At 47.8% G+C, this 115,521-nt stretch overlaps 4 protein-coding genes and 3 long non-coding RNA genes across 13 annotated transcripts; 4 read left to right on the top strand and 3 right to left on the bottom strand.

Annotated features, from left to right (window-relative positions):
• Positions 1–287: 287 nt before the first annotated feature.
• On the bottom strand, positions 288–11,198 carry plekhg7 (pleckstrin homology domain containing, family G (with RhoGef domain) member 7). Of its 2 annotated transcripts, none has more exons than XM_023808956.2 (17): positions 11,008–11,198; positions 10,065–10,810; positions 9,480–9,502; positions 6,979–7,070; positions 6,259–6,299; positions 5,938–6,033; positions 5,698–5,847; positions 5,498–5,593; positions 5,231–5,332; positions 4,934–5,069; positions 4,593–4,817; positions 3,494–3,609; positions 2,191–2,278; positions 2,030–2,109; positions 1,498–1,645; positions 1,069–1,166; positions 288–538 (listed from the first exon to the last, which is right to left on the bottom strand). In XM_023808956.2, exons 2-17 carry the CDS (start codon positions 10,731–10,733, stop codon positions 428–430), a joined length of 2,271 nt encoding a protein of 756 aa, XP_023664724.2. In that variant the 5' UTR covers positions 10,734–10,810; positions 11,008–11,198; the 3' UTR covers positions 288–427. The 2 variants fall into 2 exon arrangements, with proteins under 2 accessions (XP_023664724.2, XP_023664725.1); XM_023808957.2 differs by having other exon boundaries at positions 4,593–4,767; positions 4,956–5,069; positions 6,955–7,070.
• Positions 11,199–11,471: 273 nt separating this feature from the next.
• LOC140581840 (uncharacterized) lies at positions 11,472–29,914 on the top strand. The gene is made up of 4 exons (XR_011984858.1): positions 11,472–11,569; positions 13,279–13,348; positions 29,182–29,306; positions 29,725–29,914. It is a non-coding gene; the product is annotated as an uncharacterized lncRNA (long non-coding RNA).
• Positions 29,915–41,107: 11,193 nt separating this feature from the next.
• LOC111842403 (class E basic helix-loop-helix protein 41-like) lies at positions 41,108–45,055 on the top strand. Its single transcript, XM_023808974.2, has 5 exons — positions 41,108–41,708; positions 41,798–41,861; positions 41,996–42,103; positions 42,219–42,330; positions 42,493–45,055. The coding sequence occupies exons 1-5, from the start codon at positions 41,647–41,649 to the stop codon at positions 43,428–43,430; spliced, it is 1,284 nt and encodes a 427-aa protein (XP_023664742.1). The 5' UTR covers positions 41,108–41,646; the 3' UTR covers positions 43,431–45,055.
• LOC111842406 (uncharacterized) lies at positions 45,054–46,708 on the bottom strand. The gene is made up of 2 exons (XR_011984934.1): positions 46,468–46,708; positions 45,054–45,388 (listed from the first exon to the last, which is right to left on the bottom strand). It is a non-coding gene; the product is annotated as an uncharacterized lncRNA (long non-coding RNA).
• Positions 46,234–66,745, top strand: LOC140581889 (uncharacterized). Its single transcript, XR_011984938.1, has 2 exons — positions 46,234–46,426; positions 60,635–66,745. It is a non-coding gene; the product is annotated as an uncharacterized lncRNA (long non-coding RNA).
• LOC111842402 (ras association domain-containing protein 8-like) lies at positions 47,958–68,464 on the bottom strand. 6 transcript variants are annotated; one of them, XM_023808971.2, is made up of 6 exons: positions 68,266–68,464; positions 54,628–54,764; positions 53,061–53,224; positions 51,784–52,730; positions 50,476–50,617; positions 47,958–49,355 (listed from the first exon to the last, which is right to left on the bottom strand). In XM_023808971.2, exons 3-6 carry the CDS (start codon positions 53,176–53,178, stop codon positions 49,228–49,230), a joined length of 1,335 nt encoding a protein of 444 aa, XP_023664739.2. In that variant the 5' UTR covers positions 53,179–53,224; positions 54,628–54,764; positions 68,266–68,464; the 3' UTR covers positions 47,958–49,227. The 6 variants fall into 6 exon arrangements, with proteins under 6 accessions (XP_023664739.2, XP_023664736.2, XP_023664740.2 ...); XM_023808968.2 differs by having other exon boundaries at positions 68,262–68,464; XM_023808972.2 differs by lacking the exon at positions 68,266–68,464 and adding an exon at positions 57,832–60,350 and having other exon boundaries at positions 50,476–50,614.
• Positions 68,465–77,698: 9,234 nt separating this feature from the next.
• LOC111842404 (GTPase KRas-like) lies at positions 77,699–85,217 on the top strand. The gene is made up of 6 exons (XM_023808975.2): positions 77,699–78,281; positions 78,415–78,563; positions 80,601–80,718; positions 81,297–81,475; positions 81,579–81,738; positions 83,100–85,217. Exons 3-6 carry the CDS (start codon positions 80,608–80,610, stop codon positions 83,214–83,216), a joined length of 567 nt encoding a protein of 188 aa, XP_023664743.1. The 5' UTR covers positions 77,699–78,281; positions 78,415–78,563; positions 80,601–80,607; the 3' UTR covers positions 83,217–85,217.
• Positions 85,218–115,521: the final 30,304 nt, after the last annotated feature.

Raw genomic sequence — 115,521 nt, forward strand, 5'->3', positions numbered from 1 at the left:
TGTTACAGGGTTGCAGTGATGTTACCAGGAGATATAATGGAAGTCCAGAGGTACTAGTCATTTTCCTAGTTTGCCATTGTGGTTTAATACCGAATAAAATGTATGTTTCAGTTTTCCTTTGGACGTGTGATTTTTATTTTTTAAGTGACGTAGGATAATTATATAACTCCTGTTCTCTGTATTTCAGTTTTAAAGATGCATGCAGGTTGGGAATAAAGGGGGTGTCTTTGGAGGGGGTGACATATGTGAAACCCCCTCCAGGTACAGAAGCAAGAGCAGCACAGGTAGACTGCAGAAAGCCAGGTCTGCATTTTATTTAACTGTAAACAAATGACAACTAGACAGAAGTTTTTTTTTACAATAAAGCAGAAATTCTAATACAAGAATTTATTTACAAGGTTGTTTGGTTTCTGGGACGGTTCCATGACTAGATCTGCGAGGACTCGAGCCACTGTGCCGAATACCTCACGCGGGGCTGCTGAGAGTCCTGTCTCTGCAGTGCTGCAACAGCGCCCTCTATCTCCGACATCCAGCATTTCTGAAAGGGACATTAGAAGCCAGGGCTAATAATTGCTGCAGTGCAGAAGCTGCTGCGCTCGGCTTCCTGCTCACTGCAGGCTTGTTTTTTTTTTTTGAGCAATGAGATGAAAAAAAAAAAAACAGGCCGCTAGAGTTTTGACAACCTGTACGTCAGAATCCCCTTGGGTAATGGCACCCAGTTAAAGATTTTAAAGGGATATTTGTATTTATATTATTATATTATAGTGCCTGTTCCCCTAGGTGATATAAAACAGCCTACAGATCCCAGGAAAGGCTGTTGTTCTCTTCATGACTGGTTTGGCTTTTAATGTGTGTACCTCCCACATGGGGCCCACCAGTGGCCTGCGCTGTGTGTGTCTCTGTGTGTGTGTGTGTCTGTGTGTGTGTGTGTCTGTGTGTGTGTGTCTCTGTGTGTGTGTGTGTCTCTGTGTGTGTGTGTGTCTCTGTGTGTGTGTGTGTCTCTGTGTGTGTGTCTGCCTGCGCGCCTCCCTGTGCGTTAAGGCCAAGCAGCACGGGCACCCGCAGTACCTTGAGGGTCTCAGATCCTGCCTGCAGGATATAGACACCAACGCACTGCTGGTAACGGTTCAGGTGCAGGATCACGAAGGTGTTGGGCAGGCCAGACGCTGCAGAGATAACATAGTGGTGTTACTGACAGCGGATGGGGGGGGGTGTTTGGTCTTTATTTATACACGGAGATCATGGGTGGTTGGAGGTCAAATAATAAAGAGCGAAATGTCCATTTATTCCAGTCATTAGTTCATAAATGTCATCTGCTTGAACAGTTTTTTTGCAGCAGGCCAGCTACATTTTCTTAGAATGGTGGGTTTTCCGGAACACGTATGGCAGCTATTTCACATGCCAGGGAAAGAGAAGCCCTGGTCGACACCTAGACCCTCCACGTGCCATGTGCCCACACTGCTGACTCCTGCCACGGCCTGAACCCACACAGCTCACCTGTAGCGTTTAACTGGTCGACGTTCCTCAGCTGCAGCCGGTCCAGTGAGATGGGCTGGTCCAGGACCATGAAGGTGCAGCCATCCTGCAGTTCCTGGCTCAGTGCCGGTCGCAGTGGGTTTGAATCCAGCCCAATGGGCCGCTGGTGCTGCCGGGAGACGAAGCCTGTTCCTCCACCTGCACTTTCTTAATTGTCATTTTTGGAGAGTTCCTGAGGCTTTAAGTGTGTTTGTAGCAGTGTTTCCCAATCCGGTCCTCGGGGACCAACAGACACTCCCTGTTTTTGCTCCCTCCCAGCCCCCTGCCAGACAGTCCACATTTTTGCTCCATCCCCACTCCCTTGTCCCTTGAGAGCTGGGAGGGAGCAAAAACGTGAATCATCTGCCGGTCCCCGAGTACTGGATTGAGAAACACTGGGTTATGGTGTGTGGCAGAGAGGTATAGTGCCACCCTGTGGCGGTACTCAGTTAGCGACCTGTGCTAACTTGCTAGCACTCTTCTGCTCTCAGTAGAGTGTGGACACTGCATTTACCTTCTTATTCCTCTTGACCTTGGTGATAAGAAGGAATTCCTCAAACAAGAAGAGGTGGACCTCGCGCACCTTCGATTGCTCTGTGAATGGCAGAGACAGGTTGCAGTTTTCACACAGTTCTGGGGGTGCCTCCCTGTGGTCAGTTGGCATCTGGCCCTTACCAATGACGGACACTTTCCCTTCAAACAGCATATTCCGGTGAGTAATGAGGTTGTCAAGCGTTGCAACCTTGAGGAGGTGTTTCAAATTCTGTAGACAATGAATGCAGACAATTATCACAAATGTGTGCATTTTTTTCTATTATCAGAAGTATTTGAAATTTCAGAAGAATTAAATTACTGCTATGCATTATTAGGGGTCTACACATCTGTGCTGAATGTAGACTAAGGGCAGGGGTCTCACTGTCTGTTCTAAATTGCAGTCTACGATCGTTTTTCGAGAAAGTACCAAAAGTATGGTACTTCAAGATGTTGGTTTTCCACTGGCATAAAAACTGGTTCTGGCACCGAATAACATCACAGCATGAGGTGGAGTATTTTGTACTGAATTTGAAAAATGGCTGTAGTATAATATAGAGCTAGACAATGTGCGATATTAATACCTACAGCACATGTTATGCAAATAAAATAATTACATTATAGTCAGCTATAACTTTCAATTCTGTACTGACATTATAGTGCAGGGGGTTAAAGTTTCTATAAAATCTATAAAAGGAATAATAATTAAAACTGCAAAGGTTGCTAAGTTTTTTTCCGATGATAGAGTAATATAGATTCATATATGACTTATATGTTTAAAAATCAGTTTAAAGTTTTACCTCCGCTGCTTTTGCATGAGCGCTGCATGTGATCTCCGAGACAATCATAATCATTTTCATCCTTGCTGTTTAAATCAGCGAGTTTGTGAGAAATTTGTGAACTCCTTTTTTGTTTTATAAATACCCCAATATTTATTATAACAAAATCACATCGCTAGGACAGCATGCTATATTCAACAAGATACTTTTTAATTTCTTGTCATGCCACCCGGATCTTTTTTGTTGTATGTGTTATTACAACCAAATTGCATTTTTTTTTTTTTTTAACTTTGTTTATCATTATTTTCGGAGTTTGCAACTGTTTTCAAGGCGGAGTTTGTATTGTGTTTCAGCAGCAGGCTATTTGCTTAACCAATCAACAGAGAAAGCGTGTGAAGTCCCACCCCAAAGTAGCGAAGTACTAAAGAAGTACCCTAGCTGGTTTGGAACTTTCGGTACTGGTACTTGACCGGAAGTCAATGGAAAAACAAAAGTACCACAAGTACTGTACCAAAGGTATGGTACTTGGTCCGACTGAAAAACGCCCAAAGGGCAGGGGTCCCTGTGTCTGTGCTGAATTGCAGACTAAGGGCAGGGGTCCCTGTGTCTGTGCTGAATTGCAGACTAAGGGCAGGGGTCCCTGTGTCTGTGCTGAATGGACACTGTACCTCGGGAACGAAGCCCCTCTTATTCCGCTCCCACACCTGTGGCCAAATCAGGCACTCCTTTAGCCGCTGAATGTTATGGTAGTTATCCAGCCATTTCACCTTCCCTTCCAGCTCCTCTACACAAATAGGGGTAAAATCAAGGTTTACAATCATCAGTAACATCACCACCATCATTACCTTAAACATGTCCATCTCCAACACCATCAGTACCCCTATTTGAATCAGACCCACCATCATCATCCCCGTCATTAACAGCAGTTGCAACAGTGGTATTCACACTATAAATGTTACCATTTCAAATATTGCAGTTCATTTTCCTAATCATACTGTATGCATATTATTGCTTTAAGAACAGAAAACACCTGCATCTGACTTGCCTCACAACTCGATTTAAAGTACATTGAGTATTTTTGTCATGCAGAAATATTGTAGTTGTGTTGTCAGTTGTTCATCTGACATCTGTTTCATTGGCTGGTGTTGGTCCAATAGACTGCCTAGTGAATAATGAGATGATAGAGCCAGCACAGATGTATTGTGGGATATGGTGGGTGTGTCTTTCAGCCTGACAACTGCAAAGCTACTGATTTGTTATTGTTTTTTTCCCACCAGCTACAGCATTTCTTCCTGGCCGTCCCCACTGACAGCAGAACAACAGCGGCTTCTCCCAGGAATGATTACCCAGGTGGCGCACATAATGGGGCCGCACCTTGTTACAGGCCAGCATGCAAAACCAGTTTGACCGGCATAGGCACACTGGGATCATTTAACTACCGTGCTTCACTAACCTATAACTGACCAAAGGGCACGATATGTGCTGTTTGTCATCACTTGAATAAGGTCCTGGCTGGTTTTATGGTTTGAATTTCATAATTGATAACTAACAAAAGGATCTACCTTGAACCCGTGATGTCACACAGAGATTGTCTATTGATATAGCTAGGTTTTGGGCCAGAGCTGCTCCTATTGGCTAATCAGTTGGCAATGCAAAGAAGTTTTGATTAAAAAGTGCTTGACCAAGTGAGAGTTATGACGTTACAATGCATGCAACCCAAGCTGATCCTGAAAGCTGAACCAGAAAGCTGGCTATGGACAGACTCACGTATGCTTCTGTCCACAATCTCCACCACGGCCTCCACGGCCCGGCTCTGTTCTTCGCTGCTGCTACGCTTGCAGATGTTCCTCAGCAACAGCGGGTAGCGGGTCAGTCGCTGCAATGGTGCCACCTGCAAGTCCTTCAGCTGTAGTCGTCGGCAATCTGGGTGGCTCTCACACCACTGTGGAAGGGGGAGGGATGGGCAGAATGGAGATAGGAGGCGACCTCTATCTACTGGAAAGGAGAGTAGCACCTCAACTAGTGGGTGACCCTTAGCCTCGGGGGGAGCAGGTAAGTTGATGGTTAAAGGCAAAGACTTGCATCCTACAGGTTGCTGGTTCAAGTACCATTAGGGGTCTGCCAAAGTACCTTGACGTAGGCCTTGAAGTCTTCCCTGTGTTTCAGGCTATCCACGTAAAAGGTTGTAGTAGAGTAGTTGAGGCAGTACTTCTGCTGGCAGTGGCAGATGCTGTCTTTGAAACCCTTCAAAATAGCCATGAGTCACCGTGTTTGTGAGAACAGCAGTCATGCATGATGTGGCTCCAAAGGTAGACTAAATGAGACCCAGTTTTCTTATGGAAGCTGCCTAAATTAACTTTCCGGTCTTTGTCTACTCACAAAAACCCCTGCGTCACCATACACACCTTGACGAGCAGATCTGCCAGTTCAGGTGAGGCGGCCGTCACTGGGATATCCCATGACTGTTTGATGACTCGCAGAAAACTGGTGAGGAAGCCAAAGCTTACCTGTAGGAGACAGACACTCTAAGCCACAAAAACCATTCTTTGTGAACATGATCTGCAAGTCAATGGCATGAAAACAACTTCTCTAGAATGGTTCTTTCTCTGGGATGTGCTACACATGTCACGCATTGGGGTTGTGCACCTTCTTGGTGGCTTGCATGGTCATACCAAGCATAACTCGTTCAAATTGGCAAAAAGCTTCCAGGGGTCGACATCCTGCAGACAGTCATTCTCCTGTAAGTTGGCCAGTGAGACCAGGAACACCTGTCAGACACAGAACATCTGGGTAATGCTGTACCTCCTTCTCAGTTTGTCCACTAAACTCAAGCAAATTAAAATCTGCATCCACAGCTGTCGAGGAGCGTCACCTGTTTCAGAACCATGAGCTGGTCGAGGAAGTACACACACTCGCTGGTGAAGAGCTCCCACACGGCCTCTTCCCTCCTGTGGTCCTGATCTCCACCCTCAAGCTTGCCTTTGCAGCCATGGATCTTCAAGAAGCCCTCCAGTGAACAGTCCTGGGGTGGAGAGGCATTGCACTAGTAGTTGTATGGCTAATATCTACCACCTTGGTCATGCTGGATCGCCAGTGGTCATTAACATCTCACCTTGTACGTCTGTAGCTCTGTATCCCTCCAGTCCTCCACCTGCATGGTGGACAGGTGCTTCATCACATCTGACACAGAGCCTTCCTTTCCTTTGGCCTGAGGGAGGGGCAGGCAGAGGGTTGGGAGGTGGGGGGGCTGGTTTTAGTGGAGCTTTTTCATAATTCTTTGTTAGTGTCCAACCTGGCCTGTGCGACTGGGTACTTATGAACTCTGAGTCAGTTTTACTTTGAGTTTTAGCGGGTGTTAGCCACACGTGTTGGATTCCAGTGACCCCCCCCCCAATCTTGAAAAAAAAAAAACCTGGGGGTCCCTGGCACCTACCACAACACGTCTTGTGAACGGCCACTTTGACTTCTTGGTATCTGTGGTAAGAAAAACGACAGCATGCATTGGTGACACGTGTGGTAAGAGCATATTACTGGGGAAGCCAGATAGCTGGTTAAACAGCTCTGTCAGTGAAAGGTTAACCTGGGTCACGACCTAGGTAAAGAGTAGGTTGCGAGGTGAAGCTCTGCACCTGTGAAAGGACTGTACCACAAACATTCCACGTCACCAGGAAACACTTTCTGTCACTTGGGAAACATCCCTATTCCCGTCTGCCACTTTGTTCTTGTTATATGTCATACATGATTTGTGTAAGAGGTCATGAATGGTCAGATTATGAGTGCTGTTGTAAATATGCAGCCACTGACAAATTATATCCCGATTAGATGAACTGGGTTCAAGTCGGGCTAGAATGACCCAGGCATTCAGCTGCCCTAGCATTTGAAGGGACGCTACCAAAAGGCACTTTCCATGGTACAGTGGGAGTGCAAGTCAGCGTGAATCCTAGATGGTTCACTGGCTAATTCACAGTCATTGAACCCAGGTCCCTGAGTAAAAATGCTCGTGCTGCAGCCTGTTAATCAGGTCTCTGCTGATGTAGAGGCTCGTGGTTGCGATCACATGTCATGCGAGGGACAATGAAAACAAAACGCACGCGATCGTGCAGCAGAGAAATGACAGATGGGAGATGACCTGAAATGGTGGAGGACAGGATACCTGCTGCCCCGTTGGACACGAACAGGTCTCCCGGAGACACGTCCAGTCCTGGCAAGCTGATCACTACCGAACTCCGTCTCCGCTCCTCCAGCCTGCGGGCGCAGAAACAGAGGGAGAGAGGTGGAGAAAAGGAGGAAAGTAGGATGGAGAGTGCAGATGTCACTTGCAATGAATGTGCTCTAACTGACCTTCAACATTTATGACTATCCAGAGAAAGATCTAATCAGCCTTCAGTCATGTGATACTTTTTACAGTGATGAAAATCTAACCTTGAGGTTATGACATTTTATTAAAATAATGACTTAATTTACCTTGAACAGGACAAGCTTACAAAGGTGTGTCTTACCTACACTGATCAGTCTTCCTAGAGTGTCAGCACTATATCCAAAGAGCAGACACAAGGTGTCCACCATTGGAAACATCTCCTCTGGATGCATGTAAAGGGGTTTGCTCGTGAACCTCAGAAACTGAGAAGTCACTTCACACATAAGCGAAACAGCTCAAGACAATGAGCTAGAGGTCTACACCAGCAGTTGGTGTTTCTCTGTCACAGGTACAGAATGTGTAGCTGTCACATCTCTTTATCTAATTTATGACTTTGCGACACCCCATCATCCTGCTTTCCGCAGGGGAGCATCTCTGAAATTGAACACCACCAATAATTATGAAACGACGCGGCACAACTTGCCAGAAGAATTCAGTTGCGGTAGGGAACAGAACGCGTCCTGACATCTGTGTGTGTTTGAAATTTCCTGTGTAAAAGGAGGATCCAGGAGCAGTGCATGGATCCAGTCACTGCTGTGCCAGTGACTGGAAGGCTGACAGCTGGATTCCTGGGAATGGCATAGTGATGTCACCATCTGGCCCCTGAGCAAGGCCTTTCATCCCCACTGTGCGCTCCAGGGATTGTCCGACCCTGCTTCCTCAAATGTAAATCATTTTCATAGTAAACGTCTCAGCACAAAGCTTCCTGAGACATTTCCAGTTCTCCTTGCAGTGCTGAAGTTACTGCACAGAAACGGACTCCACCTGCGGAGCCAGGATGACGAACACTGGCCAGACCTCCAGATCTGAAACACGCTTAGTCTTGGACCGGTTTCAGTGCCATGTGGTGCAACCAAGCCGACTGAGCACTGCACAGAACCCGCCCCGCTCTGCTTCCTCCTGATGTTCACACATGCAGGAAGTCGTCTTTGTGCTCCGGTCAAGGTCTATGTTTCAGGCTTTTTACCCACTGGTATGCAGTGATCACATAAGCCTGCCTCTAGTATGTTCTGTGGCTCAGGACGCACTGATGACTGTATTTGGGGGAGGGCAGTCATGTCTCTAACATCCTACCAGGGCAAACTGACCCCTCCCCCCAAACAAAACATAAAAAAAACATGGCAGGAGCTGCTGGAAGGTACCATCAAGCCTAAGGGCAGATGGCTGGGTGTATTTCAGTATTATGATTTCAGAAATATTAAGACAGTGAACAGCTGGACAAAAGCAAAGTCATATGTAAATACCACAAGTCTCCGAAACCATTTAACGAGACATCGTCCAGATGCGCAATCTTGGCACTTATTGGTCATGTTAATTAGAAAGTTCTTTAATGCAGCTGCTTTGCGGTAAATTCGTAATGCACATGTTAATGTTTTTCATTGCACCAGGTTTGAGGGCTCCTACAATTTACAGCAATTAGAATTAGAATCTGTTTCCTATCTAAGCATAACTGGTTTTGTAACTGAAATATCCCTAATCAAATCCGTATCGAATCGAATCGGAAATGAAATAGAATTGGGACCTTGTGAGTCAGAACTGAATCGATTCCGCAAATCAGTGGCGATACCCAACGCTACTGCACTGGATAATACGTGCAATATGTCAATACTCCATGCTGATGAAGCACAAGAACTCTAATGCTAATTGCTGCTTCCTGATTTTAGCAGAATCCCTGGATTCCAGTGAATCACATGCCCAGCGAAGGTGGCGGAGGACCCGCAGAACTCCAAGGCCATAACTTGGGCTCCTTGGGTCCTACTTGCTGGTCTGGAGCCCAGCAGAATAAACAATGAAGCCTCCCAACGCCAGTGGCCTGTACTACGAAGCGGGGTTACTGGCTTATCGGGGTAACTTGTCAGATTTAAGGTACCACAGTTTAAATGGACTTCATATTCGCTCACTTACATTTTGCCCAGACTACCTTAAATCCAACAAGTTACCCCTATAAGCCAGTAACCCCGCTTCGTAGTACAGGCCACAGGTGTCCTTTTTAACCCAGCAGAACATATGAGTACGAGACTAACCAGGTTAGGGTGCACTGGCACTGGAAGACACCCCAGTTTGTATCCATCCCACTAATTAATGTTTGAATAATTGGTCCAACCACAGCTTTGACATTCAAATGAGGTTGTTGGGGCAGCCAGTGAGAAGCTCAATCCAAATCAAACCATAGCTTTCACTTCTGGAAATATGCAAAACATTGAAGCAACACTAAAACAGACTCACTGTATACCTACCGTTCCTGAGATGGATCCTTCGCCTGTTAAAGTAAATAGACAGGAGCTGGTTAGTCATGGCCAGTTTGATGTCATTTCAGGCGGTAATTTAGGCTGCAAAAATGCTTAAATAATGCGAACTTGTCGCAATCGCCGCAATTCGCGACCAGAAAGACAGTTCGGGCACCCGACAACATGGAAAACACTCACTGCATTTTTAAACCCCCACATATAAATAAACAATTCAGTTTAACGTCAGATAATACCTCAGTCGGTCGATGCGGCTAATGAAAATATCAAGATCAAATTCAAACTTGCTAAATCTCCGCTAACAGTAGTAATTCCCTCGTTTGCTCGTGTTTGTGACTGCCTCAGGGTTACACTAAATTGAAGGGGCAGGCTCTCTTCGTATCCTGGTATCGTCCGATGGGACGCTGCAGGGGGCACCTGCTGATTCAGTGGATGTCTAAAGCAGGTCAGAATCTGACGTTAAACTAAAGGAACTCCAATTTCCAGTTCTCAAGCAAGCATACTAATGGACATCAGCAACAGTATTTTATCGTGATAACATGATTTTCATTATATAGGCTACTAAACACACACTACCTGATTCAAGTGCTCTTCCACTTCTGGCGTTCCGCAAATGGGTTTAGTAACACTACATGACGTTTTTCTCTGTTGAATCAGACTGTTGTCCAGAGTATGGCATCTACCCGATCTGTTCGTGGATTCCATCGGGGACACGGCGGGCTGGTTGTCCTGCTCCCCGTTCGGCCGGACTCCAGGTTCCGGGCAGCTCGAGGGTTCCGGTAACAGAAACCCGTGCTTGTACTGGGGTGAAAATGCGTTCCCCGGAACGGGGGATTCGCAGGTGACCGACTCCTCCTGGGTGCCGTTCCCCCTCGTGTGGTCCTGGATGGCCTTCACGGGCCGTCGGACGCTGCTCCTCATCCTCCTCAAGGTGGGGGACGTGGAAATCCGAGCTGCCGCCTGTCTGTTAAACTGGAGAAACGGCGTGACCTTTTCGTCTTGGTCCTGGAGCGCAGCGTGCTTCCCTTTTACATGCGACCTCGGATCGTCCATCCACATTACGATCGGGGCGCTGGTCTGCGTCTCTTTGTCCTCCAAGAGCAGCAGGTCCGTTTGGGTCTGTGCCACGGAGTGCCCCGCCACGCCATCCACCCCCGAGAAGCCCTCCGTGTAGCTCCCGTCCAAAGTTTCTTCGAGTATCGCTCCGTTTTCGCAAACTGTAGTGGTGTGTTCCTCCGACGACATTTTTCATATTTTCGCGTTGTATTAAAGTTATGCTATTAAATGACAAGTAATGCAAGCGGACACTTTCCGATGTTTACCTGTAAAAAATATAGGGGAACATTACAGATTGTTGGGTGTGTTTACATGCTTTTGTCTTACTGACGTTACAATAATTTTTAAATTAGGGAACACATTGCTCGACCCGGAGTAACCAGCCGTGCGTCCGGAGGGCAGTAAAACGTCCCCCAGCGCATATATAACATCTTCGGGGCACAATGAGGGGGGTTTCACTTACCCCCGGCAAATTCACGAAACCTTCGGCGCTTTCCAAAGAGGTTGTCCCAAAAACACGCCCGGTTGCATATTTCAATATGAACGATTCAATGCTAGAAAGTATCGCTCATCTGACACGCTGCTGTTGACAGCTGCGCATAATACGGAAGAGAAGCTCGGAGTTGCGTAAATGTCGCTTCAGGTGACAGCAAACGTCCATGTAAAACGCAAGCGCCCTGGAAAGAGTTCAGTTAAAACTGGCCAAATGTCCGCAGGGCTGCTTTTTATTATCTATATGAATTGTATTTGTATATATCAGGGTATCTACCTGTGCCTGAAACAAAGCGGTCAGAAACAACGGATTGAAGAAAGCCGATTCCCCCGTGACTCACGGTTGTCCGCCGACAGTCGGCTGTCAGCGATGCGCACTCCGCAAGCCGGCTGGAGGGGAGGAGACGCTCCTGGCCGTGTCGACATACCCCGTGGCGTGTCACATCCCGTACGACACAAAGGTCGGGAGATACCAGTCGTCAGGTCATTTTTTTCTGCACTCCCCGTTGTTAGCTGGGGGTGGCGGAGGGCAGGTAATGACTGGAACAAAATGCTGCTTTACTGTTTGGTCACACGGCAACGGGACACAGAACTCCACTATCGCCGTAACAGACGTTTTTTAAAATATACAAGTGATTCTGAGCTGGTAATGTGAAACAGGCCACCAAGGGAGAGTTTCTAAACAAATTTAAGTAGGCCTATATGTCGGTCTGCTGTTTTTTTTTTTTTTTTGTAAATATATATATTTGGCTGGTTAGCAGAATTTATGTTAAGTTGTGGACTGTACGTGCTCTTATAGCAAACGTTTAATATAAAATTGTACTCAGTATTCAGTGTTTCACGCCTCCATTGAGCCACTTTCTCAATGGGGTTTGTGTCCAAAGGGCAGCAAACAATCCCACGGTGACCAAGAAAACATTTGCTCGGCATGAAAAATTGATTGATTCCCATTAAATAGTGTTATGGTATAACCGCCATCCGGCTGTACTCCTGCGTCGTGGCGCCGGGGATCGGCTCACCGGTTAAGTGGGTGAGATGTGGATGAATGGTGTGGTCTATTGTAAAAGAACAATGTACGGCTCGTGCTCGCAGTTCGTGCTGCTTTGTTTGTTTGTTTTGTCAGGATTTGCTTCTCCAGTTCGGCAAGCAAATCCCTCGTCGGAAGATACTGGATGTGGCTACTGAGCGCGCAGTAGCCTACTGCAAAATTATACCTCCTGTAAAAATTTTCTCTGCTGCATAATTCACCGCTGTCGTAACGTGATAACATCCCGGTACAGCTGGTCCTTAGCGGCGTCCCTGATTGCACTCAAGGCCGTATGCAGCCTTTGCCCGTCGACCCAGGTGATGCTCCTGATGGCACCATGCCGGGCCGGTGCCGCTCCTCCGATGGGTCGTCTTACAGCCACCCATTACGGTGGCGTTTAATAGGCTTCCATTGCGCAGTCCCGCACTCTGGGTGTATCTCGGTTACCCCGCGTCACCCCGAGAACGAGTCAAACCTGACTTTCACATCGGCAGATTGTGGACCACGCTGATGTCATCGTTACTCTTGTAAAATATTACTTACGCCTCCGGCGCGGTCCGTTCATATGTTAAGTTGCTCAGAAACCGGCCAACACCTTTTTAGGGTGACTCAGAATTCCAGTTGTAGGCCTATATATTACTTAATTTGAATATGTATACACAGATATTTTTGTACAGTGGGCGTAGAACGCCAATGCCTCCTTTAATTATTTTAACTAACCTACAGCAAAAAAAAAAAAAACGCCCAGCAAAATTATATTCCTACTATCTTTATTTAAAAATAACATCTTCCGATGTCCATGTGAAAAAAAGACAACACCAACATCCATTAATAATAATAAGCACTTTTTGCTTGAATTACAAATAGCCGTCTCCACCAACTTTGCACGTATTGTGGAAAAAATATCTGCCCACTGGTTATGATGATGCTAACATGCCATGTTAATGAAGAACCATGTGTCCCTGAACCTCTTTGTGAAGCTTCTTCACAAAGACGAGTGACGGCAGAGTCTGTTATTCTGTGCTTTCTACTCGCTTTTAATTTCCTGGCAGCGCGGCCCCACCTGGGGTTATCAAGCGGAGCTCCCTTCTCTGCCCGCTTTTCTTGATAGAGTTACATGCACCGTGCTGCTGATAGATACCGTAACGAACCTGTTACCTCTTCACTGGTGATTTGGTCATGTGATTAAGTCACGTGATGTGTTTTTTTTTTTAGGCCTGCCTAAGAGTTGCGTGTCGACTGCTTTTGCCTGGATGCAAAGGCCACCCTCAGGCAGGAGGACCAGGTAAGGTACTGGCTAATCCTTCAACGGGTTTGGTGGTCACTGCTGCGTGAATAATAGACTTTCAGAGCCCCCTAGTGGCTAATAAGGGTCATTGCGGTGAACTCATCAGTACTGCTGACAGCAGGTTAAGGAGTTCAGCATCTGCTAGAGATTGGCAGCCAGTGAGGAAGCTGGTCAAGGCAGGATGGTGCCACACATGAATAATTTCCTCTTTCCTGCGCGTGCCTGGGAGCCTGAGTGCATGCAGATACTGCTGGTTTGTATGAACCTCAGCTCCATGCTGTGATGTAGGTCTGTCCTCTACACAAGTTTGACAGACTCAAGGTTAGAGGAAACTAGGACTAGGGTTGCAAAATTCTGGGAATTTTGCATGAATTGCCAACTTGGCATATTTCCAAAATTTCCCAGCTTAACTTCCCATGGAATGGGAAATTTCTGGAAAGTTTATGGAAATTTCCTGCCCCTTTACAACCGTACTGTGGTCCTGGCCTGAGCAATACAGCCCCAAACTGCTCCACTGGCCATGGAGAATGCTCTAGATCAGCGGAGACCAATCTTATCCGCAAAGGGCCGGTGTATATGCAGGTCTTTGGGATAACCTGTAGGTCAGCTGTTCAAACCCAGGTGTGAGGACTCTTCAGCCAATCAGTCCTCTAATTAGTAATACAATTAGGGAGCTGCAGCGAAAACCCACACACACAGTGGCCCCTGCTCTAGATCATCTGTGGGGGAAGTGTGGCATGGTTGTGGAGATCTGCAGAGTGGGGAAGCCCATTCATAAAGGGCTTAAATATTCATGCAGCGATAAAAGGAACAAGATATTAATGTTCCCAAAAGTCAGCACACATAGCACAGCAGCTGCTCGGTTCAGCAGTCTGGTTTTCATTGTCCCTCCCCTGCCTCTTGTCATGTTTATCATACACTCACCATAAACTCCCTCCCTCTGCTTAACAGCCTGCTACTTTATTTGAAGGTGAGCATGTTGTGACTGGACCCACATATCTTAGGTTAATCATTACTCAGTCAGGCCCAGGGCTTGATTTAAGGGGTTTATTAGAAATATTTCCTGTTTCCGATAACATCGGGTAATGGTTCCCTTGCCATATAAGTGAATTACACAAGCAATATCAATTTAGTACTATAAGACAATGGAATAAAATACTGGGACCATGAGTCTATTGGTCTGATAGCTCTAGCAGGCTGTCACGGAGGCCCAGACCCCCTTCCTACAAAAGGGGCTGGATTGTGGCATGGATTACCCAGTGCTGCCCTACCTAAAGGCAGGGGAGGGGAGAGGACGCCCCCCCCCATAGTACGTAAGTTTTTTTGCGATTTCTGTCGGGGTAAATTTAGCTGTGCAAAGTAAGCAACGGATAGTTGTGAGAGACCGGATTTCTAAAAGCTACACCTCAACCCATAAGGAACGAAGCACGACACTTTTGGTGTGACGACGCCTTTAAAGCTCCTTAGTATTCTGTGTTATTCTGCCATGCTTGTTCACGCATTTTGGAGCATGCTGTCCCGCTGACCTTTCACACCGTGACCTCTGACCTCTTCAGCATCACGTGCTGGGAGGACTGGTTTCCCTTTAAGAGCTCCCTTTGCTCCTGGGCGGTCATTGACGAGCCAGTCGAACCAGCACACAGTGAGCAGTAGAGGGCAGTGTTTTCCCTCAAATCCATCAGCCCTTTGAAAGAAGAGCTACAAACTCCCTATTCCACTGCAGGCTGTTCAGTTTAGATTTGGCTAAAGAGTTCATTGTCTCTGGTTTTTGATGCCTTTGGTTACTCCCGTTTCCTCTCAGCTGCTAATGGTGAGCAGATCTGCTTCGCTGTGTGAATGTTTGTCTGAGTATGAGCCCCATGATAGCCTCACACCCTCCAGTGTGCACCTTCCACACTGCGTATCCTGTCAGATTCCCATGACCCTGAGTAAAACAGTTACCGATTATGGCTGGGTGTTTCTGACTGTAGTATGGGCCTGTAGGGGTGCCCCAGCGATGGGGTGGGTGTGTTTGGGAGTGATTTCTGGGTGTGTTCTTGCCTGTATAAAAGGTGACACACGCCCTGCGCGTGCTGTTAGTATTCTGAGCAGCTGCAGCTGGGACAGACAGAGCTTACATAATGTCTGCGCTGGGTCCACAGCAGGAGCAGAGGAGAGACGTGCTGTCTGGTGTGCCGGGGGGATGAGTCACCAGCCGATGGGGTGGGGGGGGGGGAGCGGATCATCATTCACTGCAGGAGTTAACCCTTACTATCCTGGAGCACCTCACTTCCATAGCAGCAGTGCGAGCTCTGTGACAGAGACTGGGCAAGCTCTGTGGCAGTGTGAGCTCTGTGGCAGTGACAGTGTGGGCTTAGTGACAGTTTGACCTCAGTGATAGTGACAGTATGAGCTCAGTAACAGTGACAGTATGAGCTCCATGACCATTTGACCTCAGTGACAGTATGAACTCAGTGACAATTTGACCTCAGTGACAGTTTGACCTCAGTGACAGTGTGAGCTCAGCGTCAGTGCAGCGTGTGCTTAGTAACAGTTTGACCTCAGTCACAGTATGAGCTCAGTGACAGTATGAGCTCAGTGACAGTTTGACCTCAGTCACAGTATGAGCTCAGTGACAGTATGAGCTCAGTGACAGTTTGACCTCAGTCACAGTATGAGCTCAGTGACAGTATGAGCTCAGTGACAGTTTGACCTCAGTCACAGTATGAGCTCAGTGACAGTATGAGCTCAGTGACAGTTTGACCTCAGTGACAGTATGAGCTCAGTGACAGTTTGACCTCAGTGACAGAATGAGCTCAGTGACAGTTTGACCTCAGTGACAGTGACAGTGTGAGCTCAGTGACAGTGACAGTTTGGCCTCAGTGACAGTGTGAGCTCAGTGACAGTTTGACCTCAGTGACAGTGTGAGCTCAGTGACAGTTTGACCTCAGTGACAGTGACAGTGTGAGCTCAGTGTCAGTATGAGCTCAGTGACAGTTTGACCTCAGTGAGAGTGTGAGCTCAGTGTCAGTATGAGCTCAGTGACAGTTTGACCTCAGTGAGAGTGTGAGCTCAGTGACAGTTTGACCTCAGTGACAGTGACAGTGTGAGCTCAGTGTCAGTATGAGCTCAGTGACAGTTTGACCTCAGTGAGAGTGTGAGCTCAGTGACAGTTTGACCTCAGTGACAGTGACAGTGTGAGCTCAGTGACAGTGACAGTTTGGCCTCAGTGACAGTGTGAGCTCAGTGACAGTTTGACCTCAGTGACAGTGTGAGCTCAGTGACAGTTTGACCTCAGTGACAGTGACAGTGTGAGCTCAGTGTCAGTATGAGCTCAGTCACAGTTTGACCTCAGTGACAGTGACAGCGCGAGCTCAGTGACAGGCTTGGCCTGTTTAGTGTAACTGCGGTTTCCCACCTCCCATGCGCGATCTGGGCATCCCCAGCTGTCTGTCTGTCACTCTCTGCTCTCACTTCTCTCTGGCCATCCTGCTGTTGTGTTACGATCATCTCCATATGTGGGAAATCTCATTAGGACAGCAGCCGTAAGCTGGGAACGGTGTCCGACCCAAGAGGCGCGTCGCGTTTGCGAGGAATGCCATACGCTCTGCCCTTGACATGTTTGAGGAGACAGCCCTCGAGTTCCCACGGGGGGGTCGCGCAGCCCTCCTCTCTCCCTTGGGGTGGAAAACCCATGAAAGTATGCAATACATGTTGCACAAAGCCGTGCGCCCCCTCACTGTGTTTGTCTGCATTGCCTTTTCTCTCACGGTCACGTTAGCTGACACGCAGCTGGATTAAGTCCCGGCACGAGCCGCCTGAGTCCCCAGGTAGTCGCACGCATGCAGATCGACACGCAGCCCTGCGCCTGGGCCGGACCCTGCCGCAGAGCCCCCTTCCTGACGCATCGTTGGCTGACGGCCAGCTCAGCTGCCAGGACCAGGTGCTTCCTCCTAAAAACCCAGCGGCAGGAAGTGGCCGGGTCTCCGACATGTCCTCCCGTTGTCTGGCGAGTCTGAAAAGGCTGTTCAAAGATGCGTGATGGTACGTAAGGCACCCGTTAAATGCAACAATGCACAGCCGGATCTGAAAGATTTATGGTGTCATGGATTTACCTAAAATCAACATTTTATGTAAACAAATTATTGCTAAGGCTGGTCATAAGTATGTATCTACCATAGAGACACATAGAAGGATGATCATACGAAGGAGGTCAGGGTGTGAGACTAATGATATGGGGTGGGGGGTGGGGGGGGGGGGGGGGAATTAAGCCAGTAGACAAAAAGGGAGTATAGTATAGTTCCACTGCTGTCCTGTTGCGGGAATGAGATGATTGTCATCCCAGGGTCTGCCACTAGTGGTCAGTCTCATAGCAGAACTGGCAGGTGGCCCCAGGCAATTGGAGCTGATGGGAACCAAGAAGATGTAGAGAGGCCAGGATGGAGCCGCCTCTGGTGTGGCTGCTTCTGCAGAATCAGTGTCACAGACACATGTTAACACGTGTCACGCCGCTGGGTTTCGTTTCCTCAGGGTCTTATTCTTTTGGTGTCACTAGCAAACATTTTCAGCTGACAGGAGAAGGTAGATCTCAGTCATTCTTAAGTCAGTGGCATCCAATTTATTGGGCTAAGAGCAAGGTCACCCCAGCTAATATGAGCTGGAAAGTGAATCCCGAACCTCCTGCTGAAAACATTGCATATTATTAGCATTTTATTGACAAGGAGATATTTGCTGGTAGGGGGCTGTAGTTCTGCAGGGAGGATTGCAGGTCTGGTCTTAGGATGTGATCTTTTGGCTGGATCATGGGCCGGACCCTTAGGTTTGACCTTTGATTCTCATATTTCAGTTTGTGGGCTCTGATCCTTCGGTTGATCATTAGCCCTGATCCTTGAGTCTTATTGTGGGGTCTGACCCTTACGTTTGATCGTTAGCCCGGTCTGGTCTTAGGATGTGATCTTTGGGGTGGATCATGGGCCGGACCCTTAGGTTTGACCTTTGGTTCTCATATTTCAGTTTGTGGGCTCTGATCCTTGAGTCTTATTGTGGGCTCTGATCCTTCGGTTGATCATTAGCTCTGACCCAGGGGCCTGACCATGGGATTGAGTGCTGGGTTTGATAATACAGCCTGATGATTTGGTCCGACTGTTGAGTCTGCGGCACGTGTAAAGAGGGGTGTTTTTGTCGGCTCGCCTTTCATGTTTCGCGGCCTGTGCTCCGGCGTGTTCGGCTGGCCGGCTTGCAGCCGCCCTCTGACCTCTGGCTCGGGGGGTGCGGGTCTCTGCATGACTCTACGCGTGATTTTGCGCCAATTAGGCGCCGATGACTGACATGTTTTTGTGTTGTTCTTCTGCTTCTCGTGACTCCCCGTCCCCGAGCTGAAACGACTCTTTTCACGAGTGTCATTTTCCTCGAGTCACATGGCGATGAGTAAGAGGTTAGTGACATCCCTGGGGATACTCATTTCAGCCTTGAGTGGGGCGTGGAGTGTGAGCACAGGCCGCGCCCCTGCAGTGCCCCCCCCCCCCCCGGGCTTTTCTGTAGCATTTAAATAGCGGGTTCCGTATGTGGTATATACATGAGGGGTACACGTGTGTCGTGTGTGTATGTGCAAGTATGTGTTATGTGTTCTTTAACTTTTGGTTTGAGTGGAGCAGCAATAGGGGACAGGTGTGTCTTTGTGCTTTGTGGAGGTTAAATGCAGGGTAGCAGGAGGGTAAGTGTGGCTTAGCTGTCTGACGAGAGTCACCAGCGTGTGTGTGTGTGTGTGTGTGTGTGTGCGTGTGTGTGTCCTGACCGCCCTGCCGGGAGCTGCATTTTGGCTCACGGCCCTGGTAAGTGAATGAAGATCCCCCTGAGGTCCGGGGGAAGGGCGCAGGGAGCATGTGATGGGCCATGTGACAAGTCACGTGACGGCCCATGTGAGCGGCGGAGTGGCGGGATTGGAGCAAACTGTGTCTGCTGAGCAGCTGGGGAACAACAAGCAGCGGGTGGTTACACAACATCCTGCAGTCTGAGCCGCTGTCACATGGACCACCATGTTACCTCACTGTGCTACACCACTCTCTCTCTCTCTCTCTCTCTCTCGCTCACCCTCTCTCTCTCTGTCCCCTTTCCTTTCCTGCCCTTTCTACCTTATTCTCTGTTTTCCCTTCCCCTTTCTGAGAAAAGGTTTAACAGAGCAGGAATGTGTAACATTAAAATGGCATGGGAATTAGTTCATATTTATCTGGGTTAGGTTTTGATGCGCGTATGTGTAATGGGGGTATATGACACCATGTACATACCCGTCTGCCTCAATAAAAGCAGTATCAAATATGCATTTATGTGATATTTGTAAATGTTCGAAACATTTGTGACCCTGCACAGTGGGCTTAAACCTCACATCTATCTGGTGTGCTGTGTGGTTAAAGCCTGTGTCCATCTGGTGTCTCATTGATTGAAATAGCATGTGTAGGTTTTTATGTTCGTTTGGTGATAGTTGTTTTCATGCAAACAATCGCACATATAGAACAGAGGGAGGATTTCAATATTAAGCCAGCATAAGGGGTCCTTTTTTACATGTGAATCGCCCTATGAATTCCTGCTCATTGGGTAGCGTTTCAGTACTGAGTACTTTCTCAGTGCAGTATATGAATACTCACTCGGTATTTGAATGCTGCAGTCATGTGACTGTAAAGCCTGGCAGGTAAGTGCAGATGCAGTGGGGAGGTTTCAAGCTAGCCAAGGCTGCTTGCAAATCATCTGTGGTAAAAACCAGGCCTGTTTCCTGTGGTTTTGGCTTAAACTCTGCCGGGGAGCCAGTGATGGATGAAAAAAGAGCTTCCGTGGCCTGGTCACCTGACCTGGTCTGCCCTTGAGGTGACCCTGAGCTTCACCTTTGTCTGACCGCGCTCAGCGCTGTAATGTCATCCCTGTGTCACCACCCTGAGCATTGTGACTTGGGCTCTTGACCCGTCCCTGTCCAGGTCCCCTCATCCTTCCTAGAAAAGTGAAACCTAAGTGCTTAAGGCTGTGTACCCATCGACTTCAGGCTGAGAGCTCTTGGGGAGGCCTTTGGGAATCTGCTTTGAATGTCAAATTAAGCAACCGTTCTGTACCTGGAACTATAGTTGATTGGGCATGGTATTAAGATCAGTGTTTTCCCCTTAAACGCGCTCACATTCTCTTAGAAAAGCCATAGAAATCTACGGTTTCATTATAAACAAGTTGCCTTTGCTCGGGGTTTGATCCCAGGCTTGGTACGACCTACGGCTAACAGTGGGCATGGAAAGGTTCCCAACTGGTCAAGCTGAGGGTTGTGACCTGCTTGCTACTGCTGTGCTGCCAAGTTCTCCTGCCCAGCTCTGACCTCACCCACAGCCCCCGCCACACGGACCCAGGGATGAGCTTGGCTCTCTTTGAAAGTATTTTAGAAGTCCTTAATGAGCCTCTTTCGGAGTCCTTTATGCGCTAACAGACTCTAAAGTGGCGTGTTCGCAGACGCTGCTCAATCCCGGTGTCTGGCCTGGTTCTGACACGCATACTGATCAGAGGCCCGGTGTGGTGGGGGGGAGGCCACCTCACAGCAGCAGCGACCCCCATCCTCCCTCACGCTTTATCTCTTGCATCACCTGTGGCCCTAGCTGCCCGCTTCCTGCTTGACCTGGGAGTAGTTTTTGGGTTTTAGTAAGTCTTTATTGGACCTAAGTGTCTTTTTTCCCCCTTTTCACATTTCTTAGTCAGAAAAAAAATTTTTTTAGCACCAGTTAATAAAAAAAACAACGTAAATATATGAAAATTATTATGTGTCCTCCGCATGGTGGTTGGGTGTGGGAGTTACACGCCTCGCCGGCGCCCCCTATCTGTGCCCTCAAAGCCTCCATGCCTTCTCAGGGCCTAACCAGGTTAGCGTAACCAGGTTAGCGTAACCAGGTTAACAAGCCACATGCTTTGCATCAAAAAAAATATGTGCAGGGGAAGAAAGAGCTAACAATCAGCGACGGCTGAATGACTGGAAATGAGTGCATCAGCTGCCATCACATGCAGCGCTAATTTGTTTTTTTGCCCCCGTGCTTGTGCCGCCACCAACCCCCCCCCCCCCCACCCACCTGCCCCCAGCCAGCGAGCGACCCACGCGGTGTGCTTGCGAGCGGCTGTTTACGGATCCGCCCATATAGACAAGCAGCGCGGTGCTTTTCTGGGAACCCGTTTGTGGGAATGGCGTGGAAGGCAAGCCTTGTGACCTACGGCAGATGGTGTTTTCCTGGGTAATGAGATGGGTGGGGCAGGGGGGGCGTGCCGGGGAAGGGGCGTGGGCAGGGAGTACGGCGGCGCGGTGCGGCGCGGGACGGGTCACATGGTCAGGATGGGGCTTTACTTGTGTCCCATCAACCATAGTGTTGTATACATCTGACCACTGTTTACCACTGGGGGTTACAGGGACAGCAGTCTATCTGTATTGTACTGTTTACCACCACATTTACATGGGGTCCCCGAGGTGACCCCCCCTGCCCCCCCACCCCATTCTCCATAAACAATCCCTACAATAAATAATTGCATTTCCTTTTTCGGAGATGCTGAAGCAGCATGTTCTGCTAACCAGCTAGCGCTACAATCATCTGACTCCCCTCACTAGCTATTAATTTAGTTTTTTAAACATGTCGGGTGGGGGGGGGGGTGACTTTTTGAGTGGAGCTCTAGAAACAACAGATGATCCCTGCATGTGACATTTATCCTGCAAGATATAATGTATTTGTACGTCTAACTTTATTTAAACCGACGCACTGCCTCGAATTAGCCATGCTGATACACTAATCTGTAGTTTTACTGGACTTTGCTGTGGTGTACCGGACGTGCTGTGGTGTTTCCCTCAGGCACACGTGACAGAGAGGATTGGTTGCCATGGTACTGCTAATTCAGCAGGTGTCCAGGGGAACAGCTGATCCGACTCTCCTGCTCGCAAGACTGGACACCATTTTGACCTCGGCTGCCGTCTGAGAGCGGTCCGAAATTAAGTTACAGGCGACGGATTTCTGCGTTCAGTAATTCCTGCCGGAGGTGCTGTAATTGGCCAGCTGGGGGCTGCAGCGGATTGCCGGCGCATTCTTCTGCCCCCAGCGAGCCCAGCCTGCTCCTCAGTTAGCTGTCAGCCTCCAGCAGAAAGACAGACATCAGCTTCTTTGTAGTTATTCACTGGCTGCTATGATCGATATCTTGTCTTTGTATTTTTTTTCTGTTCTGTTGCACTTGAGGTGATAAATTAATTTGGGAATATGGGATTAATAAAGCTTTCACCTCGCTCTCTCTACACACCCCCAGGTGTGTAGTGGCCAGGGCGACACTGCAGTACTGGCTGGTCACATTTGTGGGTTGAGGGGAATTCATGGATGGGACATTTAATTGGGTCTCTGTGAAATACTGGAATGACAGACAATCTGTGCCAAGCAGGAAGGCAGATCTGTCTGGGGGGTACAGGAAGGCCAGTCTATCTGTGGTATACTGACTGTCTATCTGGAGGTTACAGGAAGGGCAGTCTGTCTGTGGTTTACAGGGCTCTGTCTATTGGGGATTACAGGAAGGGCAGTCTATTTGTGGTGTATATGACTCTGTCTATCTGGAGGTTACAGGAAGGGCAGTCTGTTAGTGCCGTACAGGACCCTCTGTCTATCTGGGGGTTACTGGAAGGGCAGTCTGTCTGTGGTGTACAGGACTCTGTCTATCTGGAGGTTACAGGAAGGGCAGTCTGTCTGTGGTTTACAGGGCTCTGTCTATTGGGGATTACAGGAAGGGCAGTCTATTTGTGGTGTATATGACTCTGTCTATCTGGAGGTTACAGGAAGGGCAGTCTGTTAGTGCCGTACAGGACCCTCTGTCTATCTGGGGGTTACTGGAAGGGCAGTCTGTCTGTGGTGTACAGGACTCTGTCTATCTGGGGGTTACAGGAAGGGCAGTCTGTCTGTGGTGTAGAGGACCGTCTATGTGGGGGTTACAGGGACTGCAGTCTATCTTTATTGTACAGGACCCTCTGTCTATCTGGGGGTTACTGGAAGGGCAGTCTGTCTGTGGTGTACAGGACTCTGTCTATCTGGTGGTTACAGGAAGGGCAGTCTGTCTGTGGTGTACAGGACTGTCTTTCTGGGGTTACAGGAAGGGCAGTCTGTCTGTGGTGTACAGGACTCTGTCTATCTGGTGGTTACAGGAAGGGCAGTCTGTCTGTGGTGTACAGGACTCTGTATATCTGGGGGTTACAGGAAGGGCAGTCTGTCTGTGGTGTACAGGACTGTCTTTCTGGGGGTTACAGGAAGGGCAGTCTGTCTGTGGTATACAGGACTCTGTCTATCTGGTGGTTATAGGAAGGGCAGTCTGTCTGTGGTGTACAGGACTCTGTCTATCTGGTGGTTACAGGAAGGGCAGTCTGTCTGTGGTGTACAGGATTGTCTTTCTGGGGTTACAGAAAGAGCTGCCTGGCTCTTTCAGTGTGAACAGCATTGCTGCGTCTGGCACTTAAGCTTCCGCCTGCTTTTCTGTAGATCCTGCGTCACCCTGGCGCTCTCTCCTCCCGAGGCAGTTTGTGTGTGTTAAATCGAGGGCGGCTTGCCGCCTGTCATAGTCGTTGCCAAGGAAACAGCCAATCCTGGTCATCCACCGGACCGCTGGGACCGGCAGGCTCCCCGGACTCAGCTGGTAGCGGAGCTTCCGTCCCGCGGATTCCACCCACGCCGTGGCTCATCGCTCACGGGAACGAGAAGGCATCAGAATCGGGACCCTCGGAAGCTTCGGTGGAATCTTCATGTCGCTCTGTTGCTGTGGAAGCGGAGCAAAGTCTAGCCCACGCTGGTCAGATGACACATGCACCTGAGACAGGTGCAATTGTTATCGACCGGTCTTAATAGCTTAATGATTGAGGACAGCTGGCAGGGGCTAGAAAATACATGTGCCGGCTTATGTTTGATTGATAGACGATAAAAGACACACAGGTCAAACATAAAGGGCTCCTTAATGTGATCAAATTCATTAGCTGCCAGTTACCATGGTAACTGATGATGGCTAGCGAACCTGATTGGAGAGTGATTGACAGGTATTTTGTCGCAATACCCAATGGGCTGCTCTGTTGGGCTGCTCCGTACAGGTATGACTTGCATACTATTGGACCTTCCACTGGGTTCTTCCCCTGCCTGATAGGTGTTTGCAATTTAAGTTGGTTGTGAGTGTTTGAAATGATGACAATGGGTAAGAATACAGAAATGCAGGTAAATTTCAGCGCAGTTTTTATTAGAGGTGATTTTCCCTGTGTGGGGGACAGTTTGCTGGGCTGGGTTCAGATTCCTGTTGCTACTGAAGACTCTTGTGTGATGAAACTTTCTCAGAAAATAACTCCATGCCCCCCCCCCACGCCCCCCCCCCTCCCCCCAGCCTTCCGATGTATCTCTTCTGCTTTCTGTAACGGATGTACCAGAGATGCGGGATGTATTTTCAGTTCATGCTCCGCGAGACGTTGAAGTGAGACATGTTTTTGATTGGGAGCTTCCGGGCGCGCTGACTTTCACTTAATTTTTTTCTGCCGCAGACAGTGTGAGCTTTTCCGTCTCCCAGGCAGACGGGTTCTGTTTTCCTGCCCCAGGCTGAATGCTGGAGTCTGTTTCCATCCTCCTTGCAGGCTGAAGCTGCTTTTTGGGGTCGAGGTTACCCCTGTCATCCACCGTCTATGAGCCTCTCCCTGTGCCTGTAGGATGGATGGGACCCAGGTGACGACGTCAGAAGTTTGTTATGAAAATGTTCTGGCCACTTTGAGGCTGCAGATACACCCGCAGTACCAGATTACCCAGAGCTCCTCTTCTGCTGCTGGTCACTGGAGGACTGGATCAGATGAGGTTCTGCACTGGTGGCTTTTGCTGCACTTGAGCCTGGCTTGTGACAGTGTGAGGTCTCCTCTGGCTGTTTGGCTGCCTGAGCTGGACAGTCGGGCCCCTGGTTTAGAGTAACTCACTTCCTCAGTGTGACGTTGGTCCAGGTGCATGGCCTACCTGTAATTCAGGGCGGCGGTTACAGATTCCCTTATACGCACATGGGTCATGCACCACAGACAGCAACTGCGGTAGGTGCTGTGATCGGTCGACCACCTGGAAAAACTAACAGGTCCAATCTGAAGCCGGGTTCTGCTGCTGTACCCTTGAAGCACCAATCAGTCTTTCATTGAGATATTCATAAACCATTCATAAACCATTCATAAACAGAGGAAATAAACATATGAGCAGTAAATGTAGCACAGGACAGTGTGTGGCCTGCCAGTGCCAATGCACTCCAAAGGACCAGCAATAGTTTATTATTTATTGAAATATGCAGCATACATGAGGCTCTGTCCCCCTCTGTGTCCTGGTTTGGCTGTAGTGGGGTTTGGAGCCTTTAGTAAGCGCTAGCAGGAGGCAGTGTTTGTCAGGCCGGCGGGATGAACGAGGCGAATGCCACCGAGCGCTGCCTGGGGGGCAGGGAAACAGCAGGTGACTCACTGGCTGCAGCCCTGCAGCTCAGGTCAGACAGAGAGACGTATTTATCGCTCATAAAGATGCTGACACAGGTGGCTGTATTTGTCAAGTGTCGTGCAGCAAGTGACCTGGAGAATGAGCCATGAAGCTCTGCCAGAGCCATGGATGGGGAGACAACTGTCACCAGCATTGTGGGGAGAGTGAGACAGCCCAGACGGAGGGTGCACAGCATAGAGAGCGAGACAGCCCAGACGGAGGGTGCACAGCATAGAGAGTGAGACAGCCCAGACGGAGGGTGCACAGCATAGAGAGCGAGACAGCCCAGACGGAGGGTGCACAGCATAGAGAGCGAGACAGCCCAGACGGAGGGTGCACAGCATAGAGAGCGAGACAGCCCAGACGGAGGGTGCACAGCATAGAGAGCGAGACAGCCCAGACGGAGGGTGCACAGCATAGAGAGCGAGACAGCCCAGACGGAGGGTGCACGGCATAGAGAGTGAGACAGCCCAGATGGAGGGTGCACAGCATAGAGAGTGAGACAGCCCAGATGAAGGGTGCACAGCATAGAGAGTGAGACAGCCCAGACTGAGGGTGCACAGCATAGAGAGTGAGACAGCCCAGACGGAGGGTGCACAGCATAGAGAGTGAGACAGCCCAGACGGAGGGTGCACAGCATAGAGAGCGAGACAGCCCAGACGGAGGGTGCACAGCATAGAGAGTGAGACAGCCCAGATGGAGGGTGCACAGCATAGAGAGTGAGACAGCCCAGACGGAGGGTGCACAGCATAGAGAGTGAGACAGCCCAGACGGGGGGTGCACAGCATAGAGAGTGAGACAGCCCAGATGAAGGGTGCACAGAATAGAGAGTGAGAAAGCCCAGACGGAGAGTGCACAGCATAGAGAGTGAGACAGCCCAGACTGAGGGTGCACAGCATAGAGAGTGAGACAGCCCAGACTGAGGGTGCACAGCATAGAGAGTGAGACAGCCCATATATGGGGTGTGCAATATAGAGAGTGAGAGCCCAGATGCAGGGTCTGCAGTATGGAGAGTGTGACAACCCAGCTGCGGGGAATGCAGTATGGAGAGTGGGACAGTCCAGCTGCAGAGTATGCAGCATGAAGAGTGAGACAGCACAGAGGCAGGGTCTGCAGTATGGAGAGCGAAACTGCTTAGTGTGCAGAATGGAGAGTGAGACAGCCAGCTACTCACAGTGTCTGACTCCTATAGCTGAACCGTTCTTTGACTCACAGTATCTGACTCCTTTAGCTGAGCCCTCCTTTGACTCACAGTCTGATTCCTTTATCTGCGCTCTTCTTTGACTCAGTGTCTGACTCCTTTATCTGTGCACTTCTTTGACTCACAGTATCTGACTCCTTTAACTGAGCCCTTCTTTGACTCACAGTATCTGACTCCTTTTTGCTGAGCTTTATGGTGGCTGAGATCTTCAGTAGAGTCCTGTCACGAGTCGCGTGCAGCCCCGATGCGCCATTGTGACACTTACCACGACAATCGCTGCCAGTCACAGCTACAAGCTACGTCAGTTACATAACCCATCTCATATGGCAGCTGATAACCAGCAAACACATCAGGGACACAGCTAGACCACTGTTATATAATCTAGTTCAGCTAGCAGCTTGTAACCTTACACACACATGCACACGCACACACACACGAATGTGCACAAACACTGCCTTTCCGGAGTCTGCATTCATCCTAAAAAAGGTTTTTTTTGATGCACGTTTGAGAGGTTTTCTGATTACTGCTCCTGCAATGGGCTTATTTTGTTATGTGGCTTATGAACATTGAAGTAGGATTACACTGCTGTGTTTGCGTATTAATATGAGCATTACATTAATTCCTGCTGCAGTGGCCTTTTGCATGTGAATTGAGGTTAATGCCATTTTTATTTGATGTTTATATTAATGTTCATCAAGCATTCATAACCTGTAGGACTGAAGAAACTGAGTCTTTTGTGTGTGGGTGGGATGTTTTTCCAAATTATGTTTTTTCAGCCAGTAGGAAACGCTCGCTGTACATGTCTCACTTCCTGTCCTTGAAAAGCTCCACAAAGACCCCAAGTTTGCATAAATCGACCTGAATATCTTTCATATTTATAAATGCAAGTAACCTTAGATTTTCAGTTACGGGTAGAGTTTAGATTCTCGACCAAAATACAATGCTAAATAGACAGCAGTGGAAATAATTATGCTCTTCTATCTTATAACTTTGTGTGTGAAGCATCAGCACATTTCTTTGTAGCGTGTCTCCTTCTGCGTTTCCGTGGAAGGATGAACGGGACGTCGGAGGCTCTTCAAGTCCACCCCCAAATGCAGAGCGGCGATTGCAGACAGTTCCCTTGTTAGGTAAAGGGGCATGCACTTGAAAACCCCTGGTTAGCCTGGAAAGACGAAGGGCCAAACCCCAAACCCAGCCTGAGCCGTTCGGGGCGGCTGCTCTGCCGAGAGAATCGGCTTGACCCAAGCCCCCAGAGCAGATGGAGGGCCTACAGGGAAGGTTTTGGACCACAACTGTGTCTCAGAGAACCTGTAAACCATTCCTGTCCTCCTGCTGCGTCATATGAAGGGTTACATAACTGCCTGCGTCCCGTGTCTCCATACTGCCTGAGATCAGCCTTTATCCTTCGCCCACCGTGCTATATGCTAACTGACAGGATGGAGCACATAAGCCCTGGATCTGATCTTCACGGTACAGTGGAGGGACCCCAGGGTCGTAATTGCATTAATTACCTGCCAGTGAAGTTTCTGTCACCAGAACCAAGCTACCAACAAGGACCCGTGTCTTCAAGGCTGTAGCAGCCTGCGAGGCCTTAACCTGCAGGTTCCTGCATTTCCAGTGGCTGTCATGGTCTCTGGTGGCAGTTAGGGGGATCTTCATGATTCATCTTCAAGGCTTTCAGCTCCTCCCCTGTGCCAGTCCATATGATGCTGCCCAAAATTACCCCAACAGCCCAGAAGAAGCATAATCCCCGTAGTTTTTGAAACATCCCTTCCAACCAAGGGTAGAGGCCTTATTCCATTAAAATGTGAGAAAAGACAGTAACCTGTGGCCATATCAGCCCCATCACGGTGAGCTGGACTGTTCTTCTGTTCCACAAGAACCCAGAAAGCCCGTGGAACCAATTAGCATCACGGTATATCGCCGTACGAGAAGGTGTCACGTAGAGGCCAGAACATCAAACAGCAGAGTCCAGGCCAACAAAAGGACATTCAGTAAACAAACCAATGGCAAAAACAGGGTCTTTAAATAGCAGCGCAAAATCAGTGACCAAAAGTAACCCGTAAGTAAAACTCAACAAGTTCTCGTCAAACCCACACTACCCCCCAACCCGAATTTCTGCCCGCTTCCCCTTTCCCACCCCCGGCGTGTAGGTACTGACGCCCTGTCCTCCCCCCTGGATGGCTGAGCGGCTGAAGTGGAGGATTAGCCGGCTGCTGCTGCAGATCCCTGGCAGATGTTCAGGATCCGCAGGCCGCAGCCGGGAAGCAGCAGACAGGTATGAGATGTTTCCCTCAATCGAGATGCGGCGTTGGCGGCCCGCGTTGTTCACAGCATAAATAAATATCATAAAACACTCGTGCACATAAAACGCATCTCGCATTTAAATATTCATGTCGCATTACATGCGTCGGGCAGTCAGTCGTCAGCCGAACTCGACTTCCCTGGCGAAACGAAGCCGTGCGCATATCGCAGGCGCTCGGCGCAGGCTTCCCGTGAGTCCCGAAAATAAAACGGGACAGAGCACATTCTGTCCGGAGCCATTGTGTGTTTTTGATCACCTCGCTCCCGCCCTTAATGAGACGTGTGATGCTCTGCGGGTTTGAGCAGCGGGGGTGGGCGATACGTCCGTATCCGCAGGCGTGCTGCTCTGCCACGCTGAGGGCCCTGTCACTCTCCTGCTTTTTTTTTCACAGCATCAGTGTTACATAATGACGGATCAGTGGCCCTCCGCGTGGGGGCTCGCAGCGGCTGCGTCCTCCAAATGCCAGACGTGAAGCCGTAACAGCGGGAGAGTTGTCTAACAGCTGTCGGCTCTGTCTGAGCACCGCCATGCGCAGGAAGCTCAGCTCAGAGCCACTTCCCACGAGAGGATGTCTCCTGTCTCCAGAGATTTTTATTTTATTATTATTTTTTTTTAACTTGACACTGTAATTGAATTATAAGGTATTTCTGTTGATCTGGAAAAGTGAAGCGCTGCTGCGCTGTCATGTGACCGGCAATGCGGCCATTGCGATGCTGAACCTGCGCCTGAACGGCTCCTGCCGTTCTAAACCTGCGGCTAAATGAAAAACACCTTCTATATTTTAAGATGATAACAACAAATAAAATCTTTACTTGAGATTTTACATGAATATATTATACTGTATAGTTCTCAGTTAATCTTGTAGTAGACAAAAACCACTTTTGCCAATGACATACAATAATAATAATAATAATAATAATAATAATACACACATATGTAAGTACATATATATGTATGTCCCCGTTGTAAGAACGTCTGATTAACAGGAAAATCGTTCTTACGAACGGACGGCCATAAAGCCTGTTATATTAAAGGTTCAGGTTAATTACAATGGTTCACATGCTCTACTTTGTGACGCTCATGAAAACATTGTACGGCTTCAGTAGTTCTTCGGCTCGATATACCATATGTAGTTAATTTCATTATTACTATTATTATTATTTTCTTGTGCTTCAACATTTTTTTAATATGTACTGTATTTGGAAGTGTCTATTAAGTGTTTTATATGTGTAGAAAGGTAAAAACATATACTAGATTAGATTAGATTAGATTGACTTTATTAATCCCACAATGGGGAAATTCCTTAGAAACAGCAGCAATAATAAAAAAAAGACAGTATAACAGGATCCATAGGATCAGCAAAAATAACAATATAAGAACAATATAGACAATAAAGACAATAGAAAACAATTTCTAAAACTGTATAAATATATAAGTAAAAATATAAAGAAAAAAACATATACACAATGCTAGTTATATGGATGAATACATACATACATGGATGTATACATACATACATACACACACATATACATATACAGGGATTATATATACCGATTATATGGTCACATATGATTATATGGTCACTGCAGTGATGTGTTGTACTATGTACTAAGGCAAACATTTAACTACCTGACGCTCAATATTAATCATTCTGATTTACCTGCAAATTTGACTTATAGATAGACTTAGGGAACGGATCTCCTTCCTATCTAGAGGACTGCCTATATACACTCACTGGCCACTTTATTAGGTACACCTTGTAGTACTGGTTTAGATGCCCTTTTGCCTTCAGAACTGGCTTAATTCTTTGCGGCATAAATTCAACAAGGTGCTTGAGACGTTCCTCAGAGGCTTTGGTCCATGTTGACATGATAGCATCACACAGTCACTGCAGATTTGTCTGCTGCATCTGCTGCATGATGCCAATCATTGGTGCTCTATTAGATTGAGATCTGGTGACTGTGGAGGACAATTGAGTACAGTGAGCCCATTGTCATGTTCAAGGAACCTGTCTGAGATGATTTGAGATTTGTGACGTGGCGTGCTATCCTGCTTGAGGTAACCATTAGAAGCTGGGTACACTGTGGTCATTATGGGATGGGCATGGTCAGCACCGATACTCAGGTAGGCTGTGGCATTTATACGATGGTACTGATGGGCCCACAGTGCAAAGAAAATATCCCCCACAGTATTGTTGATACAAAGAAGGATGGATCCATGCTTTCATTGTCACGCCCCGACCGTGCCGCTCCTCCTGTGCCACGCCCCCCTCGTTAACCTCATGTTGATTCCCAGTGTTTTACAGCTGTTTAATTGTTTGTCCTAGTTCGATGTATTTAGTCCACGTCAGAGTTTGTGTCCCTAGTTCAGTCATTGTTGCGTGTATTGTCGTGGAGTTCCGTGTTGTTTTTCCCTTATGCCCTTGCGTTCCCCAATTAAATCTTTTTATTTAACCCCGTTCCTGCTTCCGTTCGCCTGTTTTACACGTCGTGACATTCATGTTGTTTACACAAAATTCTGACCCTACCATCTGAATGTTGCAGCAGAAATTGAGACTCATCTAACCAGACAACATGTTTCCAATCTTCCATTGTCCATTTTTGATGAGCCCGTGCCCACTGTAGCCTCAGTCTCCTGTTTGTAGCCTCAGTGTCCTGTTTGTAGCCTCAGTGTCCTGTTTGTAGCCTCAGTGTCCTGTTTGTAGCTGACAGGAGTGGCACCCAGTGTAGTTTTCTGCTGCTGTAGCCCGTCTGCTTCAAGGTTCGACGTGTTGTGCGTTCAGAGATGCTCTTCTGCATACCTTGGTTGTAACAGGGGGTTATTTTAGATAGATAGTGTCATGGATACGGGCGGCTCGGACACGAGGACGTGGCATCGGGCACAAAAAGGGTGGATGACCCACTAGCGGCTCCAGGAACAGAAAGGGGTTTATTAAATAAAACAGAAAACACTACAAACACAAAACCAAAAGGACCACGAGGGTCAAACACTAAAGGGAATAAACTAAGACTAAATTCCAAAAACCGAATACACATCTAACACTGAAAGTGGCAAAACCATTGAACATCACTAACAATAACAAACCACTAGAGAACAGAACAGAAGCAGGGACTTAAATACTAAGGGGTAACGAGACTAACACAGGACAGGTGAGGCTAATTAACAAAGACCAGGAAAACAGGTGAAACTAATAACTCAAAGGAACTAAAAACAGGGAAACTAAGAACTAACCAAGGAAACATAAACCAACACTAGGGAATTAAACAGGTAAAGACAAGCAGGGGCACAAGGAACAAAACCAAATACAAAAACCACCAGATACAGTAACTAGAAACACTAAGGAGCAACATACAAAAACAGGAGGCAGGATTCCACACAGGACAAGGTTCACAGACTATCACATGCTCAACACACTGAGCCACATGACCAGACAGGGAACAGGGGAGAACAAACACTAACATAAAGAACGGGATGACCAGCACCGCCTGCTGACCAAACAGGAAGGGACACAGAAGGACCACAACAGGGGCTGACCCTGACAGATAGATGGATAGATGGATAGATGGATGGATGGATGATAGAGATACTTTATTTATCCAGAAGGACATTTAGGTGTGCAGTAGCTTATACACAGTATACATACACATAGTCGCACAGACCTATGACATTCACGCACACACAGTACAAGGGAAAATAACAGGAAGGCAGTGTGCTATACAGGCCTAAACACTAAGTCCATCACACTCCTCCTCTTCCATGTGACGTTGAAGAGCTGTATGGCCCTAGGGACAAAGGACCTTCTGAGCCTGTCAGTTCTGCATGACAGAGACAGGAGCCTATCACTGAACATGCTCTTCTGTTTGGAGGAAGTGGTGTGCAGAGGGTGACGGTCACTGTCCAGTACTGAGAGCCGTCTGCTCAGGGTCCTCCTATCTGCAGCTGATGTCAGTGACTCCAGCTCCATGCCCACCACAGAGCTGCTTTTCTCACCAGCCTGTCCAGTCGTCCAGCATCCCTCTTCCTAGTGCTGCCTCCCCAACATACCACAGCATAGAAAAGGACACTGGCCATGACAGACTGGTAGAACATAAGCAGGAGTTTGCTGCAGACACTGAAGTACCCCAGCCTCCTAAGGAAGTAGAGCCTGCTCTGCCCTTTCTTGTAAAGTGCTTCAGTACTGGCAGACCAGTCCAGCTTATTGTCCAGGTGAACCCCCAGGTACTTGTATGTTCTGACAGTCTCCACATTCACCCCGTCGATGGTGACAGACGGCAACGGAGGGGCAGACCTCCTGAAGTCCACCACCATCTTTGAGTTACTGTTGCAGATCAGCAGTTTCTGAATAATCATACTGGCCCATCTGACACCAACAATTAAGCCATATTCAGAGCCACTTAAATCACCTCTCTTCCCCATTCTGATGTTTGACATGAACATTAACACTACACTATATCTAACATTACATTGTTAGATAATTAGATATTAGATGTTCAACGAGCAGTTGAACAGGTGTACCTAATAAAGTGGTAAGTGTGTGTGTGTGGTCCAGGTACACCTTACCTTGTGGGGACCAAATGTCCCCACAATGTGATGAATATCCATTTTTTTACCTTATAGGAAAACTTTATTCTATAAAAATTACTGACTTAAATGAAAAAACTAAAAATGCAAAACCCTTGTATTTTGTTTGGTTACTGGTTAGGGCCGGGTAGGGGTTAAGGTTGTCATAGTTAGTTTTAGCATTTTTCCCATAGAAATGAATGAGCGGTCCCCATAAGGATATGATTACACGGCCGTGTGTGTGGGTGTGTGTGTGTGAGTGTGTGTGTGAGTGTGCCAGTGTTCCTGTCCTATGATGGACTGGCATCACGTCCAGGCTGTACCCCGGCCTCGTGCCTCGTGTCCTGTGCTGCCTCCAACGGGCTCCAGGCCCCCATCGACCCTGCACAGAATAAGCAGTTAGAAGATGGATGGAGAGATGGATGATACATATTTAGTTCTGCAGCCGGCCCTGAGGTTCTGGGGATCTTCCCACTGCTCTCCTGCTGTTCAGCTCCACTGCGGTCTTTATCTCAGCTTGACATGCTGCAGTGCCACCAGGTCTATTTCTGCCGCCTGAAATATGACGCCTGCGTGGCACCGGGACTGTAGCCCTCCGCAAAGGCACAGGGACGAGAGATGTCTCTCATACTGTGCTGGCAGACGTGTCCTGTGTACTAGCAGCGTGAAGAAAACTCCATAAGGCGTCCAGCAATCACTCAAAGTGCCTCATGTTATTCCAGAAAGTTCCAAATAATAAAATGTATGAGTTCTTTCTCCTGCAAATGCCCCCCCCCAGTTATTCAAAGTGCAGAAATTGTCCCTCAGGTCTTGCATAGCATTTTACTGTGATAAACTTTAAATTTCATCACCAAAGCATATATGGATTGTCTCTGCTTCACTTGAAAGAACTTCCCTCTTCTCAACATGGTGGCGTACGCCTCGCTAGTGGTGAAATCAAGCCTCGGCGCGGAATGATCGAAGAGGTCTTGGCTTTTTTTGGTGCCGTGTGGTTCTGCGGGTTGGGAATCCATGTCTCTGTCCGGGAAGGTCACAGAGGCTGGCAGAGTGTTTTGAGTCCCGAGGCAGGCAGAGTGTTTTGAGTCCCGAGGCATGCAGTGTGTTTTGAGTCCCGAGGCAGGCAGAGTGTTTTGAGTCCCGAGGCAGGCAGTGTGTTTTGAGTCCCGAGGCAGGCAGGGTGTTTTGAGTCCCGAGGCAGGCAGTGTGTTTTGAGTCCCGAGGCAGGCAGTGTGTTTTGAGTCCCGAGGCAGGCAGGGTGTTTTGAGTCCCGAGGCAGGCAGTGTGTTTTGAGTCCCGAGGCAGGCAGGGTGTTTTGAGTCCCGAGGCAGGCAGTGTGTTTTGAGTCCCGAGGCAGGCAGTGTGTTTTGAGTCCCGAGGCAGGCAGTGTGTTTTGAGTCCCGAGGCAGGCAGGGTGTTTTGAGTCCCGAGGCAAGTAGAGTGATCATATCACTGTTGCCCACTTTCCTGTGGCAAAACTGCTCAAAGGGATGCTGGGCAAGTGGAGAGTCAGCGCTGTGACTCAAAGCTTAGTTCCCACCTGTACACGTGTTTCTCGTAGGTGAGCAAGAAAGGGTATCTAACCCCTATGTACTCTTACAAAAATGGATGGCAATGTGTTTCCTCTGAAATGAGGGTAATCTAAGGAACATGTGAATTTCAATGAATATTGTTCACTGTGTTTGGTCATGAGATCTCTGTTCTATACAGCAAAAACCTTCATATTTCAGGCAGAAGAAAACATATATTTTTATGTATGACAGTCATGTTTGAATGCTGTGTGATGTGTCGGCGTTATAGTACGTTATTTGGATGAGGAGAATTTTTTCAAATCCCAACATCAAAACTAAGAAATGTGATACTTCATTGATCAATAAAATACCAACCAGGTTCTTTATTTAAACAGCAGCACTTCAAAGATATCTTTAATCTGTTTAGTCATCCTAAAATTTGATTATTTTTGGAGAAAATGAAGCGTGATACAAAGAAGAAAATGGCTCAAAGACTAAATGCATGTAGTTATAATTCAAATAAAACTGTTACAATTTCTCATAATGTTTATTTCAGCCCAGGATCCTGAATGGGAGATGAAAGCATGAACCTGCCTGCAAATAAGAAAACAAAGCATTTCATTACAATAGTCCCGCAGCATCAGACTGACTGTTAATCGTTCTTCATCAAAAGTTAGATGTAAACCCCCTCATTTAATCTGATGACTGAAGATACAAACAAATCTAAATATATCTGCTGCTTGTGATGAGTCACATGGGGGGTGGGGGGGTGGGTCACAGTCAGACTGCTGGTCACACTCCAAACACGAGGAAAAATCACCCCAGTTCCCCCCTCCCCCCCATTGGCTAGGAAACAGCTGCCATTTGCCAGGGGAAAAAAATCAAGGTTTTTTCAAGGCAAACACACTTGAAGATCAGCGGTGGCTGTCAATGGCATTTATGTTTCTGTGCCTCTGGGGGGCATCTACACAAAGCATGTCTCTGCCGTCACGTTACTGGCGATGTGGGCCAGGTGACACGCAGTGCTGGGGGGAGCCCATGGCGACCTGGGGGGAGACCTAGCATCTGATTGGTCTCTCACGGGAGGCGTTTACGTGCTCTGATGGTGGGAGAGCAGAGTAATGGGAAAGAAGAATCTGCTAGTCTCGGCAGTAGGTAAGGGAGGGGTAGGCAGCGGTAAGGGGGGCTGGTGTGCGACTCAGTGGGTTAGGCTGAGATCAGAAGGTTGTTGGTTCAAATCCCGGCGTTGGTATAGTGGTTTCGCCATTGGGGCCCTTGACCAGACCTTTCCCTCCCAAATTGCTCCAGGGAGTGTCAGACCCTGCTCCCTCAAAAAAAATGTACGTGGCTTAGGACAAAAGTGTCAGCTAAATATGTAGGATGGTGAGACAAAACAAGAGAGACACCCCTACATCTGAAGGAGAACTGGGGACAGAGAGAGACAGTACGGTAAACATGAGTAACCTAGTTAATGGGCTCTATCCCGGTGAACTAATCTTACAAGAAGCCATAAGATATGTAAGTATCAGGTGACCAGCTGGAACCAAAATCATATTTCCAAGTGCTAACATTTAATAGCTGGTCCCTCCCATGAGGTATAATCAGGGTGATGTTGATCCTCCCTGAAGCCTCATTTTCTCCAGGTAACTGTGGAAACCTGGCTCGTGCCATCAGTCCAGAAAATGTCAGCAAGCTACTGGATTGTCCATCTGTACCCCCCAGCCCCCTCCCCCCACCCGAGCGAACTCCTTTGCATTACCGTGGTTACCGTCGGTCAGCCTTACTAGCTGCATAAGGGAGAAGGACATTCCCCGACCTCCCACACACCATCGGCGGTTGGCCATTCCATCTGGACCCAAGCCCTGGAGCTGATCCTGAACTCTGGCCACACAATCATCCTGCCTGGCCACATGGAGGAGGGGCGGGGCTTGTCGGCCCGTCCCCTGGATCTCGCCGAAGGCAGCCTAGCGATGGGCCTTGTCAGCTCTGAAAGAAGGTGGCTTTTTTTTCCCCACTCCGATGTCCGCAGCTGTCACTCTGTGCAATGAAGAGAAAAAAAAAAGCTCACAATTCAGCCAGGAACAGCTAACGTTTAATCAGAAGCGGTCAGGAAGTGAACAAAAACGGGAACGAGCAGGGAAGCTAGCGGCTGCCGCGGCCAAACAGTGATGCGGGTGAACTGGTGGCCGCGGGGAGAATCAGAACGAAAGCCAAGGAGGGATTAAAGATCAGGCGGGCCGGCCGCCATCGCACCTTAGCCTGCAGGCAGCGCGCCTTTCCGTAGCCTGTGATCCAGAACATGTGATCCTGTGTATTTCACAGTAACTTGACAGCAGTAATTTAATAAAGGATTCAAGTTCATGTTAAAGAAATGACAAGATTCCAGCAGGAATCCAGTTGCCCATCCCCACCAAGGCTGCATTTCTAGCTCTGGTCGAAAGTATAGAAGCTCGCTAGTAGTTCAGGCACTAGTGATTCATCCGAGTTGAAAAAGCAGAAACGGGCCATGGGAATTTCTTGTGGAATGTCGGCCATTACTGATTAACATTTCAATGACTCCGGAAAACAAAAGCGCAGCAGAAGACGGGGGGCTGACAGGCTGGATTCAAGGAGCCCTCAAAGCTGACCTCCGCGTGCTTGGAGCGTAGTCCTGCTGTGTCATAGGCTGAGTGCCGACAACACGTCCCTAAGGGGGCCACGTATAACCGAGAGAGAGCTTTATAAACAACCAATCACAATTTCCTGTGGCAAACTGTTTCCCCCTAAATACACACACACACACACACAGACATATATATATGTACGTACCATTATGCCCTAAACCAGATTTATCTTTTTTCTTTTAAATACATAAGGGTTGTAATAAAGGCTATGTAACATAGTACTGACTTGGCGCCAGATAATACAATTACTGTCCAGGCGAGTTTCTCGGGTCTCGCAGTCCATGGCGGAAACCCCATGTGACCGTCATACTGCGGCTAATTGGACTGTTTTTCTCAGGCTGTTTACGGGCGGACGGGTGCTAGAGTCCTCGCTGTTTTTCACGGGGTGGGTCTTGTGAGTCCCTCGCTCGGGCTGCAGCGCGGGATGGTCCGGGACCTTCCTGGGACACGCCAGCCAGAGGCGAGGGTGACGGTGCTTGGGTGTGACCGAGCCGCAGTCGGCTGTCCAGCCCAGACGATGGGAGGAACGTGTCTCCGTAGAGCTTCATTAGTGAAGGGGCTGACAGCCTGTGTTGTAAACAAACTCAACCTGGGCTGCAGCTTTAAGGTCTGGGGCACCCGTAATGACATCACTAATGACCCGACTATGAGCCAGGTTGTAGCAGCAGTGACAAATAGCTAAACTACAGACCAGCTTATCAGCAATGCTACACACAGAAGCTGTACTCATATGGTGCTTTTCCACTGCCACCAAGAACCAAGCTGTACCCAAGCCGTACCGCCAAGTGACGGTTTTCCTTTGCAAATTATATGAACCGTACCCAAGCCGAAAGCATGACCAAACTGAGCTGGTTGCATCACCACCATCTGATTGGTCAAAATGCACGCAGACACTGGTGTTCTGTGTCGATATGTGTGGATCATCTGAAGGAAAAAAAGCATGTACTATATATTCATTACCAGTACTATCACACATTGTGATGTACTGATGCATTCCTGGTAACTTGGAACTTGAAGTACTATAAAACAGCTGAATGGAATGGATTCATAATGCAAATTTATGCAAGCTAATGCTAATTCTGCTAGCATTTGATGCTAACATAAGACAGCGATTCTCACTTGCTAGCGGAAATTTGCACTCAGTAAATCATGATGTACACCATGTGGACAGTAAATAATTGCCTTTACCAAGCCGACCCTTCTGCAATGGAAAATCAAAGTGAGCCGGAACCAGGCTGTACCTAGTGTCTCTTTGTGGTATGGTTTGGGTTCGAGGCGCTTCCTGTATGTCAGGAGAAAAGTGCCAATATTACGCTAATATCAGCCAGATGCCATTGCGGCTTCACACCAGCAGGGTTGTGGGTTCGATTCCTGCCCCCGCTCTGTGCGTATAGAGTTTGACGTTCTCCTTGTACTGCTGTAGGTTTCCTCTTTGGACTCCAATTTCCTTTCTGAGTTAAAAAAAAAAACAGCAACATGTGGTTTATATGATTTCTCTAAATTGATCTTGATGTTTCAATACGTGTGGCAGGTACTGAACTGGCATCCTGTCCACGGTGTCACCTGCCCTGTGCGTCCTGATTCGGTTCCAGGTCTGCCGTGATCCCAGGCAGGCAAAGTCAGTCCTGAAAATGAGCTGATGTCAGAAAGACTCACAAACCCCATGGTCTCCTTTCCAGACAGCTGCATGGCGATTATTGGGGGAGTAGATCTCTGCTGAGTTCTGCACCTTGGCTAAGACTCTTCAAGTTACTAGGAGAGATGTAAAGGAACAGAGGAGGGTGCCTTGTATGAAGACACAAACCCTGCATATCTTAATCTAGCAGTATGCATACATATGCAACATTGTGCATAGCTAACTAAGCAATGGTGATTACCCAAAATCAGTTGCAAATCTCACTAACAGGATCTTAAATACCTACGTCATTCCCCCCCTCAAATTTAATGGGAACAAAACCGCAGAAAGGTTTCATTACATCCAAGAATTAGGGACGAGATTTTTATTTTGAAGTTGGTCGCAAGTAATAGAAAGTCATAAACAAAATCGGAAATTAACAGAAGAACCGAAGTTAGGTTACACGACCCATGATAAGGTATTACTGCGTGATCTTATAAATGTCGTGATTATTTGGAGGAATCACATGAATCATTTTCAGTGATATGACCTACGAGTATGAGCCAATCATTCTGAAAGCCGGATAGTTGCCATTTTGAAATCGGATTAAGTTGTTGTCGTGTTTGGTTCCAGCAGCAGACACTAGTTTATCCAAATTCATATTGCCATAACTGAGGCTCGCGGGTCACCAAACGATCCCAAACTCATCCCTCCAGCCTCTTAATCCATCCGTCGGAAATCCGCACAAACACAGAAGAAAACATTTACGTCAGTGTTATGTCAGAAGGGACTAGAAGTGACACGGGTGTTTTGGCCGTCCGTATTTATTGGGAGGTTATGGGATATCGAGGAACAATTTTAAAATGCTGGGGGGGCGGAGCTGATGGCAATTACATGAATGTATCATCATACCGAAATATACAAATACTGTAAAAAAGTAACGGTTTGTAAGCTGGTTTGTGAAAAGGCGTTTGTTATGGTCGTAATAGAATCTTAATTTTAAAATATAGCTTTAAAGTTTGAAAATGTGTGAGCTGTCTGTCTAGTGCATAAGTAACAGACACTGGTATTGTTACATTATCAGTGTTATTCGTGACGGTTAAATATTCCAGTAGATCTTTGTAATTAAAAGCTTGCCTTTGCCTAGATAAAGTTGTTTGATTTTATTTACATAGACCTACTAATCATTTAATGAACTTCTAAGCGATTAGAAACATCTTCAAAATAAAGTAACATCCCCACTCTATTTTCAAGAAGTGTTCCCCGCTGCGTACCCCACCAACTCGATCCACCGTATTTTATTAAAACCAAAACTAAAATCTCCCCCCAAAAACACCATTGGTCGCCACGAGCTCGATTTTACCCAATGAGAATATGTCCGTCCTATATTTGCCATGTGCGGCACATGTTTCCACACGCAGTGTTTCCTGGTGCCATGGTTACCTCCGCACAGGCTGGCATCGGGCGGGCAGGGAAGGGTTAAGGAGGAGTAGCCCGCCAGCGCGATAGCGGAGGAAAAGCAGCATATCGCGGAGGAGCCGTCCGCTCCTGCCCTGGCACATTTGCGTCCATGTGGTCTGCGCGGAGGGAGGAGGGCTTTGGGGACGTATATTTGGGTAAAACTTTTAATGCGGGAATACAGTTTTGCTTCTGTTCAGGAGGGCATTCCTCGTTCACAACTTCAACATCGGGGACTGACTGAGGGGAATAAACAGCCACGAGATTTAATTAGGCCGTAATTGCGCTTCTGCTCGCTGGTGCATTTTACACGTGAGCTGGAAGCTGGTCGGAGACGCGCGTGCGCCGTGCGCGCGGAAAGCTGGCTCCAAAGTGTCAGCGGAGGAAAGTGGATATATCACTTTAAAGTGCAACTGAGCCGGACGTGTGTCTCCGGTGCGACGCCTCGATCGGCCCTGGAATATTAATAATAAAAATCAGAAAAAGCACTTGGAAACAGGGAAGTTATGGACGACAGAATATCACGTCTGCAGGACAGACAATCGCTGGATCAGGCAGATTTCCTCGGGCAAGTTATTTTTTTTTATTGCATGACATTCGTGAAAATTCATATTTTTGCGGTGGCATCTATCATTAAATGTTTTTTTCCAATAACAGGGTGGAATATTCATCTCTCTACATGTGCAAATCAAAGCGGGTGGTGAAGAGGGAGGACGCCAAGGTAGGGGAAAGTTTTGTCCGGTACCTTACAAAGAATGTGACAAACGAGATTTTAAAAGCGAGGGTTATTTTAGAATTATCATTGATTTCCCCCCCGATATGCACACCAGTGCTTCTAACCGTTTCTGCCTACAGGACGCCTATAAGTTGCCACACAGGCTGATTGAGAAGAAGAGACGAGACAGGATTAATGAGTGTATTGGGCAGCTGAAGGATTTGTTACCGGAACACCTGAAACTGACGGCAAGTTTTCTCTGCGTTCGTTCCAGTTCCGTGGTGCAGGGCTATCATTTTAAAAATCACTGTTTATTCAAAGTTCACAGTGTTACTTGATGTTGTGTGATTGTGTCTTGCACAGACGCTTGGGCATTTGGAGAAGGCTGTGGTTCTGGAATTGACGCTGAAACATGTAAACGCCTTGACCGCGATCACCGAGCAGCAGCACAAGAAGATCATCGCTTTGGAGAGCGGTGAGTGGCATCATGGCTCCTGTCAGGCTGAACTTGACTTATTCGCGACCATTAATCGATGCAAATAATGCACGCAATCTTCGGCAATACTTAGTATGATGCGATTATTTTTTTCTTTCGAATATTTGAAATCTGATAAATTTCTGAATGCTCTTTTCGTAGGTGATCGATCGACAAAATCGTGTGTCCAGGCTGATCTAGATGCATTCCATTCGGGCTTTCAAACTTGTGCCAAAGAAGTGCTGCAGTTCCTGAACAGGTCCGAGAACTGGACTGCCCGGGACCAGAGATGCACTCAGCTAATCAACCACCTCCAGAAAGTTTGCGCTCAGCTCCTTCCCAGCGCCCAGCTGATGTCCCAGCAGCTCCTGGCCAGTAAAAGCGCCACCGTAGCTCATGGTCAGAAAGCGGAAACGCAGGCGAACTGTGTTCCCGTTATCCAGAGGACTCATATCGGGGAACTGAACGAAAACGACACGGACACCGACAGCGGCTATGGAGGAGATGTGGAGAAATATGAATGGAAGGCCGACCCAGACTGTAACGGCGCAAAGGCGGTCGGACCCCAGCCGGTTAAAATTAAGCAAGAGTACGGTGACGAGCCCCGAGCCAAGAGAGCGAAACTGGACCCCAGTGACTTTGCGATGTTTAAATCTGATTCGACTAGCAGATCTGATGTGTCCGTTTTAAACTCATTGATGGGACTAGGCGGTGTACCTTTCGGACAACAAGCGTCTTTCTGCATGCCTTTCTATTTTCTTAACCCATCAGCAGCTGCGTCTTACATGCCTTTTGTGGACAAGTCCAATTTGGAAAAATATCTGCTGTCCGCCACGGCAGCGGTGACAAACCCCTTCCCACTGCTGTACCCTGGACTCCCCGCGCAGGCGGTGGCGGCTGCAGCTGCAGCCTTCCCGGGCGTGTCGCCAGCGCTTTCTCTAGGTAAAAGCTTCGGGCTCACATCTCTCTCCCAAAATACCGACAACCAAGCCCCCAACCTGGAAACGCCGATCGAGGCGGAGGCAGCTTCACCTGTAGAGAGTCAGATCATGGAATCTCCTTACGGTGAATCCAAGAAGACTGAAGCAGACGAGTGCTAAATCACTCAATGCCCATATTTTATCCCCATATATTTTTCAAAACGCGTTTTTTCAGTTAAGTGGTGAGTCTTTATTTTTATGATAGTTTTAGCTGAGGAAGACGACACGGTAATGTTATTTTAATAGGAAAAAAATAATAACTTTGTTCAAAATAACACTGCAGTTAACAGGACATTAATTTTATTCTGTTGAAGTGCTATGTTTACAATTTATAGATTTAGCATATAATGTAACAACTGACTGATAAATATTTAAGTCTGTATCATAACTGTCAAAGAATGTTTTGACCTAAGGGCAAAGTTTTTCAACAAAAGATCAAAATTTCTTTTGGGTTTGATTAATGTATCCAGCGCAGATGAGCGCTTGCGTAGAGTACGACAGGTCACGTGTCTGATACTAAGACGTGGGAAAGGTACATGGGCACCTTAGTGGAAATTTGATACTGAATGTAACTTATTTTTAATGAATATGGAAGTATATATAAATATATTAATTATCAGATTCCAGGTGTTTGCTTTTTGCAAGGTAAAGTGCACTTGTTCATGCTTTTCAAAGACGATCTTTTTACACCATTGCCTGTCCCTGTTATAATCCAGACAGGAATATATTTTCCTATTTAGATTAATTAAACTACGAGACAGACATTTCATTGACAAACATGCGTGTGTGCAATGGTGGCACTGCAGCCATGCTATTTAACATACAATGCATGTTTCTGAGATGTGGAAGACATTGAAATGTTGACTACAAGTGCAGACTGGCAAATATTGTGAAATACAAGAACCGGAGATGCTTTGTTCAGCTCTGGGATGTGTGAGACCCGTGACCAAATAGCGGTCTAATAGGCGGTGTGGCGGTGAAGTTCCCGGATGAATACTACCTTCAGATTCTGACTTCGCTCCAAGCTCCTAATTTGAACGTGATGTATTACTATAGTTTAGTTTCTATGTTAACAATTGTGAATTGTTGCAATTTATTAACGGAGCATTTATTTTTGGCGTGCACGCATATTTAATGTATCGATGAATATGTTTATCAATAGCGCCAGCTTTAAAACGGAACGGTACCTGTTCTTTGGTGTGTCAGGCTTCCAGTTACCAAATTCATACGCCGTCACGCTCACAACACTTACATGTGGAATATGGCGATGGGCGACCAAGGATGTTCCAAGAATGTCGAGTCTTTTAACAAAGCCTCATTCGGGACTGAACACCAGACTTCTGCCTAGAGGTCTTTGGTGAAGTGTTTATACTGACTGTAGTTAGGATCTGGCACGGCTGCACGAGTGGCTTCACAGAATGTTCTGGAAGAGACGACAATCTCACAATAAACTTATCCTGTAAATAGTCAAAGATATGTATATTTCTTTCTTTAAAAAAAAAAAAAAAAAAAAAAATCCAGTGCTGCTCATTGGTGTTTGCCTCAAAAACTGAATTTTTCATGGTCTGTTGCCAAACGTAGTAGCTTGTATGTGTACATAGTTTGCAAACACAATGAAGTAAATGTCTGTTGTAGTTATAAACTATGCGTTTTTAACAAATTTCATTAAGTGTGTAGTTTTTGTTAGGTTCTTTAGGCAAAAACTGTCTTATTTTAAAAAGTCACGAAATAAATAATAGAACATATGTTTTAAGTCTCATTCTTTATTAACCAATCGATTAAACGTCGCGTTCTTGCTAAGAATACTCGTAGGCTATTTGCAGGATTTAGTGCCTTCCGGTTGCCTCATAGGACACAGAATGCCTGTTGGTGGCGCCACTGAAGAAAAGCAAGGGCTTTTATCCAAAGGTTAATCCTGAAAATATTGCCATAAATAAAGCGGAGCCTCATTAACTCTGGGAAATGGTGCTGTGCATCCTTCCCAGTATTCGGCTACAGACGGATCCCAGCCAGGGTGATCCGCAGATCGACCATGCCACGCGCAAGCAGGTGGGCGGAGAGGTCATCCTACTTTGTGCCTGCAAAACAAGCAAATGCTCACTTAAAATGTGCACATAAAAAAAAAAGTTGACAATTAATATATAGTGCGAAATTCGACCAAGCAGTTACGAATAGCCTTGAGCAGAAATTGATATACTGTTATTTTCAATGGGACTTGGCTAACAAACGAGACACTGCAATGTTCAGATCTTCCAGAGAGCTTCATCCAGAAAAATCTATTCCCTGCACACGATGTCCGCCTCCGAGGTTACATCAACTAAGTGCACATACACTCATTACGAAAATACTGTGTAATATTATAGCCTAGTATCGGCACTAATGTGGCTGAGGTTGTGAAAGTGAGGTACTGCATTATAACTTACCCAGCTGTAGAACGTAGATTAATTGTAATAATGCTACTGGTATATAGCCTATATATGCAGATGTGTTATGTAACTATGGCGAACGATGGATACATACATTGCAAGCAGGCGCATAGGAATGGGGTGAGATAGAGGGAACGTGAACCCCCCGATATTTAATTTGGCTCCATTCGTCCCCCCTATAAATAGACTCTTGCCTTTATATTATTAAGTACCCCTCATTTTCAAACTGTCTTGTACAACATTGATTACATAGGTTTTATTCGCATAGTTATGATGGTGCCGTTTTACCGCTTATTCGTTAAGGGATAAAAATGCGCAAATTATTACTTCCGCGATCCATCCCAAGTGCTGTTAGATTAATTCGGCTTATTAACTGATTTTTATTTAAATTAATGTACCCGACACCGGAAACGCGGACTTTCACCCGACCTAAACCTCCTTATACGCTCATGGTTACCAGACGTTTGCGCGGTGTTAATTATTAAACTGGCGGTACATGCATGCAGCCACGGCCGATCCACGTCAGCTCTCCTGCCCTTCGCCCGGGTTCATGGCGGCAGAGCCGCGGTAGACGGTGACGTAACTAATCTCCTGTCCCGGAGGGGGGGGGTCGAGGGTCACCGCAAGATCATCACATGCGCCTGCACAGGACACGCAGCCGCCCATGTGCAGCAGACAGCCATGCTGCAGGTAGGAGCCGGGAGAATGGCGGTGTGGGAGGGCAGGTTTACCTGGTGCTCTGCATCGCTGAGCCATTGTTTTCGCAGAAAGCAGCGACGCGCGTCTTGCGTGACTGTGAATTCGGCGCGTTTCATTTTTTTTCTGCGCACTGCCACGGTCGGGCAAACCGGAGCGCCGATTTGCTTTGACTGCGCAGCGTCGCCACGGCGGCGCGCGGTTATATAACCGGCATTGTGCACGTGCTGCCCTCGAGCTGCTCGATGAAAAACGTGACCGGCGGATCCAGGGAGAGCAGGCAGCCCCATGGATAAAATATCTGAAAACCATAATCATAAAATAACCATAAATATCTAAAGTGAATACTTTGAAGCGTATTATATCTCAGAGCCATACTGACAAAGGAAGAAGAAACATTAAAAGATCAATAATTTCGTAAACAAACTTAAGGGTAATTTTAATGAAACTTTTCTAGCGGGTGTGTTGCAAATATGACGGATACTTCAAACTGGTCACTGACTTCATTTCTGCGCCCGAATTGTGAGTTTTATTTACCCCGTTGAGTGTCAGGTAATCACAATATATGGTCTTAGGCCTACACTAAGACTCATATTAGTAGAAGTAAAATATACTTTGGGAAATAAGCAGTTGAAAGTAATAAAAATGGTTACATTTTGAAATAATGTCAAATTAATCTCAAGATTTATTATATATACAGAAGAAACTGTCTTTTCAAATATCCTCAAGTTATCTTGTCTGTCTTCGGGTATTGGTTTGAGCAATATAAAATTAGGTAATGGCGTCATCTGCTGGGCAAAACCATTTATTAAAAGTAAATTTCAGTTTATATTTGGCTTTGTGTTCTATTTGGCTTATTGAGTTTCCGTCTCAACTCGCAATTATCATAAACTCATTCAGTTCACATTCAAATGGGTCAATTGGCGACAGGGAGGTTAAAGACCAATGTTTGTACTGTGAATGTTTTAATCTGTTGTACCATTCAGTCAGGCGACCCAAACTGCTCACGTGAAACATGTAGGTCCGTAAACAGGGGGAAATCAAGTTTCTTTGGAAAAAAATGTTTAGTGAGAAATTAGAGAATAACATTTGATGCGAAGCCCAGCACCAAACCTTTGACTTATGAGCAGAGGAGCTAAGCACCATCTCAGGTCCCTAAAAGGACAGTGTGCTTGTAAGCAGTGGTGATTTCCAGGTCGATCACTCCCTTCCTCCCTCAGCTGCATGGTACCAATTTGCACTGCCACAGTTCTCAGTTCTGCCTTTTGCTTATTTGGAAACCAGGTCATAATTTACACAGCGCCATGTGATAGGTGACTGATGTAACCAACCACACGAGGTGAACCTGTATTTTAGCCATTCTGCTAGAGAAAAAATGTTTTACAGTGATCAGTTGGGTGACCTTTAATTCCGTGTCTCGTGGTACATCAGCAGCGCACTTGCGCCACAAAGAAAGCTTAATAACGAAGGATAGCGTATAGAATGGCAAAAGAAAAAAGGAATTTGTATTTATGTTGAACAAAGGTGGTAATAAAAAAGAAATCTTTATTTAAAACAGTTGAATATAGCAGAAGGAGAAGCGAAGAATACAGGGTTTTCATTATAAGTAGTGCATCAAAGTGTCGAGGAAATGCATAGAGATCAGTGCAGACCGTGTTCCCTGTGGCTCGTGCCGCATGCACGGTGACCCGTCTTTCGTCTTGCTTTTAAAACTAGAGCCCTAAGAACAGGGATATAAAGTTGTGGAAAAGCACTTTGCTTTTTCAATTGATGGCCCGGGTGTCAGGCAGTTAAAACAGTATATTACAAATTGACTCGAATGCACATATTAAAACACTGTACATATATATCTTTTCTACCTGTATTGTGATCTCTGTTGCCATGAGAGACTGAACTGGGAGAAGCTGTTTCCGTTCTCCTCCGCTGCACCGGTCGTAGAAAAGCCCAGCCTTTAAGAAAATGTACTGGTTCTGTGCTGCCCCCTGCTGGCCCAGCCTGGATTTACCTCTATCTGAGATCGAGATGCTCAGGTACGGACAATAATAGTCCTGCTTTAGAAAATCAGCTGAGCAAATGTAAAGTAAATATAAACATCCATCAGGAACATAATGTACTCATGCAGTCCAACAAAGAAAGTTTGGCTTTGTTTAAGAGAAACATATGTAGCAATACCCTCACCATAAAATCACTAATTTAACAGAAGGGGAGTAATGTGTTTCCAAGAACACCACACTTCACATTAGCCAATAGCCTACATTTTGCTAGTTTGATTTACTGATGCTGCATAGTTCTAGAATCTTGAGTGGGGTCAAGTACATTGCTCACAAATAGAATGCAAAACTAAACCAAAGGCTTTTATTACTTGACATTATATCTGTAGGTCATAGTGGATTAAGGCAGATAAGTTGTTTTCTCTAAAATGGTTAATCTACTAGGATCTACATGTGTGAAAAGTCAATTTCTGGAAGTCCTCCAGAGGGACTCGATGCTTCTCAGTCATGCTGCATGAAATGTAATCAATGCAGTAACATGCAGCTGGCTTGCAGTGCTGGGCCCTCACACTCGGTGCACTGGTCTGCATGTTCTCCATGCCGGATGCGACGGGTATGTTTGAAGGCTATAAATGTCCCTGGGCAGTGTTACTGTCAGATTTAAAAACACAGGGTGTGACTGGTTAGTTCCATCCTTCCCAGAAGACGGTGATTTGCTTCATCCAATAGGAAGTCATTTGCCTCCTCAGCATGGACCTATTCAGCAAAAGGGCTATGGTTCTCGGGGGGGCTATGCTCCACAGCTCACACATAGATGCCCTCGTGGCTGAAGCCAGAGGGCAGGTGACCCTCCTGGTCCTGTAGGTTGTTGGTGGATAGAGGTTGAGAGGAGGCCGGACGCTTCAGGGAGCCCCACAGCGAGGTTGCAGCATCTGCACACAACACGGGAGGGGGGGTTAAAGTGGCGGACAGACCTGTAACCGGAGAGTTGTTGGGTTGAGTCCCAAGAGCGATGGTGCCTTTACTTCCTTTCACACATTATATTAATATCCTAAGCCAAGGCTGCCCAATCCTGCTCCTGCAGAGCTTAGGTAGAGCCCTAATTTAACACGCCTGATACAGATAATCAGGACTTCAGTATGAGAACCAGCTTAACTTCAACATAGTTGACTCTAATACTGAGATATAACTGAAGGGCCTGATTATCTGTATCAGCTGTGTTAAATTAGGGCTCTACCTAAGCTCTGCAGGGGGGTAGATCTCCAGGAGCAGAATTGGGCAAACGCCGTTTTAGTGAGAAGCATGCATCTATCCCTAAAAAGTCCCTGCTTCCCCCAAAAACACAGCTGACGTTGCCATGAAGTGTAGTAGGGGATGGTAAAGATGCTAATGTCTGTTTTAAAATAATAAGCAAAATTGAAATGAACAATATTTTTAGATATGGCTCAACATCTCAATTTGTGCAGGCTTTAGAACAGAAAAACTGAGAAACCAGCAATTGCCTACCTTCACCACTAGGTGTCAGCAGTGGTAGTGTATTTGCGGGATGTCTAAAAATAGTGTCCAAATCGCTAGGAACCGAAGGCAAATTAACTAGCATTAGCGTGTCTTTTACCGCCATCTAATGAGCATCGCAAACAGCGTGATTTAACACTGCGCGTCCCAAAGCGTGATAGATTTCAGTATGTATAATTAAAGCTTCCCATACGCCTAACGTTTCTTCCGTTTTCATTGTTCCTTTAAGCATAATTATGCGCTATTTGTGCGCTTTACGTGGCCAACAAGGCAGGAGGTACTTCTTCCATTTGTGCAACAGTTGCATTCGTTATATCACATAAATCATTTTTTAAAACTGCCATTTAGACAAAACTGGTTGTTCATATTGCAATAATGCATTATACTAGCTACATATAAGTGTGATACCACCCATGGTGTGTTTTAGTGATTAGATCTTGGCTCCACACGTGAACTGGACCATGCTGCGTTTGTCTGTGTTGGCGCTGTCAGTCTGACACCGGGGTGGCGAGGTGTGCGCCCGGCGGCCGCCTGCACCTGCTCCGGGGCTGACGCGGCCGGGCTCCCCGCTGCTCTCACTGGGCGTAACGCTGACTCTGCTGCCCGTCTGCTGGATGAACTGCTGCAGATTGACCTGCCGTAGCTCCTTGGTCAGCTGCTCCAGCTCCTGCTCCTTCTCCTGTGGGGCGATTCGCGCCCACACGCTTTCATTTTAACAGCTCATGGAGGAGCGGTTCTTGCCACATGGAGAGAAACCATCGCGGTCGTCGGTTGCAAAATTCTGCTTAGTTGGCTGCCTCCTCAGTCACGCTGTAAACGGGTATCATTTATTTTGCACAAGGTTGCACTGCAGTGCTATGGCCCAGCTGAAGCTAACGAAAGTGCATGTCCGGTTTCTCCACTAGATGGCCTCACAGGTTGAACTGAACTTGCCGTTTCTCATTTGGGTTTTGTGGAGGGGACAGTGAGTTCGGGGACATGGTCCTATGGCGTAAAATGTGACGCGCCATTTCCCCTACCCAAGCAAAAAGTTAAATGTGTTTGAGATACAACTGTGATTTGCTTGCAAGTCTTGGTATAAATATGCAGCTGTATAAAAACATTAAGCATAATATTTTAACCTGTGTAAGTTGCTCTGGCTAAAAGTCTCTCTTAAGAATATAATGAGAAGTAGTGATGTTAACTAAATATATAATTATTATTTTTATCAAGAGAGTCCCAGTCAAAATTTATGCTAGTCTGAAAACAGCAGAGAGGGGGGGGGGAGTGACACTAGCTGAAAATGCTTCTGAAAAGGACCACATTCTGCAGTGACATGGCCACATCAAACCGGGTGTTATTCTCTGTCCCCGTTCGGGCCCCAAGACACCGGGGGGGCCTGGGACCTCCATGGATCCTGGTCTCGCTCCCGCCCTCGGTGCGGATAGTTCCACATACCGGGTCTGAGAGAAGCTGAGAATTTTTCCACCAGATGCATTATTTTGTGATGCAGATAAATGGAGAGAATTTGTCTTAGAGTTTCCACGATGATGTGCACCTAGGCTTGGATCATGTTGTGTCCTTTACATCACACACATACACACACACACATACAGACACACACATTCATCAATGTCTTGTTTGTCATGTAGCTGGATCAGGACATGCAATTTTTTCCTGTAGCCCTTTACTAATGTATCCCAGCATGCATCTCACTTGTAGCCATCTGCTCTTTTGATCCTGTTGTAGCACCCGCTGTTATGGCCCTGTAGGCCTATCACCTGTACTGCCCCCCCCCCCCCCCCTGGTGGGATGGGCCTTGCCTCCACCCGCATCCCCACCCGCGGTATGACAGGAGCGGCTCACCTGCAGCCGGCGTGCGGACTGGCCCAGCGATCTCTCCACGGCCCTGCAGCTGCTGTCCAGCCTGGATGCCTGCTGCGTCTGTGCCTCCAGCTCCACCTTCAGCTTGAGTACCCTGGCCCGCACCTCCTCCTCGTTCGACTTCTGCATCTCCTGCGTCTCCTGCTGCAGCCGCTCCGCCTGCACGCCGGCTTCCATGTCCTGGATGCGGCCCAGTGAGGAGCCCAGCTGCACCTCGCAGTCCTGCGTGCGGCGCAGCAGCTCCTGCAGCCGCTCCCGCAGTTGCCGCTCGTTCTCCTGCTCGATCTGCAGCTCGTTCTCCCAGAACTCGCCCTCGCTGATCTCCACCTCATTCCTCTGGACCTTGCGCTGCATGGCCAGCACCTCCTCCTGCAGCCTGATGAAGGTGCCCACCCCACTGGCTCCGCCGCCGCGCTCCGCCCAGGCACGCAACTCCGCCTCGCAACCCCCGATCCTCTGCTCCAGCATCCGCAGCTTCTCCTTCTGCAGCTGCACCAGGTGGGCCAGTTCCCGGGTCGGGCTGATCCGCAGCCCTGACGCCGTGGCGATGCTGTTGCTATGGTTCATGAGGTGCTGCTTGGCCTCCGACTCCCTGGACCTCCCAAACATGTCCAAGAAGCCCCGGGCGCCGCTCATGATGGTCACGGATTTGCGCTTGGGCTCCCTGCGTCTGAAGGAGCGCTCAGTGGGGGGGCGGAGCCTGGCCAACGGGGGGAGGCTCTGGCGGTACAGGACGCGCTCCGGGATGTGGGCGGGACCGTCAGAGGCAGGCCGCTCGGTCGCTGTGGACCCCGTCCGCCGTAGCACCAGCTGCACATCTCCAGCATGCGGGCCCCACTGGTTTAATGAGGCGATGGGGCACTCGAAGGGCGCTAGGGGGCGCTCTATTCCCCGCCATCGCTCCGTCAGCGTGTAACGCCCTGTGCGGCCTGTAGAGGCAGACAGAACAAGTTGAGAAGGCCATGATGTTTATCTCTGAAGGAAGCACATGCCTCCACTTGCTGGAATTCTCGAAATGGACAGATGTGAACAGATTCGAAAGACAGTATGATAAGTGTGTATCTGAGGCCGGCCCGCAGGAGCTCAAGGCTGTGAACACAGCCACGGCCTGACGGAGGATCACGCCAGGCAGATTTCCCATCATGCAACTGGGCAGGCTGCATGGGCGTCTGAGCGCTGACTGTGCATATGTCAGGTCTGCAGTTTGCAGTAAAGTACTTAAGGCCCCCGCCCCCTTCAGCTCCCACCCAGCATCTTACCGATGGCCTGAGCCAAGGCCACCACCACCTCCTGGCAGGTGGTGACCTCAGAGACCCCGCACACGACGCGCTGGACACCATCCACCCACACCTTTAGCTCCATGCCGTCGAACCTCATTCCTCCATGTCACGTACCGGGAAACCGGGAGAGTCTGGGCTCAGTGCTGTGGGGAGAGGGGAAGATGGGGTCAGAGGGACCCACCCCCACGACAGATGTGTGGCCTTAACACTGCTCTGCCGTCTGCCTGTGAGGTTTATCTGTGATCACTCTCCTTCTGACTCGCTGGGCCATCTGCTCCACTACAAACGCACAGAGAAAAGTGATGGAGTCATTTGAGAGGACAAATGGGACACTGGGGGGGTGGGGGGGTACGATGTCTGACGCCAGATGGACGGGCACTGGGGACTCTGGAGGACCGGGGAGCAACCAGCCTGTACAAGCCCACAGTTTTCATTCCAGAAGAGGAAAAAGAAAGAGAAAATCTTCATAACCGCTAAATACACGCTGGCTTAGGATTACAGACGCCCCCCCCCCGGGTTACGAAAGTCCGCGTTACGATATTTCGACTTTGGAACTGGAGTACCCATCGTATTCTGTTTTTCACTTTCAGCACAACAATTATCATCAATAAATTACATAAGATATTCAACACTTTATTGTTGAATGGGCTTTGCGTTAATGATTCTGGCCCACTGTAGGCTAATGTTCTAAGCATGTTTAAGGCTAGGCTATGACATTTGTTAGGATAGGTGTACTGTATTATAATGCATTTTCCCCGTATGATAGGTTTATCGGAACGTAACCCCATCGTAGCTCGGGGAGCGTCGGTATGTGTGTGCAGCAGCGGATTCTCATATCTGGGGGCTCTGGGCTGCAGCCTAGTTTGGCCTATGCATTCATCCGCCGCCGGGTGTATTTTATAGCAGAGTCATCGCTGCTGATACTGTTTACAGACACTGTTGAGCTTCATCGCGTCACCTTAATGCCGGGGAGACGTCCCCTGATTTACACCCGCGGTCCAGCTGGAAGTGGCCCAGATCCACGGTGGTCGGCATGATGCACCCACCCGAAATCCAATCAGAGCCCCAGTGATCCAGAGCCTCTCCGTCAGCATGGGGTGTAAAAGAGGCCAGGCGGCCAATCACGCACGCCCCCGGGCCGCCGCGTGTCCCAGGGCTGGGGGAGGGACCCCAGCTGAGCTCAGAGACACGCAGGCTGGATTCACAGCCTCATCCCGCGGCTGAGATGCCATGTTGTTTGCAGCAGTGACATGGAGGCCTCTGCGGTGGCGGGACTCTCCCGGGACCGGCTGCGTTTAGGCCCAGAAGACCTGTTCTAAAATTCCGATTCGGCAGCACCTGGTGCCTGAGCTCACGGCCACCATCCCAGGAGATTACCCCCCCCACCCCCCGCCGCGCCCCATCGTCCTGTTGAGAAGAGCGATTTGAAATGTGTAAATGAACGAAAATATAAAGCGCCAGCGAAACCGGAACGATTCCTACTGGGACATCGCCGCATGTTTTATAGACTGGAGACCGGTACGTAACCCGGAAGACGATGACTCACCCATTCGCGTTTCCAAACCGCACTGGGGGAAGCTGGGGATCTGCGAGGAGCGCCGTCTGGTTAGCGGGGGTTCAGGCAGCTCCTCACGCCCGTCTGGATCTCCAGAAATGCCGGACGTCCCGAGTATCACGCCGCCACTGAAAGGAGAGAAACGGCGGATCGATTCGGCGTCTGCAGCTGTCACCTCCGCTGAGATGCATCCGGTTTGACCCCAGGAACACAATCCCAAAAAAAAAAACCGCCTGGATTTATGGCCCTGCCAGAGAGACCCTGAGGGCCCACTGCTGGCCCTCCCCGGCCGCGCTGCCGGCACCGTGACTAGGCTGACATCCGAGCCCCTATTTTTGGGCTTTTTAAAAAAGCCCACGCGAGGTGTGAGCAGTTGGCCGGTTTAGAGGAATCGAGCCAGGAAGCGGGGGACCAGGTGGCATTCAGGCCCCTCCCTCGTCTCCATGCCACACCCGGGGGGGGGGGCGGATTTAATGCCAAGATCCAACCCTGGGCCTCTGACTCATAGACTGTTGCGATTCTGCTGCTGGTATCTCACAGCTAAGTCATATCTGACTGCTCGGACGGTGGGAGGAGTGTCTCACAGTCCAAAAAATGCTTGTTCTCCTCCACAATCTGCACATTGTATAACAGCAGTGTAACTGCCGGCACTGGCAGTTACACTGGTGGTTCTAACTAGTTTAGAATTCTTACTAGAAAACAACCGGAGCGGCTTAGCAGTATAATGGAGAAACATGTTTGTGTGTTTGCCCCGAGAACAGGACGAGCAAAAAAGCAGAGCTGGAAAATCACAGCCCCCCAGGACGGCGACCCTCCCTGATGAGTAGATGTGCCGTTCTTGTAAACGAGCCGTTCCACTGTGCCCGGCTATCCGTCTTCGGTTCTGGGTCCTCGGCGCTGAGACGGTGCTGCCAGCTCATTAGTCAAACCCGGGCGTCTTCATTAACGCCTGTCAGCGGCGGCCCGTCTCTCCGGTGCGCCGATTCCTGGGTGTCGCCGTCGCCCCCCCGATGGGCTTGGCCCGGTCTCCCTCCCGACAGAGTCTTACCCAAAGCTACCCAAACCTGGCACTCACCTGGGGCAAGATGCCCGTTCTCCTCGATAGTCTTGGCAGGAGCCTGGCCGATTCTGGGAGGCTCAGCGTAGACACACGCGCAGAGTCACGCACACACACACATGCACACACAGACCTGTACTCATACCTTCTTAGGGACTTGACATTCATTTCTATGGGTATACCTCTAATCCCAGTAATGACAACCTGAATCTCTACCCAGCCCTAACCTTAACCATTAGTAACAAAACAAAATACAAGACTTATGACATTTTTAGTTTTTTGATTGCAGTCACAGGTGGTTATTAAATTGAATTTCTTCTTTTGGGGACTGAAAACATGGTCCCCACAAAATCAGAATAACAGGTTTTTCTCACATCATGGGGACACTTGGTCCCTACAATGTAATAAATACCTGGACTACACACACACACACACACACACCGAGTCATAAGCCCAGGTACCTCCCCCAAATTACTAGTATAGGTTGCTCTTGGCTTACGTAAAATGTGAATTGTGTACGGTTTTGTGGAAAAGATAACTTCTGTGAGTCTAGAACTTCCTGTAATTACTATCCTTTGCGTAGACACTACAACTCCAAATAGACAGGAAGACAAACAGACACACCAACACAAAGAGCCAGCGTCTCGCAGAAAAACACAAACAATCCGGCTCCGAGACACACACTGGCCGGCTATGTGTAGGCCAAGCTTCTACTCCTCATATAGGTGACTGATTCTCTCCTACATCCAGAAGCTGCATGTTCCCCTACACCAGAACACAGACGGCAGAACATCCATTCAGAGGACGAGAGACCTTCCAGAAGCGAGACCCTCTACTCCAAACCTAGACCCTGCAGCTTACAGTCAGAGTTTGGTCACACCATTCTTTTCATTGTTAAGAATGTGAAGGTGTGCTGAGGAATTCCTTGTACTGCACATTTCAAAATTAACTCCATAATAGCAGACACTTTCTATCCAAATGTTCTTAGGTCATAAAATGATTTGCCAAAAAAATTGAATTATCCTTGTGTTAAGTTTTATGAAATAGACACAATATTGGATTTTTTTTTTTTTTTTTTTTTTTTTGCATTCGACTTAAAAATAGCTGAGGGTTACATTTGCTGGATTCCTCAGATCCTTGATGTATCTGGAAAAAGATAATGCAACCTTTACTCGTGGTGCTATCTGAAGATCTGCTGTCTCGCTGAGGTCCTTCTCCTCCCGAGACAGGAACCTGTCCTGCCTCAGCGATGCACACCAGAGTGTTACGGCTCAGCATGCATTGCTCCCCTGACAGCTTCACACTCCACAGACATAGATCTATACCTGACAGTCAACCTCATAATCAGCCTGATAATCAACCTGATAATCAATACATACCTTAACTGGTAGAGCGTCTTTGACTGGAATGAGCAAACCTGGTGCTTTGTGATCCGTGAATGATAGTAAACATCACACCTGACTGGCCGCAGCTGTGTTTTACTATGTCACCAGTGCTTCACGTGACCCGCAAAGATGTTTTAAAGAGGCACTCCAGCTCACTTCCGAAACTGACTATAAGAATTCTGAAAAAGAGATCAGAGCTCCCGTAATTCTGTAAAATTAACGCTTCTTCGCGGATCTCTGACATCCCTTTTAAAACTCAGCCTAATGAATCACACGCAGAGTTTGCAAACATGCCGCTGCCTGGCCACATCCTCGGAGTCGTGCCCCTATTCAGTCACGGTAGCGTCTGCGCTCCTAAAAGTGAGAGTACAATGCGAGGTGACTGGAAATGCGGGAGTGCTCTCTCAGGTTCGCTGCGCTTCCCGCTTTCTGACGGCAAACATCCAGCCTGTTTCTGTCTCTCTGATGAGCAGAGTGAGTAAGATCCAAAAGAAGAGTGATGTGGAGTTTTCACTCGAGCAGTATGACTGTCCACTTTCGTCCTTGTTGATTTAACTCCTTGGTTTAAATCTCCCCCGAGATTTACCGGCTTGCTGGTAACTTTCGACATTTACAACAACATGGAAGCTTCACAATAGTAGAATTATTCCCCCCCCCCCCCCCACTCCAGTACTGCAGGTGGAGGCAAGGTGAGCCCCTCACTGGGTTTGGGGGGTATATTCAAGTAGGATTAGTAACAAAAAAAATGCTCACCCATAAAAGGCTGCTGGTTCACCCAGGTCCAGTATTCTGTTTCCAAGAGACTGGTGTTGCTTGTGTTGTTTCTGCACACAAACTGCCTCCCTGCTCCCTTTTCCTTCCTCAGACATCACCCCCCCCAGCAGATCGCCCTGCCCTCCACACACACAGCTGCCCGATGATGCAAGAGCCTCCCTAATTACTCCCTGTTAGTAGGGTATCAGCCCAGCTCCCTGATGTCCTTCACACAGCTAAGTGCCCCCCCCCACGCTCCTCCCCAAGCTGTGCGTGACACATGTACCCAAGGTTCTGTTGATTTCTGAAGCCAGGACATGCCTTCAGCCAGGTTGACTTAAGCGGCCTACAAACACTTGTATTGATTCATGATGCTGGACGGTTCACTGATGCAACCCAGGGTAAGTACCTGTTGGCCGTCTCACAGACTAGCGGGGTCTTGCTTGCCCATGAGGGACCGAATGCAGAATGTCAGCTACACTCCGGTTTACTAATACAGCTTCTAGCTTTGGTTTTGCTCACGGGAAGGTTTCGCGAAAGCCGGCCTCACGCATTCTCATTAACCTTGGGCCACAATACTGACGACTCGCTCAATTTTTTTTTCCAAGCCAGTTAAGTATGTCAGTCCGCTCACAGACAGTCATAAATGACCGCTTCTAGTAATAAATTATTGTTTCAAGCCAGATAATTATGAGCCTAGTAGGACCAATAAAAAAATCAGCAGAACCGTGCAGTTCTCTGGACTTTGATTGATCGCCGGTCCTCTAGCGGTGCGGTGGGTTGGCTAGCGGATGAGAACTGTCCACCTAAGAGCGAGTTAGCATTTGGGCCTCCTTGGGCTGGGAGTCAAAGAAAACAAGCCAACCAGCACTAGCTGGGAGTCACTCCCCAAGAGGATTCTGGGAAATCTGTAAGGAACTCATAGCTAGAAATCTCTGTAGTGTTTATGGATCTAAAATAGTATACGACTAGTATAGATGTTACCAGAATAAAGGCAGGGCATATATTACACATGAGTTGTATTGTTTGTTGAAGGAGATGTGTGGCCCTACATTTTGAACCGTGAGTGTGTTTAGGGTTTGTGTCCCTCTGTGTTTATCGTGTTGCTCTGTGTGAATATCTGTTTCATACCATGTAGCCTTGTTAGCAAGGTTTAAAGGTTCTCGACTTTAAAGGGGAAAGAACGCTTCTCGGTCAGCATTAGATGTGCCGGTTAAAGCGAGACAACAGAAGCAGGTATCTGTGGAGCTGTTATGTTCTTCAGCATATCATCCAAACTAGGTAGTATTTATTGCAGTTGTTTGGTTTATGTTTGTCATTGCAGCTCCTAAGTGTAATCAACTCTGTACTCAGCCTCAGTGATTACAGGGATACTGACTGCACTAGATTATAGGAACTGCTAATGAAATCCCACAAGGCCTGAGCTCCCTGCCATGCAGTGGGGTAAACCACAGGTCCCTCTCAGCTTCCGGTTCCTTTGTCAGCCACTGATGAAAGACCTGACAATGGCTTGGCATTAAGCGTTTACTTGCAATCGACCTCAAGGTCACTTCAGGAAAGCATTTTCATTTAAAGTATAAAACTTAATTACCAAAGCCAGTCTGTGCAATGAAAGAAAATGAGGGGAAAATGTTTTTTTTCCCAAAGCTAAATAATGAGACCTTCAACAATTACCAAAAAGTAAGTGCTTACTTCAGTTTTGGGATAAAAATAATTTCTTTGAATCACATACTTTGTCGTTTCCATTTTTGGGAAATTGTTTAAAAAACCGGTGGTATCGTTTGCCAGCAACATGGTATATAACAGTTTTTCCTCAAAAGAAATTTCTCGTCGTACATTTAATCAACAACCATTGTTTCTGCCACCCTGACCCCCACCCTGACCCCCAGCAAACCGCCTCAGTTTGGACACAAACAGGAAACAGATGCAGACTGAGACAGGAAGGCCAGAGACAGGAAGTGATTCCCCCGCCGGCAAACAGACATAAGCGCGGGCATAACAAAGACTCTGTTACCGGGGTACAGAAACAGCTTCACATCTGTGACGGTGATACGGATTGGAGAGGGGGGGTCGTTAGTGGCCCATATCAGCTGTGCTCTATTCTCCTGCTCCGGCGTGACGAGGAAAAACCGTGGGAGTAACGCTGAGACGCTCTGCATGGGAGGTGACACACGCATCACACCCCCACATGGGGACATCGATTAAATCGCTGCAGTGAAAAGTCACATTTTAACGACTGACGATAATTACTGACCCAATGGCCGGCGGTCAGTGAGCAGGTGGGCGGGTCTCTAATGGACGATCAGGTATGATTTCAAGGTCTTGTACTGCGGTCATAAAAAGCAGATGATTCGTTCAGTTCATTTACTACGGAGATGTTAAACATTTGAGGAATCGGGAAGCAGTGACCTCTTCTAAGCCAGTCAGAATCAAAGCAGGATTTGAGGTTTTCTTGGGCGAAATCGCTGAGGCTTTTTTCAGTGAGGGCACAGTGTTTGTCAGATATCCAAAGGTATGAATCAGACTGACTCCCCCTCCCCCCCACCCACCCTCCAACTGCCACGGGCAGGCACACGCAGCCTGAGGGGGCGGCCACCCCACGCATGCCTCTGCAGTGCCAACCCCCCCCCCCCCCCTCCCCCCACGTCGCTAACGCTGTATGCTGGAATGCTATTGGGCGCCTTCCAAGATGGCAGCCGTCGAGCGCGCCGGTAGGAGGGCCCAGGATCACAGCCGTGAAATGTCAGGCTTCTATCCCCAAATACCACTTCGGTAAACTAACGATTCGCCCGTGTCTCCTCAGACGGAAGCGGGTGCAGAGCGAGTCCCCTCCTCCTGGCCGGCCGATCCACGCCGCAGAGATACGGTCATCTGGTGTCACGTGGCAGCGCCTGGAATCGGAACAGATTTCCTCGTGGAAGCATGAACTGTGAGAGCATCTGAGAGATGAAGGACCCATCTGCCTTGTGCCGGTGCTTCTTCTCTCTCAGATCCTTTTTGAACGAAATCTCGTTTCGCCGCACCTGAAGGTAGCCCTTCCCTGACAGAGTACCCAATCACAGCCCAACGTTCTGGATCTCCACTCTACATCATAGGTCTTCCCCTACCATCCTTCAGGGCATCCCTTACACGGCCTGGATCTCTCCGCCCTTCAGTGGATCCATCCGTAACAGGCCTGGGATTCTCTCTGCCATCCAGTCGCGTTGACACCACGGGACCCGGACCTCTCCATCAGGCGGTGACCTCTGTGAGCTCACGGCTGTATGGAAATCGCATTATCCAATCAGCTCTGGAATAGGATTAAAGAGACGATATTTCCTGGGTACAGGTGAGAGCAGAAAACCATCTGTTAGTTCTGGAGCGAGTTGCATCCCACGCGGGGAGCAGCTTGAGGAGCCCGCCTCCTGCTTCGGGCCTGTGGGCATCAGAACTCCCGCCCCCTAACCGCCAGCAAACATCTGCACCTCTGCTGGTCTCCTGCATCCCAACGTAAGGAGAGTACAGCTGCCCCGTCTGGATCTCAGCTAAATTCGGGAACAGAGTGCTCCTACTCAGGAGGTTCCACTGCGACGGGAGACCAAGGCAGACGTAGCTTCAGCAAAAGCGATGAAATGAAAGGTCGGTGCTTCTTGTTTCTGTGAACGCAGTGGCGTTTGAGGGCTGTAGGGGCTGTCAGACACAGAGAGAGACGGCATCCTTAGTCCAGAGAGTGCGCCTCACGCTGGTGACCTGGGCTCATTACTTCCCCCGCGTTCTTCAGTACCACCTGTTTGTGGTGCGTCCCCCGATGACCCCACTGATAAGGGAACCAGGGCGAATCTGTCCTTTTCTTGAACTGGGCGCTTCTGGGTTGTCACAGCGTGCAGTAATCGTACGACGAGGTCAGGTTCCATTACGCCCTTTTAAACCGATCAGCAAAAAGTCCATCGTCACGCATTTGAACTGCTTAGCTGTTGCCGGTGGCTTCGGGGGGAAAAGAGCAAGAGCAGCAGATAGTGTAAATGCACTATGTACGGCGTAAAAGTGGAACTCCAGGCTCCTACGTGGTAATGCAACACTATATTGCTTCTGTGCGGGAGAACTGACAGCGCCGTTAATGTATAGCGAGGAAAAGTGCATTACTGCAGGCTGGCGAATGCAGCGGATCCTGATTATTTTGCCGTACAATCCAATAATACAGCTTGCCCGTCCCTGAAGGGGGGGGGGCGCATTAAGGTGACATTGCAGAGTCTCTAGCTACTTCCCAGAGCAGGAAATACCCCCCAGAAACATCACAACATTAAGCAAAACTCATTTAGCTTCAACCAAGTAAGGGCTCCACTACTGCCTCTAGGGTTAAGGCTGTGTCAACATCTGAGTCTCGCATACTGTGATTCTTGAAAAACATCGCCGACATTATTCCCAACATGCAGGTCTAAAAATATGTGTATTCAGCAGAGCAAAACAATGACAAACAGCAAAGTTGAAGGGAATGGGAGGGATCTTGGGATCTAGGTGGGATTATGGGGTCAGGGAAACGGAAAGCACTATAACAGGGGGGGAGGGGGAATCAACGAACAGAGAAGCTCAGGGGGGGGTGCACTCACAAGACACTAAAACCTAACAGCCTGCATCAAAGCACCCAGGGAATGTTTTTCCATTTTAAAATTGAATTAACCTACATTTACTTAATGAAAAATGACATTTGTATTCATTGTTCTTCGTATTGTTTGTGAATCCTATAACGACAAATTAATACTGAATATTTCTATTAATTCGTCCATTAGTTAATTGATCGTTTCAAGGTGGAGAATGATGAATCGGCCATTCTTGCGCTATAATAAGAAACACTGTGTTATTCTGTTTAAACACTTACGCATCTCCTCACTTGTGCCATCTGTCATCCTTGCATGCAAATGGTTAGAGAATCAAGAGGCTTCAACTTAAGTATATTGTTAAATATGGATGGCGAAGGACTCAATCGACCGCGTCACGGCTGATTTGCGCTGGAACTCGGATGGAATGATGACAAGCCTGTTCGGAGTTACTCCAGATACTGTGTCAAATAGCGATGTTTCTGTCGACCTAGATTTTCGCGCATTTTGATAACGTGCATTGGAAAACTGTTAATGGAAACACTCGGCTATCGCGAAAAAGTTTTTACATTCACTGGAGGTGGTGTTCGTGGCAAGTCGAAAAAGACACCATGAGCAAAACTGTGACAGAAAGGGAATTTGCTAATTGGTGGATACGCAGAACGTTCTTCTGGAGCTGCTAACTCGTGGAAAGCCAGCTCTATGTTGAAGTAGGCGACATGGATCTTAATCTTGGAGGACGATAAATGGAAAGAATTTTTCCCATGTCACCCATTAATGGAAACACACCCTATTTGCAAATTCACTTTATCAGCTTATAGGATATTTGCTTATAATTTGCACAAAAACTGGAATGAAAACACAGCTAGTGGCTAGTGTGGCTGCGCTTCTGCTGTATGCGAATCAGGCAGAGGGGGCTTTATTTGCAGAAATGCATGTTTTTCAGCATCCTGTTCTGTTTTTAATTTGTTTCTGCTGCAGGACCACAGCCAGCTGAGAGGTGGCCTGTCACTGTTGCTACCAAACCTTCCCCGGATTTTGATTTTATAGGCTAATTTATTACTTCACATAGAACTGTAAGTATCGCTGGTGGCCTCATTTTTCACGGGAAGTAGGTTTGGCACCCTGATGCATTACAAAGGCCACGATTCACAATCTTTTAAAAATATACCCAAAAAAAACCCTTTTCAAGACCACTGCTTCTATTTTTAAGATTTATCACCTGGTAGCAAGCTCTCGCCTCCCAATGCTTCCATTCCCATTACGAGACTATAGTTAATAAGTTATGTAAAATGTGATGAGAACGTAAAAAGAATGTTTGTCCAGGATGTTACAACGGTATGGTTTCTAAATGATGGCCAGCCCTATATTTACTGATGTGTTGGGCTTTTCTACTAGTAAAAAATGTCAATTAGTCATTGATATACCATCAAAATGTTTAATGTAGAGACACTATCTGGGGAATATCTGTCACGGTGATAAGTAGGGCTGTTTATTTACCTTCAGATCGGACACATTTCAAACAGAATTTACTTCCACTCATGTCTGAAACAGTTCAGTTTTTAATCGCTTGTTCTTTACATCATAAAATCACGTTATACCTCTGAATAAAACAGATTTTGTACAACAAAGTTTATTTTTTCAAGTAAACAGTGTAAATTTAGAAGCAGCGTAGGATGAACTGGTGACCGTCTCCCCCATAATGCTGTATTATGCGAGTTATCGGAAGAGGGAAGGACAAATGAATGGATGATATCTACCACAGTCCTTGGACAGGTTGGTCCTTCTCTGTGATTTTTTCTCCATCTAGCACCGGATTGGCATAAGCCCCCCCCCCCCCCACTGTGAGCTGTTTCTCATTATACTGTGGCATCACACAGGTGTGACTTGGCTATAAGGAAAAAACACCAGGAATCTAACTAACCTCTAACCCCTGAACAGCTGCAGGTCCACCTCATATTGATAGCCGCTCATTACCAGTAAATACTCCTTATCACCATCCCCCCCTCATGTAGCCCCCTCCAGTCAGGAAGGGCCTCAGTTTCTTGTGAGGTAAGAATCCAAACAATGGCACTCAGACGATTCATGTACTGCTTACATTTATATAGCAGATGCTTTGGTGTGAAGCGACGTACGAGTCAGGAAAGCCGGGGTCAGAGTGCAGAGTCAGCCGGGGTCAGAGTGCAGAGTCAGCCAGCACCCAGCAGCGGGTCGGTTTAAGAGCCTTGCTCATGGGCATGATGGTGATGTCATTACTCCGATGGTGATGTCATTACTCTAACGATGATGTCATTACTCCGATGGTGATGTCATTACTCTAACGATGATGTCATTACTCTGCCTGCCATGGAATTTGATCCACATAGGCACAGACCCCTCACCTACTGGGTTTCACACTGCCCTACACTGCAGACATGGAAAACGCATGCATGATGCGCTTAGTGGCCAAGACCAACACAACACCTGCCAGAGAGGGGCTTTCTCACACAGTAATGAGGTTTTTAACTTCATTTTTACTCCGGCTACAGAGCTTGGCTATGGGTTTATGCACTGTACCCACCAGATCTCAGCAGAAGGCTCTGGGGAAACATATTTCAGAGCAGTGGCCATTGATATGATAACCTGGGAAATGAGCTGTATTTTTGGACCAGATGGATGTGGACAATGGTGTCGTCCAAAACAAGCACGGTTATCTGGCAGAAGATAAGGAGCTACCGGGCTGATCCAGGCAGTCTGGAGCCTGCAGCGGCCCGGTGCCGCGACATGATGGACAGTTCGGCAAACGTGGGAACCCCAAATCACCTCACCACGCCAAACCCTGTAGGCTGCCTGCCACACTGGGGTCTTTTCTCCGAGAGACGAGGCGGAGGAACCGGGGGAACCAGAGGGCATATTTCTGGCAACATCGACTCGCATCCTGCACCACAGGCCGCCAAAAGCTTCCCCGTAATGAAATGCTGGTTTCCATGGTGACCAGAAGCGTAAGGAACATGTTTTCCTTTATTTTGCAGCAAGGTGCGGGAGGCTACCCATTATACGAAGAGACACCTGACTCGCAGGCCCCCGGAGGCTTCCGTGATAGAGCTTGACGTGGGATGACTCAGTGAGTGCACACGCTTCATCCTCAGGACCGCGCGGGACTCGCAGGTGATAAATCATCCTCACGGCACAGCTCATAAATGTAAAGAACCTGAATCACTGCTAATTGTTCCGGAGATGCAAATTAACATTGTTGCCATTCATGACCAAACTGCTGCCGAGTGTCGTGATTGTATATAAAAACCCTACAGATCAAGTTTACAGGCGTGGCGTGCGCGGAGAATGTACTTGGCTTCTGCCCCGTCATGTAGGCAGACGGAGGAGCCTTGAGACTGAACAGGCCCTTCTGAACACACACCGGGACCCAGAAACACCCTGTACGGCACCCGGAGATGCTTAAGCGGCACCAGCAGTGAACATGATGCATTCTGGGAGGATTGCCCCGGGTCTGGGCCACAAATCACACCCCACCGTGCAGAATCTGAGTATTCTATCCCTGTTGCATTGGATTCCTCCCTTAGTCTAAAGGTATAAATTGGGTGGACTGGTGTCCCTAATATGCTGTGTGACACCTATGATGGACTGGCATCCCATACAGGGTGTTTCCCTGTCCTGTCCTGTGCTGTGCTGGCTGGGGTAGGTTAACAGATCCATAAATGCTATTTTATTTATCTAGCCATTTTAGAACAGTGACATTCTTTGTACAGGTGTCACTTTATACATGCATGTAAAGCTGAATGTAATTCAAATATACACTTAGTGCTGTAGAAAACGAGACCCTGGTCATGATTATGTAAACTGGCAATGTCAGGTGAAGAGAAACTCAGATATTACAGAAAGTCAATGACCCAGCGTAGGTTCAACCCTGATCGTTTTCTACAACCAAAAGAGGATAGAGAACACAACCGAATTTACGTAAAAATAAATAGAATAATAAATAAATAAACCTATCCGTTAACCTTACATACCATTAAGAAAATGTTCTGTCACATATGTAAATATATTTACCCAAGTCTGCTGTCAGACTTGTTACGTCAGCCATTACCTGAACACGCCGCAAAACATTTACCGCAATGCCAACTAACGAAAACTGGTTTTCCAACTAACTTTGTTTAATTACCAGAGTGAAGCGGGTGGACAATTTCTACTTACCAAACAACCAGCTATTCTTTAGAGCATCGTAAATCACTCCTTTTACAAGGCTGTCATTCATGCCATGAAACCGATCCTTAGGTCAAAACAATAGCAAAATTTACTTTCCCTTGTAATCAGTGTAATTGCCTTCAGAGGCAGGCTATAAATACGTATCCCAAAAATGCTCCAAATTTAATAAAACACAGAGGATAGGTTGAGTGGGGGAATACATAATATGTGAATTGATTGATTAGGATTATCACTAAACTGAACACAATTTACGACAACACTGAGAACATGATGAAACAGAGGTAGTTCGGGGAAAAATATACCACCGAAGTAACAAGGAAACAAGAGCGGAATAAATATGAATTAGTACGTCCTGTATGAACGCTAAACCTATGATTCTTTAAATAACATTCTATTAATAGCCTACTGTAACTATTTTGCTGTAATTTAAGCTTTATTTTGTTAATACAATAATTACAGCGTGCACATTAAAACCTGCGCGTTATTTAAACACTCAGTATAAAAACTTTCTTTGCTACCCGAGCAATCAAGACATGATGAGCTGGGAAATTAATAATCAGACGAATGGTTGAAAACACATTTCCATAGTTCCTGACAGCGGCCTGATTGCTGTCATCCAAACCTATCACCATCTGGACTCACGTAATCAGTTCGTTAATAAGGCTGATCCAGCCAGAATATATTTAATTAATCGCATAGCCTGAAGAAGACGCATGTAATAAGGAAGAGATCCACGTGGTGTAAGAATCTATCCATAGTATGGGCTTAAAATATATAACAAAGTCGCCTTTACAATGCAGAGTATTCAAGACAATGCCCCTGTCTAATACATGTAAATAAGAGCAAATTATTCATGATTTTTTTTTTTATTATCTCTCTCTATATATATATCAACTTAGTCGAGGTTTAAACCTGAATCACATTATTCAGTCAGCATCGCTCAGATTATCAACCGGCCGTATGCAATGTGAATTATGGATTGCAGCGGTAACACATGGGAAAGATGAGGGGATCCGAGCGGCGAGCCAAAAAGCCGGCTTCACTGCAGAAGCGCCGCGCGGCGGGCGTAGCGGAGCGCTCGCCGCGGGGACGCGCTCCCATCTCCAAAAAAGCCTGGCTCCGGGGATCACTGAACAGTCCGGCTCCAGCATCCCTCACAAACACCGCGCTTTTCCCCAGTAACTACTTTTGGCTGCTTTTATAAAGATGACGCGATCCGAGCGTCTCCAGTGACTTATTTGAGAAACTTTTAGTCACAAACTAATTGAGCTGCTGGGCTTATTTTCTACAAAAAGCAAAGTTTCAGAATGAAAGTAACACTAAATTAACCTCGTTACATTTACAAAACAAACAGAGAGCTCAGTAAATATATAAATATACTGGGCACGACAAATGCTATATTCTAATGTGTTCATTTACCAATTAGTCGGGATAGCAAAACAGTGGAGAAAATTAAAACTATTTAACCTCAATAACCACTTTTCTTACAAGGTCCAATCAAATCAGAATTTTTTTCTTTTTTACACTTATAATCGTTATATGACCTAAGCGCTATTATTTCCACAATATATGTGACAAGATGCACATTTTTAACCGTTTTCTGTTGTTTTCGAATTACACTTTAGTAATCTCTGGACTGAAATCAAGTCTTACCTACTTCTTCACAGTCCACACCAAAAAAAGCCGATTTGCACTATCCAGCAGGCGAATATATGGAGGACACAGAGATACCAGGGGACAAGGTGTCGGCTCGGCGATGTCTGCCCTGATAAAGTTCCCTGTCACTGTCACCGAGCGCGCACGTTACCGCGCGGCGCTTGCTGCAGTCCGTATGTATGCCACATATGGGAGCCCCTGCCAGTAAAACACATCGTAGCGGCAGGGGGACCACGCAAAGCATTGTGGACCTATTTAAAGCTGCAATGCACGCCCTCGGCACAGCTTCGGTGCTTACAGCAATGAGGAGCTGCTCTCTTACCGTGTGCGAAAAGGGAGGACAGGGTGCGCACGAAATTACTGTAATTGTGTAGATTGGTGGGGTATGTTTCCTGGCCGAACGGCTCTGATAGTGTTAGGCTCAATTTACTCTTGCTACGATGGCTTTTTGCCCGCTAACACAAGCGCACACTGATGTGCATCTTATCCACACTACATTATGACCTGCACTAACAGGATGAAAAATAATTTTGTTCATGAATATTATATAATATACCTGGCTTTGGCTTGATTGGTATTTGTGTATACGTGTATGAAAACATTAGTTTCCGAATGTGCAATTAACTTTTGGAGATTGTTACTTGTTTTAGTTTATGGTGTCCTTTGAATCATGTTTACTATTAATTATGTTAATATTTCCTTGTATAAATCGAACGTGCTTATATCTTTATGTTTGAATGTTTGGATGGCTTTTTGATTTTAAGCCCTTCAGAGTTATGGTCTTTTGAAAGAGCGTGTGGGTCCGACACTGAATTGGATCGTATGCAGTTACACACGTCATAGATGGTAAAACTTACTAAAATGTTTATAATCTGGGTATTGCTCTTGTACAGTTTCGGGGGAAATGTTTTGTTTATTAACTATTTCAGTAGCTTGTTTAATTTTTGTTGCAGCAGCGGAATTTCGGTACATGCCATGACTCCTCTATCCATAACAATGGCAACCAAACCTCGGCCTAGCGGTCCAGTGCCAAAAGGTCCGGCTTTGAGACACGATGAATGTTATGCAGCGTAAAGAGTGAAACACCCAGCCGTTCATATTGAACAAGAGGTAACTTGAATTATTCGTCACTATCTGGCCTTGAAAATCTCAGATAACTGAACTTCGCGTCTTTTATTTATGCAGTAGTGTTTTTCCATGAATAAGATTTGTTGGTAACACTTTAGTTAAGCCCATGTTTAGTAATTTATAAACACATTCATAATGCATTCATAAAACATTATAAATATGACAATAAATATTTATAAGAAAGCCTAACACGTTAGCGCCATATATATTATGCATTATAATATGCGTCCTTAATGCTTATACTGACCATTATAATGCATTATAAAGCTATCTATAGCGCATTATAGATGAGAGCTTCATAAGGCAGTCATAATGCCTAATACACAATGGCTATAACGTGTTATAGCCTTTGATAAATATTTATAACTGTGTTTATAACGCTTTATGAATGCATTATTATTTGTTATGAATGCGTTTATAAATTACTAAATATGGCCTTAAGTAAAGTCTTACCGATTTTTTGGTAATACCTACCTATTTATATTATTTAATGACGTGGAAAGTGCAGAGTGCGCACAGATGGTGTTTAAAATAGCCTTTCCAAAGGGATAGTGGTCAATCCATAAAACGACTGAAAAATGAAAAAGATGAATGAAAGACACTTTCTTTGCATAGCATCAGCAGATGAGTAATGATCCTTGCAGCCTCGCATCAGCAATTCCCTGATTGCTGAATGCTGTATTTTTAATCTCCCGCACTATCAAACGCTGTAGTGGATGATGATGTGAAATTACTTCAGGCCTATTATGAGTTTTACTACCTGAGTATAATCTCTGCTCAGATAACTCACATATGAACCTACATAATATTTAATCTTTTTTAAATTTGGGCTTGATGTTTTAATCTGTGTATCCTTTTGTGTGGTTTGGTTGCTTGTTCTTTAACATTATGATCTTAACATCCTGTTTTTTTCCGTGTGAGCATGAAGCCTGTGTAACAACACTGGACACTGGTCAGCAGCTGACAAACTGCAAAGGTCTAATTTGAGCAGAAAAGGCCTTTGGGAGCGATAATTAAGACCAAATCATGAAAGCTCTGTGTTTCCTTGCTTCCAGATCCAGAATGTGACTGATAATGTTGTTTGACCTAAGCGGGGGTGGAGGGGGGGTGGTGGTGGGGGGGGAGCAGTGTCCTCTCTCAATGCCCTCTGTCTCGTAATGTTTGTGCTCCCAGACAGCACATTTCTGTTTATTTATTTTTAAGTTGTTAGGTTCATATTCTCCCTATGGTTTGCTCCCAGGATGCATTTTGATTGGCCACAATGAGTGTGTTTAACTGATTGAGGATTAGGCAGACAGTTGTCGGTGTCTGTGCACCAAAAACGAATGTGTTGGATTGATTGTAAACCGCTACAGTGATAGACACACACACCAGCATTGCTGCACTGACAGCATGCACCAAAGCTTTCGTTTTGGTGGAAAACTTCAAGGTGCTCCAAAGTCATCTTCCTTCAGTTCTTAAATAGGAAATGATATCCCCCCCCTCTCTCCCCCCCCCCCCTCCCCCAAGTGTTACGTCACTCCCCAACTTGCTGATGCATCAAATTGTGTTTACAGATGAGTGGGCTTTCAGGATGCCACCCCTTCCCCCCACATAAAGGTCCATTGGGATGAGAACTTCAGGTGAAAGACTAATTTTATTCTGCAGCTTTTTGTGCAAGAAACAAAGAACATGCTAATTTATCAGGAGAGTTTAGCTCATTGGCTAATTTGTTTAGTGTGTAGTTTTAGTCGACCAATGACTACACTGAGAAATTCTTGCATTTTCCTATTGTCTTAAAAAGAGAACTCACTGGTGTGTTGTTTTGTATTTTTAAACCATCTCTGGTACTTTTTGCATCCTCCTAGCCATCTTCTGATCCATGCCGGATCGGATCCTGGCTTCTCCATGTCCAGCGGCTCTGGCACCGCTGTATGGGGGTCAGGTGAGTGAGTGACCGCGGTGTGGAGGGATGCCCGGGTGACAGTGAAGAGTTCACCGAAATGTGCCGACCCTCACCATCATTAGTGAGTGAGCAGCAGTGGGACCAGGTGGGCTAATATGGCAGTGCCTGGATTTTCTGTTGGTTTCCCTAGTAATCTTTCTATTTTGGATTTTAAAAACCTTTCCAGTCTGTTCTGTCATCATTTTTCTCATTACAATTATATAAGCCAGAGCTGCTGGGATTCACTTTCACCAGAGTACAGTCCTGCCTTAACGAGCACCCTCAGAACGAACCGTCCTATGCTGATTCCCATTAACGAGCAAACCGAGTACAGAGGCTCTCACAGTCCTCCTGGGACCCATCGATAGGCCAGGCCTTCACCAAAAGCAGCTCCCCTCATCTCTTCAGATGAGTCAGGGGTGGACGCCTCCTTCAGACTGCCGGGGAATGAATACTTCCCCAAACAACCATTTCAAGTTATTTTAAGAGCCTCTCGTGGAAACATGGAAAACAAAGATTATATCTCTTTGTTATAGCAGTGACTATAAAAGGACGAGAAAAAGGATTGGAGTCCGTCGTGAGCGAATGTGCATTTACCGCTGTACACCCCATTTGTAGGGTAACAAAAGTGTGACAAACATGCTATTTTAAGATCTCGACTGCCATGCGCTCGGTCCCTAAATCGGAATGACACATTGCAGAGTGTTCCTTTTGTTGGCGTGACAACAGGTTTTGTTGTGCTTGTTGGGCTCTCACCTGGCACACTAAGCATGTTTCAGTATGTCACAGTGATAAATCCCAGTACAAAGCCTAGGGCCCAGTGGATGGTGGGTGCAAGTGAGATAATTACCATAGCTAGCCAACACATAGAGCACAGGCATTGAAATTAACAAGTTAACTGTTTATGGAATTTAAGAGACTGGATTGGGGCTGATGATTGTTATATGTCTGTTCACATATCATTATATAAGTCAGTTAATTTAATTAATTAAACATTTTTTACAGTGACTTTGTTACTTAAATTGACAAAAAAACACCGTTGCCGTGGCATTGATTCCATTTGCTTGTGACATCATAAAGGGACCCCCCTCTCGTAGTGGGATGCTCTCTTGCTTTTGGACATGTGTTCTTTCCTAACAGCCATGTGGTGAATTTGATGTTTGTCAGCAAGCCCGCCCTTCCATTCCCAGTTCTGTGAGATGTCCGCGGCAGGCCTCCTCTGTAACAATCCCATCTACAGACGCTGGAACTTGTTAAGGCCAGAGTTACCCTTCGCTGTGCCGTAGAAGGGGGTCATATACCGTATATTCTTTTTGATACATATACTGTAAGATATCCTCAAAGTGAAAAACCTCATATTGACAGACTGTGAATCAAAAGGTTGTGAAAACAATTGGTTTAAGGCGTTATGATTTTGTTATGGAAGTCAAGGGCCCCCTACTGGAGAAAGATTGAGATTACAGTAGTCCTACAGTTCCAGTCTAGAACAAGGAGCTTCTAAAATAAATCAGGCTAGCTGTCTTATATCACTTCATATTTAGCTTTTAGGTTTAAGCCTAAATCTTAATACAAGCTTTGAGCGTCCTCATCCATGACGGGGCAGCGCGGGTTGAACACATGACCTTCTGTATTCCATTGAGCCTGCGTCTCCGGGTTTGGAATGGGCTCCCGATCCCAGCTTGGGTCAGCTGAACACCGCTGTCCGTGAAATCGGGGCAGCTGAACCGGGCCGTGATGCAGGTCATGTGCCCCCAGTCTTCACGCACTGCGCCGCACGGATTTCACTCCAGGGGCTGGAGTGTAACGATCTGTAACCAGAAAAACACTGCGACGCGGGGGGGCTCCGTCTGGCGGTAACGACCTTACCGGAAAGCGCCGAGCCCAGGGACCCTGCAGACCCCGAGCCACCTCCAGGACACTCTGCAAGAGGATCATGGGAGATTGGGTAGGTGGTGACACTGGGCGCGGATTAATGCATGGGCTCCGAGGATATAGCTTAGGGCCCCGGTAAACATCAGAGCCCCGACTCTGTGTCAGGAAAAACGGAACGGGTACTTTAATCGGCAACACCTGAGTGTCCATGCTGATGTTAGCCTTGGGCCCCCAGATAAGTCAGTCCAGTCCTGGGGGAGAACATGAATGGCAGGGCATGTGGCAGGACAGTAAGGCGGTTCTGCCGTGTCATTAACATTATTGGATAAAGATATTTATACAAGGCAGTAACAGTGAGGGAGGCTGTTCATAAGGAAGCTGCTCTTCCTTTCACCACGGCGGCACTTGGCGCTAAAAGCATAATGTATCCACATCAAGCATGATACCTTCTAAAACGTTCATGACTGATGCTGGAATAGCTATGGTGGGACAGCATGGTGACAGTCGTCATGCCCAGAGGGTGTGGTTACATCGGAGGGGCGGGGCCCCGATCTTCAGTGTGAATCAGCAGCCGGCTCAGGGGATCTCCCCAGTCAGGTGACACTCATTAGCATCAGTGTTACTGGGCCCAGAGTCTGTCTGGAGCCCTTTCCACTTAATAACATTACAAACACAGCGACATTCAGCCATATGCCATTCATCTCATTACAAATACATTGAAATATTGCCCAGGTCTGTTTCTGCAGAATTTGCATGTTCTCTATAATTTATCACTGCACATGACCCAGAGCCATTAAACCAAATCGCCCAGAGCTATTAAACCAAATGGAAAATTCATGCGTCACACAGGTCACACATGTGATGCTCAGTGATGCACCAAGTAACAAGTGTTCACTCATTCCAAACACACACACTCACACACGACTTTCTCTTGGAAACATGCACTTGTTACTGACCTGAACTGCACACACACACAAGTTTGTAATTATATCTTTGTGGGGACTCTCCATTCATTTCTATGGGGAAAACACTAATCCCAACAGGACAACCTTCAGCCCTGCCCAGCCCTAACACTAACCATAAGTAACCAAACTACATATGAGACTTGATTGCATTCACAGATCTTTGTGAAGACCTAAAAATGGTCTCCACAATGTCAAAATAACAGGGTTTTTATCACATTGTGGTGGAAATCTGGTCCTCACAATGTAATACAAACCTAAACCACACACGAGCCCAACACAAACACACACACACATCACCTAGCAAGAGGACAGAGACAGGCAGGAGAACTCAGTCCAGGTCCTGTTCTCTTCTTGGCTTCTTGGCACTGATGTTATGCCTACCACCAAATGCACTTCATCGCATCAAATATTTGAGAAAAGTGGCCTTGCAGGGTGGTAAGTAACCTAGGGAGGAAGTCCACATTAGAGGGTGCTAGCAGTCTTTGGAGAACTGCCCGCAAGTAGACCAGGGATGATAAGTTTGGCTACCACAATGTTATAGCTCAACCTGGTCAGAGAACAGGCCATATTAACATTAACATCCAGTTCTTTACAGTCCATAACCACGAACCTCTGAATCCAAGAACTTTGCCCCTTACCCTGGACATGCCCCCAACACTGAAGGCTTGGGACACCTGGAACCTGCTGGCCAAGCAGAGTGGAATGTAACTACTGCCCTCTGGTGTTTATGAGAAGACATGCAAGCCATCCACCGTGATGGAGCACAGTGAAGATTATGCCCGGCCGGGCTAGTCTTCTGGGAGGCTGCTTTTGTCTTTTAAAGCATTTGGTTTGGTGTGAACAGTGACTGCACGACTGCAGTAGTGACTATGAACATCCCCTAAAGCAGAGCTCCACATTCTTCATTGATGTGGCAGCAAAGCTTTTGATTATAATTCTGCCACTTTGAGAGAAGTTCGTGGTCTTAACGAGTAGTAATACAGACACCTAAAAGCACTGAATTTCCGTAGTTATTAAACGGCCAGAGGTAAATGTTACCTTTAATTTGTAATATTGTTCAATTATTTTTTATCTTGTGAGTAACTTATAATTGGACTGGCTAAAATGTGAAATTGACTAAAGCTGGAGTAGATTAAATGTCCTCAAATATCAAACCCATCCAGGGTCGTCGGGTTATTGATTAATTTGATTTGATGCCAATTAGACTTAGAGGACAACTGTATCATACTAACACGCTATAGCAGGGTTGCCAAATTCGGTCAGCTGTCTGGCGTGAGATTTTCAATTCGAGACAAGTCTGCACACTCATTTGCATGTATCTAAGAGTTTTATTACATTGCAAATTTTGATATCTTTTGATATCGATAATTTTAGGTTTATAATGGCTTAATATGGATTTGTCCTAAGATTTCTTTCGTGAGCCTGAGTCTGAAAGCGTGAGTGTCACCAGAAACGTTGAAGTTGGCAGCCCTGTAATAGTGATCTCGGTGATGGAGAGTGTTGGGCTGTAATTGCGCTCATTAGCGGAGAGCTTAGGGCGATAGTGCTGCTTGCGAACTTGGGACTCTGTTATATAATGCTGTTTTGGTAGCAGTGGGCTCAGTGTACAGCACTGCTACCTAATGCTGCTAGGTGACATGCATACCTGTTATAATGTTGTTTGCTAGCAGAGGGTTTAGCGCTGAATCACAGCTAAAACGCAGCTAGCTGACCAAGGCGTACCTGTTATAAAGCTGCCTGCTAGCTGTTGCTAAAGCGCTGCTCGCTAATACTGCTAGCTGACATGCGTCGTTGTTATAATGCTGCTTGCTAGCTTGACGCCTTGTGGTTTAATGATGTTTGCTAACAGGGCTCAGTGCCAAAGCACTGCTTGCTAATGCTGCTCGCTGACATACATGCTTGTTATAAAGCCTTTTGCTAACAGGGCGCTCAGTGCTAATGCGCCACTCGCTGACGGAGAGCAGAGTGCTGTAGTGGTATCGCAGGCGTCCGCATTGCGGAGCTGCATCCGCAGGGGCTTTTCGTGAGGCTGCACAGCTCCTCTCGGGAGGAGTGCGATATCGGGAACTTCCATCTGCACCAGAATGTAACGGGACGTCCCGTTTCTTGGTTCCCCCAGGATGCTCGTGTCCTTCCAGGCCTCTTTAACAGTGAGGCACTCGGAGTTCTGACCCCATCCCTTAGCTACCGATGCATCTCAGCTAAACGACAGTACAATACTTGTAGGTCTTACTACGTACCTCACCTTGGCAGTATTACATATAGTTTTTATTAGTGAGCTCACCTGCAAGCTTTGCTGTTATGGATTTATTTAATCCCATTAAGTACAATGCATGCCGACCAAACGTCGTGAGTGTCACTGCACCTGTCTTCCCCAGATGCCAGGATGCAGACATCTGTACCACATGTGTGATGTCATCGTTGTGTAACAGACGGTTTCACACATCTCATTGTTTAAATGTCCAGGTGATTATCCTAGAAGAGCCACCAATATTCTAAGAGGTCTGACTTTTGATCAGTAGGGGTAGGACATGCTGTGATAATCTCCCCATGATTTATTTAACTCAAGTTCAGAGACAGGTTGTCCCTTATATATACAGCTGGCAGGCTATAGGACTGAATAAAAGATGCATTAGGACAGGATTGGTTTGTGTATCATTTTAGCAAGGTATCTGTAACAAAGAAACAATGCAGAAAGATACCACTAGATAAGCGACTCCATCCCCCCCCCCCCCGGTGTCACCACCCACCCAATCTCTCATGCAGGGTCCCCACAAAGACATTATTACAAACCTGTGTGTATCTGTGTGTGAGTAAGGATGTGTCTGTCTGTTTGTTCTATTCCACGAGTCCCATGTAGACCTGATGTTTGTGGGTTATCTCCACTGTGCGGTTCCTCCTCTCCCTTCCTGTGCCACTTCTACCAGCACACGGTCTGTCTCAACAAGTTTCGCACTATCTACCACCACTGTTGCCAAGAGACACCGTTCACTAGGACATCGGGGGTGGGCGTGGCCACACTAGCGCCTCCTTACTCAACTGCTCCATTAAAGAATTATTAAAACAGTGCTTTCCTGAATGTTGTTACAAGAAAGCAGTGCCGTTCTTTATTTTTCTCAATTTCAGCATGATTAATTAGCATTAAATATTTTATAACTGGGCAGCAGAACTAATTAGATATCCAATAAGATACCAGCTGGGCTGAAAATATTTTGGTCTAAAAATTTGAATAATGACATGGATTTGTAATATTTTGTACGAAAAAGGCGATATAGATTGTTGTATGTTTTATACACGTTTTATAATTTATGGCAAATGTGCAAATATAATAATGTATTTATACTACATCGAGTTCTGCTATCAGTGAAATCCTAGGAACCTCGTGACAAACGTCGGCGTGAATGCGTGCGTATTCGTACGATCGCCCCGCCCCAATCGGCCTGATTGACAGACTGTCGTGCAATTGAACTTCCCATAGTTGGTGACGTCATCGTAAAATTCTTCCGGGTATATTTATAGAGCCTATTTAAACGGCGCTCTGCTCTGTGCAGTGTGAGCGCTTCCTTAGCGGTGCTGTTGGCGGAGCTCGTGTTAAATTAGTACGGATGTTAAAATGACACGTGGTCGATTCTTTCAGAAATTGCCTTAACTTCTTTTAAAGTCCCGGTTCTCGTTTTTTCCGTTCATGTATTATTTTAATCCATGTCAAAATATATCTACAGTTCAAGATCTGAAGTTATGACCTTTAAACGACACCTTAAATATAAATTTATCCATGGCTCATGATTATGTTTCAAAAGTACCTATTTAACCTGATAACAGTCCATTTTTAACATAGAGAATCAGATTCCGAAAACCCCGAGTCGCCTTCCCCCCAGCTGAGCGTTCCGTGTCATTTCTCATAACGCCTCTGCTAAAATAATTTGGTGAAGCAAGTCTAATAACTGAGCTGGTGCCGTCTGTCAGTCCACACCGTCGGCCGGAGTAATATCACGCCCCTCCCCTTTGGGTCTGGAATAATCTGTAATTTACAGAAGATACAATGGTGCAATAATCCGAAACGATCGGCTAAGGAAAGACCAGGTGGGGAAACCACCAGACAAACTGGGCTGCACTTTGCTTTTGTGGGTAAGTGGTCTCCCGTAACGTCTTTGCCATGTAGCCCGTATTCTCCCCGGTAATGTGCGCTTGGTTGCGCTATGAGCAGGCCGGACGAGGATATTTCAAAAGAAACTAAGTTTCCTTTTTGCTATTTTTTCAGCGGTTTCAGTAATATTTGGTTTACACGACCGATACCGACGCAATACTTTGCGGCTGAAGCGCAAGATGCCGGAATCGTCCAGAAAATAGGACTTTAACAGTTTACAGCATTTTGGGGGACGTCGGACGCGACACGCCGAGAGCAAAAAGGTAAAACTTCTGTACCGTATTTTTGCATCGGTAACTGAATTGCGGACGGCGGTATTTTATTTCTTTGCATTCATGTACAAAAACCCATAATTTTTGTTGGTTTTAAGTGAGTTAGTCGCTTGTAAGAAAATGGAAAAATGTCCCCGACGCAGGCAGGGCTCCCATTGGTCGGCGCGGGGCTGTGAGCCCACGGGGGTCCCCAGGGGTCCCACCTCCCCCATCGGAGAGCGTTTCGCCTTTAAACACCTTTCCGGCCGCTTCGTCCCCGCGGAGCGCTGCGGCTCTTTCGGCTGAGAGACACAGCATCCGATCGGTGTCATGGACGGAAAATGGGGTGTCGGCTTAACGCGTCCGTATTTTCCCCCTTAATGCATGTGGATCTGCTGGCTTTTCGTTACTGATGAAAGGCCACGAGTGCTGGAGGAGGACGAGAATCCAGCTCGTTTTCCCCTAAATATGTGTTAAACAATGTTTGAAGCCTGGCGCCATTGAGTTCATGGTGAACGCTGGATGATGATGATCATGATCATCATGTACCGATGCGGAAAAGGTCTATATTGCCACTAGATCGTCTCCTAAAATCTGGAGATATTCTTATCATTTTTGCCGGTAGCTTTTGTTTCGCTGTCTTTGGCGTCATAGACTGTAATCTATAGTGAAGTCTTCCTAAAATGAAACGGCTGGCCCCGTATCTAGTGGCCGGTGGGTGAAGACGCGTCTACCTTGAAAGTGAATGTAACTCCTTCCTGTCGCATGAAGAGACGAATAGGTACATTTGCTGGTTTAAAATAAGCAATTTACGCGGGACAAATCCGCGGATCATTTCTAAACTCCTCTGGCTGATTTGTGGGTAGGGCCATAAAACACCTTTGCACTAATGGATCCTTTTATTCCCGGCAGGCTACATGACGTCGATTCTGCTGTAATTACGAATCATACTGAAGTTTAGTATTTTTTTTAGTGACTTATCAAACCCAGCTGCAGCCATCTGCGTGTTCCACAGTGCCTGACATACCAGAGTGTCAGTCGTGGCCATAAATCTCAACGCAGAACACTCAGCTCTTAATCTCTAATAAAACATGAATTCATTGCATGCAAATCCAGATATTGTCCAAGGGTACTTGCAGGAACCGCACTGTGAGTCCTGCCAAGGTCGATCTCTGTCCTTTTATCTGTTATCCTCAAAACCTATAATTTACAGTTTTGACGTTTCAATTATTCTAAATTCCAAGTTTAATAAATTAGGTGTAATTCCCAACATCCTGACTACAATCAGCATTTTCTTGTTGAAGAGAATGCACCTTTATTGATGGGTTACACATTTGTCATATATAAATGGTGCTTTGATGGTATGTAACTTTAAAATGTATTTTTTAATATTTGCCCGCTAACCCTAAACCCTTTCAGAATTGGCAATCACAGACATTTTCGCTCTCTGTGGCAGGTTGGCTGACCTGGAAACAGACGATCACATTTGCTCAGGATTTGCTCCTGAAATGGTTCAGAAAACTGAGGTTTTTTTTTTGTTTGTTTGTTTGTTTGTTTTGTTTTTGCCAGCACGGTTCAGTGTGCTAATCCAATCTCACGGCGGCCAGAATTGACTGAGAGGTGTTACTGTATGGAGGTAGTAAGTTAGACTTAGGGGAGGTGCTGACGTCTTATTAAACTGGGGGTTTCCACATCGTAGCTGTGCCTGGGGCTTACGTGGATTAAGGCCCAAATGTCTTCTTTTGCCGTCGCCATGTTATGACGTGTGATAGTTTTTAGGGTACGCCCCGGATGCCCTTTGACCCTAAAACTTCCTCCCAGATGTGGTAGTCAGCTTACTGCACTCGCTGTAATTCCTTTCTCCGAGTCTCTTGGTGGTGATCGCGCGGCACTGTTTCGGGGAGAGAGGACCAGTCGGGCGGGTTTCTCGGTCGCACGGCGCATGCTTCAGTGGAAGGCGTATTCCCAGCGGGGCGGGTGGTGGCTCTGGAGATCCCGGTGGTTCCTGGCTGCTCTTCTGCCTGTGCTGATGCATATTTCCCATTCCAGGTGAGCCATGACGGAGTACAAGCTGGTGGTTGTGGGGGCTGGTGGCGTGGGGAAGAGCGCCCTCACCATCCAGCTTATCCAGAACCACTTCGTGGACGAGTACGACCCCACCATCGAGGTATGCGTGCCTGAGATGCAGACCTTGCATTCAGCTGAATGGGCTGGGTGGTCTGTGGCTCAGTGGATTAAGCTTCTTACTGCCATCGGAAGGTCACGGGCTCGAATCCCATCCCTCTGTGTGTATGTGTGTATCTCTAAGTTGATGGGAACACAAAAGAATTAAAATGTTCTCAAGTTAACCATATGGGCAGGGCAACCCCCCCATACCCCCCCATACCCCCCCGCATCCTATTCATGAATGTCCTTTAGCAAGTAATGCAATTTAATATGTAATGTATTGAATATGATTGTATATTTTTCTTTCAATATGGAACTCACTGAAAAGCCTGGAACATTTTCCCTGCTTTGATGCATTTTCGAATTCTGTGAGCCACCAATCAGCTTTGTTCCTTTCTGAGGTGACGTCATGTGAGCTGTTGCTCATGGGTACTTAATACTCTTAATCCAGCCCTGTATCATTTCCCCATGGAGACAGCAAGCAGTTAATCTGAGAGTCAAACTCCAGGCCAGTGAAGGTTCTGGTGGCTTCTGTGCGTGCAGCTCATTGTCTCCGTTCCCCCCTCCCCCCACTCACAGGACTCCTACAGGAAGCAGGTGGTGATTGACGGGGAGACATGCCTATTGGACATCCTGGACACGGCAGGTCAGGAGGAGTATAGCGCCATGCGAGACCAGTACATGAGGACTGGGGAGGGCTTCCTCTGTGTCTTCGCCATCAACAACAGCAAGTCCTTCGAGGACATTCACAACTACAGGTACCAGCAGGCCGCTTGTGGCATACGCATCGGACGAGCTGGGGGCGACATTGAGCATTGATGGTATCTAAACCAGGCCTTAAATGTATTAACTCCCCTACAGAGAGCAAATCAAGAGGGTGAAGGATTCTGAGGACGTCCCCATGGTGTTGGTGGGCAACAAGTGTGACCTTCCATCGCGGACGGTGGACACCAAGCAGGCCCAAGACCTGGCCAGAAACTACGGCATCCCCTTCATAGAGACGTCGGCCAAAACCAGACAGGTGGGAACACCAACCACCCAGGACTGGGGTGGGTCACGTTGTGGGGGGGGGGGGGTGTCTGGGCAGTGCGGAGGGGAAGACTCACTGAGTCTGGTAGCGTTGAAGTTCAGGAGTAGAATGGCGCAGTGAGTTGGCACAGTGGAGACTTGCGCCAGGTCTGTGTTGTTGCTGTGGTATGCCTGGAATCTGCAGTCTACATTTACCATCAGGTTTGGCGTTAGCATGGGAATGCCCCCCCTTCCGCCCTCCTACAAGGTGTTAAGCGTTTTCTTTATTCACTTCATGCTCTTGTAGGTATTTGACGATATTCTCAGGTTTTGGTCAATAAGCGGTACAGACTAAATATAATTACAAACCAAAATGGTGCCTCTTCTGTCGGTCTGTGTTAGCTGTCGGTCTGTGTTAGCTGTCGGTCTGTGTTAGCTGTCGGTCTGTGTTAGCTGTCGGTCTGTGTTAGCTGTCGGTCTGTGTTAGCTGTCGGTCTGTGTTAGCTGTCGGCTTTACCGTCACAGCAGTGAAATAATCGTCAGCTCGGCTGGGTTGCCCGTACCTTCCTGGCAATGATGTGCTTTCCTTGTCGTTGAGAAGGTTTTGTCATTAAAGTATCCCAGACACGTTCTTTAAGGAATGATTTTGAGGACACCAGCTGCACTTGATGTGCAGGTTTAGCAACAAATACTCACTGGTCTTGGGTGGGGTGGGGTGGGGGGGGGGGCGGGGTGTGGTTCTGGCTTGTATGTGAATTCCTTTCCCTCAGCATTTTACAGAAAGCGTGCCGTTGTTTCCCGTCTCGGTGGGCTGACGGTGAGGAGCTCAGGCAATAAGGAGGCGTCCGCTTCCTCGGGGAATGTGGAATGTGCAGGGCGTACTGTAACCTTCGGGCTGTTTATGTTTGCCTGTGCGTCCATCAGGGAAAACGCAGCATTATCTGACATGTAACACACTGGCAGCAATGTGCGTAAATACCCGAGTGGATTTACAGGGCAACTGCGCTTTACCACAAGAAAACTTTCTAGGTTGTATTACACATGTGTAATAATGATAAAAATGACTGACTTGGGTGTATTATGTTACTTAGTAGCGACGTGTGATGAATTTGCATAGCTGAAGTCTCACAAAGGCACTACTCCCTGTTGCTTGTGTGTACGGAGGAGGATGGTTCTAGAATCTTGGGTTCAGTTAAATCCACGGAGCCATAAACATGACAGTGGCACAGAAGGGATCCCAAGATCCAAGGAGTTTCAGCGGATTTGGGGAAGATGGGGGTGGGGGGGGGCACTGGAGCCCCCTCCTAAATGGTGTCTGCCGGAATGTACTGCGGGATCGTATGTAAACACGTGTTGTGTGATGCCCCCTGCCAGGGCGTGGACGACGCCTTCTACACACTAGTGAGAGAGATCCGGAAGCACAAGGAGAAGATGAGCAAGGAGGGGAAGAAGAAGAAGAAGAGATCAAAGGCCAAGTGCACGCTCCTGTGAATGAGGAGACGGCGGGTGCCGAGGGAGAGCGCCTCGTCCTGCAGGGCGGCCTGCCTTCCTGCCTGCGGGGCGGCCTGCCTTCCTGCCTGCGGGGCGGCCTGCCTGACTGACTGACTGACAGCTGTGTGTCTCTCTGCTTTATACTAAACTATAAGCCACTATGGAAATTAACCCCACCCCACGCCCCCACCACTCATTGCATCCCCCTCAGCGGTGTCACTCCATGCAGGGGACTGACCCCCCACCCCCAGGTTTGGGTGGTTTTGGTGGGGGGTGTGACCTATCTCCCCAGCCTCAAATGCAATGCAACTTTATCCATAGGAGGCTGGATGTGGTGTAAGCATCACACTGCAAGACTGATAAAAGGGGAAAAAACAAGTTACTGATACTCAAAGGCTTGTTTTTAAAGTCGAATGATTAAGTTCTCATTTTTTTAAATAGTTTTTAATGATGGCAGCATCTGTGCTTTTTAAAGCAAGGTGCCAAAGAGCACATGAGGTCAAAATGCTGGGGATGTTAAGGAGAGCTCCCACTAGTGCTGGGGATGTTAAGGAGAGCTCCCACTAGTGCTGGGGATGTTAAGGAGAGCTCCCACTAGTGCTGGTGATGTTAAGGAGAGCTCCCACTAGTGCTGGGGATGTTAAGGAGAGCTCCCACTAGTGCTGGGGATGTTAAGGAGAGCTCCCACTAGTGCTGGGGATGTTAAGGAGAGCTCCCACTAGTGCTGGGGATGTTAAGGAGAGCTCCCACTAGTGCTGGACGTCCTTTATGCAGTCTAGTAGGAAGTGTGTGTATGCTCCAATCTTAATGGGATACAAAAAAGTAGTTTTCTCTCCTCTACTTAATGGTGTAGTTAAGGGTTTAGTTTTTTAGGCTGTCCTAATGTACTATTCTTAGTGTAGGATGGGGATGCAAGATGAGCCCCTTCCATTCTGTGTGATGTGACTCCTGTTTCAGACCTGATCCGTTTGGGCCAAGGAACCAGGGTTAGCTGCTTTTAAGGAGATATGAATAGCAGCTGATGGGGTTTGGGCTGTGAGGTTTTGCTGGTGACAGGCCAGTCTGTGAAATTGAATTTCCCGCAGAAAATGGTTTGGCCACAAGGGGGCATAAGTGATCTCGCTCATGTCCCCCAATTTTCTCATTGTATCTCTGTTGTATCTCTGTCACCCCTCAGATCCCCCAAGCCCACTTCTAACAGCTATTAAATATTTGTAAATTGACCCCACCCCACCACACCTGTTTCTTTTTGTCCTCTGGGACAAAGACGTCCCTGGCAGTCCATGATAAGATGTCCATGTATCCTGGGCCAGTTTGTGTTCCTGTCGAGGAGCCACCTCTGATTGTGGCATCAGTTCGGCCTCTAATCAAATGATGCTCAAATTGCTGTCAGTAAACATGCCAATAATCTTTAGTAGTTTTTAATTAACTGTAGCTTCCAACAGCTTTTGATTGTTTTGCAAAGTTTTCAGAAACTTTGTAACATGACGGGAGCTACTATCCTCTTGTGCCAGGTTTAAAATCAAATCTCGAATCGGATTGGGAAATCTCTGTTGTGTCTCCTGTTGTTTTTAATATCATTCCATCTTTCAGCGTCTTCGTTTTTGCATTAATGTGTATGAATTATATATGCAATACATGAATCTCATGTTTTAAACACTGTTCAGAAAATATTTAAGATTTTTTTTTGTGCCAAGTACTAATAAGATTTCATAAATACAACAATGAATTGGAATATGTCCGATAACAACTGTATGGATCTAATTGGAAAGATGCATTTCCTCTGCTTTTCATTTAAATGAGTACTTCTGTGTCCCATTTTTCATTTTCCCTGTATGAGTCTGCAGATTGTGTGTTTGGATCGTGTGCAGAAAATGACCACTGTTTAACTAGTCTTGCAAGAGGCCGTGCTGTGTGATGGGATCAGATTAGTCACTATATTTTTGTCAAATTTCATCAGTACTATTTAATGTATAATAAAAAGAAAATCTGTTAACCTTTCTCTATCTTTGGCGTTGATTAATTTTTTTTGTGACAGGTGTGAGTTGCAGTGCATATTCCTATAGGGGGTGCTGTTACCTCAGTCTTCTGAGTGTTTCATACGAAGCTTACTTCTCTAGGGGACGCTGTTAAGAGATGTGGGCAATTTAGGTTTCTTTTTCTGGAGCAGCAGTGTTTAATTCGGTCTACGTTAACACTGAGGTTTCAGTAAAGTAAAAAAAAACAGCATTATCTGTGTAAAAATTCTGTGATACCTCGCATATGGCAGCTTGCGCAAGATCGTGTAACATGAGGTTTGGTATTTTTAAGGTTATTTCTGAATTGTCCAGCGGTGGTTCCTGTTTCCTGCAGTGCGGAATGTGAGCTTTCACCCTGAGATATGGTTTCAGGAATAAACTCCAGATTCTGTAGGAGGAGATGAGCCATTAACTGTTCCTGGGAATGATATCCGTGCAAAACCTGTATAAATGCGCCATCAATTCTAAACCTATGTTTTTAAAAAAGAATCCTGTCTCGTGAGAGGGGTGGCTTGCTGGCTTGGGGGCCACCGCTGATGACAGCTCCAGGGCTGGGGGCTCTCGTGTTCTCCATGTGCTGTGTTGGCTTCCCGCAGCTGGACTCCGCACTGTCCGCTGCCTGAGATAGGCGCCAGATGAATGGATATATACGAGATGCTGTGCGGTTCCCAGAATCAAACCCAGCCCTGTCTTTCTGTTAACTGCCTGATCTCAGACTTCAAAACTTTGTTTGATCATAGTGGCGCTGAATGTTTTTTTTTTTTTTTTTTAAATTTCAAAATTAAGTTTAACTTCTATGATTTGACATACACTGTTAAGCTTCAGCTATTTAGAGTGGCTGAAAATGAGATGGAGAGTGTGATCTGTACAGTGTCCTCAGGATGCTGTACTCCATGCGAATTTCACCCCTTTTAAAATTAATTGGCGTGTTTGTCATAAATCCGTCATTCTTCGCGAGAAGCCTATTCGTAGCTTCCTGCTAAAAACTCAGAAGTGTCCCCATGTCTGTCCTGCCACTGACGCCATCTGGCAGAGCGACTGTAATTTCCAGCATGCATTTTAATCGTGGCCTTTAATTCAGCCCCTTCATTGTCCAAAGCCAGCGGTGTCGGCTACCGCCCGGCTGGCACCGTGGGGGAGTCACATGACATCCCCTCTCAGTCCCGGGGACCGGCCGGCTCTTTGGTCGTTGCCCTCTTTTTGGTGATACCTTATCCGCAATGTGTCACAGGTGTATATATTCACCCCGAGGTACCTGCGTTAATGACACTCAAGTATAACGTTACGTTACATTGTCATCTGCCAGACACTGAGAGCCTTTGGAAACGCCAGTACGGAGTCTGGGTGTACTTTCCGTCTCTCCGCGGCTCGGCCATGTGAGCTATCTGTGGGATTTAGCAACTGCGATACCTGCTGTGTCGAGAGAGGATACAACAGCACCCAGACCAGTCTATAATCTGTATTTTTAAAGGAAACTGTCAACAAACTCTTACTCTTATTAGCGATGGTTTTGTTAAGCGCTTGAATGAAAACTGTGAAATGCATCGTTTTTTTTACCCCTCTCCGATCGGGAATGTTTGTAAACTGGGGATGAATGAGTTTCGCGGCGTGAGTCTGCCGGCTTTGTGTGGGCTCTCCGCGTTCCGTCGCCGAGGCGGATGCTTTGAAGCAGAGCCTGTTGCCATGGCGACCCGCGTTCCCGCAGTAGCGCCCAGACCGAGCGGCGATCCTCCCGCATCTTACCTGGCTGCGAGTTACACAATCGTCGCTTCGCTGACGTCTCGGCGTCATTAGCCAGCTGTTCGGCAGCGGACCCGCGTGTGTGCTCCACGGGGGTGGTTTTAGAAACCTCTCCTTGATCACCCCCAGATCTTCAATATATTTATTTCTATCCTACCGCCTGTTAAGATGAACAGATAATCTCGAAGCTTCTAATTGACTGAGTCAGGTGTCATGGGGGTGAACTGACAGATTTCCAGAATGGTTCATACTTGAGAAGTTTTGGAAGCATTGGTCTGCAATAATGTGGGATTTCCAGTATTTTTCTATTGCCAGGTCCATCATGATTGTGCTAGCTAATAAAAATTGGGCAGATGGTACTGTGAAACTTGAGACCAATGATTGCTAGTTTAAGGAGGAGCTCTGTCTCAATATCCTCCGGCAAGATGCTTGGCATGAATTCTTCCTGTTATTAGAAAGATTGAAATTTTTATTAAAAATCGTACATTCTTTAGAAGCGCTGGGTGGAATGGTGGCTCTGAGGTTAGGGATCTGTGCCGGCAATTGGAAGGTTGTTGGCTCGAAGCCCCCTACTCCGTTCGGCCCTTCACCTCCAATTGCTTTGTCCTGGGAACATCCAGCCCTGTAAGGAGGTCCTCCAACTTATAGGGAAATCTGGAGGTTGGTGGCAGGATTGGCACTCCAGCCATCAGAAAATCTCACACTGGTCCATTCGGACGCTGAGGTATCACCTGCCACATGACTGCACTCAGGTTCTCATCCCTGAGGTGGTTTGTGTGGTGGGTGTGTCAATGTGCTGTAATCAGTGTGCACTGATTAACCCCTGCTGTGGTTCCCTCTTTCCAGCAGGGGGCAGTGCTCAGACTGTTCTGCACTGCTGGAGTGATTTGCCCAAGGCCCTTTAATATAATCCCAATGACTCAGCCCTGGAAAGCATCGCTTCACTTGTTCTCCATTACTATGGTAAAGCTATGATTAGTTGAGTTATTTATGACTTAGTCATAGTCTAAGAATTGGTTTAGTCATAAACCTAATGGCACAGTCCCTTCAAAACCCAAGAAGGAAGACAATTAGACTTGACTCAGCCCTTTTTGGACCTCACATCATAGCGGACGTTATTAATGGTCTTGCAGCCAACCTGATCTCAATGACTGGACTGAGATCCAGCAAGTTGGTGTCACACGTTAGTATGTAGCAGGTACACTCCAGGGTGTCTGTCTTAGAGTCGTCCTTCATTTATTGGTAGCATAGAGAAAAACAGCCTCCCCCTCACAGAATATGACTCCATCTCTGGAGTTTCACCTCACCATGGAGGTTCTGAACACCACTGTAGTACAGGAGACTGCTGATGCTGTTTCTTATCTACTGTATTTTGCACTATACTTATTAAGACACTCTGAAGAATGAATATTTTGCCTGGTGAGATATCTTGCCAAAGAAGTGGGTGCCTCTGGACGATGAACAAGTTTGCGGCTCTGCTCTTTGTTCTAATGAGGCTGCAGGTGTACATTTGGGAAAACAACACAGAAAGAAACACACCTAGCCAAGAAGTGCCATTTCTTAAATAGCTGCCACTGGCCCTGTTGATTGGTATTAAACAAAGAATTGTAACTATGGTAACTGAAAACACTCGTGTTTGGACTGTCTGCGGAGCTTCAAGCAGACGTATTTGCTGAACCTTGACTTTGTATATGCAAACTGCTCTCAGATCCAAGACTAATGAAGGCTGAAGCTACAGTTTTCTTATCTTGGGTAGCAGCTACAGGGAACCCTAGTTTATATCGACTTTGGTCAAGTAAAACATCCCCTCATGCCAACCAATCAGTGTCAGGCACCATACACACGCATCAATCACCTTCAAGCATTTCAACACACCTCCACATACCAGCCGACATCAGACAGAGTACTCGCACAAGCATCAATCACTGCCCAGGCAATGCACGATTCACGTACCAGAGCCACTGTGGAAAATCTTTTTTGAGTGTTTATATTTTTCTAGAGAATTTCCATTCATTTAAAATATATCATGAATGACTTAAATTTTCAAGTACCTGACTGAGTGCAGTGACTTGCAGGGCGATCGGCATCACCGGTCTGTAGGACTTCAATGCTCAATATTATCTGTGTTTAGTGAGATGCCAAGCCATTGTCGCTGTAGTCGTATAATGCAATTTTACAAAGTTTTCACAGGCTTGGTTTTAGCATACACAAATCGGGCATGTTTATTCTAGCTTATAATGGGGGAGGGGGGGGGGTGCAAAAGTAAATATATCTCTGAAATGAAATGACATCTGGTTCTTGCCTCATGAAGGCATGTTGATGGATTGTCATGAACCAGCACAGAAAGCATGAGAATTTTAATCCGCTTGATACCAGGTCTGCTCACGATTCATACAAGTGGGGGGAGCAGAAGCTAATTAATCAGCCATTCGTATAATAATATTAAATCACTCCGAAAACACATTTTCAGCAATGCATTTACATTTTATTTTGTATATTTGCTTTAAAATTTAAGTACACTTTTGTAAATAATGGATTAATAGTGTTTATATTGGTAGGTCATGCCATTGGTACTCTGTGATTATCCATCCATCCATCCATCCATTCTCTACCGCTTATCCAGGGCTGGGTCATGGGGAGAGCAGTCTAAGCAGGGATGCCCAGACCTCCATCTCCTCAGCCACCTCCTCCAGCTCCACCAGGGGGATACCAAGGTGCTCCCAGGCCAGCCAAGAGATATAATCTCTCCAGCATGTCCTGGGTCTGCCCCGGGGCCTCCTCCTGGTTGGACATGCCTGAGATTTCCTCCCCAAGGAGCAGTCCTGGAAGCATCCTTGATAGATGCCCGAACCACCTCCACTGGCTCCTTTCGATGCGGAGGAGCAGCGGCTCTCCTTTGAGCTCCTCCCGAATGTCTGAGCTCCTCACCCTCTCTAAGGCTGAGCCCAGACACCCTGCGGAGGAAACTCATTTCTGCCGCTTGTATCTATGATCTCATGCTCATAGGAGAGGGAAGGAACGTAACTCGACTGGTAAATCGAAAGCTTCGCCTTCCAGCTCATCTCCCTCTTTACCACGACAGAACGGTACACCGTCCCCATTACTGCCCACGCTGCGCCAATCCGTCTGTCCATCTCCTGCTCCCTTCTGAGGTACTTCAACTCCTCTGCTTGAGGCAGTAACTCATCCACCACCAGGAGAGGGCGATCCACCCTTTTCCGGTTGAGAACCATGACCTCAGACTTGGAGGTGCTGATCCTCATCCTGGCCGCCTCACACTCACCTGCAAACCGCCCCAGTGTAGGCTACAGGTCACAGCCCAGTGCAGGCTACAGGTCACAGCCCAGTGCAGGACCACATCATCTGCAAAAAGCCACAATCCTGAAGTTACCGAACTGGACACCCTTCCACCCCTTGGCTACACCTAGAAATTCTGACCATGAAAATTATTAACAGAATCGGTATCAAAGGGCAGCCCTGCAGTCACAGGGAACGATTCTGACTTGCTGCTGACGATGTGAACAAAACTCTCACTCTGGTTATACAGGGACCTTATGGCCTGTAACAAAGGACCCCATACTCCATACTCCTGAAGCCCCTCTCCCCACTGGACCCCCCAATGGAGATGATTGTATGTCTTTTCGAAGTCCACAAAGCGCACGGAGACTGGCTGGGTAAACTCCCATAAACCCTCCAGAATTCTTGTGAGAGTGAAGAGATGTTCTAGTGTTTCACTACCAGGGTAGAATCTGCACTGATGACATCGACCCCTCCGTGAGTCACCACATTACTATGCTGGGGGGGTTTGTGACCTCTGTGATCCTAGGAGCTATGTTGTCAGGCTCAGTTGACCCTGCTAGGGTCTCCCACGGCAAATTGGTCCTAGATGAGTGGGCAGACAAAGTGAGAATCGCACAGACCCCTATGATGGACAGTAAGGACGGTGTGACCCCGCCCAGATTGGGGAGTCTGGGGTCCCGCCCTGGAGCCAGGCCTGTTGGGGGGGGGTGGGCTCGTAGGCGAATGTCTGGTGACCAGGTGTCTGCCCATGGGGTCCAGCTGGGCGTAGCCTGAAGAGATAATATGGATCCGCCGTCCTGTGGGGCTGCCACCTGCAGGGGGGGCCGTGGGGCTCAGGTGCAGCGTAGCTTGGATAGCAGTCGAAGGCAGGGCCTCTGCGGACCGATCGTCGGCAACCAAATCTGGCTCTAGGATGTCGTGATTAGTGAGTAATTAAACGAAAATAACCGAGAAGGAATGTTGCCACTTTTCCCCCTGGCAGAGAATTGGTTTTCATGATGTATGGTACACCGCGCCAGTATCAGACAGCACCGCGCCAGTATCGGACCGCGATGGTAGCTGGGAGTCCAGCTGCCTTTGAGGGTGGCAGAGAGAACGGCGTAAAAAGCTGCTGCTTAAGTGCAGAACAACTCTTCAATTAATTAGTGCGATCGTTTCTTACGAGACACTTTATAGAAGGTATATGCCAGCTGTAGGTGTCTGCATTTCCTGTTTACACGTGGTCTCCTGTAAACAAGGCGTCTCCTCTTTAGAAATATGAACCGTGTCTATGGGGCCTTGAGGAGTCGATGGTCATTATTAATCCCATGGCAGAGTTTTCGTTGCAGGACGGTGGGGATGTAGGTACGACGGTGGCGTTCAAACGTGGGCTCAGATACCCAAAAGCAACTCAGCTTCTACACCTACACGATTAATGCTTCACCACATCTGCCTAACCATTTTAAATCGATGCATTACAATTAAGCAGCTTTTCTTCTGCTGACCTGAGAAATGTGCATGTCCCACAATCCCTTCTGAGACCAGGTTTGACCTTCTGTGGTTTGAACACTGGTCAGTCAGAGTCTGGGGGTCTGTGTGCTGTTGTTCATGCCTGATGGGTACAGTGAGATTTATCTGCCTGGTTAACGTGTGTGTGAGATATTCACAGTAAGTGTGGGTTGTGTGTTGCTTTTTACGGCTGCATTCGGTAAGACTCCTTCTATACCCTGCTCATGTATTTGGGGGTGGGACACTGACCTCACTTCCAGGGTCGTGGGTTCAGTTTCTGTCACTTCTCCAATTTTTGATGTGTTTTTCCTCCTGTAGTTTATGCAGACAGGTAAGCTGGTGTCTTTCAATTGCTCATGTGTGTCCTGTAATGGGCTGACATTCCCTCTATGGCGTGCTCTACCCTGTGCCATCTATCCATGTTCTGTAGCCGCTCATCCTATTCGGGATCACGGGGGGGGGGCGGAGCCTGTCCCAGAGGCTACAGGCGCAAGCCAGGGAAGAAGCATCAGATCATGAGACTCACACGCCACCTAGAGGCGATTTGCTAACACCAGTTGACCTCAGAATGTATTTTGGACTGTGGGGGGAAACCGGACATGAACATGCCAACTGCACATACGTGGAGCCCCAACGGAGATTTGATCCCAGGTCCCAGAAATGTGATGTAACAGTGCACTATATATGTATGTATACATGTGGATATAAGTTCATATGTGTATGTAATTTAATATAAAGCTGATTTACAGCTGTGCCCGTGAATGTAATTTATTTAAAGTTATGCCAAACTGGTGTTTTCTCTTATGCTGTGTCCCAGTCCCCAGAATCTTGTACAAACTCATGAGATCCCAGTGGAAAGTTTTAACACATTTTGTAGGAAACAAAGTTTAAAAGATGCGTTCGGCGCCTCCGGAATCCTCTGATGGGACACGTGGGAATGTGGAGGATTGGAGGCGTTGGGGTTTGTATCAAGGTGGGGCCTGTTTGATCTGCGGCTCCCTCTGCTGTCTGCTGTTGTCCCTGCGTGTTGGTAGAGAGGCACTGAAATGCCTGTGGATATCGGCCACTTACCGGACCGCTGCAGTAGATCCGCAGCATGAGGACCTGGTTCAGAAACACTATCACATAGACTGTGATGGTCACCGGCCTTGACCCAGGGCTGTGTCCTCACCGCCCCCCCCCCCCCCCCCGTCCTCTGTGTCCATACGTCCCCCTCATTTCTTTCTGCCTATCACACACGTGTACACGCACACACACACACACACACACACACACACACACACACACGCACGCGTGTGCACATACCTATCCTTATGGGGGCCGCTCATTCACTTCTATGGGAAAAATGCTAACGCTAACTATGACAACCTTAACCCCCACCCTGCCCTAACCATAACCATAATTAACTAAACAAAATACAAGAGTTTTTGCATTTTTAGTTTTTTCATAGCAGTCACCGATTTTTATAAAATAGAGTTTTCCCTTATGGGGACCAGGAAACCGGTCCCCATAAGGGAAAAAAATGGATGTTTATCACGTTATGGGGACATTGTATCCCCATAAGGATAGGTAAACCCGCTCGCACACACACACACACACACACACACAGCCTCAGGGCTACATTCTCCATCTCTGTCTGTCTGCCGGCTCTGCCCCCCCCTACCCCCCACCCCCCACCCCCATATCCTTGCTGCTGAAAACAGCTTAATTCATCTGATCTTCTGAAGGACACAGACGGGGCTTTGATGTTCTGCCACTGGGCTGCTCTGAAAGCTGACGGCCGCCCCAGACGCGCCTCGCTCGCTCGTACTGGGATGATGAAATCTGGACCCCCTGGAGCGCCTGGGGCTTGTGCCCGTCCTGACCACCATCTTCTGTCTCATACTGGGAGGAGATGAGAGTGGCTGTTTCCCGTATGTCTTTTGGGATCTGACATACAGGGAATATGGCCGAATGGGTAAAATTTAGATAAGTTATGAAAGTGCGTTTCTTATTTTGCATTGTAATGAAAACACACCTTCGATTCATCGATTGATCCTTCGTCCATCCATCCATCCATCCCTCCATCCCAAGCTGCTTTTCCAGTGCAGTGCACCATACAAGGGTCCTCCTCAGCTGGATGGGAAAGGCATCTTCCAACACTGTTAATTTCATCTTTTAAATATTCAATAACAATCCATTGTTTTCATTTTGTTTGCCGTGGTTTTTAAGCTGTTGTCCGTTTACACACCTGTGCGTTCCTGTTAATCATGGATCTGTGTGGCGTCTCGATGGTCTTGGTGCATCAATGGGTTCTAGCAGGACTTCAGCAGCAGTGAGTTATACATCCCTGTCATTATCAGTGTCATTCAAACAGCCTCCTTTAGTCTTTCTGAAGCGTATCAGTGGTTCCTGTAAGAACAGTATTTTGCTGGAGAGTTTGCTTTTCCAATCTCAGCAATAACCCAGAGTTCACTTGATTGACTTGACGGTGGCCTCATTGTAGCACCCCATAATCTGAACAGGGCGGCCGCTAAGATCGTCTTCCAGCAGAGATGTGGTCGTGGAGGACCAGCTCCAGCGGTCCTCTCAGCTCCTCCATGGGTGAGGACCACATGCTCTGCAGAACTTCCCCACCAGACTGTCCATCTGCAGAAGAAGATGAGAGCCTCGCGTTCTCCCTCAGGCTGAGATGCCCAGGCCAGATCTGGGACAGGATCCAACCGAGAGACGGACAGACAGAAAAATAAACAGCCGGGCAGAGGGGCAAACAAACAAACAGGGAGACGGCAGCCATATGCGCTGGGAAGCGGGGGAAGGCCGTGGAGCGCCCCCCCCCCCCCAGCAGCCTGCTGGCCGTGATGGGCTGTTTATTGCAGGTCATGCTTGGGGGATGTGGGAGCCAGATGGACTTGCATGAATTATGGAAATGTGCAAAGATTAATTAAAGGTGGCACACCTCTCTTCGCGGGCCTCGATCGGCCCGGGGACCCTGGAGGCCTATGATTGCTGCTGGGATACGGCAGAGGGATGGGGGCCTCGTCACCATGGCAATTAGTAGGACTAGGACTAAGGACTAGCCCGATTGAGGTCAGGGGTGGGGGTCATGCCAGGGTCCTTTACTCGCTCTGCAGGTCCTGTTAAGTCACCGATTCAAGACAGGATCTGCTCTTGTCAATGGCAAACATTTGTGGCATACAGCAGTGATCTTGGTTGTCTCTCTGGTTGGATCATTGGTGTCTCTCAGGAAATCGTTCAGTTTAGATTATCTTCCCATTCTTTTCCCATTTTTTCCCTGTTGTCCTGGTATTCTGAAGATGTCACTGGATATTCTATTTCTCTGTGGCCACGGAGCCGTCACCCTCATCTGTGATGTTTCCTGGGAGAATCCGAACTGGATCAGCCTTGCTTGTTTACGCTCTTGATGCATGTTGTCATTCCATGGTTGTTTCCTTAGGTCCCGCCCCGGTCCTGGTACGCTGTCTGTGAGTGCGCCCCGCCCATGGCGCTGGGACGGACCGGCTCATTAGCAGACGGGGGAGGGAAGCGGGCAGGTGCTGATTTTCACAAGTGTCCTACCTGTGTGTGCAAGCAGCAGGGAGCGGGGCAGGCAGTGGAGGGGGCGGGGCAGGCAGTGAAGGGGCGGGGCAGGCAGTGGAGGGGGCGAGGCATGCAGTGATGAGGCGGAGCATGCAGTGGAGCGGGCAGGACTTGGTAGGCCAGGGGAAAAGGACATGGAAGGAGGATGCACAGCCTCAAGCAGGCTGGGAGAGGCTGTCTGTTGGACATTTAATATGGCTCCCCTCAGTAACAGCATGCGGCACTGCCCTGGCGGTTGTGTCAGGGACATTGATTACCTCCAGCAAAAGCAGATTGGGCTGCACAGGTGGATGGGCGCAGCGCCGGAGCTCCTGATTGGCTGACGAGGGCCACGCTGCTTCTCTGCTGAGTTCTGACGTCCCTTCAGGTTGCAGCCAGCTCCGCTAATCCTCCCTCATCCTTCCCTCTCAAAGAAAACAAACAGCAGGCTGGAGGCGGCGTGCTGGAAAGGCAGCCTCCGGGCGGGCGGGGATGGCACACGCATTACCCCCTGTCTTTTCGGGACGCCGTGTGTATGCTGCTCAGTTATCTGTCTGCAAATTGTGAAATAATTAGCGGTGAAATAAATGCCAGTTGTCATCTATCAATTAAAAAAAGGCATTGAAATGTAACTGCTTACTGTTACTAGGTCAGCAATCGGTAGTTAGTAACAGTGGATGAATCAGGACATACCCCCCCCCCCTCCCCACCCTCCCCCTGGAGACGCCTGGGGGGGTGTGAAGGGATGCAGCTTTGAAAGGCGAGCGATGGACATGAGGATGCACCATACAATGGAAATGGACGGGGGAGCGGGGGAGCCCGCAGCACAACCAATTAAAGTGGAATTTTAAAAGAATAACAGAGGCTGGATCTGATATTTATTAAATGTCAGATTTATTTTTGTTTAGTTTCTTTTTTCCACCCTGATTTTTTTTCCCTTGGCTTTTTGGCCATCTGCTATGATGATGCGCCCCCAAGTGGTCGATGTCAGGCCCCACAGACGACCGCCACAGGTCCAAGAACTCTGTGAGGCTCTGCACACCCCCCCCCCCCCCCCCCCCCCCCCCCACTGCTCATCTTAATGGATTAGTCCACACCTGCTCCCACTGTAAGACTCCCCTGTTCAAGGTTAAGGTCCATCTGTAAGACATGCCTGTTGGGTATGGTCCTGGTCCTGGTCCGTATATGAGGATATGCCTGTGGAGAAGGATTAAGTCCATCTGTGAGACATGCCTGTTGGGTATGGTCCTGGTCCGTATATGAGGATATGCCTGAGGAGAAGGATTAAGTCCATCTGTGAGACATGTCAGCAGAAGAGGTTAAGGTCCATTGGTGAGACGTGTCCGTTGGGAAGGTTAAAGACACATGTCTGTGCAGATGGCTTTGGACCACAATTAAGACCTTCCTGCGGAGAAGGTCATGGTTTATCTGTAAGACCTCACTGTTCAAATTCTCCATGAAGGACGTTCTTGCGAAGATGCTCATAGTTGGACCTTAAGCAGAACTGTGCACGTTAAGGTAGCTGCAGCATTTCCTGCTACACCTGGCATCCCTGCTTTTATTGCACACTGTAGATATGCAAGCTACCAGTTAATCTGGAACGGAACCGATCAGGCAGACGGGCCGCATGCCGACGTTCACCCCCACTCTCCCGCCATGACATTTAGCGGTGAGCGTGTACCTTGGTTCTCCTCCGCTGAAGTTGGTTCATCAGCTACATGTGGATATTTAAAGGGACAATGAAGAATGGATTGACTACTGTGGCTTTTTATGTTTTTGTTCTCTAAAGGTCAGGACTAGAGGCGGATATGGGAGAAATCAGTGTTTGACAAACATTTTATTTTTTTCCTCTGTGACGAATAAAGCCGACATCCGAAAAGTGAACATTTACTCACAGTCTGTAACGGCGACTCCCCCCTGTGTGTCTCTGCCTTTTCAGCTTGCCTGCCCCCCCTGCCCCCCAAACGAACACACACACACCACGCCCAGGCATTCTGAGACCTAAAAAGGGGGAAAGGGTCACTATGGTAACTAGAAAGACAAAAGATTAAAATTGTTTTGAGAGAGAGGGAGCAGACGCGGAAAAAGCGAATTTCCACATCGCAGAAACGCGCTGAAGGTCCGTCACGATTCTCTCGCTTCCTCTGCCATTGTCCCCAAAATGTCAGGAACCGACTGCTGGGTCAGATCCGCATCTTTAAGCGCTGTGTGTGTGTGTATACCTTTTGTGGGCAACAGGATGGCTACTGTTATCTTCGGCTCTTGATAAGATGCTGTTGCAGGACCAGTGGTCTCCAATCTTATTCTCTTACTCTCCCGGTGTTCGGGAGCTTGGGTCTCATCCAGAAACTCATTGACTTTGTAAGGGAAAAAAAAGACCTTTTTCTTACCGTTTGTGAAAGTATTTAGCAACCAAGGGATGGTCCTTTTGGATGCAGCCCTGGCTGTTTATTTTGGGGGTTGGGAGCAATATATCTCTTGAGATGAAGGGGGCAGTGTTTTTTTTTGCGATGGTCTAGGGCAGATTGGGTAACGAATCTAACTCAAACTCCAGTAAAAGCTGTAACGGTGTGAAGGAGAGGAGAAAAAGGGGAGAGCGACAGAGATAGAGAGAGAGAGAGAGTGAGCGAGAGCAGCGATGGAGCGGATCCGTGGGCTGGGGGGAAGCCCCCCTCCGTGTTAGGATGATGTCACACTCTGCAGCTGGTTCTCGCAGCAGCCCCTGGCCGCCTCAGTGCTGCTCGAGCCAGCCAGCCAGTCAGACAGCCAGCGAGGGCCCGGCACAGGTGTGTATGCACCCCTCACCTGGCTGTGCGTGAGCCTCTACCTGCTTCGCCGCCGCCGCCACATCACCACTCATGACACGCCATCCCCATCGCATCCCGCATGCAGTTCGTCACAGCCCACGCTTTCCAGTTGGGTTGTTGCATGTTCTCCACCATAGCAACTGGATTTAGGGTTCACTTTGGGTATTTTTGAGGTTAAATGTTCCGTCCTGCGTATACTGTGCTGTTTCGGTTCTGCTGTGTTACATGGGGTTGGCGATGCTGTTTCAGGTAGACTGTGCCATTTTGGGTCTGCTGCGTTGTCTCAGGTAGACTCTGCTGCTTGGGGTTTGCTGCGTTGTGTAGCATAGACTGTGCCTTTTGGGGTCTGCTGCATTGTTTGCTGTCGGCTGTCCTGTTTTGGCTTTGCTGCGTTATGTGGTGTCTGCTGTGTCTCAGGTAGGCTGTGCTATTTAGGATTTGTTGCTTTACGTAGTATGGACTGTGTCTATTGGGCTCTGCTACGTTGCATGGTTCTGTCCTGGCTAGACTGTGCTGAGTTCTGGTGTCTTTTATGGTGTCAGCTGAGCTGATTGGAGTCTGCTGTGGTGTTTGCTGTGTTGTATGGTTTATGCTGTGCTGTTTTGCATTTGCTGCGTTGTAGGGGTTAGGCTGTGCTGTTTGGGGTTTGTTCCTCAGTATGGTTTTGGCTGTATTGTCCTGTGTAGACTACTGTTACCTGTTTGTTGTTTGATTGACAGTTGTAATATTGCTTTTTGGTGTCAGCTGTGGTATTTGTTATCTGTGCTGGGATGACTGTGCTGTTTGGTTTTGGCTGTGCCATTTACTGGTGACTGTGGTGTTTAGCTGTTTGGGTTAGGCAGTGTTTTCTGTGGCTTTGCTTTTGTTGTTGGCTATGCAGATTATGGAAGACTGGTCTTTCTTTGTCCTGTTTTGTACTGACTTCATATTTGGGGTGACGACTGTGCTGCATGGGGACGATCGGCTGTTTTGATCAGTTGTCCTATGCCAGGAGAGTCTGAAGGAGATGTTCTGTGAGATACCGGTGTTGTGATGGAGGTCTGTGTGTCAGAGAGAGAGAGCGTGTATGAGCCTAATGTAGCTTAAACCGCTGGCAGTTGTGCACAGCGTAAGACTATTAGGACCACGGCACAGCCGTTAGAGGCTGTCTGAGGTTCCCCGCTCTCCCACAGCCCTGATGTGTGGCGTCCTGATGTTCCTCCAGGGAGATTCCTGTAGTCCGGCGAGTTACCAGCTCTCTTCTTACTGCAGCGAGTAAAAGATACGCATCAGCAGCACTTTCATCTAAAGCAGAGCTAACAAGGCTGCACTTCTCCCAAATTATACAGCTGGATATTCCATTAAAATCCCTTTGCTGAGGGGCCCTTCCTAAGGTGTAACTCTGTCATCAAAAACAACAGTTCAACCTGTTACAGGGTGAGACCGGTTCTGTTCTGCCGGCTTTGCCTGTTACAGAGTGAGACAGGGTCTATCAGATCTACCTGTTACCGGGTGAGACGGGTTCTGCCAGATCTACCTGTTACAGAGTGAGACGGGTTCTGTTCTGCTGGTTGTACCTGTTACAGGGTGAGACGGGTTCTATCCTGCCGGCTCTACCTGTTACAGGGTGAGACGGGTTCTATTCTGCCGACTCTACCTGTTACAGGGTGAGACGGGTTCTATTCTGCCGGCTTCACCTGTTACAGGGTGAGACGGGTTCTGTCCTGCCTGCTCTACCTGTTACAGGGTGAGACGGGTTCTATTCTGCCGACTCTACCTGTTACAGGGTGAGACGGGTTCTATTCTGCCGGCTTCACCTGTTACAGGGTGAGACGGGTTCTGTCCTGCCGGCTCTACCTGTTACAGGGTGAGACGAGTTCTATTCTGCCGGCTTCACCTGTTACAGGGTGAGACGGGTTCTGTCCTGCCGGCTCTACCTGTTACAGGGTGAGACGGGTTCTATTCTGCCGACCCTACCTGTTACAGGGTGAGACGGGTTCTATTCTGCCGGCTTCACCTGTTACAGGGTGAGACGGGTTCTGTTCTGCCGGCTCTACCTGTTACAGGGTGAGGCAGATTACTGCACGGAGCCACGCTCCTCTTTTCCATTTTCTCATTGTTGTCAGCCTTCACGGCTAAATCGAGCTTTGCGGGGCTCTGACAGATTAGCAAGAGCCAGCATCACAAAGCCCAGACTTAATTAGGTTTCCTCTAATCTGCACCGTGTGCTCACACTCCGGTGCCGCGGCAGTGTCGGGGCTGCCAGTCTTACCTGCGTGTAACAGATCCGCTGGCAGCCACAAGCTCACTGCAGGGCCCATTTTGCCCCTGCATTCCACGAGAGAGATAACCAGCTTAACCATTTAGCCCAGGGTGCTTGGAGGGACGGGGCACTCACACACACACCCACACGAACACAGACACACAACATTTCAGATGCACGGCGCTGCTCAAATCCCTCGTTTTAAAATAGAAACGTACTTCACCGGTATTTTGTTAAGACGTCAGATTTAACCATTTGGATGTTCATCCCGGCTACGACATATTTCATCTTGAAGGTTTCCGCAGTATCATGCTTGTGAGAGAAACGTCAATTTATGGGCCATTTCTGGCTGTGCGTTTTATGGTGCCCTAAGGGTCTTTGATCAGGATTTTATCTCCAGTCTTCAGTGCGTTCCGGTTTGTCACTGGATTTCCAGTGAAACACAGTGGCAATGCGCGCCATCCTGAATGTGATTGGTCAAGCCTCCGGATGGAAAGACAGTGTGTGGCTCTGGGTTAGGGCAATCAGAATGTCGTCGGTTCAAATCCCATGGCCGACTAAGTGATGTCACTGTTGGGTCACCATGTGCAAGGGCCTTAACCCCCGGCCACTCCAGGAACTCCATGTCATCCGATTTTCCATCTGTTAATTATGCTAATGTACATGTAAAAAGTCACCCAATCAGCATTAAGCTGGGGCGCGTTGTCCTGCAGGAAATGCAATCTGAAAGTACCTGTGTTGCAGGACCAGCTTAGCGAAGGCTGCACAGTATTTGGCAATATAATGTTTGCTGGATTTATTTTTTACTTATATTAAATATGACCCATATTCATTCCATCCTAAAGTCAATTCCAGATGTGCAAACTGTCTCTCTTTCAGGAAACACACTAGAGTATGAACTGCTTGATTTACACGCTACAGGTCTCATGAGTGATCCGCATGGCAGGAGGGGGGCATTCAGTTTTTTTTGGGGGGGGGGGGGCGGCGGCTATGATCTTTTCCTCAGAACAAAGGGTGTCCCTGGGAGATGCTGGTCTGGGCGATAAGACTCCATCTGTCTGGGAAAAGCCCTTCGTGGCCTCCTCAGATGTGAACCCGTTTTACATGTTTCCTATCTGTGCGCTGAAAACTCTGCCTGACCATCTCCTCAGAGTGTAGATATCAAATTAGCATTAATTATTTTTCAGAAGCTGCTATTCCTGTATTTAATTAGACTACAGGATGCTTGTTACCAGAGTAACTACCCGTGCTTCGAGTCGTAAGCCTAATTCCTGCTTCACGGCGTATTTCCTGCTGGGTTTCTTCTGAGGCAGAGCCACGCAGGATGCTGTGCAGATACAGTGTGTGTGTGTGGGGGGGGTGTGGGGGGGGGTGGTTGTCAGCATCTTAGCTGCCTCTTTGAGGACCCTCGAATCCTCATCTTCATCCTTCTCGGCCGTGTAAGTGCCTCATTCTTTTTCTGTCAGCGCTGGGGTGGCCAGCATATTTGTCAAAATAGTTATTGATCATGTCCGACATGCACTGTGCGTTTGCTCAGGTGATCCATCTCTTCAGGCCGGAAGACGGAGCACCCTGCCAGCCTGGAGCCTGGAGGAGGGGGGACGCCTCTCTCAGGCAAACGCTGGCGACTGCACAGTGATGTATGGCCTAAACACACAGGACCGCACAGAGGCCTACACTCATACACACAGATGCAACCTCACGGAGGCCTACATCTCATACACACAGAGGCCTACATCTCATACACACAGAGGCCTACATCTCATACACACAGATGCAACCTCACGGAGGCCTACAGCTAGTACATGCAGACTCAGATCCACATGGAGGCCTACAGCTTATACACACAGATGCAGGACTGCACAGAGGCCTACAGCTCTTAGTGTGCTTCTGATTGTGTTTAAAGATCTTCAGTGCTGCTTTTATTCACTATAGCTCTGATATCCATAGTTTTTTTTTTCCCCTGTACCAGCACTGTGGTGACTTTTCATGTCTCACCTGGGCTTTGAAGGTCCCCTAATCTCTGTGGGCTGGTGAGAGACAGTTAAACTGATTTTAATGGCAGGTGATGGTCCGGACGTCCCTCTGAGATCCTCTAGGTCCTGAACAGAACTGCAGGACGACATTCCCTCATGGTGAGGACTAGCTGTATCAGTCTCATTATTATTCAATTCTGCATGATCAGTCTCCACAGGATTGGTAAGTTCCCTAGAATTGGTATGATCCACATGACCAGTGTCCATCAAAGTGGTATGTTCCCCAGGATTGGTATGTTCTACACAATCAATGTCCGCAGAATTGGTACATTCCATGTGAACAATGTTCGCAGAATTAGCACATTCCATGTGATCAATGTTCCACATGATTGGTGTGCACAGGATTGGTATGTTCCCCAGGAGTGGTGTGTCCCACATGACCAGTGTCCACCAAAATGGTATATTCCCCAAGATTGGTATCTTCCACCTGACCATTGTCCACAGGAGTGGTATGTTCCAAATGACCAGCATCCACTAGAGTGGTATGTTCCAAATGACCAGCATCCACTAGAGTGGTATGTTCCAAATGACCAGCGTCCACTGGAGTGATATGTTCCAAATGACCAGGGTCCACTGGAGTGGTATGTTCCAAATGACCAGTGTCCACTGGAGTGGTATGTTCCAAATGACCAGCGTCCAATGGAGTGGTATGTTTCACATGACCAGCGTCCAATGCAGTGGTATGTTTCACATGACCAGCGTCCAATGCAGTGGTATGTTTCACATGACCAGTGTCCACTGGAGTGATATGTTCCAAATGACCAGGGTCCACTGGAGTGGTATGTTCCAAATGACCAGTGTCCACTGGAGTGGTATGTTCCAAATGACCAGCGTCCAATGGAGTGGTATGTTTCACATGACCAGCGTCCAATGCAGTGGTATGTTTCACATGACCAGCGTCCAATGCAGTGGTATGTTTCACATGACCAGCGTCCAATGCAGTGGTATGTTCCAAATGACCAGCGTCCAATGGAGTGGTATGTTTCACATGACCAGCGTCCAATGCAGTGGTATGTTTCACATGACCAGCGTCCAATGCAGTGGTATGTTTCACATGACCAGCGTCCAATGCAGTGGTATGTTTCACATGACCAGTGCAGTCTCCTGCTTGGCCCAGTGCTAGTTCAGGGGGGCGGTTCTGTGGCTCTGCAGGCTACCTGTGTTGTGCTCCAGCTCCACCCAGCCACTCCCCAGCCTCCCCCAGCAGGCACCTCAGACGGCAGAGCACCTGCGCAGGTAGACATTCCTCTTCACACTTCACCACGGCCGTTGTTGCATGGAATGTTAATAACCCCCCCGGCGAGGCCTTTGGGATCCCAGCAAAACAAGAAGCTAATTACCGACTTTGCCGCAAACGCCTCCCATGCCCTTTGCCTGCCTTCCGCTGAGCTGCGAGACTCTATCACAAACCCCCAGGAACTCCGCTAGACCCCCCCCCCTCGCCGGATCAAGGACAAATCCTTCCCGTAGCTTCACAGCCGACCGCGAGCCTCTGTGTTGAGCCGGGAGCGAGCCTGGGGGCCGCTAACAAATGCTCGCGCTAACTCCACGGCGCCCCCCGGGGGACGCTACAAACCGCCCGGCTTCCTGGCGGTGGCGGTGGCGGTGGCGGCACGCGCAGCGTATGTTAACGAGCTCCCGCGGCGGGTGCTGCCTTGCTAAACGGGCAGCTTCACTCGGTTTACGAATCCCGCTTTGATGCAGAACAAAGGGAACATGGAGAGAGAGAAAAGATGGGCGGCAGGAAAAAGGAGACAGAGGTTTGCAACCACCTGGTGCGGCGTTGGGGGGCGGGGCTTATATAGGCCACTTTTTTGGATTTTTATGTTCAGGAAACCGCCCCCATACAGCAGGAAAGTGGAACATCCCCCCCGCTCTGCCCCCCCATGTCACTGTCTGTTCCACACATGCCACAGTTTGTACGTTTCACTTTTTGGAGCTTGATTCAGAGACCCCCCTCCCGGGCTGCCAAGGTCACTAGATAATGAGAGGCCGGGGGTGGGGTTTAATGAGATTGATGACCCTGATCTGACCCCCCTCCCCACCCCGATACATGATTAATGGACGTAATAGGTAGCTGACATCACCAGACATTTTCTCATTTCACAAAGGTCGTGGGGGGGCAACGAATGTTCCTCAGTCAGGGAGGGAAAATCCGCAACTCTGAGCCTCCGGAGCGGTGCTTAAAGCGATCGGCGCTCTGGGACCGCGGCGGTCGAGGTGGACAGCACAGTCACGTCGGCTGGGCTTAAGCAAAAACCTTCTGGAAACGCGCGGAAGGGAAAACAGGAGAGAGAGTTAAGCAGCAAAAATCGCCATGGACTTACTTTCCTCATTTCCGGGCTCCGATGGGTTTAAGCAGTTATCGCTAACCCCACCCCCGAGAGGGTAAATGGCCCCAGGCAGGACAAACAGGATTGGGGGGTGTGGGTAATACAGGGTGGGGGGGTACAGGGCTATGTTCAGTTTTGACTTGGGGGGGACCATTTTCCACAACGTCTCACATCCTGCATAGCGAGACAGACGGACAGCTGGACAGACGGCAGGGAGGTGCCTGTCGGAGCGTCTCTGGGCCAGCGGAACCTCGCAGTGGCGGGTCGGATTAACAGGGATACTGGGGAGTATTTCCATTTTACTGGGAGTGATTGAGGCTGGGAGGGGCTCGAGGGAGGATGACGCAGGTGGGAGGCTGTAGTCGAGGAGCCAGGAAGATGACAAGAAGAAATGGAAAGTGAGCAGCAATCGTCTTGAAGGTGGATGAAATCTACAGGGATCCAACCAGCCACCTGCCCCCCCCCCCCATGAGGAATGATGGCCGCCACTTCTCTTGTAAAAGCGGGAGATGGTTACACCAGGGCATTCAGTGCTTTGGCCCCCTAAAGGAGGTGGTCCTCAGCTCCCTTGCCAGGTAGGACCTTGGGAGGTTCCAGTGGTATGGAGGTGGGTGGGAGTCCAGGATTACGCCGGGAGGCCAGTGGTTTTATGTCATGGGACTTTTTCCTTATGCTACTGAGGGCGGTGCTACTCTTCAAGCATACCAAGACTATCTCTGCCTCGGTCTTAGCATTTCTCTCAGACGAAGTCTATTCTCAGCTTGGTTTCAAGACCCCTGTACTTCTGCTTATTCATCCCCCAAAGCCTTAAGAAGATGGTGCAAATAACGCATGGAGTCACGCTGCCAGGTCAGCCGTGTTTGGTCAGGTGGTGCGTGTGCAGGAGAGCATGTAGCCTGAGCCATCTTGGCCACTTCCTTGGCGGTTTGGGGGCTCTTTCCGCCCCCCCCCGGGGACACCCAGGGTCGCCTTTAGAGGTCAGACTCCCGTCCCGCCTTCACCGACTTGGAGAAGCTTGTGCTTCTCAGAGGAAATTGATGTTTTATTGACTTTCTTTCCATGGTGACCGGGCAGTGATGCGTTGAGGTTCTTCATCTGCCTTCTGTTACAGTTTAACTCACATGCAAATATTCAGATCCTGACTTTATTACGAGCTTTTTGTTCTTTATATCCATCCTGATTCTCCGAAGAGGTTTAGCCTCACGTTTTTGGGTCGGCGATTATTGTTCTTTTTGTGAAAATGCCGACATGAGTCATAGATAAAACTACAGTCATGAAAGATAATCCACAGATCTCTCATTCAACATGTAGCCCATGTGACAGGTTTATTCCTGTTAAAAACTGTCCCTTTTCATAAAATGACAGATGTGAGTAGTAGTACAACCTGCACACACATATTTTTTTCATAATTCAAGTTTTAAAATTGAATGTCACTCAAAATGCTACATTTTTTTCCAGCAAAGATCAATGGTGCCCAAAGAAAGGGGACTGGCGTTTTCCTCATTTTCTGATCTTTCCACAAAACGAGGGGAACATTGAAAAATGGTTTCGAAATGCCACAGATCTAGGTTAATGGAAACATTACTTGTAGACTTTCTGCTTGGGCTGAATCCAGTCAGACGTCTGTCCTACTTTGACAAAAACTGCTGAGGTCCAGAGTTTTGAAGATTTGCAAAATATTCCGGGATATAATGAGTGCAAAATGGATAAAGTAAGCAGTTTCCTGTTTGGTAGTATGACTGATATGCTATTTACAGTAATAATGTCAGAAGTGCAGGTTAAAGGTAAAATGCTGGTTTGAGTGATGTTTTCGTTCGTGCTCGTGTACTGCTCATTTGAGAGCGTTCTCGGCAAACAGAATGAGAGCAGGGGGATCAACAAGTGGCACCATGACGCCGCTCGTTAACCTTAAATCTATTAGCGGTGACCACCGCCAGTGATCATGACGGCCTGCTCAGGAGCTCCCTATTGGAGGAGCCTTCGGGGAGCTTTTCACGCTGTTTTGTGGCTGATAGATGTGTTTATTTAAAAGCTGTCTTATGACCTGTGCTTTGTGTTTGCTAGTTAGACCTTCTGCTTCTGGATAAAGCAGGGGGGAGTCGTCTTTCATGCGCTATAGAGCCCTCAGCTCGCTTTGGGGCTGTGTGGGTATAGGCCCATGTTTTCTTTTAATTTTTTTTTGCCAAGGATGGCGACACTGTTGCGTCTGTTGTGAAAGCGGCATGAAAAGCAGCGAGCTCGCTGGGATCTGAAGAGCTTCCCTCTCTCGCAAACCCTGGAGAGCCGCCCGCAAAGAGCTTCCATTCGCAGCCCGTGTCTAATTAGCCAGCCGGCGGCATCCATGAAGTACAGCTATGCATTTTCCCCCGACGGCAGCGTGTCCGATTCGGTTACCCGTGTTGTACGGCTGCTGGATGGGATTCATTAAGACTCACCTTCATGACTCTCAGTCTTCCAGAAGTTTCCGTTGCTCCGTGCTGTGTTGTGGAGTCCCTTAGTGACTGACCAATCTGCCGGGCAGGTTGTAGAATAGGATAGTGATACTTTATTCATCCTTGTGGGGAAATTCGCTTTTCACCTACGTCGTCTTGCTCTTCATTAGACATATAAACACATATACAGATGACAGCAAGCTTGGGAGGGGGTCGGGGCACAGGGTCAGCCATCATACGGCACCCCTGGAGCTGGGGGTTAAGGGCCAAGCACTGACACCAGTCTGCCGGCTCTGGGATTTGAAGCAACTTTCCGACCAGAGGGGCAGAGTCCAAGTCTGCTGAGGCACACGGCGCCCAGAACAACAACTCAGATGCAGACAGGCAAGCACACAGACGGCTACCAAGAGACCAACCCAGAAGCACGTATGGATCCCAACCCCAACACAGCTGGATTCATGCACATAGACGCCCGCGTGGGGTCTGGCCAGATGGACCTGCGGCGAACAGCAGCGCCTCCCCAGGACCTGAATGGGGACAGGCCGCCTGTCTATCTGTCATGTTTAATGCATCTGCTGCCTCCTGAAGATACATTGATTATTTTTGTCCCGCAAAATGACAAATCCTGTCTTCTGGGGTGTAATGGAGATGGATTGGGGGCTTGGCGCTGCGTGGTCAGACACAAGGGTGACGGAGGCGGGTGGGGTATGCAGGGGGGGCGAGGAGGGGCTGCTAATTGGCACACAAAGCGTTTCGTCTGCGGTGATGGAGCAGAGATGGAGCAAAGAGGCTGGTAGATCTCCACCTTCAGCTGAGCCCGGGGGCCTTGATCTGGCTAGTGGGCACCAATCAAACCACTGATTTGTATGGGGCCCCTCCCTGAGTTTTGGGGGGGGGGGCTTCTTGGCGGCAAATAGTGACTGCACTACATATTAAAAGAAGCAGCATGTTCAGCAAGTTAGCTACGGTCTCCTGACTCCGCTCACTAGCTATTAATTTAGTCTTTAAAAATCTGATGATGGGGGGGGCAAAGTAACTTTTTCAATGGGGCCCCAGAAATGACAAACCGGACCAACATGATCATCACGTCTGCAGCCGGTTTTGTTTGATCACCACTCTCTTTGTCGCCGTCATCTTCCTCCTGCCCATTCCCATATTTTACTCACCTTTCCAGTCCTATCTTGAATATGTAATTGGACAGGTAAAGCTGACATCCCCGCATGAGGTACAAACATCCGGGGATCAGTACTGACAGTTTTTGTCACATTCCCCGTGCTTCAGATCGACGTAAACATGGCGTAAAGCTCGTAAACATGCAGCTGCATTCTCCTGCTGAGGAAGAAGCTTCCTGCAGCCAAACGGCTTCACGCCGCCATTCCCTCTCCCAAACGCACGTATGCTCACACGCTGACAGACCCCCCCTCCCTGCCAGGACACACACATCCTCTCCCGCCTGCTCATCTGGCTGCCACACGGCTGCGTGCCGCTACCCGCCCGCACGCCTGCACAAGCATGTCCCCGCTCCGCCAGGCACAGAAGGTGCCCCCCCGCCCTGCGCAGGCCTGTCTGTCCCCCGGGGGGCTGTCTTACGCCAGCCGGTCTTATCAGCTCCCGGACAGCCGGCGGCACCTCCTCCCCCCGCACAGCTGCCCTGTTTGTCATTAATTACACCCCTGACTGACCAGGCAACCGACAGAGGCACCGGAAAAAAGACAGACAGAGCGGCACCACAGAGCGGCGCGTGAGGTCACATGTACGCAGTGCACCTGCGCTCGCGGTGTGAAAGGTCTGGGCCAGGATGCAAAGCCATTTGTGTTTCGTTTTATCTAATGTTTTTCTGACGCTTTTTCTCCAGCCATTGAATCCTGTAGAACTGCTATGGATCCCCTCTTCCCCTTCAGGCTGCGTGGTCAGGGGAGGGCCGGCAGGAGTGGATCAGAGGTTCATGACAGCATCCTAGGACCTTCTGAGGTGAGCGGAGGCCAATCCAGGTCTGAGTCCGATGGCAGAAGATGGTAACGCCGCGTCTGAGGGGTCGAGCACTCTTTCGATTTCTGATTGGTCTAATTCTCGCGGGGGGCAGGGGATGGGTGGGGGGGGGTCTCTTTGGGTGCCGAACACTCGCAGGTATTTCTGTGTTCACTGCAAAGAAGGAGGGGGGCTGGGCGTCATGGAAAAGGGGGAGGATGGAGCAGAAGATGGCTCTCCACGGATCTACACCTCTGATGTGGCTTAGGTCTGGTTCCATGTTGTCGGCAGGCCTGACAAGTGCTTCTCCCCCTCCAGGGGAGCATGTAGACTGTCTGAGACATTAAAAATGATTTTGGGGAGTGCAGTTTGCCTGGGGGCCTGAGGGCATAAGGGCCTGGGGACCATGGGGACCTGGGGGCGTGGCCCTTATTATGGCTATTAGCTCTTCATGATCCTGTCTGGCCTTGGTGCTGCTTGGTACTGTGTGGTCACCATCCTAACCATGCATGTGACATTTTGCAGTTTCGTCTCCTTCTCTGAAGATTAAGTGATATCCCAGCAAGCTCTCTCCATGAGGTTAATGAATACTAATGACAATGACAAGCGCCAGAGAGGGTTTACTGGACCGGACTCGGCCCATCGGAGTCAGATTCCTGCCAGAAACTCTGCAGGTTTCAGAATAAGTCGCAATAATTACCTGATTTGCACCTGAACCACCGGGGGGGGGGGGGGGGATTGGGGGGTTGGGGTTGATTTTTACCACCCAAATAATTGCTTAGATATGCACTTGAAAGCCGAAAGCAAGTTTAAAACGGTGCCCCCCCCGGTGGCTGGCGAGGAGTCTGACACCTGTAAACGAGGAAGTCTTTATATGTAACCCGGGGCTTTATGTCAGTCTGCTCTTCCAGAGGCGACGGCGTGAGAAAACATTAGGAAGGTCTGCCTGGTGCTCAGAGTGATGCTGACAGGATTATTGTTTTTTATGTATCAGACATGAATATCCAAGGCAAGGTACATTTATTGAGGAATCAGGATCAGAGTACTTGGGGGTTAAGGACCCAAGGGTGAAATCACTGTGATCCAAGGATTTGAACCATTGACCTTCTGATCACCAGTACAGCGCCCTCGCCATGCAGAGGGTGGCAGCTTGTCATCTGCAGGCTGCAGTCATATCTGAGGCAGCAGTGGCACCATCCAGCAGCGGGTCCCACCCTGTACGTGTCTCTCTTACATCAGCATGTGGATCTGAGGATGGCTGCTTAGATCTTCCGTATGAGTGTGTACTTGCTGCCTGGTTGCAGTTGACATGTAATGGAAGGAGCAGATTGAGTTGTTGTGAAAGTTGTTGGAATTCAATCAGGCCTCTGGGGGCAGCACTGAGCTAGCGCTCAAGTCTGTCAGGGTATGGGTTCCTACCACTGAACTCTGTAAAACCAATCAACTGACTTTATTTATTTGTCTCATTGGGGTGATTCATCACATGGTTGTGCAGCCCCTTCTGAGATCCAAGACATGGCTCTCCTGAAACATACGGCTACAAATGTGAAGCAGCTTTTGGTCTGCTTAATCCTATAGGAGGTACCACGTCATGACCATCCTGGCGATCCGATGTTTAAGCGTCATATGCTAATGATGCATAAACTTACCTGCTATGAGCTAGTGAAGGGTTGTATTGGTGCTAGTTATAGTGGATTGGGATGTTAGCGGTAGACTGCAGTGAGCACATTAAGGAAGGGACAAGATGAGAGCATATAAAATGCATGCATTCATTTATGAGGAAAGGGATAAAGTTTCATTATCTGCCTCAGATGTTTCCATAACAACTGGAGTGATTTCATTACAGCTCATTCAACTCTGTGTTGCAGTTTGCATATTCATGTGCTTATTGAAAACAATGAGTCTGAGTGATTTCTTTGGCACTTGAGGTAAGAATGCATTAAATAAAATGATCTTGAGCGAGTGCATAAACACCCCAATCCCTGGGTGCCGTTTGCTAGGGGGAGTTTAGGGTTCATTGGTTTGTTCTCCTGGGTGAAGACAGGCTTCTCACGCCTGTTAACAGCACCAACACTTGTAAGTTCAGAGGACTGGTCACCGGGACAGCTGATTCTGCCATAACCTGCTCACCAGCTAGGTGATATGCATCTACCCCTGCCCTAACCCTATCACCAATCAGGCTGCATCCATCTGTCCCTCCCCTAACCCTATCACCAATCAGGTTGCATCCATCTGTCCCTCCCCTAACCCTATCACCAATCAGGCTGCATCCATCTGTCCCTCCCCTACCCTTATCACCAATCAGGTTGATCCATCTATTCCTCCCCTACCCTTATCACCAATCAGGTTGTATCACTCTAACCAGCATTTCCTTCTTTCTTCTTGTCCAACCAGAAGCTTCTGTAGATCAGATCAAGGAGGCTGCTGGTGCTCAGTCCCACCTTCACACGATCTTCTAAGCTTCCTTTCAACCTCTTACTACAAGGCAATTAAGTATAAAGTCTTTGATGCGCCTGTACTATAGGTTTTATATATTTAAATATATATATACACACACCCCTGTTTCAGCTGTATGCCCTCCTTCCCTCTAATGTCTTCGATCTTCTTTCCTTGTAGTCTTTTCTTTTCCTCCAGGCTCGCTCTCTCTCAGGCTCCCTGATCTGTCTGCACAGCCGCCCCCCCCCCCCCCACCCCGCACCACCTCCCCCAAGTGTCTGCCGCTGTGTCCTATGGCTTTTTATTCCTACGTGATGGCAGACTGGCTCATGTAGGGATACGAGCCATTACACACACGGTGAGATGTCAGCGTAAGAGCTTGCCGGAGAGGTCAGCCCATGGCTGGGATGGATGGGCCTTTCTGCATCTCCACCACAGGCCAACGAGCTCCTATGTTAGAATGGTGGGCTGTACCACATTATGGTTTAGGGGTGATGAATGTGAGGGGTCAGGAGAAAGAGGAAGTAGCTCATACATGGAACGTACCATTGGATCGACCTGTTACTTTATCAAATGCACTTTATTGTACGATAAGGGGGGAAAAAAATCAATATTGTTTAGAGAGAAGAATTCGATGAGATGGCTGCTAATCTCATAGCTTTGAGAAAAAATGCTAAGTATCAGTCAAAATCCACCTTAGGAATTTGTAAGGAATATGAATCAGCTGTCATGCATCTTTTTAACCACTGACAATATTACTGGCTAGAGATTGTGTTTAGTTGAATGAGCAAGAAAGCATATGAATTCTCCTGAATTGAGAATGATGTGTCCGTATGCATTCATCTTTTTTATTTTTTATGAATCTTCTAATGTCCTTGGAATACATTTTTTGGAATTTGTTATACTCTGTGTGGTGTTCAGACAGAAGTTTAGCATGAAGCGTTAAGCCTGGGGATTGAAGAGCTGTGTGGGTACAGTGCCAGTGCCCTGTGAGTGTTCAGTGTGATGCTGATTCCCATGCAAGGTTAAGTGAGTCCTCCTCTGAAGCTGACTTCATTATAAACCTCCTCCTCTCCCAGGATTCCAAGTTAGTCATAGCCAGGAGGTGCTGAACCAATTATAATGCTCACATAGAGTTTGTTTGGCTTCAAAAGAGAGAAAAAAAAAACTCAGAAGGATTATTTGTCTCACATGAAGTGGTTCGAAGCTCCCTACTCACCCTCTCATTTAAAACAATTATCCATGCCGAGCAAGTTTCTGCTATCGCTGTGCTGAGATCAAGGAGATCGATTCGGCAGATTCTTCCCGACTGTCCGCAACTTTATCTCATTATCGAATGCACGGTTTTTCAGCCTAACGAGGTTTGTGGGTTGTCTCTTTTTTCATAATACCATAAGATCCGGTGTTATCTTGCTGCGCATCTTCCATACTGTGCCACGGAAAGCACTGAATGCTCCCCCGTTTCTCAGCAAAACCGTCACACCTCTCCCCAGACACTGTCATCTTACCTATAAGCCCCTCCACTGTGCCGCTTCTCAGAAGCGGGGGGAGACATTCCAGGCTGTACCTCTCTGGGATTTCAAAGGCAAGACTTCCCTTCCTCGTACTATGAGGTGGCTAAATGGTAGCATTTGAAGCTCTGATTCAGTCTGCATGGTAATAGGGGTGGTGCGTAGCCCAGCGAGTTAGGAGACTGTGTCTGTGATCAGAAGGTTGCTGGCTGAAATCCCAGGGTCGGCAGTGTGATGTCACCATTGGTCCCCTGATCAAGACCCTTATCCCCGACTCCACCAGGGACCATCTGAGCTCCCTTCATAATTTTTGTGTGTCTTTTTGGATAAAAGCATTTGCTGATTAAGTAAATGAGAAACATAATGTTTTGAACTGGGTCACTGTACATAAACTTACCAGTTTGAACTGGCAAACTCTGGGTCCGTTTCGGTTGCTGTTGCTTTTTATTGACTCGACAATACTTGGGAGTGTCTTTCAGGATTGGTTCTTGAACTTTTCGTCTTACAGAGGAGAGGCCAATCAACATTTGTGTCCTCAACCCCTAGGCCATCTTGCTGGCCACCGTCCACGGCAGCCATGACAGTTCTTAGAGTCTAGAGGCCAGGGGACATGTGTGTCCTTGACCCTGAGGCCATCACACTGGCAACCTTCCCCAGTAGCTACGTCACATCTTCCAGGGGACAGGCAAGTCGACATGTGTGTCCTCGACCCTCAGGTCAACTCCTTGGCCACTGTCCACAACAGCTAGGTCAACAGATGGGTTAGGTGGTCAGACCTTATTAACACTTAATACAGTGTTTGCCAAACAAATGAGGTTTATGGATGAGTAGTTAAGACCAGGTTCCTAAGCACTGATTAAAGCTCATGAAAGTCAATGATAAATTCCCTAAGAAAGAGGAGAAGGAACTGATGTCTGATTAAATAAAGAACTGTGATGTTTTTTGTCCATGTGTTAGCAGATTGCCCTCCCCCACGCATGAGCTACACAGATCACCGCTGAGAGTCATTACCCCCCCCCCCCCCACCTTGTCTGTGGACTGTTTACTGGTCACTTTCTTTCAGTGTCACCACGTGTTTAGTCTCACATTTAATGACAGATTAACAGCCCGTTAACATCATGCGAATAATGTTCTCCAACACCATTAGGTTCTGCTGACAGAAGCCACAGGGATGAACGGGGAGAAAATAATAATTAATATCACAACCCATTTAATGGGGAAAAAAATCAGTTTCTGTATGGCTTAGATTAATCAGGGGGGTGTTGGGGGTGGGGGTATGATGACTCAGTAGGTCGCATTGTCACCTCCAGGGTTGGAGACCTCCACTGCAGATGGAGTTTGTGTGTTCTTCCCATGTCACATGCTTTTCCTCCTGCTACTCTTGTCTCCTCCCACATTCCAAAGACTTGTAATTAGGCTAATTAGTATCTCTAATTGCGTGTGTCATCATATATGTCAGCGTGTGAATATGTGTCTTGCGCTGAGGTGACATCCCGTCCAGGGTGTACCCCTGCCTCGCATCCTGTGCTGCCGGGGACGGACGGCACTAATAAGGCCACTGTCTCTGTCTCTGCTACTCCCTCGGTGGCGAGTCGCTGGTGTCGACTTGCAGAAGCTCCCTCTCGGCAGTCCCGTACTGTGGCGGGCTGCCAAATGCTCAGCTCCGTCAAACATTTTCTCCCCATTAAGCTCTGACAGTGATTAATGCTTTTGGGGAGAGATTTTTTGCTTGTAATCATTCTGCTAAACAGTCCCCCTAACAGAACTCTTGTGCCGTTCGGCTGAACTTGACGACAGCTCTAACCGTAACTCTCACTTCGATGACAGCATGGAGTCTAGAGAATAGTAGTTTTTGACCTGGTGTCAGCGTAAATCCCCATGGCAGATCGGTAAAGCTGGACTGAAGTACGTGCTGTGCATCCTTCTGCAGTGTTGTGGCTCTGAAATATCTTCCTGCATGATCCTTTTGGAGAACGGGGGTCCGGCTTCCGGCTGTGACCCTGATGAGCTGAAGGCCGTCAAGAAGATTGAGACGCAAAATCTTGGTCAGACACTGAAGTTCTATAGCGTCGGAGTTTCCCGAAAAGTCTCAAATTTATTGGCATCCTGACAGCTGTCAATGCCTTAAGAATGATACAGAGGTAGCTAAGGCTACTCTCCCAGAACTAGATGGAGTTTTTAGAACAGCACCCTAGGTTGAAAGTTAGAATTATCAGACACCACTGGTAGCTGTTGCTGGACTAGTCAGTTCCGTGTCTATAGACCGGTCAGGCCTCCCTATAGATTGCCCCTCATATCTGTTAGTTGTTTCATCAAACTGTGTTGCCCAGCGCAGTGCTTTGACCTGATATTCACCCCAATATAAATGGCATGATAGAACTCAGTGCACCTTCAATGTGGAATTATCTCACACATTAAACTGGGAGTTTTCCTGGT

This window comes from Paramormyrops kingsleyae, chromosome 1, assembly GCF_048594095.1.
Source record: "Paramormyrops kingsleyae isolate MSU_618 chromosome 1, PKINGS_0.4, whole genome shotgun sequence".
Classification (NCBI taxonomy): domain Eukaryota; kingdom Metazoa; phylum Chordata; class Actinopteri; order Osteoglossiformes; family Mormyridae; genus Paramormyrops; species Paramormyrops kingsleyae.

Excerpts from the sequence above, each read along its gene's own strand:
- plekhg7 (XM_023808956.2), bottom strand. The coding sequence starts at position 10,733 with ATGTCGTCGGAGGAACACACCACTACAGTTTGCGAAAACGGAGCGATA. Across the intron at positions 6,034-6,258 it reads CGTTCACAAGACGTGTTGTG|GCCAAAGGAAAGGAAGGCTC; the intron begins GTAGGTGCCAGG and ends CCCCTCCCTCAG. Across the intron at positions 5,594-5,697 it reads AGCTCATGGTTCTGAAACAG|GTGTTCCTGGTCTCACTGGC; the intron begins GTGACGCTCCTC and ends TGTGTCTGACAG.
- LOC111842403 (XM_023808974.2), top strand. The coding sequence starts at position 41,647 with ATGGACGACAGAATATCACGTCTGCAGGACAGACAATCGCTGGATCAG. Across the intron at positions 41,862-41,995 it reads TGAAGAGGGAGGACGCCAAG|GACGCCTATAAGTTGCCACA; the intron begins GTAGGGGAAAGT and ends TTCTGCCTACAG. Across the intron at positions 42,104-42,218 it reads CGGAACACCTGAAACTGACG|ACGCTTGGGCATTTGGAGAA; the intron begins GCAAGTTTTCTC and ends TGTCTTGCACAG.
- LOC111842402 (XM_023808971.2), bottom strand. The coding sequence starts at position 53,178 with ATGAGGTTCGACGGCATGGAGCTAAAGGTGTGGGTGGATGGTGTCCAG. Across the intron at positions 52,731-53,060 it reads GGCCTTGGCTCAGGCCATCG|GCCGCACAGGGCGTTACACG; the intron begins GTAAGATGCTGG and ends CTGCCTCTACAG. Across the intron at positions 50,618-51,783 it reads AGTCCGCACGCCGGCTGCAG|GAGAAGGAGCAGGAGCTGGA; the intron begins GTGAGCCGCTCC and ends ATCGCCCCACAG.
- LOC111842404 (XM_023808975.2), top strand. The coding sequence starts at position 80,608 with ATGACGGAGTACAAGCTGGTGGTTGTGGGGGCTGGTGGCGTGGGGAAG. Across the intron at positions 81,476-81,578 it reads GAGGACATTCACAACTACAG|AGAGCAAATCAAGAGGGTGA; the intron begins GTACCAGCAGGC and ends ACTCCCCTACAG. Across the intron at positions 81,739-83,099 it reads CGTCGGCCAAAACCAGACAG|GGCGTGGACGACGCCTTCTA; the intron begins GTGGGAACACCA and ends GCCCCCTGCCAG.